The sequence below is a fragment of the Ranitomeya imitator genome, chromosome 7 (genome assembly GCF_032444005.1).
Source record: "Ranitomeya imitator isolate aRanImi1 chromosome 7, aRanImi1.pri, whole genome shotgun sequence".
Taxonomy (NCBI): Eukaryota; Metazoa; Chordata; class Amphibia; order Anura; family Dendrobatidae; genus Ranitomeya; species Ranitomeya imitator.
In genome coordinates, this window is record NC_091288.1 from 216,695,738 (window position 1) to 216,839,916 (window position 144,179).

Below are 144,179 nucleotides of genomic sequence, written 5' to 3' on the forward strand. Positions count from 1 at the left end.
CCACCGACGCAACGAGAGCCAGTTTGGACGCCGAGGCCTTCAAGATTTCAATGGACGCAGGAATAACCCTGAGAGACCTGAGACAACGCGACTCCGGGTGGTACTTCTGCTGCGTCACCATCCTGAGTGGCGGAGTGCAGAAAGAATGTAGAGGAAACGGCACCTACCTCACCGTGCGAGGTAAACGGGAGACACGTCAACATATAGTCCCGATATACACCGCCACCGTATTATACCCGCCACCCACCGCACATAGCGCGAGAGCACACTCCTCTTCTGACCAACTAAAATAGATTTCTAGTTCATTTATCAAACGATGAAAATGGTTCCATCCTTGTACACGGGGGGCAGCATTATAGTAGTTATATTCTTGTACATATGAGCAGTATTATAGTAGTTATATTCTTGTACATAGGGGCAGTATTATAGTAGTTATATTCTTGTATGTAGGGGCAGTATTATAGTAGTTATATTCTTGTACATAGGAGCTGTATTATAGTAGTTATATTCTTGTATATAGGGGCAGTATTATAGTAGTTATATTCTTGTACATAGGGGCAGTATTATAGTAGTTATATTCTTGTACATAGGAGCAGTATTATAGTAGTTATATTCTTGTATATAGGAGCAGTATTATAGTAGTTATATTCTTGTACATAGGAGCAGTATTATAGTAGTTATATTCTTGTACATAGGAGCAGTATTATAGTAGTTATATTCTTGTATATAGGAGTAGTATTGTAGTAGTTATATTCTTGTACATAGGAGTAGTATTATAGTAGTTATATTCTTGTACATAGGAGTAGTATTATAGTAGTTATATTCTTGTACATAGGAGTAGTATTATAGTAGTTATATTCTTGTACATAGGAGCAGTATTATAGTAGTTATAGTCTTGTATATAGGAGCAGTATTATAGTAGTTATATTCTTGTACATAGGAGCAGTATTATAGTAGTTATATTCTTGTACATAGGAGCAGTATTATAGTAGTTATAGTCTTGTATATAGGAGCAGTATTATAGTAGTTATATTCTTGTACATAGGAGCAGTATTATAGTAGTTATATTCTTGTACATAGGAGCAGTATTATAGTAGTTATAGTCTTGTATATAGGAGCAGTATTATAGTAGTTATATTCTTGTACATAGGAGCAGTATTATAGTAGTTATATTCTTGTACATAGGGGCAGTATTATAGTAGTTATATTCTTGTACATAGGGGCAATATTATAGTAGTTATATTCTTGTACATAGGGGCAGTATTATAGTAGTTATATTCTTGTACATGTAGCTGCATTTTTAGGAATCCCTTTGCAATTACAACCTGTGCAGTCCTCCTCCATGATGAGATATTGCCACGTATACACATGGTGGTCCTGTGCTGATGATGGGGGGCTAAACATGACACTACATCTGCCCCCTGGACTATGAGGGCACAGATTACTGTTCTTGCACATTCGTAAGATCACAAATGGTTCATGAAACAGGAATCTAATTATCTGTCGTCATCTATGATTAGAGCAGCTTTGTCCTCCATAACCAGCACCGCATGTGAAGAGTGAAGCAGTCGCCGCCGCAGGTTCCTGCTTCTGCTTTCTCTGGTGTTACAAGGCTCCTCTGGGGTTTACACCTTTTCAGCGCCAGAGTGCCCCATCAATGTTGCCATGCAGAAAATGCTCATTAAAATGCCCCAAGAGCCCCACTGACAGTGCCAACCAAAATGTGTCCAGTGAGAACCCAATATACAGTGTCGTCCTGAGGGCGCTCGTATAAAGGGCTCCATAATCAGCATTCTGATTGGTTGCTTTGGGTAACGGTGCCGTCAATAGTTTGTCTTTTTTTTTTCTTCTAGCCGCCATGTACGACACCCCAATCGCTTGCTCTCCTTTGGGGGTTCTCGGCGCCACCCTGCTGGTCTTGCACGGCATGGTCTACAAGCAGTGGATGGAGTGCAGGAAAGTTCACGTAAGATCGGAAAGACACTGGCGCCGATGACATGCACAATCCACGTCCCGCGGATTTCTTCATAGACTTTTTCTCAGTGCTGTAATTTGCGCCGATTAGCATGGACACCAGGATGACTGCGACAATCATCCTGCCCCTCGTAGAACATCGCCTTCCATGTGTGGCCATCGGATTGTGATTAAATACCTATTAATGTGCTCGCGTCTGACTAATGTTAATGACCCCTGAGCTCAAGGTTCCGTTTCTATGAGAACATTGTTTTGTTTAAAGGAGTTCTCCAGTCAAAATATATCGACCGACCTAATTCTAGGATCGGTCATCAATACCAGATCGGGGAGGGTTAGACAACTAAATCCGCCACTGATCAGCTAAGAAAAGCTCCAACGGCAGTGGAGGCGCAGGGAACAGTTTATGGATTGCCTGGGTTTTCACAGCTAAGGCTTCACTGGATTGACAAAGACCCACCGATAACATTGATTGTCGGGACCCACTGTTCAGCTACATGCAAAAACAGCCTGACCCTAGTATACAAATTTACTTTTTCTTCTATATAATTTGGCCGACTTGTTTAATGAATGATTAGATTGTCTTTTTCTGCAAATAGTGGATCTAGGGCAATAACGCTGCTCATCAGCACTAATTCACAGGGGCCTACCAGAGGATTCTCCTGTTTCCCCCGTGGGCCAGTCCTGACCTGCTCCAGTTGCTTCTCCCATATAAAGTGAACAATGTATCCGTAGAACCATGGGATGTTCCAGTGTGTAAGGCGGTGTCCCCCAACTCCGGTCCTCGAGAGCCACCAACAGGTCATGTTTTCAGAGTTTCCTTCGTATTGAAGAGTTGATAATTCCATCACCTACACAGGCAATAATTCCATCACCTGGGCAATTCTAAGAAAATCCTGAAAACATGACCTGTCGGTGGCTCTTGAGGACTGAAGTTGGGGAACACTGGTGTAAGGAAAGGATCTGTCCCTCTTGTCCTAAACAAGTAACTAGATAAATGGCCGATTCTTACTTCAACCAACAGGGATATATAATTTTAATCAATATTTGCATCTGCATTCATCTAACATTAAAGGATATTAGTAGACTACTGCCAGGTCCAACTGGGACACATCTGAGATGGACGGCGACGACTGGAAGTTGTAAAGGACTTCAACCTACTCGGATCGATGATAACTCAAGATGCAACAACGACCAAGGAAGTCAATAGGAGAATCAACAATGATGTCACTGGACAAGGTCTTCAAACTGAGGAACATTTCACTGGTGACAAAGACAAGGCTCCTACATAGTTTGGTCTTTTCTGTAGTGACACATGGATGCGATACCTGGACAATAAAGAAACAAGACAGAAGAAGAATCAACGCCTTTGAAATGTGCTGGAGAAGGATGCTATGGATGGTAAGAAGAACAAATCAAGCCAGACGTGACACTGGATACAAGGATCATCAAGCTACGACTTGCCTACTCTGAACACATCATACAAAGAGAGCAATCACTGGAGAAGGATATCATGGTCAGAAGAATAGAAGGAACAAGGCGAAGAGGAACACCAGCAACCTGATGGCTTTATACCATCAAGACAATATTGGAGAAAACCTGGTGGACCTAACTAGGCTTACATAAGATCAATTTTCCTACAGATCGTTCATCCATCAAGTGCCATAGGTCGAGATGAAGCTGAAGACTGTTAAATAATAATTAAATAGTTTGTTTAATTCATACTTACAAACGACTAGGTCTTGTGCAACCCTCCCTGTGTTTTGATCTTCCCATAATAATGTAGTTAGTTAGGACACCTTCCAAGTCCCATGATGAATGACGGGAAAGATAAGATCATCATTGCTCTGGAAGAATTTAGAGTTGGGTTGTGTCATTGTTTGTCCCACAAGACCCCTGGCTAGCAGGAACAGGTTGGCGATTTGATGGTGCTGCTTCAAAGAACATTATTGATTGATCTGTTCACCTTGAATTTAAGAAACTATTCCAACCGTATCTAATATTTTTGGAACCGACATACCATAAAAAGTCTCAGAAATGGTGACACAAATTTTTTTGTTTTTCACAAATTTCTGTATTTATTTTTATCATAGTAATGTCATTATTTCATTGATCTGTAAAGTCATATTGACAGTTTCATTTTACAACACAATGAACGCCATAAAAACAAAATCACCAAAACAGTCAGTTGTTGTTTTTTGTCATCATCTTATTGTAAATGGTTTTTAGTGTAATAATTATTCTTTATTTAATTTTTAGCACAGAAATCAGAAGGCTTTCCTTGACTTCATAGTTTATGGCAGGGGTGGACAAACCGCATGTGCAGCTGGTGGGACTGCATTGGGGCCCAGAGGTGGAGGGGCACTCCGGCAGGGCGGCTAACACTGATGGCGATCTGGCCTGTTTCTGTGGCCCGAGGCGCCTGGGGGCCCCTAGCCAGATTGCCCTCATGCGCGGAGGGCAGAGAGTGATCCCTGCAGCTCCGCTGCAGGTATCCGTCCTGCTTCCTGTTTGACACAGCACCGTGACTGGATGACGTCAACATTCAGTGCGCTTCTGTGTCAGACAGAAAGCTGCCGGCGATGACGATGCTGCTGCGGGGAACATGCGGAGAGTGGTGCTGTGTGTGTGGTGGATGTGTGTGGGTGTATGTAGCATGCAGAGAGGTGAGTGATGTGTGTGTGTAGGTGGTGTAGAGGGCAATGATGGGGTTGGTGGTGAAAAGGGCAATGATGGGGGTGGTGGAAAGTGCAATGATGGGGGTGGTGGGGAGAAGACAATGATGGTGGTGGAGAGGGTCCTGATGGAGGTGGTGGGGGAGGGCAATCTTGGAGGTGATGGAGAGGGCAATGATCGGTGGGGTGTAGAGGGCAGTGATAGAGATGTGGAAAGGGCAATGATGGAGGTGGTGGGGAAGAAAGCAATGATAGAGGTTGTGGGCAGGGCAATGATGGGGTGGTGGAGATGGTAATGATGGAGGTGGTGGGGAAGGACAATAATTGGGGTGGTGGAGAGAGCAATGATGGAGGTGGCTGAGAGGGCAATGATTGAGGTGGGGTAGAAGGCAATGATGGGGGTGAAGGAGAGGGTAATGAATGGGGTGATGGAGAAGGCAATGAAAGAGGGCAATGATGGAGGTGGGGGAGAGGACAATGAGGGATGTGGGGAGATTGGGATGGGAGGAAGGGGGACTTATAAAGGATTTATGAACAAGGGGAGGGGAGGAGGACATTAGATATAAGTGAATGAATGAATTGGGTGGTGGCGGAGGGTGCTAAGCTCCTGATAGTGTCTTCCCCCATCTCTCAATTCATTGTGCTGCAATCTAGGACTTCAAATTTATTGTGTAGAGGAGGTGGTAAGGTGCCTAGGACTCTTTATAATGAACTGAAAGGTGGGAGGAGATGCTGTCAGGGACTTGTAATGAATTGGGAGGCGGCGGAGGATGCTCAGTACCTGATGGCGTTTTCTCCCACCCTTAAATTAAGTTTGATGCTATCAAGAACTTATAATGAATGATGGGGGCCCAGGACAGGACTAAGGCTATGTGCACACGTCCAGGATTTGCAGGAGAAAATTCTGCTGCATATCTTAATGTGTTGGCAGGAAGAAGGTTGCGTAAAAAATTTTTTCCACATTTTTGCGCTGCTTTTGTTACATATTTTCCCCCATTAGTAGGAGTGAAATACGCAGCAAGAATTATGCAGATTTTAATCTGCAAGGAAAAAATAATCAGCGTGTGCACGAGACTTCAGGGATCTCAGTCACGTTTCCTGTACCGTAAAACCTTCTATATATTCCGTGTGCACAAAGCCGAACAGGTAACTGGGGAGAGTCACAGACTGTTTATATTATTGGGCATCAGAGATTATAGATAATGGGGGGCACAGTGCTGATTATCAGTTTATATTTATATTGGTGGGTGGCTAATAGTATATTAATGGTGGGGTACATGTCTGTATTCGGGGGGGAGACACAGGTATGTATACAATATTTGTGACTTTTTTTAGGCCTACAACGATCATCCTGACGAGTCGTGGCTGGGAGAGGTCGACATGAAGGTCTGACCAGATGGAGAAGAAACAGGAGGAAGTGGCTCTAATCAGACGAGACATCAGAGGTGCCTGGATGTAGATATTCTGTGTCTGCGCTGTGTGACGTGGAGTGATAATGTTATCTGTAAAATCCCTTAAGGTACCGTCACACTTAGCGACGCTGCAGCGATACCGACAACGATCCGGATCGCTGCAGCGTCGCTGTTTGGTCGCTGGAGAGCTGCCACACAGACCGCTCTCCAGCGACCAACGATGCCGGTAACCAGGGTAAATATCGGGTAACTAAGCGCAGGGCCGCGCTTAGTAACCCGATGTTTACCCTGGTTACCATCCTAAAAGTAAAAAAAAACAACCACTACATACTTACCTACCGCCGTCTGTCCTCCAGCGCTGTGCTCTGCACTCCTCCTGTACTGGCTCCTGTGTGCTGACACATTTTTTTAGCAGACGGCACATGGACTCCCAGAGATTAATAGATCCGTGAGGGTCAGAGAATGTTCTGTTCTGATCCGATTTTGAGGATCAGAATAGGACATGCTCAATGCGTCTGTAAAAGCCTGCAGCACACCGACACTGCACACAGCTACAGGAATGTAGCCTTATTATGTATAGCACTGTCCCTTAGTATATAGTGTACTCACTTATTATGTATAGCACTGTCCCTTAGTATATAGTGTACTCACTTATTATGTTTAGCACAGTCCCTTAGTATATTGTGTACTCACTTATTATATATAACACCGTCCTTAGTTACAGTTTCCTCTTTTATTATGTATAGCACAGTCCCTTATTACGTACCATCCTCTTTAGTTATATATGGTGCTGTTCCTTATTATATAGCTTCTTCTGTTTCCTGTCTCTTACATAGTTTAGTCTTGTTGTTTTTGTTATTCACATTGCCCTCTGTTGTTACATATTCCCCTCTCTTGTTAGATATAAAATGACTGCTGATCGAGCAGTCGGTGACCAGACTACGAGTCCATCAGCTCCTCCATTGGAAAATTATTATTATTATTATTAATAATTACTATAGCGCTATTTATTCCATGGCGCTTTACATGTAATAAAAACAGGTACAATAATCTTGAACAATACAAGTCATAACTGGTACAGGAGGAGAGAGGACCCTGCCCGCGAGGGCTCACAATCTACAAGGGATGGGTGAGGATACAGGAGGAGAGAGGACCCTGCCCGCGAGGACTCACAATCTACAAGGGATGGGTGAGGATACAGTAGGCGAGGATAGAGCTGGTCATGCAGCGGTTTGGTCGATCGGTGGTTACTGCAGGTTGTAGGCTTGTCGGAAGAGGTGGGTCTTCAGGTTCTTTTTGAAGGTTTCGATGGTAGGTGAGAGTCTGATATGTTGTGGTAGAGGGTTCCAGAGTAAGGGTGATATGCGAGAGAAATCTTGTATACGATTGTGGGAAGAGGAGATAAGAGGGGAGTAGAGAAGGAGATCTTGTGAGGATCGGAGGTTGCGTGTAGGTAAGTACCAGGAGACGAGATCACAGATGTATGGAGGAGACAGGTTGTGGATGGCTTTGTATGTCATGGTTAGGGTTTTGTACTGGAGTCTCTGGGTAATGGAGAGCCAGTGAAGGGATTGACAGAGGGGAGAGGCCGGGGAATAGCGGGGGGACAGGTGGATTAGTCGGGCAGCAGAGTTTAGAATAGATTGGAGGGGTGCGAGAGTGTTAGAGGGGAGGCCACAGAGCAGGAGGTTACAGTAGTCGAGGCGGGAGATGATGAGGGCATGGACTAGGGTTTTTGCAGATTCTTGGTTTAGAAATGTACGGATCCATAAAATATTTTTGAGTTGGAGTCGGCAGGAAGTGGAAAGGGCTTGGATATGTGGTTTGAAGGAGAGATCAGCGTCAAGGATTACCCCGAGACAGCGAGCTTGTGGGACTGGGGAGAGTGGGCAGCCATTTACTGTAATGGATAGGTTCGTTGGGGGGGTCACGTGAGATGGGGGAAAGATGATGAATTCTGTTTTGTCCATATTAAGTTTTAGAAATCTAGCGGAGAAGAAGGATGAAATAGCGGACAGACATTGAGGGATTCTGGTTAGTAGGGAGGTGATATCTGGTCCAGAGATGTAGATCTGTGTCGTCAGCACAGAGGTGATACTGAAAGCCGTGAGATTCTATGAGCTGTCCCAGGCCAAAGGTGTAAATGGAGAAGAGCAGGGGCCCTAGGACTGAACCTTGTGGGACTCCGACAGATAGGGAGCGAGGTGAGGAGGTGGTGTGTGAGTGGGAGACGCTGAATGTCCGGTCTGTTAGGTATGATGAGATCCAGGATAGGGCCAAGTCTGTGATGCCAAGGGATGAGAGGGTCTGTAGTAATAGGGAATGGTCCACTGTGTCAAAGGCAGAGGACAGGTCCAGGAGGAGGAGGATAGAGTAGTGGTAGTAGTAAGCTTTCCCATGCTCCATCAGCCATCAATGCATTATATATCTAACAAGAGAGGACAGTATATAATAAAAACAGGGCTCAATATTATCCGATATGTAAGGGACGGTGCTGTACATAACAAGAGGGCACTGTGCAATAAGGGACGGCAATATACATAATAAAGGAGACTATGTAATATATATACATGTACAGTATGTGTGTGTGGCTAATATATATTGTTGCAATAAAAGGAGGGGACCCCAAGCCATCAGCGTCCACCCCTGGTTTCTGGGTATAGATTGATAAGAAGCAGCTCTTTCTCCCATCTTCCAGCAAAAGTGCTGAGCACAGCTTAAATGAGGTGAAGACATACAAAGGATTATTGATTTCGGTCTATACAGATGGGCGAGAGTGGAATCCCTTGATAAACAGGTGATTGATGTCTGTGATCCCAGGGTAACAAGTTATGATTGATTTAGGGTTGGGTTTTCAATCAACTAAAGTTAAAGAGAAGTTTTAAAGACATTGCGCCAGGTACATATAGTGCATGTAGAAGTTTAACAATAGATCCAGTTTCATCAGCGGCTATTCATCTTTTGGTGTTAGTTTTCCACTGAGGACAATCCCAAATTTGTCTCTGAGTAGAGCTGGAATCTCCTCCTCAGTGACTTCTTGTGTGGTCTTCACACTTCCACCTCCTTTCGTGTACTCAGTGCTTATTAGTCGGCGCCCCATGTATGTCAGTTGTCCATGTGGGAGCCGTAAGGAACAAAAGCTTTTTTGGACAAAGAATGAACTGGGCGACGTCTGGTAAAGTTCACACAGCTCCCGGAAATCCTCAAATGTCCTCTCTTTGAGTGTGAACTTGTAGAGACTCTTCCAGACGTTTTCCTCCTTCTTCTGTAAGTGCCACTCATCTTCTTCTACTTGTAACCGATAGACACCACAGTCCTGTTCCTCTTCCCAGCCGGCCTCCAGAGGGAAAGGTTCCATGATTCCGTCCCCAAAACCAACATCACACAACCATCTCCTTCCCTCAAGGTCCACCGTCATCATCATATGCGAGAGTGGAGATTCATAAAGACCGGTAAACTTGTTCTTCACGCTGCTTGATAACACTCGTGGCTGGTAGCCCAATTGTTGCAAGACCCAAAAGAAAAGACCGTTGTTCTCGAAACAGAAGCCTCCACGTTTCCTCAGGACAATCTTCTCATAAATCCATTCAACGTCCAGAAATATTTTCTCCCCGCTGTGGATACTGAGACTTTCAAAGGGGACAGAGAGCACATGCTGGCGATGTACAGTCCGTAATTTAGAAAGTGATGGCGTCTGGGAAACTGCAGTGCAATCCTCAATTCCGATTCTCTGGAGATAGGTGTTCAGGTCCAACTTGGAAGAAGAGTCCTAGAAAAAAAATGTAATCGATTAATCAGCTGGTTCAGTTTTCCTGAATTAACCCTAGTGTTGAAGATAAAAAGAGAAAATGCTGAAACACCCGAACTCTAAAAATATTTTCACTATTATGGATTGGGTGTCAATCTCTATAATTTATGTGAAGTACCATTTTTTTTTTTATGGCTGGTGGCTCAATACCAGGAATAAGATCAGAAGAAGACCATGCATGGCATGTATTACATAACTATTGTAATTTTTAGCAACATGTCAGCAATCATGAACCTTACCAGTTGATGTATCTTTGGTATTACGATATCTTCATCTTTGGGAACCAGTTTTCCACTCAGGACAATCCCAAATTTATCTCTGAGTAGTCCTGGGATCTCCTCGTCAGTAAGTTTTCGAGTGGTCTTCACACTTCCACCGCCCTTGGTGTACTCGGTGCTGATAAGTTGCCTTCCTATATATGTCAGTCTTGCTCGTGGGAGCTGTAAGGAACATAAGGACTTTTGCACAAATATAGAACTGGGCGACGTCTGATGATATTCGCACATTTCCCGGAAATCCTCAAATGTCCTCTCCTCCAGGGTGAACTTATAGAGACTTCTCCAACCGTTTTCTTCCTTCCTCTCCATGTACCACTCATCTTCTTCTACGTGTAAACGATACACACCACTGTCCTGTTCCTCTTCCCACCCGGCCTCCAGTGGAAACGGCTCAACAACTGATTCCCCAAAGCCGACATCACAAAGCCATCTTCTTCCCTCGAGGTTAACTACCACTAGCATGTGGTCAAACGGGGGACCAAAAATGCTGATTATTCTGTTTCTCCCCTTTGCCGACAATACCTGTGTTTGGTAGCCCAGTTGTTGGAGCACCCACAGGAAAAGACCATTGTTCTCATAACAGAAACCTCCTCGTCGTCTAACTACAATTTTGTTGTATATCCATGAAACGTCCAAGATAATTTTTTCTCCACTATGTATGCTGAGACCTTCTATCGGTATAGAGTGTACATGGTGGCGGTGTAATTCTCGTAATGCTGAGAGAGAAGGATGTCCAGAATTTGCCAAATTCACCCTCTGGAAGTACGCATTCAGATCCATTGTGTGGCAAGTGTCCTGTAAGATAATATAGCCACACAGTTATTACTATTCCAGGATCAATAAATATAACTACTATAATACTGCTCCCATGTACAAAAATATATCTGCTATAATACTGCCCCCTATGTACAAGAATATAACTACTATAATACTGCCCCTATGTACAAGAATATAACTACTATAATACTGCCCCTATGTACAGGAATATAACTACTATAATACTGCCCCTATGTACAAGAATATAACTACTATAATACTGCCCCTATGTACAAGAATATAACTACTATAATACTGCCCCTATGTACAAGAATATAACTACTATAATACTGCTCCTATATACAAGAATATAACTACTATAATACTGCCCCCTATGTACAAGAATATAACTACTATAATACTGCTCCTTATGTGCAAGAATATAACTACTATAATACTGCTCCTATGTACAAGAAAATAACTACTATAATACTGTCCCTATGTACAAGAATATAACTACTATAATACTGCTCCTATGTACAGGAATATAACTACTATAATACTGCACCTATGTACAAGAATATAACTACTATAATACTGCCCCTATGTACAAGAATATAACTACTATAATACTACCCCTATGTACAAGAATATAACTACTATAATACTGCTCCTATGTACAGGAATATAACTACTATAATACTGCACCTATGTACAGGAATATAACTACTATAATACTGCCCCTATGTACAAGAATATAACTACTATAATACTGCTCCTATGTACAAGAATATAACTACTATAATACTGCACCTATGTACAGGAATATAACTACTATAATACTGCCCCTATGTACAAGAATATAACTACTATAATACTGCCCCTATGTACAAGAATATAACTATTAGTCCAGACAATATTCATTTCTCATTTATTATATTTTTCCCGTATAACATGAGCAGTATGAATATATATATATTCCTTTATATATGTTACACGGCAGACCCGTAGATATTATCTTCCATGTGTTTTCTTGTGTCCCCAGAATCCCCGGTTAGTCCGGTTTCCTGATCTGTTCCTCTCCTCCCTGCGTTGCCAATTTCTACCTTTCAGCTACATTACTACAGAGCGGAGCTGCATTATAGCTGTATATAAGGCTTAGGGTAGGATACAAGCTGTATATAAGGCTTAGGATGGGATACAAGCTGTATATAAGGCTTAGGGTGGGATACAAGCTGTATATAAGGCTTAGGGTGGGATACAAGCTGTATATAAGGCTTAGGGTGGGATACAAGCTGTATATAAGGCTTAGGGTGGGATACAAGCTGTATATAAGGCTTAGGATGGGATACAAGCTGTATATAAGGCTTAGGGTGGGATACAAGCTGTATATAAGGCTTAGGGTGGGATACAAGCTGTATATAAGGCTTAGGGTGGGATACAAGCTGTATATAAGGCTTAGGGTGGGATACAAGCTGAGTCTCAGCTGTACAGAAGCCCAAATGTGTCCCAGATCACCCACCGTCAGAAGTTCTTGCAGGATGTGGAAGCTTCGGGTGCAGAGTAGTCTTATGACTTCCACATATACAGTACAGAGTTCACACTTGCGGATACACGTCAGAGCAAGTTCAGAGCAGGACATGTTCTACTGGACGGTTATCGAGATCTTTCGTGATCGCTGTTTTCCTGCCGAGCCGCCTCCGAACTTCAGATATAATGTAAACTGTGTCCTTGCGATACCAGGAAAATGTGTCTTGTCAGGGTCAGACTTTGTTCTCTTCATTTTTTTGAGCCAGGTCCTTCTCTCCTTCGATGGGTGGATGTACAGTGCTTTCAAAAAGTCTTCATACCCTGTGAACTTTTCCACATTTTTTACGTTATACCCACAAACTTCAATGTATTTTATTGGGATTTTATGTGATGCTAACACAAATTATTAAGTATTTGTGAAGTGTAAAGGAAATGATACAGGGTTTGTAGGACCACCTTTTTGGGGTCTCTACAGCTTTGCTCATCCAAAGGTGACATTTTGCCCCTTCTTCTTTGCGTACTCGCTATCGTTCAGTGTTATTGGATGGAGACGTCTGTGATCAGTAATTTTCACGTCTTGTCACAGGTTCTCTGGCATTTGGGTCTGGACTGTGATTGGGCCATTTACACACATGAATATATTCTTATCTAAACCATTCAATGTAGCTCTGGCAGGATAGTTCGGGTTGTAGTCCTGCTGAAATGTGACCATACGCACCAGTCTCAAGTCTTTTGCAACCTCTCACAGGTTTTCATCCAGGCTTGCCCTGTATTTAGCTCCATCCATCTTTCCATCATCTCTAACCAGCTTCCCTGCCCCTGCTGAAGAAAAGCCTCACCACAGCAGGATGCTGCTACCACCATGTGTGACGATGGGGATGGTGTTTTCAGGGTGATGTGCAGTGTTAGTTTTTTGCAACATATAGCGTTTCAGATTTAGCTAAAAAGTTCTCCTTTGGTCTCATCCAACCAGAGCACCTTCTTCCACATGCTCGCTGTGTCCCCTACATGGGACTTCTTATGGCTTTCAATAATGACTTCTTTCGGGTCATTGTCATGCCCGAGTCCAGGAGGGCCTTGGCTTGGTGACCGTTTATGCGCACCTGGCACAGATGAGGCTCACCCGCCATAAAAACGGCCTGGGCATACATCGACACACGCCAAGTAAACTCGCATTCAATAAGTTCAGCTGTCAGGGGGCAGTTGGCAGCCACATGTCCTGGCCCTTGGCACGACCAAACCTAATAGCTGCAGCACGACTGTATCCTGGGACCAGTTAAGGGCAAATGGGTCTTTTGTCACTCTCACTTTTGGGTACCTGCTCAATACGGGCTCAGTCCTGATTGGTCCCAGCAGAAGGTCATGGACTTTTACCAAGCTCCTGGGCTGGCGGAGCCCAACATGACAGCCGAAGTGGAGCAGTGTCCCATATAAAGTCCTGAGTGGCCGTAAACCACTCAATCAGTCCAACCACCTGGTCCAGAGTGCCCGGGTCCCCTTGCCCCACCCAATGCTGTATGGCTGCTGGCAGAGCCCTCACGAGCCGGTCGACCACCACCCTCTCTACCATCTGGAAGGAGGTTAAGGTCTCAGGCTGAAGCCATTTTTTAACCAGCTGCAGCAAGTCATATGCCTGAGACCTGGAGGGAAGAGACTCTGCAAAGGACCACTGGAACACCCGTTGAGCCCGCACTTATGTGTTAAGCCCCAGTCGGGCAAAGATCTCACCGCTCAGCTTCTCATAGTCTAATGCAGTGTTCCCGAAGTTTGGTCCTCAAGAGCCACCAACGGGCCATGTTTTCAGGATTTCCTTAGTATTGCCCAGGTGATAATTCCATCATCTAGACAGGCAACAATTCCATCACCTGGGCCATGCTAAGGAAATACGGAAAACATGACCTGTTGGTGGCTCTTGAGGACCGAACTTGGGGAACACTGGTCTAATGCATTGCCCCGACTGAGGTCCAAGTAGGCCTCCTGGACATCTCCCGTCAGGAAGGAGGCCATCACTTCAGCCCACTGGGACTTTGGCAAGCTCTCCCGCTCTGCTGTGCGCTCAAACACGGTGAGGAAAGCCTCTATATTGTCCTCAGGACTCATCTTCCACACACAGATTATACAGGATGAGGAGGACCCTGAGACAGTTAATCTTTCCATAAACATTTACAAAAATGGAACTATCAATATACAAGGAACAGAATCCAAGATGGAGGAATTACAACAACAATTCCAGCACATTAAGAACCAAGTTGAAAAGTAGTGGCCGGAGCTGGAGCCGCCCCTCCCCCCAGCGGCGTAAGTGGAGGCGAACATGACCATGGGATGGAGGGAGGGGTTAGGGTTAATAGGGAGGAGTAATGGAAAGAGCGGGAGCTTATGTAGTGGTGGGGGGTGGGGCCAAGCAGTTCCCGCTCTCCAGGCATCGTGAGTACACCTACCTGACAATGGCTGCGGTGGACCAGATCCTGGAGAGCCTGAGGGCTGCGGCTGCCTCGCACCCTCCCGACTGGCTACAGCAGCAGGTGGCGGGCATCCTTGGGAGCGGTGGTCAGGCTGCGGCGGCTTCCCCGCTGTGGCGCTCGCGCCGCGCCAGACCGCCGGACCGACTCTCACCCGACTCTGCACCTCGGGCCCCCCGTAGGCGTAGGAGCCCCTCCAGGGACCCTCCAGGCCGGGCGCCAGCGGGTCGCGGTGCTAGAGGGCCCCGGCCTGGGAGGAATCCATTGGCCACGAGGGGTCCATCTTCGGCTGCTAGGCCTCCGCCTCGCAGCACTGTAGGGGCGGAGCCTGTGCGAGCTGGGCAACGGGGAAGGACTTGTGCGACGGGGGGCTGCAGCGGTGATGTCCCTGCCGCGCGGCCTGCCTCAGCGTCACCGGCGGCTACGCAGAGCGGAGGTTTCGGTACTGGCGGCTTGGGGTCTCAAGCACTGGGGCCGGCCCTGGATACTGCAGCAGGTTACTCTCCTGCTCCGGGAGTGCAGGACGGGATGGCATTTTCTCCAGGACCGGTTGGTGGCTCCGCAGCTGCGTCGGTGCAGTCATTTGGAGGGCGGCTGGCAGCAGATCTGACACCCTCGTCGGCTAGAGCATCGCAGGGATCGCAACAGGATTCAAGCCAGGGGCCCAGCACGGCATCCCCCTCTGATGGATCGTTTGGAGCGGGAAGGAGTCGGCAGGACCCTGGTACTCCGGCTGGAAGGATCACAGCTCCTTTGCAGCCTGGTGAGTGTGCGTCTTTGTCTTCACTATCTGCTCAATTGTTATCCACGCCAGTGGTGCGGGGTTTGCAGGGGGATGGGGGGTCTGCTTTTGGGGCCGTGGGCCCGAGTGCAGGGGATACAGGGGGGGTAAGTGCGCTTTTGGAGAATGTGAGGGATTTATTGACAAGATTGGAGAGGGGTATGAATGATCAGAGGCATTTGGCAGCATGGATAGGTGCTGGCGGTGTGGGTATGGGAACGAGGGAGGTAGCGGTTAGCCCTGTGGCTCCGGTTTCAGTTTCAGTGCAGACGGAGAAGGAGAAAGAATGCCGTATTCACTTGGATGATAGGGCGCATGGGGAGGTGTATGTTTGTTTTGAGGGCCCCTTGGGGGCACATCTTAAAAAAGAGGTGAGAGAAAAAATTGTAAAGGATGAGTATGTGGAGATTTTTTCGTTACTTCCCCTTGAAAAATTTTACCTGGATAAAGGGAAGAAAGAGGACAGTAAAAAGGAGGAGGAGGAGAAGCGCAGATGGCGTTTAATTCCCCAGACTTTTGTTAACTGGCTGCAAACCTTTGCTATTTTGGCTAGTGTGATTGGGGAGAAGGCGCCAGAGAATTGTTCGGGCCTGTTCTGTTACATGGATTCCATTGGAGAAGCTCATAGAATGTATGGGGGGCAGGCTTGGCTGAGTATGACGAACAATTTCGTCAGCGTAAAGCGATTCGGCCGACATTGCGGTGGGACCAAAAGGATATAGGGCTATGGCTGCGCGTGATGGCGCAGTATAAGTTCGGTCATTCCTTTCAAGGGGGGACCGGATCTTCCGGTCAAGGTAACCAGTCCACCAGCACAGGGGCGTCAAGCCAGTCCGGTCAGGCAGGGGGGCATAAGGCAGGCCTGTGTTGGCAGTACAATGACGGACAGTGTAAGTACGGGGTTAATTGCAAATTCAAGCATTTGTTCTCCCATTGCAATGGATCCACACACGGGGCAGCAAAATGCTTTAAAAAAGGCAAGTCAAAGACAGGGGCAGGGAATTCCTATGGGGGTGACGCCGGTGAGGCTGGAAAGGATGGCCCCCTATCTAAGTAGATATCCTGAGAGGGAGGCGGCAGAGTTGTTATTCAGTGGTTTTCAGGTTGGTTTTGTTATCCCGTTTAAGGATTTGGTAGTTTCCCCGCTGGGTGTGGTCCCTAAGAAGGAGATGGGTAAGTTTCGGCTCATTCACCATCTTTCTTACCCGCGTGGACTATCGGTTAACGATGGTATCGCTCCTGAGCTCTGCTCTGTGGTGTATGCATCATTTGATGAAGCCATTGGGTGGGTGCGTAAGTTTGGGAGGGGGGGGCGCTGTTGGCGAAAACGGATATTGAGGCAGCATTCCGGTTACTGCCTGTTCATCCGGATAGCGTTAGACTTCTTGGTTGTTTTTGGGAAGGGAGGTTTTTTGTGGATCGATGTTTGCCCATGGGTTGCTCGTTATCATGTGCATTGTTTGAAACTTTCAGTTCGTTTCTGGAATGGGCAATTAAGGACGTGTCAGATTGTGATTCGGTGACACACTATCTGGATGATTTCTTGTGCGTGGGTCCAGCTGGGTCCGATCGTTGCCATAGGCTTTTGAAGGCAGTGGAATGGGTGGCGGAGCGGTTTGGGGTACCTTTGGCTCCTGGTAAAACGGAAGGCCCGTGCACGTGCTTGAGTTTTCTGGGCATTGTCATAGATACTGTGGCTTGGGAGTTTCGGCTTCCGGTGGAGAAGATTCAGGGGCTTCGCCAGGATTTGGTCAGAGCGCGTCGGGTGAAAAAATTGCCATTACGGGATCTGCAGTCATTGTTGGGGAAACTCAATTTTGCGTGCAGGGTGATGCCGATGGGGAGAGTTTTCTCCAGACGGCTGGCAAGTGCTACTGCGGGTGTCCGAGCCCCGCATCATTTTGTGCGGTTGTCAGCTGATTTAAAAGAGGATTTGGCGGTTTGGAGCACTTTTTTGGAAACTTACAATTGTCGTTCATTGGTGATGGAAGAGGTTGTGGGAAATGACTCGTTGGATTTGTTCACGGACGCGGCTGGCAGCAGCGGTTTCGGAGCGTACTTTCGAGGGCAGTGGTGTGCGGCACCTTGGCCTGCGGAATGGTTCTCGGAAGGGCTGGTGCGGAATGTTGCGTTATTGGAAATTTTTCCTATTCTGGTGGCAGTTCATTTGTGGAAGCAGGAATTCCGTAACAGGCGCATTCGTTTCAACTGTGATAATATGGGGGTGGTGTGTGCGGTTAATGGTCTCACTGCATCGTCACCTCCGGTGGTAAAAGTTTTGAGACAGCTGGTTCTTCGTTGTTTGGAGTTGAATTCTCAGGTTACGGCTACTCATGTGCCTGGGGTGTGTAATTCAATAGCTGATTCTCTTTCTCGTTTCCAGTTCGACCGTTTTCGGTCCTTGGCTCCAGAAGCGGAGAGCAGCGGTTTGGAATGCCCGGCGGAGCTTTGGCTAGTGGTATCCGGGACGCAGAAGATCTGATTAGATCGTCGTTGGCTCCCAAGACGTGGGAGGCTTATCAGGCGGCTTGGTTGTTATGGGAAAGAGAGTTGTCTTTTCACCATGGTGAGGGTGATCCTGATGGACAGGTGGGGGTCTTGTTGTCATGGTTGAGTCGGGGGTTTTCTGAAGGTTGGTCCTGGTCTAAAGCGTCGCGTTTGTTAGCTGCTTTAGCTTTTGGTTTTAAGCTAAGAGGACAGCGGGATTTATCAAAAGTGTTCCTGGTAAAACAGGCAGTTAAGGGTTTTCGTAGACAGTATAACCGTTTGGATTCGCGGCGTCCAATTTCTTTCGTGATGTTGGAGCGGTTAGGCGAGGTGTTAGGAGAGTGTTGTGAGTCGGAATTTGAACACGGTTTGTTCAGACTGGCTTTTTCTTTGGCTTTTTTCGGCGCTATGAGAATTGGAGAGTTGGTGTCTCCCAGTAAGAGAGTAGTGGGGGGTATTTTGGCACGCGACGTTATTTTGTATGACGAGCGTGTGGAATTTTGGTTACGTCGATCTAAGACGGATCAGGCGGGTCGAGGTAAGAAGATCGTGCTCGGCTCAGTTAGTGGTTCAAGGATGTGCCCAGTTGAGTGTTTGAGAGTTTTTTGGGGAAGGGGTTCGTCCAGGGCGGGTTCGTTGCTTTGCCACGGGGACGGTTCCTCGCTGTCGCGATATCAGTTTCATATGGTCTTTAAAAGGGCAATTAGAGCCTTAGGGCTGGATGATTCTCGATTCGCTCCTCATTCGTTCCGGATTGGGGCAGCAACCGCTGCAGCGGAAGGGGGTCTGGATTCTGAGGTCATCAAGCGCATTGGTAGATGGAAGTCTAACAGATATCGCAGTTATGTCAGGAATTGATGGTAGAGTGCTGGGTGACGTCAGGTTTGGTGTCCGGGTCGTTTTAGCGTTGGCTTAACTGCATGTGTTTGTATTTTTCAGATCCCCCCCCCCCCACTGCTTGTGTGGATTTTCGGCCATTCTTATGTCCATTGGGGAGCCCTGAGAGCTGACGTGCGGTCGGAGGGTAGACAGCTGGGATTCGATCGCTCGGTGGCGGTGGTGCGATGGATCGGATTTAGGGGCTTGGTCTGGAACAAGGTGCTGAAGGAAATCCATAAGGCAGTTATTTTAGATAAGTCACCTGATATTCTGGTGTTGCATGTGGGGGGTAATGATTTGGGGGCAAGACCCTTTAGAGAATTAATCAGGGATATTAAGCAAGATTTGCTTCGGGTATGGCTCTTATACCCGGGTGTGGTAGTGGTTTGGTCTGAGATAGTGCCGCGGAAGCATTGGCGGAACATGAGATCTTTGGACAAGCTTAACAAAGCTAGAATTAAAGTAAACAGAGCGGTGTCTGCTTTTGTTGTGCGGAATGGAGGAGTTGCCGTGCGGCATTTTGAATTGAAAAAAGGTGATGGGGCCTTTTAGCTGGCGGATGGTGTCCATCTGAATGCAGTCAGAATGGATTTCTGGGCACTGGGTTTGCAAGAAGGTGTGGAGAAGGCCATAGCGTTTCGTTCTGGTGGGGTCTTGGGCCTTTGAGGTGTTCGAAGACCCTCGTTGTGGTGGCTGGGGGGAGTCCTTGGAGTTGGTGGAAATTGGGTTGGGGGAGCCATTGGCTGATGGCTCCTCTGTATTTAGAGGTCAATTGGTTTTGGATCTGGTGACTGGGGTGGGGGTTCCGGCAGGGGTGGTCGGTTCCCCTGGAATATTAGCGTGAACAGTTAACCCTATAGGGTTCTTTGGTGCTCCCGAGCCAGTAGGGTAACGGCTGGGAGTAATTCTGGTTTGGATAAAGTCACGCTATGCTGTGTTGGTCACCAGATTCTTGGGAGCTCCAAGGACTCCTTCACAGTTTTAATGATTGGTGTTTTTTATATATTCAATGTTGTTTTTGTTGTTTTATGTTAAATAAATAAAAAGGCTGCTGTGGCCGATATTATTCCAAAGAATATGTTGTAAGTGTGTTTTTGGTGGGCAATGGGGTTGGCAAACGGAGGTATGTACAAGTTTAAGTAGGATGGGGTGTTTCCCCGTTACCCCAATCGCTCGACATTACCAGGGTCAAGTAGTGGCCGGAGCTGGAGCCGCCCCTCCCCCCAGCGGCGTAAGTGGAGGTGAACATGACCATGGGATGGAGGGAGGGGTTAGGGTTAATAGGGAGGAGTAATGGAAAGAGCGGGAGCTTATGTAGTGGTGGGGGGTGGGGCCAAGCAGTTCCCGCTCTCCAGGCATCGTGAGTCCCGCCCGCCCTAATTTTATGGTTAGGGGGGGTGGAATGTTATTTATGGGGATTGTTTGCATCAGGTAACAAGGGTCACTGTGGCTTTGGTGGCTGGGGGGAGTCCTTGGAGTTGGTGGAAATTGGGTAGGGGGAGCCATTGGCTGATGGCTCCTCTGTATTTAGAGGTCAATTGGTTTTGGATCTGGTGACTGGGGTGGGGGTTCCGGTAGGGGTGGTTGGTTTCCCTGGAATATTAGCGTGAACAGTTAACCCTATGGGGTTCTTTGGTGCTCCCGAGCCAGTAGGGTAACGGCTGGGAGTAATTCTGGTTTGGATAAAGTCACGCTATGCTGTGTTGGTCACCAGATTCTTGGGAGCTCCAAGGACTCCTTCACAGTTTTAATGATTGGTGTTTTTTATATATTCAATGTTGTTTTTGTTGTTTTATGTTAAATAAATAAAAAGGTTGCTGTGGTCGATATTATTCCAAAGAATATGTTGTAAGTGTGTTTTTGGTGGGCAATGGGGTTGGCAAATGGAGGTATGTACAAGTTTAAGTAGGATGGGGTGTTTCCCCGTTACCCCAATCGCTCGACATTACCAGGGTCATGCAAACCCTGAGGCAGGGAGGAAGCATAACCACTTGTGATCAGATCACAGCAGAAAGTCACTAGCCATCCCTCAGCCCCATCTACATCACAACCCCCCATGGATCATATACCCAGAGACTGCCTGTTCCAATTAGAGAGTGAGTTTATTCAATTCAAAGAGGAATTTCAAATTAGACAAGGTGAGAAAAATGCAAACGACCAACTAAAGGAGTAATTATCAAGGTTGAAAAGAAACCAGTGTGAAATGCAAAGGTCACTTCAAAGACTGCAGGAAGAAAATGCATACCTCAGAGAAGAAATAACACAGCTAAAATCATCAAACCTGCAACAAAAGCCAGAGAGGGCCCCTCGAAATACAAGCAGTCCCCCAAAACCAAGGCCCGCACCAACCATCTTGGTGCCTGACACATCACAGACCAGCGATAGCCCCAGCCAGAAGGACACTACACACAACCCCAGCAATAAAAGTACAGCCCCATCCACACAGCAAATCAGGGCAACCAACACCCCTAAACCCAACACTGCAAAGGAAAATCCTACCCTCAATCCCAGCAATGAACATGCTGCCTCATCTTCACAGCAACCCAGGGCAATCAACAGCCAAGGACTCAAGGACACACAAAAAAAAACAAACAGCCTAAATAAAACACTGGGCCCCGACATCGTCCTAATAATAGACTCAAACAAGAAATATCTGGACACTAAGAGACTGTTCCCGGGGGCACGGGTCAAAAAAATCCGCTGTTCTACAATTGCACAAGCAGAGAAGGTGATCAATAACCCATGTCACAGAGCCCACACATCTCATGTTACACACTGGCCCAAACAATATTCAGATAGCCACCCAAGGCCTATCAAATCTCGCGATAGCTGCCCAGCAAAAATTTCCTAGATCCAAAATAATCCTGTCGGCCCTGCTTCCAAGGAAAGACATAGACCAACAGGTAACCCAGCAAATCAACTCAGCTGTCCGCCAGAATCACCTTAACCTTAACACCAAACATTCAACTGGTAAGACACCCTGAATAACGCTCCATCACCTATATGACGACAGGCACCTCAATAAACAAGGGGTCAGCCATTTAGCCAGAGAGCTAAAGGACATCGTTCTAAACAGACCTCGGAGACCACAAGCAAGACACCCACCAAACAGATGGCAACCCACAGCGATCCGCAGTGAGAGCCCACAGAGAGGGCAGAGGTACTGGAGACCACAAGCCCCACAGTGGCAACACAAACTAACAGAGGGCAGCAACGTGGCAGAAATAAGGGCATTGTTCAACACATTGTGCGGCAAACTCATGGGACACCCCTAAAACATGCCACCTAAATCCACCGCTCGAACTGTTTTCTCCTATTAAAAATCTTTCTCCATTATAAGGTATATCGATTAAACAAGACATCCTTGGTTATCAGCAGCTGGAACATTCAAGGATTGAAAGCTTCAGCTTTTGGGTCCAAGATAAACGACCCAAACTTCAAACAAAGGCTAAAGAACATTGACATCCAGATCCTCCTGGAGACATGGGCCCCAGTAGAGGAGGAATCCCTGGCACCCCTGGGATACAGGGAATTATGTGTCTCCAAGAAGAAAAACAAGAACACCAAACAGGGCAGCTGCTCAGGGGGCAAACTAATATGGTTCAAGGAGGAGATCAAAGAGCACATCAAAGCAATGAAAAGAGGAGACAGCCATGTCTGGATAAAGATAAGCAGCTCCATCCTCACCTCTCAACAGGACATCTACCACTGTGCAGCTTACATCCCTCCATCAGAATCCCCATACTTTAAGCCAGACATCTACCAGAGGGAGGCAGCCCAATTCCAGCCCAATGGCAAGGTTCTCCTCAATGCCTGGACGGGTACAGAAACGGACTATCTGTGACCAGACAGAAACATATACGTGCTGGGACATGAATCCTTCTATGGTGACCCACTACAGACAGAAAGAAACAGCTATGACAAAGTGGTGAACAAAAGTGGCAGAACACTGCTGAACCTGTGTCGGAGCCTGGGGCTCTATATACTTTAAATCGATTAATCAACTGGTTCAGTTTTCCTGAATTAACCCTAGTGTCGAATATAAAAAGAGAAAATGCTGAAACACCCAAACTCTAAAAATGTTTTCACTGTGAAGTACCATTTTTTTTAATTAGGCTGATTACTCATTACCAGGAATATAAGAAGAAGACCATGCATGGCATGTATTACATAACTATTGTCAATTTTTATCAACAAGTCATCAATCATGAACCTTACCGGTTGATGTATCTTTGGTATTACGATATCTTCATCTTTGGGAACCAGTTTTCCACTCAGGACAATCCCAAATTTATCTCTGAGTAGTCCTGGGATCTCCTCGTCAGTAAGTTTTCGAGTGGTCTTCACACTTCCTCCGCCCTTGGTGTACTCGGTGCTGATAAGTTGCCTTCCTATATACGTCAGTCTTGCTCGTGGGAGCTGTAAGGAACATAAGGATTTTTGCACAAATATAGAACTGGGCGACGTCTGATGATATTCGCACATTTCCCGGAAATCCTCAAATGTCCTCTCCTCCAGGGTGAACTTATAGAGACATCTCCAGCCGTTTTCAACCTTCCTCTCCATGTACCACTCATCTTCTTCTACGTGTAAACGATACACACCACTGTCCTGTTCCTCTTCCCACCCGGCCTCCAGTGGAAACGGCTTAACAAATGATTCCCCATAGCCGACATCACAAAGCCATCTTCTTCCCTCGAGGTTAACTACCAATAGCATGTGGCCAAATGGGGGACTGTAAAAGCCAATTATTTTGTTCCTTACTCTTGAAGACAATACCTGTGTTTGGTAGCCCAGTTGTTGGAGCACCCACAAGAAAAGACCATTGTTCTCATAACAGAAACCTCCTCGTCGTCTAACTACAATTTTGTTGTATATCCATGAAACGTCCAAGATAATTTTTTCTCCACTATGTATGCTGAGACCTTCTATCGGTATAGAGTGTACATGGTGGCGGTGTAATTCTCGTAATGCTGAGAGAGAAGGATGTCCAGAATTTGCCAAATTCACCCTCTGGAAGTACGAATTCAGATCCATTGTGTGGCAAGTGTCCTGTAAGATAATATAGCCACACATTTATTACTCTTCCAGGAACAAAAATATAACTACTATAATACTGCCTCCTATGTGCAAGAATATAACTACTATAACACTGCTCCTATGTACAAGAATATAACTACTATAATACTGCTCCTATGTACAAGAATATAACTACTATAATACTGTCCCCTATGTACAAGAATAGAACTACTATAATACTGCTCCTATGTACAAGAATATATCTACTATAATACTGCCCCAATGTACAAGAATATAACTACCATAATACTGCCCCTATGTACAAGAATATAACTACTATAATACTGCTCCTATGTACAAGAATATAACTACTATAATACTGCTCCCATGTCCAAGAATATAACTACCATAATACTGCCCCTATGTACAAGAATATAACTACTATAATACTGCTCCCATGTACAGGAATATAACTACTATAATACTGCCCCTATGTACAAGAATATAACTACTATAATACTGCCCCTATGTACAAGAAAATAACTACTATAATACTGCCCTATGTACAAGAATATAACTACTATAATGCTGCTCCTATGTACAAGAATATAACTACTATAATACTGCCCCCTATGTACAAGAATATAACTACTATAATACTGCCCCTATGTACAAGAAAATAACTACTATAATACTGCCCCTATGTACAAGAATATAACTACTATAATACTGCTCCTATGTACAAGAATATAACTACTATAATACTGCCCCTATGTACAAGGGCAGGGTCCTCGCCCCTCTGTATCAGTCAGTCATTGTTAGTTTGTTTACTGTATGTGATATTTGTAACTTGTATGTAACCCCTTCTCATGTACAGCACCATGGAATCAATGGTGCTATATAAATAAATAATAATAATAACTACAATAATACTGCCCTGTGTACACGAATATATCTACTACTAGCTGAAGAGCCCGACATTGCCCGGGCATAGTAACTAACTGTGGTTAGTTATAACAAATAATGATTATCCTCCATCCCATAGTCCGTGCCCATATACCCATCATACACATCTTCCATGCCATATTCCCGTGCCCATACACCCATCCTCTATCCCAATACAACTATCCTTCATGCCATGTAGCATAAGCTATCTCTGATTATGTGTGTTAGTCAGGACCCAGATTATATAGGGCATGGGGGTGGCTAACAGTGCACAGCTGAGAACCTTAGCTCCAAGAGCTCTCAACAGAGCAGATTAACCCCTGCACTGCCCAAAGAAATTTACACTAATCCTCACGTCTCCTCCTCGTTCCCATGCTGATTCTGGCTGTTACACCATCAGCAGCTGCACTCACTGCTATCTGCCAGGCACACAGTGGGTATGCGATGAAGTGATGTCATCCCGCACCCGCTGCTTGTCAGAGGCAAATTGGAATGATGGGAGAGGGAGCGTCATCTGACGCTTTCTCCTCCATTCTTGCTTTCAAGTGTATAGGCGATACAATTGAATGTGGCGCACCGGGGGCGGCGATGACGCCCGGTCCCCCTGACTTACGTCCCCATAGCGGCTGCATGGGCTGGGGGAGCCGGGGCCATGGTCTGCCGGCCCTGATAGCGGGCAGTGTTAGCCAAAGCCTGAAAACACTGCCTGTTATTAAAGTGAAATTAATATTAACTCCTTTCCATGCCATTGGATACGTGGGGAAGGGTGAATATTCATTTCTCTTTAGCAGCGGGATTTCTCTTTAGCAGCGGGAACAGGCTTTGGCAACAGCAGCCGCAACAGCAGCCGCCTCCTCACCCGCTGCTTCTCCGCCGGCACCGGGCGCCGCATTAGCGACACACCACTGGCAGGGGCCCCTGGAGCAGCTGCTGGCCCTGTATGCCAGCAGGTGTCAGTGTCTAGGCCCACCGGAGAATCCTTCGGTTCTCTAGTGGGCCAGTCGGACCCTGCATATGTAACAAGCCAGTGGATATTATCTTCTATGTGTTATCTTATGTCCCCAGAATTCCTGGTTAGTCCGGTTTCCTGATCTGTTCCTCTCCTCCCTGCATTGCATATCTCTATGATTCAGCTACATTACTACAGAGTGGAGCTGCATTCTAGATGCATATATGGGTCAGAGTGGGATAACAGCTGAGCCTCAGCTGTACAGAAGTCCAAATGTGACAGATCACCCACCTTCAAAAGTTCTTGCAGGATGTGGAAGCATCAGCGTGAAGAGTAGTCTTATGACTTCCACATATACAGTACAGAGTTCAAATTTGTGGATAAAGTTCGGAGCAAGTTCAGAGCAGGACGTTTTCTACTGGACGGTTATCGAGCTGTTATGTGATCGCTGTTTTCCTGCCAAGCCACCTCCGAACTTCAGATATAATTTAAAGTGTCCTTGCGATACCAGGAAAATGTGTCTTCGCAGGGTCAGACTTTGCTCTCTTCATTTTTTTGAGCCAGGTCCTTCTCTCCTTCAATTGGAGGAAATACTGTGCTTTCAAAAAGTCTTCATACCCTATGAACTTTTCCACATTTTTTACGTTTAACCCACAAACTTACATTTATTTTATTGGGATTTTATGTGATAACGACACAAATTATTAAGTGTTCGTGAAATGTAAAGGAAATGATACAGGGTTTTCTAATTATACTGCAACCAAAAATCTGAAAATTGTGAGATGCATTTGTATTCAGTAAATTGTAGGACGACCTTTCTCTGCAATCACTGCTGCAGTCTTTGGGGTCCGTCTCTCCAGCTTTGCTCATTTAAAGGTGACCTTTGGCCCCTTCTTTGTACACTCGCTATCGTTCAGTGAGATTGGACGGAGCTGTCTGTGATCAGCAATTTTGACATCTTGTCACAGATTCTCTGGGATTTGGATCTGGACTGTGATTGGGCCATTCACATACGTGAATATGTTCTGATCTAAACCATTCAATGTAGCTCTGGCAGGATGTCTAGGGTTGTAGTCCTGCTGAAAGGTGACCATATGCCCCAGTCTCAAGTCTTTTGCTACCTCTAACTGGTTTTCTTCCAGGATTGCCCTGTATTTAGCTCCATCCATCTTCCCATCAACTCTGAGCAGCTTCCCTGCCCCTGCTGAAGAAACGCCTCCCCACAGCAGGATGCTGCTACCACCATGTGTGATGGTGGGGATGGTGTTTTCAGGGTGTTTTCAGTGTTAGTTTTCTGCCAAATATGTCACTTCAAATTTAGCTCAAAAAGCCCTCCTTTGGTGTCATCTAACCAGAATACCTTCTTCCACATGCTCGCTGTGACCCCTACATGGGACTTCTTATGGCTTTCAATAATGACTTCTTGCCACTCTTCCCTAAAGGCCAGATTTGTGTAGTATACGACTAATAGTTGTCCTGTGGGCAGATTTTCACCACTTCAATGTGGATCTCAGCAACGCCTCCAGAGTGACCATAGGCCTCTTGACGGCTTCTCTAGTTAGTACTCTCCTTGCTTGGGATGTCAGGCTGGGTGGACGGCCATGTGTTGGTAGGTTTGCAGTTGTGCCATTCTCCATCCAATTCTGGATAGTGGATTTAACAGTGCTCGGTGTGATGTTCAGAGCTTGGGCCATTTTTTATAACCTAACACTTCTTTACTATTCTACAAAACTTTATCCCTGACCTGTCTGGTGGGTTCCTTGGTTTTCATGATGCTCTTTGATTAAGGTCCTTAATGTTCTCAAACAAACCTTGAGGCCTTCACAGGATAGTTGTAGTTATACTGAGAAGATATCACACACAGGTGGACTCGAGGTACTAATTACATGACTTCTGAAGGCAATTGGTCACTCAGGATTTCATTTAGGGGGATCAGATTAAGAGGGGGCTGAAGACAAATGTTCCTCACAATTTTCTGATTTATATTTTAAGATATTTAGAAAACCATGTATTATTTCCTCTACACTTCACAAACAAGTGCTATTTTGTGTCACAAAATCCATATAAAATACAGTTAACTTTGTGGGTGCAAAATGAAAAATGTGGAAAAGTTCACGGATATGAATTCGTTTTTAAAACACTATATATGAGCTCTGCAGACTGCTGTGAGGATAGCGAAGGATATACATGAGCTCTGCAGGATAACAGAGTACATACAGTGGGGAAAACAAGTATTTGATACACCGCTGATTTTGCAACTTTTCCCACCTACAAAAATGGAGAGGTCTGCAATTTTAATCGTAGGTACACTTCACCTGTGAGAGACAGAATCTAAAGATATAAACCAGAAAATCAGATTGTATGATAAAAAATGATGATACAATAAACATAATAGGTAATTGAATGAGTGAACCCTCAAGTGAGAGAAAAAATAAAGTGCATAAGTGTCAAGGTAAATAACGCATCTCTATACCACATTTAAGGTGCATGGTGCTAAAGTGACAATGTTGTAAAAATAAAAATAATAATATACCTTTCAGAACCAGCAGGCCTTGATAACGCTCACACCCCGACGCGCGTTTCGGAAAAAGATTCCTTCAACACCCTGAGGGTTCACTCCTATTCTATTATCTATTATTTATCTTGTATCATTTTTTTTATGGGTATATTTATATAAATAGAATAATCTAATATATTTTTTTCAGAATATTGGTCTCATATATATTTTTTCTTATTACTTATTGGAGTTAACTTAGATGATTTTTCTGGTACCCGCACATTTTATTGAGTTTTTATGTTGTCTTTGATTATATCATGTCACCTTTTCCTTTGAGTCCGCCATTTGTGATAGTGTTTTTTTATATATATGTAATCGATTTTTTCTTCTTTTTAACGCTAACCATGTATATTTGGTCCTGATACATGCACATTTCTCTATATTGTACCATTATTTGTCATTTTATTGAATAAAGATTTATGTTTTTTATGGAATATTCCTTGTCTGGATGTTTCATGGCTTTCCATTGTTCTGGGGTATTTCGTCTGGTTCCTTCACCCTGCGTGGTTTCCACTTCTTTTACAGAGCATCGCGGATATTCACTATAGATATAGATGATATTAATTTAATTCTTTATAAATGTATAGTACCGTGAGGTGTTACTGTTGTGTTTACTTTCTACTGAATGATTACATTATACTTAGACATTTTTCTGCTAACAGTGAATCAAGTGCAATAACGAGGCTCATCAGCACTACTTCACAGGGGCCTACCGGGGATTCTCCTGTTCCCCCGTCGGCCAGTCCCAGCCTGCTCCAGTTGGTTCTCCCTTGAAAAGTGGACAAAGTGTTTATAGAACCATGGGATGTCCCAGTGTGTAAGGGAAGGATTTGTCCCGTCCCAAACAAATAACTAGATAAATTCCCGATTCTTACGTTGAGCCACAGATATATATATAAAATAACTACTATATATTTCATCAGAATTTTATAGCATCAAAAGCTGCTTGAGATTTCGCAGGTGTTACGCCTCAGAATGAATATATATAACTAGCTTAGAGGCTCCTCTATAAAATATAACTCAAACCTCAAAACCAAAAATAACAAACAGATAAACAATAAGAAATCCCACAGTGGAGGATACTTCTTATCAGAGGTGTACAGTACTGCCACCTTCTTATGGACAATGGGGAGATGTTTTATCAGAAGACGAACATATTGACTACTGCCAGGAACAACTGGGACATATTTGAGATGGACGGCGATGAACTGGAAGTTGTAAAGGACTTCAACCTACTCAGATCAGTGACCGCTCAAGATTCAGAGACGACACCGGAAGTCAAGAATAGCTATGGGCAAATCAACAATGAAGTCACTGGACAATGTCAACAAATAAAGGAAAATTTCACTGACGACGAAGACACGACTCGTACATAGTTTGGTCTTTTCTATGGTAACATACGGATGCAAAGACAGGATGATAAAGAAACAAGATAGAAGAATTGATTCCTTCAAATGGGCTGCTGGAGAAGGATGTTACCAATACCATGGAAAGCAAGAAGAAAAAAATCAAACCAGACTTGTCACTGGAAGCAAGGATCACCAAGCTACGACTAGCCTACTTTGAACACATCATACAAAGAGAGCAATTACTGGAGAAGGACATCATGGTGAGAAGAATAGAAGCAACAAGGCGAAGAGGAACACCAGCAACCCAATGGGTGAATACTATCAAGATAATGGTGGAGAAGACCCAGGTGACCTATCTACACTTGCACAAGATTGATCGTCCTACAGATCGTCCACCCAACAAAATGCCATGGTTCGGTAATAAATATAATCAGTTTAAGTTTTTTAACATCATACTTACAAACAAATAGGTTTTGTACAACAATCCTGTGTTTTGATCTTCCCATAATAATGAAGTTAGTTAGGACACCTTCCAAGTCCTATTTGGTGCCAAGATGGAAGAATTTAGAGTTGGGTTGTCTTATTGTTTATCATGCAAAGAGACTAGCCAGAACAGGTTTGCGATTTGATGGTGCAGCCTCCAACACCATTATTGATTGCTGTTAGACTGTGGTCACTTGTCCATTAATTATCCTTTTGAAACAAAGCCATTAAACAAAAAAACCTGCATGGGAGGGTGGGAGATTGGGAAACTGCTGCACTTTAAAATGATCTGTTCACCTTGAATTCAGAGATTTAACAAACTAATCCAAACAAACTATTTTTGGAGCCGACATACCACACAAAAAAGTCTCAGAAATGGAGACACAAACCATTTTTTTACAACTTTATTTTTATCTTAGTAACATCATTATTTCATTGTCCTGTAAAGTTATATCAACAGGTTAATTTTATAACACAGTGAACGCCATAAAAACGCCACAACTGTCAGAATTGTTTTTTTATCTTAATTTCATCGATGAGATACAAGTAAGTGGTTTTAGTGTAATAATTTTATTTATTTTTTTTTTACACAAAAATCAGAGGACTTTCCTTGACTTTGTGCTTAGTTTCTGGTTATAGATTGAATGAAGCAGCTCTATCTCCCCTCTTATAGCAGAAATTCTCAGTAAAGTTTAAATGAGGTGAAGATATACAAATGCCTTTTGATTTCGCTCTATACAGATGGGTGAGCGTTGCATCCCTTGATAAACAGGGGTTTGGTGTCTGTTATCGCAGGGTGACAAGTTTTGATTGATTTAGGGTTGTCTTTTCAATCAACTAAAGTTAAAAGGAAGCGATAAAGACATTGCGCCCCGTACATATAGTGCACATAGAAGTATAACAATAGATCCAGTTTGATCAGCGGCTATTCATCCTTTGGTGTTAGTTTCCTACTGAGGACAATCCCAAATTTGTCTCTGAGTAGAGCTGGAATCTCCTCCTCAGTGACTTCTTCTGTGGTCTTCACACTTCCACCTCCTTTTCTGTACTCGGTGCTTATTAGTCGGCGCCCCATGTATGTCAGTTGTCCATGTGGGAGCCGTAGGGAACAAAAGCATTTTTGGACAAAGAATGAACTGGGCGACGTCTGGTAATGTTCACACAGCTCCCGGAAATCCTCAAATGTCCTTTCTTTGAGTGTGAACTTGTAGAGACTGTTCCAGACGTTTTCCTCCTTCCTCTGCAAGTGCCACTCATCTTCATCTACTTGTAACCGATAGACACCACAGTCCTGTTCCTCTTCCCAGCCGGCCTCCAGAGGGAATGGTTCCATGATTCCGTCCCCAAAACCAACATCACACAACCATCTCCTTCCCTCAAGGTCCACCGTCATCATCATATGCGAGAGTGGAGGTTCATAAAGACCGGACACTTGGATCTTCACGCTGCTTGATAACACTCGTGGCTGGTAGCCCAATTGTTGCAAGACCCAAAAGAAAAGACCGTTGTTCTCGAAACAGAAGCCTCCACGTTTCCTCAAGACAATCTTCTCATAAATCCAGCCAATGTCCAGAAAGATTTTTTCCCCGCTGTGGATACTGAGGCTTTCAAAGGGAACAGAAAGAACATGTTGGCGATGTACAGTCCGTAATTTAGAAAGTGATGGTGTCCCGGAAACTGCAGTGTAATCTGCAATTCCGATTCTCTGGAGATAGGTGTTCAGGTCCAACTTGGAAGAAGAGTCCTAGAAAAAAAATGTAATCGATTAATCAACTGGTTCAGTTTTCCTAAATTAACTCTAGTGTGAAAGATAAAAAGAGAAAATACTGAAAACACCCGAACTCTAAAATGTTTTCATTATTATACATTGGGTGTCAATCTCTTTAAACTATGTGAAGTACCATTTCTTTATTTAGGCCGATTACTCATTACTGGGAATATGATCAGAAGACGACCATGCATGGAATGTATTACAAAATTACCGTACTACTGTCATTTTTAGCAACAGGTCATCAATCATGAACCTTACTGGTTGATGTGTCTTTGGCATTACGATATCTTCATCTTTAGGAATTAGTTTTCCACTCAGGACAATCCCAAATGTATCTCTGAGTAGTTCTGGGATCTCCTCATCAGTAAGTTTTCGAGTGGTCTTCACACTTCCTCCGCCCTTGGTGTACTCGGTGCTGATAAGTTGCCTTCCTATATACGTCAGTCTTGCTCGTGGGAGTTGTAAGGAACATATGGATTTTTGAACAAATATACAACTGGGCGACGTCTGATGATATTCATACATTTCCCGGAAATCCTCAAATGTCCTCTCCTCCAGGGTGAACTTATAGAGACATCTCCAGCCATTTTCTTCCTTCCTCTCCATGTACCATTCATCTCCTTGTACTTGTAAACGAAATACACCACTGTCCTGTTCCTCTTCCCACCCGGCCTCCAGTGGAAACGGCTCAACAAATGTTTCCCCAAAGCCGACATCACAAAGCCATCTTCTTCCCTCGAGGTTAACTACCAATATCATGTGTTCAAATGGGGGACCAAAAATGCCAATTATTCTGTTTCTCACCTTTGACGACAATACCTGTGTTTGGTAGCCCAGTTGTTGGAGCACCCACAAGAAAAGACCATTGTTCTCATAACAGAAACCTCCTCGTCGTCTAACTACAATTTTGTTGTATATCCATGAAACATCCAAGATAATTTTTTCTCCACTATGTATGCTGAGACCTTCTATCGGTACAGAGTGTACATGGTGGCGGTGTAATTCTCATAATGCTGAGAGAGAAGGATGTCCAGAATTTGTCAAACTCACCCTCTGGAAGTACGAATTCAGATCCATTGTGTGGCAAGTGTCCTGTAAGATAATATACATAGTTACATAGTTACATAGTTATTAAGGTTGAAGGAAGACTATATGTCCATCTAGTTCAACCCATAGCCTAACCTAACATGTTGATCCAGAGGAAGGCAAAAAAAACCCATGTGCAAAGAGTAAGCTCCACATTGGGGAAAAAAATTCCTTCCCGACTCCACATACGGCAATCAGACTAGTTCCCTGGATCAACGCCCTATCAAGGAATCTAGTGTATATACCCTGTAACATTATACTTTTCCAGAAAGGTATCCAGTCCCCTTTTAAATTTAAGTAATGAATCACTCATTACAACATCATACGGCAGAGAGTTCCATAGTCTCACTGCTCTTACAGTAAAGAATCCGCGTCTGTTATTATGCTTAAACCTTTTTTCCTCCAACCGCAGAGGATGCCCCCTTGTCCCTGTCTCAGGTCTATGATTAAAAAGATCATCAGAAAGGTCTTTGTACTGTCCCCTCATATATTTATACATTAAAATAAGATCACCCCTTAGTCTTCGTTTTTCCAAACTAAATAGCCCCAAGTGTAATAACCTATCTTGGTATTGCAGACCCCCCAGTCCTCTAATAACCTTGGTCGCTCTTCTCTGCACCCGCTCCAGTTCAGCTATGTCTTTCTTAAACACCGGAGACCAGAACTGTGCACAGTATTCTAAGTGTGGTCGAACTAGTGACTTGTATAGAGGTAAAATTATGTTCTCCTCATGAGCATCTATGCCTCTTTTAATGCATCCCATTATTTTATTTGCCTTTGTAGCAGCTGCCTGACACTGGCCACTGAATTTAAGTTTGTCATCCACCCATACACCCAGGTCTTTTTCATTGACGGTTTTGCCCAGAGTTTTAGAATTAAGCGCATAATTATACATCTTATTACTTCTACCCAAGTGCATGACCTTACATTTATCCCCATTAAAGCTCATTTGCCATTTATCAGCCCAAGCTTCTAGTTTACATAAATCATCCTGTAATATAAAATTGTCCTCCTCTGTATTGATTACCCTGCAGAGTTTAGTGTCATCTGCAAATATTGAAATTCTACTCTGAATGCCCCCTACAAGGTCATTAATAAATATGTTAAAAAGAAGAGGGCCCAATACTGACCCCTGTGGTACCCCACTGCTAACCGCTACCCAGTCCGAGTGTGCTCCATTAATAACCACCCTTTGTTTCCTATCCCTGAGCCAGCTCTCAACCCACTTGCACATATTTTCCCCTATCCCCATTCTTCTCATTTTATGTATCAACCTTTTGTGTGGCACCGTATCAAAAGCTTTTGAAAAGTCCATATACACTACATCCACTGGGTTCCCTTGGTCCAATCTGGAACTTACCTCTTCATAGAAACTGATCAAATTAGTCTGACATGAACGGTCCCTAGTAAACCCGTGCTGATACTGGGTCATGAGGTTATTCCTCTTCAGATACTCCAGTATAGCATCCCTTAGAATGCCCTCCAGTATTTTACCCACAGTAGAGGTTAAGCTTACTGGCCTATAATTTCCGAGTTCAGTTTTTGTCCCTTTTTTGAATATTGGCACCACATTTGCTGTACGCCAGTCCTGCGGCACAGACCCTGTTATTATGGAGTCTCTAAAGATAAATAATAATGGTCTATCAATGACTGTACTTAATTCCTGCAGTACTCGAGGGTGTATCCCATCCGGGCCCGGAGATTTGTCAATTTTAGTGATTTTTAGACGCCGCCGCACTTCCTGCTGGGTTAAGCAGGTGACATTTAATGGGGAATTTTTATCACTAGACATTTTGTCTGCCATGGGATTTTCTTGTGTAAATACTGATGAAAAAAAGTCATTTAGCATATTGGCTTTTTCCTCATCCTCATCCACCATTTCACCCAGACTATTTTTAAGGGGGCCTACACTATCATTTTTTAGTTTCTTACTATTTATGTAGTTAAAGAATATTTTAGGATTATTTTTACTCTCTCTGGCAATGAGTCTCTCTGTCTCAATCTTTGCTGCATTGATTTGCTTTTTACAGAATTTATTTAATTTTCTGTATTTATTTAATGCCTCCTCACTACCTACTTCCTTTAATTCTCTAAATGCTTTCTTTTTGTCACTTATTGCGCCCCTTACAGCTCTATTTAGCCATATTGGTTTCCTCCTATTTCTAGTATGTTTATTCCCATACGGTATATACTGTGCACAGGTCCTATCCAGGATGCTAATAAACGTCTCCCATTTTCTTTGTATATTTTTATGTCTCAGGATATCGTCCCAGTTAATTGCACCAAGATCCTCTCTCATCCGTTGGAAATTTGCCCTCCTGAAGCTTAGTGTCCTTGTAACCCCTCTATTACACATCTTATTAAAGGATACTTGAAAACTTATTATTTTGTGATCGCTATTTCCCAAGTGACCCCCAACCCTTATATTTGATATGCGGTCTGGCCTGTTGGTTAATATTAGGTCTAGCAGTGCCCCCCTTCTTGTTGGGTCCTGAACCAGTTGTGAAAGGTAATTGTCTCTCATAATTGTCAAAAACTGATTACCTTTGCTGGAACTGCAGGTTTCTATTCCCCAATCTATTTCAGGGTAGTTGAAGTCCCCCATAATAATGACTTCTCCTTGAGTCGCAGCTTCATCTATTTGCTTTACGAGGATATTCTCCATTGCTTCCATTATTTTTGGAGATTTATAACAAACCCCTATCAGTAATTTATTATTTTTTCCCCCTCCCCTTATCTCCACCCACAGGGATTCTACATTTTCATTAAATTCACCTATATTATCGCGCAGGAGATATAGCCACACAGTTATTACTATTCCAGGTACAAAAAATATAACTACTATAATACTGCCCCCTATGTGCAAGAATATAACTACTATAATACTGCCACTATGTACAAGAATATAACTACTATAATACTGCCCCCTATGTGCAAAAATATAACTACTATAATACTGCCCCTATGTACAGCAATATAACTACTATAATACTGCTCCTATGTACAAGAATATAACTACTATAATACTGCCCCCTATGTACAAGAATATAACTACTATAATACTGCCCCCTATGTACAAGAATATAACTACTATAATACTGCCCCTATGTACAAGAATATAACTACTATAATCCTGCTCCTATGTACAAGAATATAACTACTATAATACTGCTCCTATGTACAAGAATATAACTACTATAATACTGCCCCCTATGTACAAGAATATAACTACTATAATACTGCCCCCTATGTACAAGAATATAACTACTATAATACTGCCCCTATGTACAAGAATATAACTACTATAATCCTGCTCCTATGTACAAGAATATAACTACTATAATACTGCTCCTATGTACAAGAATATAACTACTATAATCCTGCTCCTATGTACAAGAATATAACTACTATAATACTGCCCCTATGTACAAGAATATAACTACTATAATCCTGCTCCTATGTACAAGAATATAACTACTATAATACTGCCACTATGTACAAGAATATAACTACTATAATACTGCCCCCTATGTGCAAAAATATAACTACTATAATACTGCCCCTATGTACAGCAATATAACTACTATAATACTGCTCCTATGTACAAGAATATAACTACTATAATACTGCCCCTATGTACAAGAATATAACTACTATAATACTGCCCCCTATGTACAAGAATATAACTACTATAATACTGCCCCTATGTACAAGAATATAACTACTATAATCCTGCTCCTATGTACAAGAATATAACTACTATAACACTGCTCCCCATGTACAAGAATATAACTACTATAATACTGCCCCTATGTACAAGAATATAACTACTATAATACTGCTCCCATGTACAAGAATATAACTACTATAATACTGTCCCTATGTACAAGAATAAAACTACTATAATACTGCCCCTATGTACAAGAATATAACTACTATAATACTGCTCCTATGTACAAGAATATAACTACTATATTACTGCTCCTATGTACAAGAATATAACTACTATAATACTGCCCCTATGTACAAGAATATAACTACTATAATACTGCTCCTATGTACAAGAATATAACTACTATAATACTGCCCCTATGTACAAGAATATAACTACTATAATACAGCTCCCATGTACAAGAATATAACTACTATAATACTGCCCCTATGTACAATAATATAACTACTATAATACTGCCCCTATGTACAAGAATATAACTACTATAATACTGCCCCTATGTACAAGAATATAACTACTATAATACAGCTCCCATGTACAAGAATATAACTACTATAATACTGCTCCTATGTACAAGAATATAACTACTATAATACTGCCCCTATGTACAAGAATATAACTACTATAATACTGCTCCCATGTACAAGAATATAACTACTATAATACTGCTCCTATGTACAATAATATAACTACTATAATACTGCCCCTATGTACAAGAATATAACTACTATAATACTGCCCCTATGTACAAGAATATAACTACTATAATACTGCCCCTATGTACAATAATATAACTACTATAATACTGCCCCTATGTACAATATAACTACTATAATACTGCCCCTATGTACAAGAATATAACTACTATAATACTGCTCCCATGTACAAGAATATAACTACTATAATACTGCCCCTATGTACAAGAATATAACTACTATAATACTGCTCCCATGTACAAGAATATAACTACTATAATACTGCTCCCATGTACAAGAATATAACTACTATAATACTGCCCCTATGTACAAGAATATAACTACTATAATACTGCCCCCTATGTACAAGAATATAACTACTATAATACTGCCCCTATGTACAGGAATATAACTACTATAATACTGCCCCTATGTACAAGAATATAACTACTATAATACTGCCCCTATATACAAGAATATAACTACTATAATACTGCTCCTATGTACAAGAATATAACTATTAGTCCAGATAATATTAATCTCATTTATTATATTTTTCCCGGTATAACATGAGCAGTATGACATCTACTATATAATTGTCTAAGGGGTACTTCCGTCTTTCTGTCTGTCCTTCTGTCTTTCTTTCTGTCACGGATATTCATTGGTCACGGCCTCTGTCTGTCATGGAAATCCAAGTCGCCGATTGGTCGCGGCAAAACAGCCACGACCAATCAGCGACGGGCACAGTCCGGAAGAAAATGGCCGCTCCTTTCTCCCCGCAGTCAGTGCCCGGCGCCCGCATACTCTCCTCCGGTCACCGCTCACACAGGGTTAATGCCGGCGGTAATGGACTGCGTTATGCCGCGGGTAACACTCCGTAACCGCTGCTATTAACCCTGTGTGTCCCCAACTTTTTACTATTAATGCTGCCTCTGCGGCATCAATAGTAAAAAAATGTAATGTTGAAAATAATAAAAAAACAAAAAAACTGCTATTCTCACCCTCCGTAGTCCGCCGAGCCGCACTCTCTGCCGCCATCTTCCGTTCCCAGGATGCATTGCGAAATTACCCAGATGACTTAGCGGTCTCGCTTCGGTGGATCCCAGGGGGTTAGTATATAACTATTTTTTAATTATTTTTTAACAGGGATATGGTGCCCACACTGCTGTATATTACGTGGGCTGTGTTATATACCGTGTGGCTGCTATATACTACATAGGCAGTGTGATATACTATGTGGGCAGTGTGATATACTCTGTGGGCTGTGCTATATATTACGTGGCCAGTGTTATATACTGCGTGGCTGCTATATACTGCGTGGGCTGTTATATAGTATGTGGCTGTGTTATATACTGTGTGGCCACTGTTATATATTGCGTGGCCTGTAAAAGCATCGGGTATTCTACAATATGTATGTATGATGCAGCCACATAGTATATAGCACAGGCCACGTAGTATTTGTCTGCTATATACTACATGGCTCCTATATACTACGTGGCCTGTGCTAAATACTATTATACTATGTGGCTGCTATATATATCTACTATATAATTGTCTAAGGGTCACTTCCGTCTGTCCTTCTGTCTGTCACGGTTATTCATTCGCTGATTGGTCTCGCCAGCTGCCTGTCATGGCTGCTGCGACCAATCAGCGACGGGCACAGTCCAGAAGAAAATGGCGGCTCCTTACTCCCCGCAGTCAGTGGCCGGCGCCCGCTCCATACTCCCCTCCGGTCACCGCTAACACAGGGTTAATGCCGCGGGTAACGCACTCCATTACCGCGGCTATTAACCCTGTGTGTCCCCAACCTTTTATTATTGACGCTGCCTATGCGGCATCAATAGTAAAAAAAATAATGTTAAAAATAATTTAAAAAAAAAAAAAAACAACAAACCTGCTATACTCACCCTCCGTTGTCAGTTAAGCCGCTCGCGCCTGCCGCCATCTTCCTTTCCCAGCGATGAATTGCGAAATTACCTAGAAGACCTAGCGGTCTCGCAAGACCGCTAAGTCATCTGGGTAATTTCGCAATGCATCCTGGGAACGCAAGATGGCGGCAGCCACGCGAACATTGGCACAGTGCCGTTGGATCCCAGGAGGCGGAGAGACGGGAAACTGAGGAGCAGCGACGAGAGGTGAGTATGTTACAACTACAAGGGGCCCTCGGATCGTTAGGGGAGTATGTTTATTTTTTAATCTGTGACATACGTGGCTGGGCAATATACTACGTGACTGGGCAATATACTACGTGACTGGGCAATATACTACGTGGCTGCGCAATATACTACGTGGCTGCGCAATATACTACGTGACTGGGCAATATACTACGTGACTGGGCAATATACTACGTGGCTGGGCAATATACTACGTGACTGGGCAATATACTACGTGGCTGCGCAATATACTACGTGACTGGGCAATATACTACGTGACTGGGCAATATACTACATGGACATGCATATTCTAGAATACCTGATGCGTTAGAATCAGGTATATATATATATATATACATACATACACACACACATATATATTAGTCTAGTTTCCTTTATATATGTTACAAGGCAGACCAGTAGATATTATCTTCCACGTGTTATCTTGAATCCCCGGTTAGTCCGGTTTCCTGATCTGTTCCTCTCCTCCCTGCGTTGCTGCATTATAGCTGTATATATATATATATATATATATATATATATATATATATATATATATATATATATATATATATAGCTTAGGGTGGGATACAAGCTGCGTTCTAGCTGTATATAATGCTTAGGGTGGGATACAAGCTGAGCCCCAGCTGCACACAAGTCCAAATGTGACCCAGATCACCCACCTTCAGAAGTTCTTGCAGGATGTGGAAGCTTCAGGGTGAAGTCTTATGACTTCCACAGATACAGTACAGAGTTCACACTTGCGGATACACGTCAGAGCAGGACATTTTCTACTGGACGGTTATCGAGCTGTTACGTGATCGCTGTTTTCCTGCCGAGCTGCCTCCGAACTTCAGATATAATGTAAACAGTCTTCCGGCGTACAAGAGAAATGTGTCGGAGCACGGATAAACTTTGCTCTAAGCATTTTTTAGAATGAGCTCCTTCTCTCCTTCGATTCGTGGATATACAGTGCTTTGAAGAAGTCTTCATACCCTGTGAACTTTTCCACATTTTTTCACGTTACACCCACAAACTAAAATGTATGTTATTGGGATTTTCTGTGATACCAACACAAAGTAATAAGTGTTTGTGAAGTGTAATGGAAATCATTCAGGGTTTTCTAATTTACAAATACAATATATAAAAATATATAAAAAAAAATTGGGCCGTGCTTCTGTATTCCGCCCCTGATTCAGGACTTTCGCTGCAGTCTTTTGGGGTCTGTCTCTCCATGTTTGCACATCTAGAGGTGACATTTTGCCCCTTCTTTGCACACTCGCTCTCGCTCAGTGAGATTGGATGGAGACGACTGATCAGTAATTTTCACAGATTCTCTGGGATTTGGGTCTGGACAGTGACTGGGCCGTTCACACACAGGAATATGCTCTGATCTAAACCCTCCATTGTAGCTCTGGCAGGATGTTGAGGGTCTTTGTCCTGCTGGAAGGTGAACCTACGCCCCAGTCTCAAGTCTCCTGCCGCCTCTAACAGGTTTTCCTCCAGGATTGCCCTGTATTTAGCTCCATCCATCTTCCCATCACTCCATACTCCTGTCATTTTTGGACGATGGATTAACCAGTGCTCGGTGAGATGTTCAGAGCATGGACTGCTTTTTTTATCACATAACCCTGCTTTACTCTTCTTCACTTCTTCACTTTATCCCTGACCTGTCTGGTGGGCTCCTTCGTTTTCATGATGCTGTTTAATCCCTAATGTTTTCACACAAACCTCTGAGGTCTTCACAGAACAGCTGTAGTTATACTGAGAAGAAATCACATCCAGGTGGACGCAATGTACTAATTATGTGACTTCTGGGGGCGATTGGTCACTCAGGTTGTTATTAAATTATTATTATTTATATAGCACCATTGATTCCATGGTACTGTACATAAGAAGGGGTTACATACAAAATACAGATATAGTTTACAGTAATCAAACAAACAATGTCAGACTAGTACAGAGTAAAGAGGACCCTGCCCTTGCGGGCTTACATTCTACAGGATGGTGGGGAGGAAGACAGTAGGTTAGGTGGTTGCGGCAGCTCTGGTGTTGGTGAGGCAGTAGCTCGGGTAGTGTTGAGGCAGCGAGGTCAGTGCAGGCTGTAAGCTTTGTTAAAGAGGTGAGTTTTCAAGTTCCGTCTGAAGGATCAAAATGTGGTGGATAATCAGACATTTTGGGGCACAGAATTCCAGAGGATGGAGGATATTCAAGAGAAGTCTTGGAGCCGATTGAGGAACTAATAAGCGTGGAGGAGAGAAGGAGGTCTTGGGATCACCAGAGATTACGTGTGGGAAGATATCAGGAGATTAGTTCAGAGATATATGGAAGAGACAGGTTATGGATGGCTTTAAAGGTCAGTATTAGTAATATGAACTGGATACGCTGAGGAATTAGAAGCCAGTGAAGAGATTTGCAGAAGGTAAAGTCGGGCAGTAGAGTTAAGGAAAGACTGGAGAGGTCTGATAGTCTTAGCAGGGAGACCACAGAAGAGGATGTTGCAGTAGTTGAGGCGTCAAATGATGAGGGCATGCACAAGCATTTTTGTAGATTGAGAGTTAAGGATAGGACGGATTCTGGAAATATTTTTGAGCTGGAGGCAACAGGAGGTGGAAAGGGCTTGGATGTGCAGTTTGAATGACAGGGCAGAGTCCATGGTTACTCCGAGTAGGCAGATTTCCTGTAAGGGGGAAAGCATGATGTCATTCATTGCGGTATATGGATCCGGTAGGGAAGATACGCGAGATGGAGGAAAGATGATGAGTTCAGATTTGTCCACACTGAGTTTGACAAAGTGAGAGAAGTAGGAAGATATGGCTGATAGACACTCTGGGATCTGGACATTAGAGAGGTGACATCTGGGCCAGAGATGTAGAGCGGAGTGTCATCAACATATTGATGGTACTGAAAGCCGTAAGACTTTATGAGTTTTCCAAGGACAAGGGTATAGATTGAGAAGAGTAGGGGTCCTAGAACAGAGCCTTGGGGGACTCCAACAGAGAGAGGGTGGGATGATGAGGTAGTGCGGGAGTGGGAGACACTGAATGTGCGGTTGAAAAGGTATGAGGAGATCCAGGATAGGGCAAGGTCTTTGATGCCAAAGGAAGAGAAGATCTGCAGTAGGAGAGAGTGGTCAACTGTGTCAAAGGCAAAGGTCTGGAAGGAGAAGTATAGAGAATTGTCTGTTAGCTTTGGCTGTAAGTAAGTGGTTAGTAATTTTGCTCAGGGCATTATCAATGGAATGATGGGGACGGAAATCAGATAGTAGATAGTCAAAGAGCAAGTTAGATGAGGGGTGGGAGGAAAGTTCAGTGTGGACGTGCTGCTCAAGGAGTTTGGAAGCAAATGGGAACAGCGATATGGGGAGATAGCATGACATAGCGGTCGGGTCGAGGGTTGGCTTTTTGAGGATAGGTGTGAATGTGGCATGTTTGTACGCAGAAGGGAAGGTACCAGAAGTTACTGATAGGTTGAAGAGATGGATTAGGGATAGGATAAGTGTTGTGGTAAGGTTGGGGTCAAATGCACAAGTGGTGAGGTCTATTTTGGCGAAGAGATGAGTAAGCTCTCCTTCAGTGATGTTGGAGAGGGAGGTTATGGGGTTTGGGCATTGGTCTGGTATACAAAGCGGTTGTGGTGGTTGAATAAAGACTTGCCTTGTTTGGTTGATATTATTTTTAAGTGTATGGCAAAGTCCTCAGCAGAGATGAGGGAGGATGGAGGGGGCAGTGGAGGGACCAGGATGAAGTTAAAAGTGTTGAATAACTGTTGGGGTTGTAGGATAAGGAAGATACAGGGATATAAATAGGCCTGTTTAGCAGGAGGTGAGGGCAGATTTGAATGCGAGTGTTGCTTGTTTCAATGCAGTGAAATCATCTTGCGAATGTGTTTTCTTATAACCCCACTCGGCAACCCTGGACACTTGCCCAAGCTTTAAGTGATGTTATTGTGCTAGGGTTGTCTATTGATACAAGGTGAAGGAAGGTGACGGGCACAAGGGGGCATTCTTTGCGTCTGGAGGAGAGAAGGTTTTTCCACCAACATAGAAGAGGATTCTTTACTGTTAGGGCAGTGAGAATCTGGAATTGCATGCCTGAGGAGGTGGTGATGGCGAACTCAGTCGAGGGGTTCAAGAGAGGCCTGGATGTCTTCCTGGAGCAGAACAATATTGTATCATACAATTATTAGGTTCTGTAGAAGGACGTAGATCTGGATATTTATTATGATGGAATATAGGCTGAACTGGATGGACAAATGTCTTTTTTCGGCCTTACTAACTATGTTACTATGTTACTATGTTACTATGATACGTCGCACTCTGCTATGCATGAGAGGGGCGATCGCGTCAATGGCTGATGCGAGAGTGGCATTGTAGAAAGCAGTGGCACTGTGTCGTGGAGTGAGGATATGGATGACAGTGGTAGAATAGTTATGGAGTGTGTGTGCCTAGATGTGCGAGGTTTCTGCGGGGGTGCGCTAGTTGCTGGACATGGTGACAGGTGAGGAGGACAGGGATGAGAAACTGAGTAGATGATGGTCAGACAGAGGCAGAGGGGAGGTTGTGAAGTTAGAGTGGGAGCAGAGATGGATGAAGATCAGGTCTAATGCATGTCCGTCTGTGTGAGTGGCTGCGGAGGACCACTGAGTAAGTCCAAAAGATGAAGTAAGCAACAGGAGTTTGGAGGCTTCTGACTGGAGGCTGTCAGTAGGGATGCCCAAGTCACCCATGATGATGGTGGGAATGTCAGTGGAAAGTAAAGATGCCAGGTAGAGAATTGGTCAATAAAGGTAGTGGCTGGGACCGGAGGTCAGTATATGATGGCCACTTGGAGGTTGAGGGAGAGTAGATGCGAACCGAGTGGACTTCAAAGGAAGGGAGGATAAGGGAGGGTAGTAAAGGCGAGATTGGGTTAAAGGTGCAGTTGGTAGCAATAAGAAGACCCACTCCTCCACCATTTTTGTTGCCAAACGAGGAGTGTGGGAAGCGCTATGTATGACCTTAAGTGCCGGCGCCTGCGCACTACGGCACCAAGGTCATGTACCAGGGGCATGAGCGATGATTTGTCTCCCATGGTTTTGCGGTTTAAAAATAAATCCTGAGCGCCGGGATTCCGGCCAATGCACACATAGAAAGAAGAGACAATAGGAGGAAGTTAGGATTCTCCACAGGCGCACGTGAGCCTGGACCCTCCAGTGCTGGGATTTGGGCTGGCGTGTGTGCACACAATGGGAAAGGAGACAACTGAGAAGTGAAGGATCCTATTAGTCTTTCCTCACGTGCACCGATGTAACCGACGGGTGAGTGATCTATTTAGGCATGGTGGAACACAGTGATTAACAGCACACTCTTCTCAGCTGGACTTTGTCATACTACAAAAGATTTCCTTCACAAATGCCTCCTGTTGAACCCGGCACCAGAAAGGGGGAAACGCGTTGGGTCTCAACATGTGACCAGATAAGTTAATCCTTGACGCTTATCATACTTGTAGACTTGAAGAAGGGACCAATAATGAGTCCAGATAGGTGGATCTAATGTATCTGTAGGACACCTTACAATATTAATGCAGTAATGTGCAAAGTGCTGTCATTCCCTCATTGAGGAATCATATTTGATATACTGAGGGAAAGTCTTTTATGATACAATTTATTCTAAGCTATTACGCCTGCTTTATCCTTCTGCATTATGTAAGTGCTTTTATCGCCATTGACGCGTAATTTAGGGTGCCAGCCTCCGCTGGAAGGCAGGGGTGAGGCATTGGTTCAGTCTCCCATCAGCTCCACCCTGCCATCGCTTTGACTCTGGAAATCCGGTTCCGGACAGGAGTTATTATTATAGAAAAAACGGTTTTATATGGTTTTCATACCTGCAATAAGATTATACATGAGGTCTAAAGACCGGGCCAATTTTTACAATTCTGACCACTGTCCCTTTATGAGGTTATAACTCTGGAACGCTTTGACGGATCCTAATGATTCTGACATTGTTTTCTCGTGACATATTCTACTTCATGTTAGTGGTAAAACTTCTTTGATATTACCTGCGTTTATTTGTGAAAAAAACGGAAATTTGGTGACACTTTTGAAAATTTCGCAATTTTCCAACTTTGAATTTTTATGCCCTTAAATCACAGAGATGTCACACAAAATACTTAATAAGTAACATTTCCCACATGTCTACTTTACATCAGCACAATTTTGGAACCAACATTTTTTTTTTTGTTAAGGTACCGTCACACTGAACGATATCGCTAGCGATCCGTGACGTTGCAGCGTCCTGGCTAGCGATATCGTTCAGTTTGACAGGCAGCAGCGATCAGGCCCCTGCTGTGATGTCGTCGGTCGCTGCAGAAAGTCCAGAACTTTATTTCGTCGCTGGATCTCCTGCAGACATCGCTGAATCGGCGTGTGTGACGCCGATTCAGCGATGTCTTCACTGGTAACCAGGGTAAACACCGGGTTACTAAGCGCAGGGCCGCGCTTAGTAACCCGATGTTTACCCTGGTTACCAGCGTAAAAGTAAAAAAAAACAACCACTACATACTTACCTTCCGCTGTCTGTCCCCGGCGCTCTGCTTCTCTGCACTGGCTGTGAGCGCCGGCCAGCTGGAAAGCAGAGCGGTGACGTCACTGCTCTGCTTTCCGGCCGCTGTGCTCACAGTCAGTGCAGGAAAGCAGAGCGCCGGGGACAGACAGCGGAAGGTAAGTATGTAGTGTTTGGTTTTTTTACTTTTACGATGGTAACCAGGGTAAACATCGGGTTACTAAGCGCGGCCCTGCGCTTAGTAACCTGATGTTTACCCTGGTTACCGGCATCGTTGGTCGCTGGAGAGCTGTCTGTGTGACAGCTCTCCAGCGACCAAACAGCGACGCTGCAGCGATCGGCATCGTTGTCGGTATCGCTGCAGCGTCGCTGAGTGTGAAGGTACCTTTAGGGAGTTAAGGGTTAAAAGTTGACATTGATTTCTCATTTTTACAACACCATTTTTTTTTTAAGGGACCACATCACATTTGAGTTCATTTTGAGGGGTTCATGTGATAGAAAATACCAAAAAGTGAAACCATTCTACAAACTGCACCCCTCAAGGTGCTCAAAACCACATTCAAGAAGTTTATTAACCCTTCTGGTGTTTCACAAGAATGTTTTTTTTTTTTTTTAATGAACATTTAACTTTTTTCACAAAAAATTTACTTCAGCTCCAATTTGTTTTATTTTACCAAGGGTAACAGGAAAAATTGGACCCCAAAAGGTATTGTACACATTGTCCTGAGTACGCTGATACCAGATATGTGGGGGTAAACCACTGTTTGGGCGCATGGCAGAGCTCAGAAGGGAAGGAGTTCCATTTGACTTTTCAATGCAAAATTGACAGGAATTGAGATAGGTTGCCATGTCGCGTTTGGAGAGCCCCTGATGTGCCTAAACATTGAAAGCCTCCACAAGTGACACCATTTTGGAAAGTAGACCCCTAAGGAACTTATCTACGTGTGGTGAGCACTTTGACCCACCAAGTGCTTCACAGAAGTTTATAATGTAGAGCCGTAAAAATAAAAAATCATATTTTCTTTTTACAAAAATGAACTTTTTGCCCCCAATTTTTATTTTCCCCAAGGGTAACAGAAGAAATTGAACCCCAAAACTTGTTGTGCAATTTGTTCTGAGTACGCTAATACCCCATATGTGGGGGTAAACCACTGTTTGGGCGCATGGGAGAGCTCGGAAGGGAAGGAGTGCCGTTTGACTTTTCAATGCAAAATTGACTGGAATTTAGATAGGACGCCATGTTGCGTTTGGAGAGCCACTGATGTGCCTAAACATTGAAACCCCCCACAAGTGACACCATTTTGGAAAGTAGACCCCTAAGGAACTTATCTAGATGTGTTGTGAGAACTTTGAACCCCCAAATGTGTCACTACAGTTTATACCGCAGAGCCGTGAAAAAAAAAAAAAAATTTCCCACAAAAATGATTTTTTAGCCCCCAAATATTTATTTTCCCAAGGGTATCAGGAGAAATTGGACACCAAAAGTTGTTGCCCAATTTGTCCTGAGTATGCCGATACCCCATATGTGGGGGTAAACCCCTGTTTGGGAGCACGGGAGAGCTCGGAAGGGAAGGAGCACTGTTTTACTTTTTCAACGCAGAATTGGCTGGAATTGAGATTGAACGCCATGTCGCGTTTGGAGAGCCCCTGATGTGCCGAAACAGTGGAAACCCCCCAATTATAACTGAAACCCTAATCTAAACACACCCCTAACCCTAATTCCAACGGTAACCCTAACCACACCTCTAACCCAGACACACCCCTAACCCTAATCCCAACCGTAACCATAGCCCTAACCACACTCCTAACCCGAACATACCCTATAACCCTAATCCCAACCATACCCCAACACACCCCTAACCCTAATTCCAACCCTAACCACAATACTAACTCCAACACAACCCTAACTGTAGCCCCAACCCTAACTGTAGCTCTATCCCTAACCGTAGCCCCAACCCTAATGGGAAAATGGAAATAAATACATTTTTTCATTTTATTATTTTTACTTAACTAAGGGGGTGATGAAGGGGGGTTTAATTTACTTTTATAGCGGGTCTTTTAGTGGATTTTTATGATTGGCAGCCGTCAAACTCTAAAAGACGCTTTTTATTGCAAAAAATAGTTTTTGCGTCTCCACATTTTGAGAGCTATAATTATTCCATATTTTGGTCCACAGAGTCATGTGAGATATTGCTTTTTGCGGGACGAGTTGACGTTTTTATTGGTAACATTTTCGGGCAAGTGATATTTTTTGATCGCTTTTTATTCTGTTTTTTGTGAGGCAGAATGACCAAAAAACAACTATTCATGAATTTCTTTTGGGGGGCATTTATACTGTTCCACGTTTGGTAAAATTGATAAAGCCGTTTTATTCTTCGGGTCAGTACGATTACAGAGACACCTCATTTATATCATTTTTTTATGTTTTGGCGCTTTTATACGATTAAAAACTATTTTATATAAAAAAAATAATTATATTTGCATCGCTTTATTCTGAGGGCTATAATTTTTTTATTTTTTCTCTGATGATGCTGTGTGGTGGCTCGTTTTTTGCGGGACAAGATGACGTTTTCAGCTGTACCATGTTTTTTTATATCCATCTTTTTGATCGCTTGTTATTCCACTTTTTGTTCGGCGGTATGATAATAAAGCGTTGTTTTTTGCCTCCTTTTTTTTTACAATGTTCACTGATGGGTTAACTAGTGGGACAGTTTTATAGGTCGGGTTGTTACGGATGCGGTGATACTAAATATGTGTACTTTTATTGTTTGTTTTTTATTTAGATAAAGAAATGTATTTATTGGAACAAGGGTATGTGCACACGTTGCGGATTTTGCTGCGGACTCGCAGCAGTTTTGACTCTGCGGATTCGCAGCTGTTTTCCCTGAGTTTACAGTACCATGTAAACCTATGGAAAACAAAATCCGCAGTACACATGCTGCGGAAAATACCGCGCCAAAACGTAGCATTTTTATTCCGCAGCATGTCAATTCTTTGTGCAGATTCCACAGCGGTTTACACCTGTTCCTCAATAGGAATCTGCAGGTGTAAAACCGCAGGTGGAATCCGCACAAAAAACGCATAAAATCCGCAGGTAAAACGCAGTGCTTTTTACATGCGGATTTCTCAAAACAGGTGCGGAAAATCCGCAGAGGTTCCATCTACGTGTGCACATACCCCAATTCTTCTTTTATTTATTTAGGATTTTTTTTTTACACATGTAAATATGTATTTTTTTACTTTGTCCCAGGGTGGGACATCATACTATAGTGACAGATCGCTGATCTGACACTTTGCAGTGCACTGTGTCAGATCAGCGATCTGACAGGCAGTGCAGGAGGCTTGCCGGTGCCTGCTCTGAGCAGGCGCTTGTAAAGGTACCGTCACACTAAGCGACGCTGCAGCGATACCGACAACGATCCGCATCGCTGCAGCGTCGCTGTTTGGTCGCTCGAGAGCTGTCACACAGACAGCTCTCCAGCGACCAACTATGCCGGTAACCAGGGTAAACATCGGGTTACTAAGCGCAGGGCCGCGCTTAGTAACCCGATGTTTACCCTGGTTACCAGCGTAAAAGTAAAAAAAAAACAAACACTACATACTTACCTTCCGCTGTCTGTCCCTCGGCGCTCTGCTTCTCTGCCCTGTGTCAGCACAGCGGCCGGAAAGCACAGCGGTGACGTCACCGCTCTGCTTTCCGGCCGCTGTGCTGCTTACACAGGGCAGAGAAGCAGAGCGCCGAGGGACAGACACCGGAATGTAAGTATGTAGTGGTTTTTTTTTTTTTTACTTTTACGCTGGTAACCAGGGTAAACATCGGGTTACTAAGCGCGGCCCTGCGCTTAGTAACCCGATGTTTACCCTGGTTACCAGCGAAGACATCGCTGAATCGGCGTCACACACGCCGATTCAGCGATGTCAGCAGGAAGTCCAGCGACGAAATAAAGTTCTGGACTTTCTGCAGCGACCAACGACATCACAGCAGGATCCTGATCGCTGCTGCCTGTCAAACTGAACGATATCGCTAGCCAGGACGCTGCAACGTCACGGATCGCTAGCGATATCGTTTAGTGTGACGGTACCTTAAGCTACCTCCCTGCAGGACCCGGAAGGAGCCCCGCGGCCATTTTGGAACCGGGGCCTGCAGGGAGGAGACGCTCGGAACAACGCGATCACATTGCTTTGTTCTGAGGGTCTCAGGGAAGCACGCAGGGAGCCCCCTCCCTGCGCGATGCTTCCCTATGCAGCCGGAATGCTGCGATCATGTTTGATTGCAGTGTTCCGGGGGTTAATGTGCCAGGAGCGGTCCGTGACCATTCCTGGCACATAGTGCTGGATGTCACCTGTGAGTCAGCTGACTCCCGGCCACGCTCCCCCCGTTAGTGCGGCTGATCGGTGATGACGTACTATTCAGTCGGTGGTCATAGGGGCCCATATCACCTCGACGGGATAGTACGTCAGATGTCAGAAAGGGGTTAACATATTTAGAAAACCCAGTATAATTTCCACTACACTTCACAAATATGGTACTTCTGTTGGTATCACAAATATCACCTCAATATAAATACAGTTAAGTTCATTACAGCACCCTCACTGTAAACTATATAATCACACCCTGCCTAACACCAACGTTATCATTGGACCCTGCCTAACACCAATGTTATCATTGCACCCTGCCTAACACCAACGTTATCATTGGACCCTGCCTAACACCAATGTTATCATTGCACCCTGCCTAACACCAACGTTATCATTGCACCCTGCCCGTCACCAGCTTTATCATTGCACCCTGCCCGTCACCCGCTATATCATTGCACCCTGCCCGTCACCCGCTATATCATTGCACCCTGCCCGTCACCCGCTATATCATTACACCCTGCCCGTCACCCGCTATATCATTACACCCTGCCCGTCACCCGCTATATCATTACACCCTGCCCGTCACCCGCTATATCATTGCACCCTGCCTGTCACCTGCCATATCATTGCACCCTGCCCGTCACCCACTATATCATTACACCCTGCCTGTCACCTGATATCATTGCACCCTGCCTGTCACCTGCTATATCATTGCACCCTGCCTGTCACCTGATATCATTGCACCCTGCCTGTCACCTGCCATATCATTGCACCCTGCCCGTCACCCACTATATCATTACACCCTGCCTGTCACCTGATATCATTGCACCCTGCCTGTCACCTGCTATATCATTGCACCCTGCCTGTCACCCGCTATATCATTGCATTCTGCCTGAAACCCACTATATCTTTGCACCCTGCCTGTCACCCGCTATATCATTGCATTCTGCCTGAAACCCGCTATATCATTGCACAACGAAAAAAAACTGTCTATTCTGCAGCAATTTGACAACTTAACATACCAACAGAGGGATGTACTTCATCAACTGCAGTCCCATAAGGATGTTGTTTTTAAGGCAGTGGATAAGCGGGGAAGCACATCTAAATCTGAATGAGAGGCATTTCTCCAATTGAAGGATGGCAATACCTATCTGAAATTGAACTTCTGCCCATTGTCCTCCTTCTCAGACCAACTTCAGTTGATTCTTGAAAAAGCTTATGAGGAGGGAATAATTAATAAGAAAGTTCTTGATGGACTAGTAGTCAAATTTCCTAGGGTGCCTACATTGTATCTCCTCCCTAAAGTACACAAGGACACCGTCAATCCACCAGGGCACCCGATTGTGTCCGGCATGGGAGGTTTATGCGACCCAATATGTAAGTTTATCGATTTTTACTTAAAATCATTAGCGGAAACTATGCCATCGTATGTCAAGAACACGACGGACTTCCTAACCAGGGTTGACGGCGTCTTTGTGGAAGATGGGACCTTATTAGTTACAGCAGATGTGGAGACGTCATACCATTGCACTGATCACACTGATTGTCTCAACGCAGTCCGCTTCTTTCTTGGGACCTCCAACCTGGACAGCCCTCGAGCTGCTACAGTTTGTCCTCACGCATATTTTTTTTGTTTTTAAAGATCAGTTCTACCATCAGGAACGTGGCATGACCATGGGTGCTGGATGCGCGCCCTCATACGCCAACCTCTTCTTGGGGTACTGGGAGACGTTGGCCTTTGGGAACGTGGGCTCGGGGGCCGAACACGTGCTGTGGTTTCGATACATAGATGATGTTTTGTTCCTTTGGCGTAGAACTGTGCAGCAGCTTGAGGGTTTCAGGTTTCTTCTTAATTGTAATCTATACAATATAAGGTTAACCTATTATTTATTATTATAGCACCATTTATTCCATGGCGCTTTACATGTGAGGAGGGGTATACATAATAAAAACAGGTACAATAATCTTGAACAAGTCACAACTGGTACAGTAGGAGAGAGGACCCTGCCCGCGAGGGCTCACAATCTACAAGGGATGGGTGAGGATACAGGAGGATAGAGGACCCTGCCCGCGAAGGCTCACAGTCTACAAGGGATGGACGAGGATACAGGAGGAGAGAGGACCCTGCCCGCGAGGGCTCACAATCTACAAGGGATGGGTGAGGATACAGGAGGATAGAGGACCCTGCCCGCGAGGGCTCACAATCTACAAGGGATGGGTGAGGATACAGTAGGAGAGAGGACCCTGCCCGCGAAGGCTCACAATCTACAAGGGATGGGTGAGAATACAGGAGGAGAGAGGACCCTGCCCGCGAGGGCTCACAATCTACAAGGGATGGGTGAGGATACAGTAGGTAGGGTAGAGCTGGTCGTGCAGCGGTTTGGTCGATCGGTGGTTACTGCAGGTTGTAGGCTTGTCGGAAGAGGTGGGTCTTCGGGTTCTTTTTGAAGGTTTCGATGGTAGGCGAGAGTCTGATATGTTGTGGTAGAGAGTTCCAGAGTAGGGGGGATACGCGAGAGAAATCTTGTATACGATTGTGGGAAGAGGAGATAAGAGGGGAGTAGAGAAGGAGATCTTGTGAGGATCGGAGGTTGCGTGTAGGTAAGTATCGGGAGACGAGGTCACAGATGTATGGAGGAGACAGGTTGTGGATGGCTTTGTATGTCATGGTTAGGCTTTTGTACTGGAGTCTCTGGGTAATGGGGAGCCAGTGAAGGGATTGACAGAGGGGAGAGGCCGGGGAATAGTGGGGGGACAGGTGGATTAGTCGGGCAGCTGAGTTTAGAATAGATTGGAGGGGTGCGAGAGTGTTAGAGGGGAGGCCACAGAGCAGGAGGTTGCAGTAGTTGAGACGGGAGATGAGGGCATGGACTAGGGCATTTGCAGATTCTTGGTTTAGGAATGTACGGATCCGTGAAATCTTTTTGAGTTGAAGCGGCAGGAAGTGGAAAGGGCTTGGATATGCGGTTTGAAGGAGAGATCAGTGTCAAGGATTACCCCGAGGCAGCGAGCTTGTGGGACTGGGGAGAGTGGGCAGCCATTTACTGTAATGGATAGGTTCATTGGGGGGGGGTACGTGAGATGGGGGAAAGATGATGAATTCTGTTTTGTCCATGTTAAGTTTTAGAAATCTAGCGGAGAAGAAGGATGAAATAGTGGACAGACGTTGAGGTATTCTGGTTAGTAGGGTGGTGATATCTGGTCCAGAGATGTAGATCTGTGTGTCATCAGCATAGAGATGATACTGAAAATCGTGAGATTCTATGAGCTGTCCCAGGCCAAAAGTGTAAAGGGAGAAGAGCAGGGGCCCAAGGACTGAACCTTGCGGGACTCCGACAGATGGGGGCGAGGTGAGGAGGTGGTGTGTGAGTGGGAGACGCTGAATGTCCAGTCTTTTAGGTATGACGAGATCCAGGATAGGGCCAAGTCTGTGATGCCAAGGGATGAGAGGGTCTGTAGTAATAGGGAATGGTCCACTGTGGCAGAGGCAGAGAACAGGTCGAGGAGGAGGACAGAGTAGTGTTGCTTGCTCTTGGCGGTTAAGATGTCATTGGTGACTTTAGTTAGGGCAGTTTCGGTGGAGTGGTGTGACCGGAAGCCAGATTGTAAGCGGTTGAAGAGGGAGAAAGAAGAGAGATGGGAGGACAGTTCAAGAAGGACGTGTTGTTCCAGTAGTTTTGAGGCATAAGGGAGAAGTGATATAGGGCGATAGCTAGGTACAGAGGATGGGTCAGGAGAAGGCTTTTTGAGGATAGGTGTGATAGAGGCATGTTTAAAGCTTGAGGGGAAAACACCAGTTAGTGATAGGTTGAAGAGATGGGTTAGAGTTGGGTTGAAGACTGTGGTGAGGTTTGGGATGAAGTGGGAAGGGATCGGGTTAAGTGCACAGGTGGTGAGATGCGATCTTGAGAGTAGAGTGGAGAGTCGATCTTCTGTAATGGTGGAGAAGTTGGTTTTCGAGGTGGAGAGCTGGGTAGTTGGGAGGAAGGGCTCTGGGGGTTGTCGACTAAAACTATCTCTGATGCTCTCAATCTTCTGCTTGAAAAATGAGGCAAAGTCTTCAGCTGAGATGAGTGGGAAGGGAGGAGGTGCTGGGGGACGGAGGAGAGAGTTGAAGGTGTTGAATAACTGTTTAGGGTTGTGAGACAGGGAGGATATGAGAGATGAGAAGTAGGTTTGTTTAGCTGTGGCGAGTGTGGTCTTGAAAGTAGTGAGGGACTGTTTGAATGCGATAAAGTGCTCGTTAGAGTGGGATCTTTTCCATCTCCGCTCTGCAGCCCTGGAAGCTCGCCTCAGTTCTTTGGTCAGGCTGGTGTGCCAGGGCTGTCTGTTGATTTTGCGAGCTTTGGTATGTGTGAGAGGGACAAGAGATTCCAAAGCTGCAGCTATTGTGGTGTTATATAGTGCGGCAGCATCATCCACATTGTGTAGGGAACTTATGTCTGTGACAGGGAGGAGGGATTCAGAGAGTGAATGTAGATCAAGGTGTTTAAGATTTCTGCTAGGGTGTGCAAGTTTGTGGGGTGGGGATTGTAGATAAGGAGTGGAGAGGGAAGAGAATGTGAGTAGATTGTTGTCAGAAAGAGGAAGAGGTGAGTTAGAGAGGTTAGATAGGGAGCAGAGGCGGGTGAAGATGAGGTCCAGCGTGTGGCCATCTTTGTGAGTGGCCTCAGAGGACCATTGAGTGAGGCCAAAGGAGGAAGTGAGAGATAGAAGTTTAGTGGCAGCTGAGAGGGAAGAGTCAATGGGGATATTGAAGTCGCCCATGATGATAGTGGGGATGTCAGCGGCGAGGAAATGGAGTAGCCAGGTGGTGAAGTGGTCAAAGAAGGTGGTGGCTGGCCCTGGGGGGCGGTAAATGACAGCCAGTTGGAGGGGGAGTAGATGCGCACAGAGTGCACCTCAAAGGAAGGGAGGGTAACAGAAGGTGGCAGTGGGATTGGGGAGAAGGAGCAGTTATCTGACAGGAGAAAACCAACTCCTCCGCCATGTTTTCTGCTGGAGGCAGAGGCACAGGGGGCTCCTGGAGGCGGAGGCACAGGGGGCTCCTGGAGGCGGAGGCACAGGGGGCTCCTGGAGGCGGAGGCACAGGGGGCTCCCGGAGGACGAGGCACAGGGGGCTCCCGGAGGACGAGGCACAGGGGGCTCCCGGAGGACGAGGCACAGGGGGCTCCCGGAGGACGAGGCACAGGGGGCTCCCGGAGGACGAGGCACAGGGGGCTCCCGGAGGACGAGGCACAGGGGGCTCCCGGAGGACGAGGCACAGGGGGCTCCCGGAGGCGGAGGCACAGGGGGCTCCCGGAGGCGGAGGCACAGGGGGCTCCCGGAGGCGGAGGCACAGGGGGCTCCCGGAGGCGGAGGCACAGGGGGCTCCCGGAGGCGGAGGCACAGGGGGCTCCCGGAGGCGGAGGCACAGGGGGCTCCCGGAGGCGGAGGCACAGGGGGCTCCCGGAGGCGGAGGCACAGGGGGCTCCCGGAGGAAGAGGCACAGGGGGCTCCTGGAGGAAGAGGCACAGGGGGCTCCTGGAGGACGAGGCACAGGGGGCTCCTGGAGGCGGAGGCACAGGGGGCTCCTGGAGGCGGAGGCACAGGGGGCTCCTGGAGGACGAGGCACAGGGGGCTCCTGGAGGACGAGGCACAGGGGGCTCCTGGAGGACGAGGCACAGGGGGCTCCTGGAGGACGAGGCACAGGGGGCTCCTGGAGGACGAGGCACAGGGGGCTCCTGGAGGACGAGGCACAGGGGGCTCCTGGAGGACGAGGCACAGGGGGCTCCTGGAGGACGAGGCACACTGTGAGGGGGGCTCCAGAAGGAAGAGGCACACTGTGAGGGGGGCTCCAGAAGGAAGAGGCACACTGTGAGGGGGGCTCCAGAAGGAAGAGGCACACTGTGAGGGGGGCTCCAGAAGGAAGAGGCACACTGTGAGGGGGGCTCCAGAAGGAAGAGGCACACTGTGAGGGGGGCTCCAGAAGGAAGAGGCACACTGTGAGGGGGGCTCCAGAAGGAAGAGGCACACTGTGAGGGGGGCTCCAGAAGGAAGAGGCACAGGGGTCTCCCGGAGGAAGAGGCACAGGGGTCTCCCGGAGGAAGAGGCACAGGGGTCTCCCGGAGGAAGAGGCACAGGGGTCTCCCAGAGGAAGAGGCACAGGGGTCTCCCAGAGGAAAAGGCACAGGGGTCTCCCAGAGGAAGAGGCACAGGGGTCTCCCGGAGGCAGGGGCACAGGGGGCTCCCGGAGGCGGAGGCACAGGGGTCTCCCGGAGGCACAGGGGGCTCCCGGAGGCGGAGGCTCCCGGAGGCGGAGGCTCCCGGAGGCGGAGGCACAGGGGGCTCCCGGAGGCGGAGGCACAGGGGGCTCCTGGAGGGGGGGGGCACAGGGGGCTCCCGGAGGCGGAGGCACAGGGGTCTCCCGGAGGCGGAGGCACAGGGGGCTCCCGGAGGCGGAGGCACAGGGGGCTCCCGGAGGCGGAGGCACAGGGGGCTCCCGGAGGCGGAGGCACAGGGGGCTCCCGGAGGTGGAGGCACAGGGGGCTCCTGGAGGGGGGGGCACAGGGGGCTCCCGGAGGCGGAGGCACAGGGGGCTCCCGGAGGCGGAGGCACAGGGGGCTCCTGGAGGCGGAGGCACACTGTGAGGGGGGCAGGCAGGCTCCTAAGTGTTTAATCAGTAGTCTGAGGTAAGTGATGGAATTGGAAGAAGAGGGTCCGGATCGGGGGGGCCTTTTTCATGCCGGGGTCGGAACTGTCACCTTCGTTGTCTGGGGGAGAGCTTAGAGACCCGGACCGACCTTTGCACAGGACAGCAGGGGGCGGAGTGAGGACAAAAAGCGCAGAGCGCGCAGAACAGCGGCCGGGAAGACGGTGCGCAGCCGGAGAATGTAGGGGCTGCGTCCTCCGAGCACCGTGACAGCCCAGGACGGCGATACATAGTTCCGGCTGCTCCCTATAAGGACTGTGACTGGAGAACCGTGCTCCGCCCATTGGCCCCCACTGCTCAAGTAACTGCTTGTCTCAGGCCGCCGTATAACGCGCACGTGCCACGTAAGGCTACGTTCACATTAGCGTTTTGCGTGTTTGCGTCGGGCGACGCAGCGGCGACGCATGCGTCATGCGCCCCTATATTAAACATGGGGGACGCATGGACATGCGTTGTGCGACGCATGCGTTTTTTTTGCCGCAAGCGTCGGGCGCAGAAAACGCAACAAGTTGCATTTTTCTTGCGTCCAAATTTCGGCAAAAAACTACGCATGCGTCGCAAAACGCAGCGTTTTTGCGTGCGTTTTTATTGGCGTTGTGAACGTAGCCTAAGTAACCATGGCAACAGCGCTGGTAACATTGAAAGATTTTTCACTTCACTACTTTCGTCCACCTGCACATTTTACCTCTCCCCTCTCTGTGGGGGGCGCACTCACTCGAGGCCTGTGGGGGCGCACCGGCGGCCTGTGGGGGGCGCACTCACTCGCGGCCTGTGGGGGCGCACCGGCGGCCTGTGGGGGGCGCACTCACTCGCGGCCTGTGGGGGCGCACCGGCGGCCTGTGGGGGGCGCACTCACTCGCGGCCTGTGGGGGGCGCCGCTCCTCCTCTCCGCACACGTGACTGCTCGTCGCCTTCTAATCTGTTTTATATGAAGCGCCAGAAACAAAACTCTGAATTTCAGTCAGAGGTGACTCCGCCCCTCCACGACGTCACCACTCAGACCCCTCCTCCTGCGCGGGAGAGACCTAGCAGAGAGGCGGGGATTAGTACAATCACGTGCCGTCACTGAAGTCGCTGATTGGATTACAGCTGTCAACTATTTCCGGATCGCTGCGGCATCACGTGCTCATAGTGACTCCTCCCCCCGGCTTCTGTAGTGGCGTGTTGACGTCAGACGTAGCCTCGGTCTCAGTCATGTGATCGAAATTGTAGTCATATGACTCGTTAGCCGCACTATGGCGATACATAAAGGATAAGTAACAGGCGGAGGAGGACGGCGCCGGTGAGTGCTCCCGTGTGTAGTGCTGCTCGTCTCCCCGGTCACTGCTATTACACGGGGAGGGGAATAGGACCTACAGGAGCGGTATACATGTATATAGGGGGCTGCAGAGGGGGATGTACGTTTATATATGGATTGTATGTGTACATAGGGGGCTGTACATGTATATAGGGGCTGTAGAGGGTACATACGTGTATAAAGGGGGTGTACGCGTATTTAGGGGCTGTAGAGGGGACGTACGTGTATATAGGGGGCTGTAGAGGGGACGTACGTATATATAGGGGGCTGTAGAGGGGACGTACGTATATATAGGGGGCTGTAGAGAGGATGTACATTTATATAGGGGGCTGTAGAGGGGACGTACGTATATATAGGGGGCTGTAGAGAGGACGTACGTGTATATAGGGGGCTGTGGAGGGGACATATCTATAGGGGGCTGTGGAGGGGACGTACGTATATATAGGAGCTGTAGAGGGTACGTACGTATATATAGGAGCTGTAGAGGGTACATACGTGTATAAAGGGGGTGTACGCGTATTTAGGGGCTGTAGAGGGGACGTACGTGTATATAGGGGGCTGTAGAGGGGACGTACGTGTATATAGGGGGCTGTAGAGGGGACGTACGTGTATATAGGGGGCTGTAGAGGGGACGTACGTGTATATAGGGGGCTGTAGAGGGGACGTACGTGTATAAAGGGGGCTGTAGAGGGGACGTACGTATATATAGGGGCTGTAGAGGGGACATACGTGTATAAAGGGGGTGTACGCTTATATAGGGGGCTGTAGAGGGGACATACGTATATATAGGGGCTGTAGAGGGGACGTACGTGTATATAGGGGGCTGTAGAGGGGACGTACGTGTATATAGGGGGCTGTAGAGGGGACGTACGTGTATATAGGGGCTGTAGAGGGGACGTACGTGTATATAGGGGCTGTAGAGGGGACGTACGTGTATATAGGGGCTGTAGAGGGGACGTACGTGTATATAGGGGCTGTAGAGGGGACGTACGTGTATATAGGGGCTGTAGAGGGGACGTACGTGTATATAGGGGGCTGTAGAGGGGACGTACGTATATATAGGGGGCTGTAGAGAGGACGTACGTGTATATAGGGGGCTGTGGAGGGGACATATCTATAGGGGCTGTGGAGGGGACGTACGTATATATAGGAGCTGTAGAGGGTACGTACGTATATATAGGAGCTGTAGAGGGTACGTACGTATATATAGGAGCTGTAGAGGGGACGTACGTATATATAGGGGGCTGTAGAGGGGACGTACGTATATATAGGGGGCTGTAGAGGGGACGTACGTGTATATAGGGGGCTGTAGAGGGGACGTACGTGTATATAGGGGGCTGTAGAGGGGACGTACGTGTATATAGGGGGCTGTAGAGGGGACGTACGTATATATAGGGGGCTGTAGAGGGGACGTACGTGTATATAGGGGGCTGTAGAGGGGACGTACGTGTATATAGGGGGCTGTAGAGGGGACGTACGTGTATAAAGGGGGCTGTAGAGGGGACGTACGTATATATAGGGGCTGTAGAGGGGACATACGTGTATAAAGGGGGTGTACGCGTATATAGGGGGCTGTAGAGGGGACATACGTATATATAGGGGCTGTAGAGGGGACGTACGTGTATATAGGGGGCTGTAGAGGGGACGTACGTGTATATAGGGGGCTGTAGAGGGGACGTACGTGTATATAGGGGCTGTAGAGGGGACGTACGTGTATATAGGGGCTGTAGAGGGGACGTACGTGTATATAGGGGCTGTAGAGGGGACGTACGTGTATATAGGGGCTGTAGAGGGGACGTACGTGTATATAGGGGCTGTAGAGGGGACGTACGTGTATATAGGGGCTGTAGAGGGGACGTACGTGTATATAGGGGGCTGTAGAGGGGACGTACGTATATATAGGGGGCTGTAGAGGGTACATACGTGTATAAAGGGGGTGTACGCGTATATAGGGGGCTGTAGAGGGGACATACGTATATATAGGGGCTGTAGAGGGGACGTACGTGTATATAGGGGCTGTAGTGGGGACGTACGTATATATAGGGGCTGTAGAGGGGACGTACGTATATATAGGGGCTGTAGAGGGGACGTACGTATATATAGGGGGCTGTAGAGGGGACATACGTGTATAAAGGGGGCTGTAGAGGGGACGTACGCGTATATAGGGGCTGTAGAGGGTACATACGTGTATAAAGGGGGTGTACGTGTATATAGGGGCTGTGGAGGGGACATATCTATAGGGGGCTGCAGAGGGGATGTACGTGTGTGTGTATATGTATATATATATATGGATTGTATGTGTACATAGGGGCTGTAGAGGGGACATACGTGTATAAAGGGGGCTGTAGAGGGGATGTACGTGTATATAGGGGCTGTAGAGGGGACGTACGTGTATATAGGGGGCTGTAGAGAGGATGTACATTTATATAGGGGGCTGTAGAGGGGACTTACGTGTATATAGGGGGCTGTAGAGGGGACTTACGTGTATATAGGGGCTGTAGAGGGGACGTACGTGTATATAGGGGCTGTAGAGGGGACGTACGTGTATATAGGGGGCTGTAGAGAGGATGTACATTTATATAGGGGCTGTAGAGGGGACGTACGTGTATATAGGGGCTGTAGAGGGGACGTACGTGTATATAGGGGCTGTAGAGGGGACGTACGTGTATATAGGGGCTGTAGAGGGGACGTACGTGTATATAGGGGCTGTAGAGGGGACGTACGTGTATATAGGGGCTGTAGAGGGGACGTACGTATATATAGGGGCTGTAGAGGGGACGTACGTATATATAGGGGCTGTAGAGGGGACGTACGTATATATAGGGGGCTGTAGAGGGGACATACGTGTATAAAGGGGGTGTACGCGTATATAGGGGGCTGTAGAGGGGACATACGTATATATAGGGGCTGTAGAGGGGACGTACGTATATATAGGGGCTGTAGAGGGGACGTACGTATATATAGGGGGCTGTAGAGGGGACATACGTGTATAAAGGGGGCTGTAGAGGGGACGTACGCGTATATAGGGGCTGTAGAGGGTACATACGTGTATAAAGGGGGTGTACGTGTATATAGGGGCTGTAGAGGGGACGTACGTTTATATAAGGTGCTGTAGAGGGGACATATCTATAGGGGGCTGCAGAGGGGATGTACGTGTGTGTGTATATGTATATATATATGGATTGTATGTGTACATAGGGGCTGTAGAGGGGACATACGTGTATAAAGGGGGCTGTAGAGGGGATGTACGTGTATATAGGGGCTGTAGAGGGGACGTACGTGTATATAGGGGCTGTAGAGGGGACGTACGTGTATATAGGGGGCTGTAGAGAGGATGTACATTTATATAGGGGCTGTAGAGGGGACTTACGTGTATATAGGGGCTGTAGAGGGGACGTACGTGTATATAGGGGCTGTAGAGGGGACGTACGTGTATATAGGGGGCTGTAGAGAGGATGTACATTTATATAGGGGGCTGTAGAGGGGACTTACGTGTATATAGGGGCTGTAGAGGGGACGTACGTGTATATAGGGGCTGTAGAGGGGACGTACGTGTATATAGGGGGCTGTAGAGGGGACTTGCGTGTATGTAGAGGGGACGTATCTATATAGGGGCTGTAGAGGGACGTACGCATATATAGGGGGCTATAGAGGGGACGTACATGTATATAGGGGCTGTAGAGGGAACGTAGGTGTATATAGAGGGGGCGTACGTGTATGTAGGGGCTGTAGAGGGGACGTACATGTATATAGGGGTTGTAGAGGGGACTTATGTGTATATAGGGGGCTGTAGAGGGGACGTGAGTGTATATAGGGCTGTACAGGTGGCGTAGGTGTATAGGGGGCTGTAGAGGGGGCATAGTTGTATATAGGGGGCTGTTGGGGGGGCGTAGGTGTATATAGGGGGCTGTAGAGGGGGCGTAAGTGTATATAGGGCTGAACAGGGGGCGTAGGTGTATATAGGGCTGTAGAGGGGGCGTTGGTGTATATAGGGGGTGTAGGTGTATATAGGGGTCTGTAGAGGGGGCGTAGGTTTATATAGGGGGCTGTAGAAGGGGCGTAGGTGTATATAGGGGTCTGTAGAGGGGGCGTAGGTTTATATAGGGAGCTGCAGAAGGGGCGTAGGTGTATATAGGGGCTGTAGAGGGGGCGTACGTGTGTGTGTATATATATATATATATATATATATATGTGTGTGTGTGTACATCTCCCCCTATATACACGTATAGAGGGGGCTTTAAAGGAAGGCTTGTGATTGCAGGATGATGTTGGGGGCGATGTGACTGACTATGGACAATGACAGGGGCGATGTGACTGATGATTGATTATATATAATATTGATATATAATATCGATGGTTAGCTCTCGACAGAACAGTATGGGTATATGGTGCTAGTGAGAAGGGACCATAGGCCCCGTAAATACTTACAACTGATGATTGACAGGGACGATGTGACTGATGATTGACGGGGGCGATGTGACTGACGATTGATGACTGGGGAGTTGTGACCGACGATGACGGGGGAGATGTGACCGACGATGACTGGGGGAGATGTGACCGACGATGACTGGGGGAGATGTGACTGACGATGACTGGGGGAGATGTGACCGACGATGATGGGGGAGATGTGACCGACGATGACTGGGGGAGATGTGACTGACGATGACTGGGGGAGATGTGACTGACGATGACTGGGGGAGATGTGACTGACGATGACTGGGGGAGATGTGACTGACGATTGATGATGACGGGGGCGATGTGACTGACAATTTATGCCGGTGATGTGATCCCTCCCCCGGTTGTAGTTTGGGGGCCTTTTTTAAGCCCGATGTTCGTGTTTTCCTTTCACGATAACGACTTTGTTACTTCGTGTCCAGTGTTTCCAGTCCGGGGGCCGACAAGATGATGACCCCTCATGACCACGCTGACACCACCCCGTTCCTGACTCAGGCAGACGACGTGGACGAGGTGAACATCGCAGCGCCCCCTCCACGTGTCCTGGGTGAGGATGGCGACGACGACCCCGACACCCGCGATGTGCACTCCCTGACGGGGATCTCCTACAGGCGCTCCGTCACCATCGTGGGGATTCTCTTCTACATCAACCTGCTGAACTACATGGATCGCTTCACTGTGGCCGGTAGGTGGGGATGGGGAGACCATTATGGGTCAGGGGTACAAGGATATACAGTTATGTCAGTCGTTTTTATGGCTCTCTGAAGAAAAGGAGAAACTAAAGCTGAATTTGTCCTCGGTGGGAGGGGGTCGGTGTCGTATCCCCCAGATTACGGCAGATCACGGTGGATTCAGCAGGGTTTTCATTGGGTTATAGGGTCTCTGTGTGATGGCGTTTGCTGATCTTTATGCCCCCTGTAGGCGATAGCAGGTATCACGCTGACTCTCCGGCCTTGGCTGAGCTGATGATGAGGTTTTTTTTTTCGTTTATTTTTGTCAGGCGTGCTCCCAGACCTAGAGGAAGCCTTCCACATCAAGGACGGCTCCTCCGGACTGATACAGACTGGTAAGTGGCCGCGTCACATCGCGTTTATTATGAGATCTGTCAGCAGGTAGCCTGCTTGTTGATGGTTTACGGGCAACGTAAAATTTGTGACAGCAAGAGCAAATAAGGAGCTTATGTTCCAGGAGGTGGAGTGATCCATGAGCGGTAGATATAGTCAGTAGGGGGGTGATAATATAATTTACACTCTTGTTACATGGAGTCTGACCCTTCCACTCTCTCCCTTCAGTATTTATCTGCAGCTACATGGTGCTGGCTCCGGTCTTTGGATACCTCGGCGATCGATTGAACAGGAAATATATAATTTGCATAGGAATCTCTTTCTGGTCAGTCATCACATTCTGCAGCTCCTTCATACCCAATAAGGTAACGTCCCAGATTGTTGTTGTTGTCGCCGCTCCCTCCCCGGGTGGTGGAGGTGGTTGTTGTCGCCGCTCTCTCCCCGGGTGGTAGTGGTTGTTGTTGCCGCTCCCTCCCCGGGTGGTGGAGGTGGTTGTTGTCGCCGCTCTCTCCCCGGGTGGTAGTGGTTGTTGTCGCCGCTCTCTCCCCGGGTGGTGGAGGTGGTTGTTGTTGTCGCCGCTCTCTCCCCGGGTGGTAGTGGTTGTTGTTGCCGCTCCCTCCCCCGGGTGGTAGTGGTTGTTGTCGCCGCTCTCTCCCCGGGTGGTGGAGGTGGTTGTTGTCGCCGCTCTCTCCCCGGGTGGTGGAGGTGGTTGTTGTCGCCGCTCTCTCCCCGGGTGGTGGTGGTTGTTGTCGCCGCTCTCTCCCCGGGTGGTGGTGGTTGTTGTCGCCGCTCCCTCCCCGGGTGGTGGCGGTTGTTGTCGCCGCTCTCTCCCCGGGTGGTGGCGGTTGTTGTCGCCGCTCTCTCCCCGGGTGCTGGTGGTTGTTGTCGCCGCTCTCTCCCCGGGTGCTGGTGGTTGTTGTCGCCGCTCTCTCCCCGGGTGCTGGTGGTTGTTGTCGCCGCTCTCTCCCCGGGTGCTGGTGGTTGTTGTCGCCGCTCTCTCCCCGGGTGCTGGTGGTTGTTGTCGCCGCTCTCTCCCCGGGTGGTGGCGGTTGTTGTCGCCGCTCTCTCCCCGGGTGGTGGCGGTTGTTGTCGCCGCTCTCTCCCCGGGTGGTGGCGGTTGTTGTCGCCGCTCTCTCCCCGGGTGGTGGCGGTTGTTGTCGCCGCTCTCTCCCCGGGTGGTGGCGGTTGTTGTCGCCGCTCTCTCCCCGGGTGGTGGCGGTTGTTGTCGCCGCTCTCTCCCCGGGTGGTGGCGGTTGTTGTCGCCGCTCTCTCCCCGGGTGGTGGTGGTTGTTGTCGCCGCTCTCTCCCCGGGTGGTGGCGGTTGTTGTCGCCGCTCCCTCCCCGGGTGGTGGCGGTTGTTGTCGCCGCTCTCTCCCCGGGTGGTGGCGGTTGTTGTCGCCGCTCTCTCCCCGGGTGGTGGCGGTTGTTGTCGCCGCTCTCTCCCCGGGTGGTGGAGGTGGTTGTTGTCGCCCCTCCCTCCCCGGGTGGTGGAGGTGGTTGTTGTCGCCCCTCCCTCCCCGGGTGGTGGAGGTGGTTGTTGTCGCCCCTCCCTCCCCGGGTGGTGGAGGTGGTTGTTGTCGCCCCTCCCTCCCCGGGTGGTGGAGGTGGTTGTTGTCGCCCCTCCCTCCCCGGGTGGTGAAGGTGGTTGTTGTCGCCCCTCCCTCCCCGGGTGGTGGTGGTGGTTGTTGTTGTTGTTGTTGTTGTTGTCGCCGCTCCCTCCCCGGGTGGTGGTGGTTGTTGTTGTTGTCGCCGCTCCCTCCCCGGGTGATGGTGGTGGTTGTTGTCGCTGCTCTCTCCCCGGGTGGTGGTGGTGGTGGTGGTTGTCACCGCTCCCTCCCCGGGTGGTGATGGTGGTGGTTGTCGCCGCTCCCTCCCCAGGTGGTGGTTGTCGCCTCTTTTATTTCCTGCCTCTGAAAGGCAAAATCAGTGGTCCTGAAGTGGTGGATCAGCCCTTATAGGTAATTATGAGAGTCCTGTTCCAGAGTAGAAAAGCAAGGCTGCTTTCTCCCAGACCCAGAAGCGGCTCCCCTCCTGACCGCAGCTCGTATGCGGTACTGCAGCTCGGCGCCATTAACCTTAATCCTTTATGGAGTGAAGTAGTTTTCTGTTTCGATAGATCAGACCGTTATGGACTCTGATCCCAAATGTGTTTTATTTTTTATAATCCCGTCATATTGCACCTCTATTATCTGCTATATTTGTTTTCTTGGTCCTTTTATGAATGTAAATCTCACCCTATAATTACCAGCAGACTTTCTTCTTTTCCTGTCTCTTCTCCAGCACTTTCACCTTTTCCTGCTCACACGAGGACTGGTTGGAGTTGGAGAGGCGAGTTACTCCACCATCGCCCCCACCATCATCGCCGACCTGTTTGTGGCCGACCAGCGCACCCGCATGTTGTCCGTCTTCTACTTCGCCATTCCAGTCGGCTGGTGAGTATCCAGAATAAGACTTCATCACTCGTATAGCTGAGGGTTTGGTACAATGTATTGATGCTTTGCCTATTACAGCGGCCTCGGATACATCGCGGGATCCAAGGTGGCGATCGCCGCCAATAGGAACTGGCACTGGGCTTTACGGGTGAGCGAGAGGCTGGCGGGATTCATCACAATGATGGTACTTGGGGGAGGATGAGTGATCCCACAGACTCTGCAATGTCGGCTCCTCTCTGTGACAGGTCACCCCGGGGCTGGGCCTCATCGCCGTCCTGCTGCTCGTATTCTTTGTGAAGGAGCCGCCCAGAGGAGCCGTGGAGAGGAAAAGCGACCAACCCCTGAGCGCGACCCCCTGGTTGGCGGATGTGAAGGCGCTGCTGAAGAAGTAGGTGTTACCCGCGTCACAGAGGTTGTCGCCGGCTCTGCTCTGTCACCCCGTTGTCACTTACACCTTGTGTCTTACTCTCTGTAGCCGGAGCTTCATGCTCGTTACTTTAGGCTTCACGACTGTGGCCTTCGTAACTGGGGCTCTCGCCCTCTGGGCTCCGATGTTCCTGTGGCGTGCACGAAAAGTTCTGTACAAGACGGAGCCACATCAGGATAACAACGAGGACAGGTAAATCCATCCTCACCTGTACCTGCCATTACCGTAATGGCTGGGACCTCGATGCAGGAGTCGTTCTCTACTGATGTTCCTTGGTGGTATCTGCTCCGCACTGACGTGATGAGGTGGAAATATCTATGCTGCACTTATCGGTGTAGACAGGAGCCATTGATCCTCCGGGAGGGTGAGGGACATGTACAGATCCCATCTCTCCAAAGCAAACCTATGTGAGGTTGGGGGCAGATGTACACGTTGATCCTGCCGGGGGGGGGAGGTGTAGACGTTCGTCACCAAATCTCACTAGTGTCTGTATGAGTGGATTGCAGTCTGGTCCGTCTCCGTTGGCCCTGCGTCTTCTCTTTTCTCAGAGGGCTTCCTCACTGATCTTTCTGACCTCTCTCCGTGCAGCTTGATCTTCGGTCTGGTCACAGTGGTCACCGGCATCTTGGGCGTAGGAGCCGGAGTGGAGATCAGTAAACGATACCGTAAAGTGAACCCCCGTGCGGACCCGATTGTGTGCGCTTGTGGCATGCTCTTCTCCGCACCTTTCCTCTACCTGTCTTTGGTTTTCGCGGACACCAGTCTCGTGGCCACTTACGTAAGTAGCCTGTGGGTCGACTACAGATCATCTTCGGTGACGCCGGCCACTGCTCAGTGTTTTATCTCTTTCTCCGCAGGTTTTCATTTTCATTGGGGAGACCTTGCTATCCTTAAATTGGGCCATAGTGGCCGACATGGTGCTGGTGAGTGATCCGTCATCTTCTTTCCATCACCGCTGGAATGATCTTTATCCCAACTTGTCCTCTTCTTTTTTAGTATGTTGTGATCCCCACGAGGCGCTCCACAGCGGAGGCCTTGCAGATAATGGTGTCCCACCTGCTGGGCGATGCCGGGAGCCCCTACCTCATCGGAGTGGTGAGTCGTAATGATGGATTTTACTGAAAGGAAGTCTGATTTTGTAAGCCAGGAGCGAGACTGGTGGGGACAGGTCACGGTGCGGCTGTCCCCACCAGTGCGGCCTTGTTCATTCAGTAGGCTGCAGCGCATCGATGGCACCGCTTACATGTAGAGTATAACTCTCAGCGTGTCGTTACCTATCATCCTCAGATATCCGACCGTATCAGCAAAGAGCAGTCGGAGACCTCCCTTCTTAAGCTCCGCAGCCTGGAATACGCCCTCATGATGTGTACGTTCGTGGGCGCCCTGGGAGGAGGTTTCTTCTTGGCGTCTGCCCTCTTCATTGAGAAGGATCGGAAACAGGCGGAAATGGTATCAGAAGGTGCGTTGTGTGTATATCCGGGCGAGTGCAGCTCCTCCATGTTGGTCTCCTCTCCTAGTTTATACATGGCATGTAGGTCACATCTGTCTTACCGACTACTTTGCATGGACGCAGAGCTCCATCACCCTCCGTCAGTGGGTACTGCCAATCACCGCACTGGGAGACCCCATAATTCGCTACATCTCCCTCAATGCTGCAGACCTTACTATAGATAGTTACAATTATGAACGCAGCTCTGGGTGTGAGTGGAGTAGTCAGAACTCAGTTTTTATGTAAATAATGTATTAATAGGCACAGAGTTTTCACTGATACCGTCTTCCCTTCCAGGAATTGTATCTGAGGTAGAGGGGATTGAAGACAGAATTGTGGTTCCAAAACGTGGAGGATCCACCAGGGTCCCGGTGTCCAGCGTCCTCGTATGAACCTCTGGTGGTCAGCAGTCACAAGGGACAGAGCGTAGAGATTCCTGGCTGCACTCAGCCTACCTGGTACCAGAGATGGCGGGGGTCACAATCTCCCCTGGCGGCTACTGGCAGGATATGGAGCCGATATGAGATACTTTGTCCCATATGTCGCTTCTTGCTGATTATGAAGATCCCCCGATGTGCGGGAGAAGGAAGAGCGGCTGATGTCTTTGCCATCTCTACCTGTAATCCAGTACCGGATTGGACAGCTGTACAAACTACAGAACCTGCTCCAGATTTTATGGTTATTCCTATTTAATTACGGATTTGCACTCACATTATTATTTTTTGTTTGTTTGTTTTTAAGAATGTGAAATGTTTTAACTTTTCAATGGGAAATACAGATATTTGTTAAGAATAAAACGCTGACTGTTGGCCCCAGCCCATAGTAAGAAGAACAGGGTCCCCCGGGTTTGGGGGAAAGAAACGGAGGATGAAGCTGCTGGTGGGTAGTGTACACGTGACAGTAGAGTTCGGCTCGTCTGAGCATCCTGAGGACTCAGGTTTTCATCTAAAGAAATTTGTGTTCATGGTTTACAATCCTGAGTTTCGGATATTTGCACTTAACAGAGGCCGACACTTGGCCGTTTAGGTTAATATTCGGTAGCCCGTGTCTGGCTCTGGAAGTCATGGCAGCTTTATTTGTCACTCTGTAGAGTTGGTGTGAATTAGTACGACCCTGATCTTCCGCCCAATCTCTGGAGCCTTGAAAACCTGTTCTTACCTGATGCAATACACCAGGAATACGACGGGTCAGAGTCCGCGCTGGCCAAGGTTCAAAGATATGAGAACGCACAAAGGTGAAGCATGAGTGCGGTTTAACGTCTTCAACTTTTCATCAGGAACAAACCACAATGATAACATTATTGTTGCACCTCGGTCCTGATGAAGGGGTTTGAAGACCTTGAAACGCGTTGACATAAACCACATTCAGGCTTCTTCACCTTTGTGTGTTCTCGTATCTTTGAACCTTGGGCCACGTGGACTGTGACCCACCGTATTCCTCATTTATTGCGTCGTATCGCTTCGGTGGTCCGGCAGAAACCCATACATGCTTCTATAAGAGCTGTGACTATCAGCTGAGCGTATATATAATATTTTATACCAATAGGTGATCAGGTAAGACGCTATTCGCACTTTTTTAGTCCAGTTTTACCATTTGAGTTACCTCTGGCATCTGAAGCTTTTCTTTTGATAAGCCGCCTGGCACTATGTCGTCATTACAGCGTGACCCTTATGTGATGTTGTGCCGGGCCGGCTAATCAGAAGAAGAGCCACAGATGTCATCAGATGCAGTTCTCACAAGTCCTGGCCAGAGATTACGGTCATGGCTGCTGCATCGGAGCGTGAAAATCTATTCACATCAACTTTAAGTCCGTGTTCACATTCCAAGTGAAGCCTCAAAATCAACCATGTAATTATTATCAGCGTCCTATGTGTGAGTGACTACATTCAGTGCTATCGGGGGCTGCAGTCCTCAGTAATGCCGCCCTGTGCGTGCGAGAATAGAACTGCTACAATACTCACCCCTGATACTAGGAAAGGCTGGATTCCCCAGTCACAACCCCACATACAGTTTTTCATTCCACTCCCAGTGACGCGTGACAATATCGCACGTACGCATTGTGCAGTTATGGCGAGGTCTGATCCCAGATAGAAAAATATTTAGAATTGAGAGTCCTCAGTGGTTGATACCATCTTTTCTGTTAGCCGTTAAAAGGTAACAAATTGCAGCTTTCGAGACTACTCAGGTCTCTTCATCAGGCATAGACTAATAGAAATTTGAAGAATCACATATTTATACACAACACATCACAGAGGGAAAGAAGGCAATAGATAAGACAGGTGACGTGAAGCAGAATTATCATTATGTGGAGGGATAGCCATAAATATTGGAAGAGTTCATAGATAAGGAGTGTGAATGTTTTATTGTCCTCTGAATGGGTCTGGTTCTATGTTATGATTCCCCGAAAAGGTCTGAGGAGTAAATTCATTAATTGATGTAAAAAGACATAAATCCATGTGACACATTCATTCCTGCACTGAGAGAGTCAAAGGTCGTCATCCGCTTATATTCCCAGACTCTTCTGTCTCTCTGAGAGTGTTCCAATATTTATGGACATAACTGTTTATCACTTACATAACGGTAGCCCTGCTTCACATCCCCGGTCTTATCTATTGCATTAATCTTGTGCTATGTTGTGCATAAATATGTGATTCTTCAGAATCTCTATTAGCCTATGCCTGATGAAGAGACCTGTGTAGTATCGAAAGCTGCAATTTGTTACCATCTTTTCAGTTCGCCATTAAAAGGTATCAACCAGTGAGGACTCTCAATTCTAGATATTCTTCTATCCACTGGCTAACACGGTACCAAGATATATATCTTTCCTGACCCCAGATAGTCAGCATCCTCTGTATAAGAAATAGGAGAGGATCATATGGCGTAACAGGGCATGATTCCAATCACTCGACCATGCTGGAGTGTCGACTTCCAAGTAAAATAAAGAAAATCATATTCGACACCTATCCTTGCTATTTCTGGGCACAGGTAGAGGTAAAGGGGATATCTGGGACTTAAAAAAATGTATCTAAGCACTAACAGAAGGTAATTGTAACTTACCTGCCTGTTGTGCACGGCGCTGTTCTCCCCCGGTGCAGCGTAGTCATAGACAGCTGCTACCTGGGATTCCGTTCCCTCTTCTGACGCAATGGGGTGCGACTTCCGAGGTAATTCTGACTGACAACTGACCAGTTACAGAGCTGCTCTGTGTACTATGTAATGGCCGTGGCCAGAACTGACCAGTTACAGAGCTGCTCTGTGTACTATATAATGACCGTGGCTAAAACTGACCAGTTACAGAGCTGCTCTGCCTGCTGTATAATGACCGTGGCTAAAACTGACCAGTTACAGAGCTGCTCTGCCTGCTGTATAATGGCCGTGGCCAGAACTGACCAGTTACAGAGCTGCTCTGTCTCCTGTATAATGACCGTAGCCAGAACTGACCAGTAACAGAGCTGCTCTGTCTCCTGTATAATGACCGTAGCCAGAACTGACCAGTTACAGAGCTGCTCTGTCTCCTGTATAATGACCGTAGCCAGAACTGACCAGTTACAGAGCTGCTCTGTCTATTATATAATGGCGGTGGCCAGAACTGACCAGTTACAGAGCTGCACTGTCTATTATATAATGGCGGTGGCCAGAACTGACCAGTTACAGAGCTGCACTGTCTATTATATAATGGCGGTGGCCAGAACTGACCAGTTACAGAGCTGTTCTGTCTATTATATAATGGCGGTGGCCAGAACTGACCAGTTACAGAGCTGTTCTGTCTATTATATAATGGCGGTGGCCAGAACTGACCAGTTACAGAGCTGTTCTGTGTACTATATAATGGCCGTGGCTAAAACTGACCAGTTACAGAGCTGCTCTGTCTATTATATAATGGCCGGAGCCAGAACTGTCCAGTTACAGAGCTGCTCTGTGTACTATATAATGGCGGTGGCCAGAACTGTCCAGTTACAGAGCTGCTGACCAGTCCAACACTCTCCTCTTAAGGGCATTGTCATGCTGAAAAGTTAAATTTCTCATCATCATCTTAGTAGAGACCATCAGGTTTTGATGCCATATTGAGTGATAATTGGAACTATTCATAATTCCCTGTTGTGCCAAATTTAAGCCACTTCTTGATGTTCATCTTCAGAATCTCTGGTAAATCTAATGGCTTGGTCATTTCTTTGTATACTTCTCCTGAGTAATAACCTTCAACAGCGAGACCCTTTTGCTGTGTTGTCAGCTGTTTATGAACCATGGCTTTTTCTGTAAAATGCAAAAATGTAACTAGGAAAATATCATTGCAATCCTCCTAGAACAGCAAAACTTTCTATGGGATTAAACAGAATCTCTGTAAATTGGGGGCTCAGAGAATGACAAATCCCACTCCCGAGGAACAGCAAGAAGCCACCACCTGGGAGACACCTCAGATCTCCACATTAGGAGGCCACTGCTGAATCGCCCCTAGTATTTTTTGCTGGATAATGCTCCTACCAGAAATATTTATACTTTTATAGGAGGACGTGGGATACATTTTTTGGGGGATGAATGCTGGGACCCCACTTCATACCTTCTGTATCTCTACTTTTCGTGTATTTCAATCTATTAATGGAGACACAGGGGCCTGTAGTGCAGCAGTTTCCTCGCTGTGCAGCGATAAGGCAGTGATCCAGCAAAATTCAAAACAAAAGTCTCTTTAATGTTCAACTCACATAAAGTACAGAGCAGACGATATCCTCCAGATCGCAGCTGATCCACACATCAGTCTACCTCCAAGACCGATTGCCATGGGCGACTGCACCGCCGTGTTCTCCAGACCTCTCAGCTTCCCATGCATTTTGGCTCTGCTTGCCTGTGTTGCCTCACACAGATGGAGCTCTGCAGAGTGGACAGCTCTGCACTCTAGCAAACAACAGATTGACACTGACCCTGAACCTGACACACCCAAACCCTATACTGCAGGGTTTTTAACTAGTAACCTGTGGCCTTCAGCCACATGGAAAACCCAGCGAAGAATTAAATGGACAGCAACACTATCATCTTGTAGTCCGTTTCAAAACCCACAAGCCCAGAGTAGGTTTTCTTCATTGCAACCACACCTATGACTGTTACTGCAATGCCCCATCATGGCCTCGATACATCTCCGTGCGCATCCTGGGGGAACACACAGCGACCCTCACATGTAGCACCAGTCACTGCCTCACAGGCCATAGAGGCTCTGGTGGGGACGAATATACGGAGAGTCTCCCACAGATGCAATGTTTGTTACAATCGGACTACAGAGGGGTAAACTCGGCAACAATATTCGATTCCTGATCCCTTAGATTCTTACTCTGGGAGACAAAAAATAGAAGAAAAGGTTTCATCAGCTCAACAATATTCTATGAGAATTACTGTAGCATAATTCGGGGCTCGGTGCATGGCTAAACTCCATGCCGATCCTGGGCAATCTTGTGAAGGAGGAATAGAACCAGGTAGTTCAGCATCAGCGGACAGAAATGTAAAAAAAAAGTAATATTTCTTGAAAAATAATTATAGAGGGAAAAAACAATTACGTTATAGGAGACACCTGGTCTAGGTGTTTCGAGTCCATAAAGGCTCCTTATTATGACACCGTGTTTGAAACAAGGAGGAAGTTTATAGCGAGATTCCCGGAACTATCAGGTAACGAGAAAGTCACATAATAGGATAAAAAGAAATAGACATTAGAAATGTAACTGCATACAAACAAAAGTGGAAGCAGGCAGCTTATTTAGAAAAAAAAATCAGTGTTGCCTATTAATATACGAACATAAGACCATTCTTGAAGTTTAATCCTCGGGGAGTACGAGTGCTGAGACAAAGTTCAAGAAGCAAATTGGATCCTAACGAAAGTATAACCAAGTCTCCATCCCTAACAGGGCGATTGGCGCTTTCTATGCCAAGTACTCAGTGTTAGTCTATCATGGGGCTACAGTCGTCACTGACTTTCCAGGAACGCCTGCAACCATTTAAGCAAAGCCATTGAACACGTGTATTGCCTGTGTGTGACAGCCACAAGGTGTGAGGATTGTCCCAGCCCCACACTTTCTGAGTGTTTGTATACTACTAACAGATTGCAAACAGAACAAACACATAAAGTGAAGATATAGAGGTAACTGTTTTGAGGGATCTGCAATATGGTGCTGGAGATGCCCGCATTCTCCACCGCCTGTAAGGAACTCAGTACCAGCAGCAAATATTCAGTCTTCACAGGTTATTTAAATAAAGAAAATAAAGGGATCAATAAAGATGAGAGATAAAAAGATATGTAAATGAAGATCTCTACGAATAAGAACGGCTGCAAAAGTGCGCAGTATTTCAGATAGAGGAATGTGGCAGATCAGTAATAATTTAACTATCGTATGCACGCTCACCACGCAAGACTCCATACCTACAGTGAAGTTTGGAGGTGGAAACATCATGGTGTGAAGATGTTTTTCAGTATATTGCACTGGCAAATTTCATATTGTTGAATGAAGGATGAAGAGACAAATATACCGAGACATTCTTGTTAAAAAATCTGCTGCCATCTACCAGGATGATGAAGATGAAATGAGGGTGGACATTTCTGCAAGACGATCCCGAACACAGAGCCAAGGAAACTCAAAACTGGCTTCAGAGAGAGAAAATAAAGCTGCTAGAATGGCCAAGACAATCATCAGACCTGAATCCTATAAAAAATATGTATAGAAGGAAATAAAACTCAAAGTTCATACAAGGAGCCCATGGAAAGCTCAGGATGTGAAATGAGTTTGTGGGGAAGAATGGGCCAAAATCACACCTGAGCAATGCCTGTGACTAGTTTATCCATACAGAAGGCGTCTTGAAGCTGCCATCACCATCAAAAGATTTTCCCTGGGTCATTTTGCGCTATTACACATAACTTAATATATGGACATCTATGGTTTGATTTCTTTGCCTGTGTGGATTGGATGGGTAGTTACTAATATCTGGTGAGAATTTCATGTCAATAGCACCTTTAGAAATAGATTTACTTAGAAAATTGGGGACGCGTTCTATAGTTGTATTATTATTATTATTTATTGTTATAGCGCCATTTATTCCATGGCGCTTTACATGTGAGGAGGGGTATACATAATAAAAACAAGTACAATAATCTTAAACAATACAAGTCATAACTGGTACAGGAGGAGTGAGGACCCTGCCCGCGAGGGCTCACAATCTACAAGGGATGGGTGAGGATAGAGCTGGTCATGCAGCGGTTTGGTCGATCGGTGGTTACTGCAGGTTGTAGGCTTGTCGGAAGAGGTAGGTCTTCAGGTTCTTTTTGAAGGTTTCGATAGTAGGTGAGAGTCTGATGTGTTGTGGTAGAGGGTTCCAGAGTATGGGGGAAGCACGGGAGAAATCTTGTATACGATTGTGGGAAGAGGAGATAAGAGGGGAGTAGAGAAGGAGATCTTGTGAGGATCGGAGGTTGCGGGTAGGTAAGTACCGGGAGACAAGGTCACAGATGTATGGAGGAGACAGGTTGTGGATGGCTTTGTACGTCATGGTTAGGGTTTTGTAGTGGAGTCTCTGGGCAATGGGGAGCCAGTGAAGGGATTGACAGAGGGGAGAGGCCGGGGAATAGCGGGGGGACAGGTGGATTAGTCGGGCAGCAGAGTTTAGAATAGATTGGAGGGGTGCGAGAGTGTTAGAAGGGAGGCCACAGAGCAGGAGGTTGCAGTAGTCAAGGCGAGAGATGATGAGGGCATGGACTAGGGTTTTTGCAGATTCATGGTTGAGGAATGAACGGATTTGTGAAATATTTTTGAGTTGAAGTCGGCAGGAAGTGGAAAGGGCTTGGATATGTGGTTTGAAGGAGAGATCAGTGTCAAGGATTACCCCGAGGCAGCGAGCTTGTGGGACTGGGGAGAGTGGGCAGCCGTTTACTGTAATGGATAGGTTCGTTGGGGGGGTCGCGTGAGATGGGGGAAAGATGATGAATTCTGTTTTGTCCATGTTAAGTTTCAGAAATCTAGCGGAGAAGAAGGATGAAATAGTGGACAGACATTGAGGGATTCTGGTTAGTAGGGAGGTGATATCTGGTCCAGAGATGTATAGTTGTATACAAACTAATACACCATTCAACCCCCCGACAGAGGTAAATTGGTGCCTTTCACAAGTTTTAGAAACCTTATCCCCATTGTTCAGCAATGAGCCCTTCATTAACCAATCACAACAATCAGCAGCAGTACTCATTACTTTATGATGAGACTGGTGGGAATAGAGGGGGTTGAGGTTTGGAGATTCCCCTCTCACTCGAAATTATGATTGATTTAGTTTTTATGTCCTGAAGACTCATGGGGCTCTTGTGTACTTTCCGTTCCCGGTACTAGTGGTGGATCCTCTATGATATGAAGAGGTGGACTCCCAAAACTCAACACCAACATCCTGTAGCGTAGCTACTGGGGGGGCAGAGGGGGCCGTCGCCCCGGGCCCAGTGTCATGAAGGGGCCCACCCACTCCCATGGCCGCTTCTGTTATCAGGCAGCACTGAGGGAGAGTACGGCACATTGCTTGCTCCCCTATCTTCCTGGCACAGTGGCGGAGTCCTCAGTGCAGTGTACTGTGTAGCCGGAGTTAGTTCACCTGATAAGTTTCTGACAGGCTCTGCAGTCAGCTCTTCTCCTGTGTGCCCTGGTTCATGCACGCTGGAGCACCCCTGGGTCCTAGTGCTCTCCCTTGATTTACCTCAGACACTGCCTGGCCATGTCTGACATCATCTCTGGCTCTTCGCCTGCAGCACTTGGGCCAGACATTGCAGGTGCCCTCCATGAACTAGCTGCAGGCGAAGAGCAAGAGATGCTGCTCAGGGTTCGTACAGCGTCTATCAGCATCGGCTGTAGTGTACCAGACGGACATATTTGCCTCTGTGAGGGTAGGTGCACACGGTCAGTAAATGCTGCGGGTTGGACACTGTGTACTTGTGCCTTTAATTGAAAAACATACTAAGGCTATGTGCACACGTTGCGGTTTTTACCGCGGAACCGCAGCGTTTCTGCAGCTTCGGGTCCGCAGCAGTTTCCATTGCGTTTACATTAACATGTAAACCTATGGGAAACCACAATCCGCTGTGCACATGATGTGGGAAAAACCGCGTGGGAACGCAGCGATTTTACAATCCGCAGCATGTCACTTCTTTTGTGTGGAATCGCGGCGATTCTGCACCCATAGGAATGCATTGATCCGCTTACTTCCCGCATGTGGCTATGTCCACCATGCGGGAAGTAAGCGGATAATGTGCGGGTGGTACCCGGGGTGGAGGAGAGGAGACTTTCCTCCAGGCCCTGGGAACCATATTTGTGGTAAAAAAAAAAGAATTAAAATAAATAATAATGCTATACTCACCTCTCAGCGCTGCACACGGCCGTCCGGTCTCAGGGTTGCTATGCGAGCAGGACCTGCGGTGACATCGTGGTCACATGACCGTGACGTCACGAAGGTCCTTCTCGCACAGCATCTTTGGAACCGGACTGTCGCGTGCAGCGCCGAGGAGATCGGGACGTCAGAGGGTGAGTATATCACCATTTTTTAATTATATTTAACATTACTATTGATGCTGCATACGCAGCATCAATAGTAGGAGTAAACCCGCAGCAGAAACCGCAAGACAAACCGTGATAAATCTGCAGGGATAACCGCAGCGGTTTTGCCCTGCAGATTTATCGAACCCGCAGGGACCCTCCCTACATGTGCACATAGCCTAATAGCTGCTACCCAGTGAGCGTCGCAGTGCACTAGTCCTACAGACAGGTCCCAGTAACATTGACTTTGGGGAGCCCACTTTTTCAGATGCATTTCAATATTACATTTCCCTCGTTCACAAATTTACCTATGCTTCTATATAATAGTAAACTGGGTAGTTTGGTTAATGAGTGATATGCTGTTTTTTTTGTACACAGTAAATCAAGTGAATTATTCCAAGTACTGCCCATAGAGTGGGTTTGGGGGCCTATATCTACACAGAGGCCCACCGGGGGATTCCCCGGTTCCCCTATGGGACAGTCCAAGCCTGACTGTACTGTAATCTCCTATCTGTTCAGCAGTAGCTGTATCTAGCACCATATGGTGGTAATAACAGTGTTTTTTATAGAGATTTATTTTCAGTAATACCATGGTCATCAGCAGAGGTTCCCCTATGCTGACAATTAGTTGTAATCAGGGTTACCTGGCTAGGGGCCCACTCAGATGTTTCGCCCCCCTTGAGCTAAACCCCTAGCTATGCCTCTGCCAACATCTGATCTTGTTAATTATTTTTTACTCGGTATAAATCTGCAACAGTCTTGGAGCTGCAAGGGTTAATAGTTTCTCACAGATTCTCCTCCCTTCTTATAGGAAGAAACTTTTTAGCTTTCATTTCCTGCTCTTTCCCACCACAATGGCGTCTGCTGAGCTGAGGGACAAGCTGAACTGCTCCATCTGCCTGAGCCTCTATACAGACCCCGTATCCCTGAGATGTGGACACAACTTCTGCCGCTCGTGTATTGTGAGTGCGCTGGATACACAGGAGGCGGCTGGAGGGTATTCCTGTCCTGACTGCAGAGCAGAATATCCGGAGCGTCCGGCCCTGGAGAAGAACCGGAAGCTGAGGAACATAGTGGAGCGTTTCTCATCTACTCAGCCTGATATGGAGAAGACCAGAATCTTCTGTACTTACTGTACAAGGTCTCCTGTACCGGCTGTGAAATCCTGTCTGCAGTGTGAGACCTCCATGTGTGAGAAACATCTCACAGCCCATAACAAGTTGGTGAATCACAATCTAATTGAACCAACACTGTCGTTTAAGGGACAAAAATGCTCCACACACAATGAGATCCTGAAATATTACTGTCCTATAGACGTCGCCTGTATCTGTGTGTCCTGCTGGGTGGCCGGAGAACACAGGGGACATTACGTGGAGCTACTGGATGAGGCCTCTGAGAAGAAGAAGGAGAAACTGATGAAATATGTGGATAATCTAAACCCACAAAAAAAAAAATTTTTGACAAAAGTCCAGAATCTGAAGGATCATAAGAGGAAGATCCAGGAGAAAGCCTCCGAGAAGAGGAAGAACATCAGTAAGATAATCATGGACATTAAGAAGCAACTGGAAATGGCAGAAATGAAAGCGCTGAGTGAGGTCTCCAGGCAGGAGGAGAAGATTGTGTCCCAGATATCTCATCTGATCATGAAGCTGGAAATACAGGAGGACGAGCTGTCCAGGAAGATGCGTCACGTGGAGGAGATGTGTCGTGTCACCGACCCAATAAGACTCTTACAAGAAAGTGACATTACAGTGTGTAGTCATGGAGGTGATGAGGACACAGGAGGAGATGGTGGAGAGGTCAGTACTGAGGAGGATCTGGATGAGGTTCTGATCTCACTGACCTTACACCGATCTATGAGGGATATTGTCACCAATGTAACATCAGAGCTCGGGGTCCATGTCCCAGACATATTGCTGGATGTGGGCACTGCTCATAGATGTGTGAAGATATCAGAAGATCTGAAAACGGCAACAGATTTAGAAGAAGAACAGGAGAAACGAAAATCACGAGGAAGATTTGTGGATTACTCCCAGGTGTTAAGCAGATGTGGCCTCTCCTCAGGACGACATTACTGGGAGGTAGAGTGGGATCAGATAGGTGTATGTGCCATCGGATTGTCCTATCGCAGTATGGCTAGGAAAGGAGATAAGTCTGGTATTGGATATAATGATAAATCTTGGAGTTTGGATATGTATGATGGAGGATATAAAGCATGGCACAAGTCTGATGAACTAGCCCTCAGTGTAAAGCCAACATGTCCGACACTTGGGGTCTTCTTAGACTATGAGGCCGGGCGTCTGTCCTTCTATGAGCTGTGTGACCCCATCAGACACTTACACACCTTCACCGCCTCCTTCACTAAACCCCTACATGTTATCTTCTATGTCAATGATGGAGCCTCTGTTACAATAAGAAGCTGAGGCCGATGTCGTCCTCGTCACATTATAATTCCATTATTCCTTGTCACATGGACACATCTGTATATAGAGAGTTATCAGCAGGACCCTCTAATAATACAGTGTATATGGTGGAGTCATGGGGGGATTGTTCCTATTGTTTTTCCTCTTCCCTGTAGATCAGATGTAGAATGTAAATATTAATGGGTGAATTGTCCTGAGACTGATAATTGTTATTCAGTAAAGGGTTAATCCCATCTGTAAAGTGCTGGTATATAGCGGGGATATGTCAGCACTCTCTGACTCCCGGGACCCCCACCGATCCTGAGAATAAAGGGGCTGCAGCATTAGTTCAGCCTCCTGCACATCGGAGCTCTGGGCTCCCCCGATGCAGGAGCTGCAGTACGGCCGCAGTGGATGGGGGGCACATCGGGGGTCCGGAGCGCCGCTGTGCAGGGTAAACAGGGAGGGGACGCAGCACTAAGGCTACGTTCACATTGGCGTTCCGCCAATGTGCGTCGCTGTTGCGCCGGCGACGCAGCGGCGACGCGCCCCTATGTTTAACATAGGGGACGCGTGCGTCGTTTTGGTGGCGTTTTTCGCCACGTGCGTCGTTTCCGACGCTAGCGTCGGACGCAAGAAAACGCTACATGTAGCATTTTCTGTGCGTCCGATTTTCGTCGGAAAACGACGCACGCGTCGCAAAACGCGCGCGTTTTTGCGTGCGTTTTAGCGTGCGTCGCGCGTTGCGTCGCCGACGCACGGCGGCGCAACGCTAATGTGAACGTAGCCTAAATCAGCTCTGTGGCCCCTCCATTCTCAGGGTCTGTGGCCCCTCCATTCTCAGGGTCTGTGGCCCCTTCATTCTCAGGGTCTGTGGCCCCTCCATTCTCAGGGTCTGTGGCCCCTCCATTCTCAGGGTCTGTGGCCCCTTCACTCTCAGGGTCTGTGGCCCCTCCATTCTCAGGGTCTGTGGCCCCTTCATTCTCAGGGTCTGTGGCCCCTTCACTCTCAGGGTCTGTGGCCCCTCCATTCTCAGGGTCTGTGGCCCCTCCATTCTCAGGGTCTGTGGCCCCTTCATTCTCAGGGTCTGTGGCCCCTTCACTCTCAGGGTCTGTGGCCCCTCCATTCTCAGGGTCTGTGGCCCCTCCATTCTCAGGGTCTGTGGCCCCTTCATTCTCAGGGTCTGTGGCCCCTTCATTCTCAGGGTCTGTGGCCCCTCCATTCTCAGGGTCTGTGGCCCCTCCATTCTCCGGGTCTGTGGCCCCTTCATTCTCAGAGTCTGTGGCCCCTCCATTCTCCGGGTCTGTGGGGTCCGCACAGTGATGACATATTTCAGCTATATCCAACCTTGGGAAAGCCCCCTGTAATCTCCCCGATATTTACAGCAGGTTTAGTGGACTCGGGTGACTGGTGATCAGTATTGTGTAGGATGCTGGGAGTTGTAGTCCCCATTGTGTATTATCTATCAGATCTCGTCATTGTTACGTGAAGTGAAATAAAGATTGACATTTCTGTAACTGATCTCTCTCCATAAATTTATAGGATGCATGATAAATATTTGGGGTGATGACTGCTGGGCCTTGTTGTTCTAGATGTCCACTGCTTTGCTCTCACTGCAAGTAACTCTGATTTTTTACATTTTTTAACTATTTCTCAATAAAATGGAAGTTTTATACTAATAAGACCCCTGAAGGTGCAGCGGATTCTTCATCGCCGGGTCATACATGGTTTTTCTGGATTTCGTTGTTGCGGCAGCCGAGCTGCGACCCTGTCTGACGGACGGACCCCTGGAGGGAGACGAGGACGGTGAGCTGACTAAAATATTTATTTTTCTTGTTATAAGCTTCTTGTAGTAATGTCCCCATTAGTGATGAGCGAATATACTCGTTACTTGAGATTTCCCAGCATGCTCGGGGGTCCTCTGAGTATTTTTAGTGCTCGGAGATTTAGTTTTCATCGCCGCAGCTGAATGATTTACAGCTACTAGACAGCTTGATTACATGTGGGGATTCCTTAGCAACCAGGCAACCCCCACATGTACTTATGCTGGCTAGTTGCTGTAAATCATTCAGCTGCGGCAAGAAAAACTAAATCGCTGAGCACTACATAATACTCCGAGGACCCCAGAGCGTGCTGGGAAATCTGGAGTAACGAGTATATTCTCTCATCACTAGTCGCCATCCTAGTCACCTTCATATAGCAATGTTCCTATACTTGTTATATTCATGTAGTAATGTCCCCATCCTGATCACCTTCTTGTAGCAATGTCCCCATCCTGATCACCTTCTTGTAGCAATGTCCCCATCCTGGTCACCTTCTTGTAGCACTGTCCCCATCCTGGTCACCTTCTTGTAGCACTGTCCCCATCCTGATCACCTTCTTGTAGCAATGTCCCCATCCTGGTCACCTTCTTGTAGCACTGTCCCCATCCTGGTCACCTTCTTATAGCACTGTCCCCATCCTGGTCACCTTCTTGTAGCACTGTCCCCATCCTGGTCACCTTCTTGTAGCAATGTCCTCATCCTGATCACCTTCTTGTAGCAATGTCCCCATCCTGGTCACCTTCTTGTAGCACTGTTCCCATCCTGATCACCTTCTTGTAGCACTGTCCCCATCCTGCTCACCTTCTTGTAGCAATGTCCCCATCCTGGTCACCTTCTTGTAGCACTGTCCCCATCCTGGTCACCTTCTTGTAGCACTGTCCCCATCCTGGTCACCTTCTTGTAGCACTGTCCCCATCCTGGTCACCTTCTTGTAGCACTGTCCCCATCCTGGTCACCTTCTTGTAGCACTGTCCCCATCCTGGTCACCTTCTAGTAGCACTGTCCCCATCCTGGTCACCTTCTTGTAGCACTGTCCCCATCCTGGTCACCTTCTTGTAGCAATGTCCCCATCCTGGTCACCTTCTTGTAGCACTGTCCCCATCCTGGTCACCTTCTTGTAGCACTGTCCCCATCCTGGTCACCTTCTTGTAGCACTGTTCCCATCCTGGTCACCTTCTTGTAGCAATGTCCCCATCCTGGTCACCTTCTTGTAGCAATGTCCCCATCCTGATCACCTTCTTGTAGCAATGTCCCCATCCTGGTCACCTTCTTGTAGTAATGTCCCCATCCTGGTCACCTTCTTGTAGCACTGTCCCCATCCTGGTCACCTTCTTGTAGCACTGTCCCCATCCTGGTCACCTTCTTGTAGCACTGTCCCCATCCTGGTCACCTTCTTATAGCACTGTCCCCATCCTGGTCACCTTCTTGTAGCACTGTCCCCATCCTGGTCACCTTCTTGTAGCAATGTCCTCATCCTGATCACCTTCTTGTAGCACTGTCCCCATCCTGGTCACCTTCTTGTAGCACTGTTCCCATCCTGATCACCTTCTTGTAGCACTGTCCCCATCCTGCTCACCTTCTTGTAGCAATGTCCCCATCCTGGTCACCTTCTTGTAGCACTGTCCCCATCCTGGTCACCTTCTTGTAGCACTGTCCCCATCCTGGTCACCTTCTTGTAGCACTGTCCCCATCCTGGTCACCTTCTTGTAGCACTGTCCCCATCCTGGTCACCTTCTTGTAGCAATGTCCTCATCCTGATCACCTTCTTGTAGCAATGTCCCCATCCTGGTCACCTTCTTGTAGCACTGTTCCCATCCTGATCACCTTCTTGTAGCACTGTCCCCATCCTGCTCACCTTCTTGTAGCAATGTCCCCATCCTGGTCACCTTCTTGTAGCAATGTCCCCATCCTGGTCACCTTCTTGTAGCACTGTCCCCATCCTGGTCACCTTCTGATAGCACTGTCCCCATCCTGGTCACCTTCTTGTAGCACTGTCCCCATCCTGGTCACCTTCTTATAGCACTGTCCCCATCCTGGTCACCTTCTTGTAGCACTGTCCCCATCCTGGTCACCTTCTTGTAGCACTGTCCCCATCCTGCTCACCTTCTTGTAGCACTGTCCTCATCCTGGTCACCTTCTTGTAGCAATGTCCTTTATCCTGGTCACCTTCTTGTAGCACTGTCCCCATCCTGGTCACCTTCTTGTAGCACTGTCCCCATCCTGGTCACCTTCTTGTAGCACTGTCCCCATCCTGGTCACCTTCTTGTAGCACTGTCCCCATCCTGGTCACCTTTTTGTAGCAAATGCCCCCAATGTTGCCGGTATTCACATACATATAAAAAAATATATAAAAGAGAATTCTTCTCACCTGACCCCTCTCCCTCGGCACACAATGTCCTCGTCTCCTCCACAGCAGTGCAGTCATACGCTGCCCGTGCCGGCGTGCCACAGTCAGATGTGGGCCTCTGATTGGCCGGTGGCTGGTATTGGTATCATGGTGAGAGATGGTCTCTGTGCCACAATACATTTCAGTTAAATCAGACAAAGCGCTTGGGTCGGCGGCCCCTGGACCGGGCCACGATCCTCGCGGAGAGCTCTGGTGCTTGCGGGCCACATGATCCATCCTCAGGGGCCGCACGCGTCCCACGTGTTTTAGACCTTTGCACTAAACCATCAGTAAACAGATTGCCCAGGGGAAAAATTATCAGAGAAGACCAACGTAAAGGCATGAAGGCGGAATCCACCGCTCCGGACAGGAGAAAGGCGCCTTGGAGGCAACATGGAGGCCACGATCTGTCCTGGGCTCTTCCCGGAATGACTCATGGTGGATGTAGTAAGCTTTAAGAATTTAGCAAATTTCATAGTTTTGAAGAAACACTTTGCATTCTTGAAGCTTTGGATTCTCATGGAGAGGACGCTGTTGGTTTGGTTCCCACGTTCTTGCAGTGTGGTGGGTGAGACCTCAGTTTTGTGTAAACGTAGGATTCTTTAAGGGAATTATGCGGCACACGGACACAATTCCTGGTGACCCTACACACACGATGCCAGCAGGGGCGGATTAAGAGTAGTCAAGAAGGCGTGGACCCCCAAGGTACCAGATACCCCACATGACATGTCACATGATCCCCTTTGATAGATCATGTGAGTAACACACAGGTGCTCTGCTGCAGATGGAACATGACAAATAGCGGCGCGCGTAGCACACTGTGCTATACAGCGCTATACATAATAGAGCAGGGGTGGGAGATTAATTTTCCCAAGGGACCACATGGCAGACCGTGACTACTCTGGAGTCCAGACCAATAGGCTGAAATTAATTCTGCTCAATATTAATAATCTTTATTTTTATATAGCGCTAGCATATTCCCCAGCGCTTTACAGACATCATCATCACTGTCCCTATCAGTATGTCTTTGGACACAGAATGTGGGAGGAAACCGGAGAACCCGAAGGAAACCCACGCAACACGGGGAGAACATACCAACTCTTGGCAGATGTTGTTCTTGGTGGGATTTGAACCCAGGACTCCAGCGCTGCAACACTGCTGTGCTAACCACTGAGCCACCGTGCTGCCCTACTTTATATTGTGCAGAATGAAGTATGCTGACATCCCCCTATATACAGTATGAGCCCCCACATAGCTCCCTACATACAATATGAGCACCCACACAGCCCCCTCAACTAAAGTGATCAACCTATGGGGCCCTTATAAATGTAAACTATAATAAAAATATATATAGAGAGAGAAAAGGAGACCATAAGGCGTACTGGAATGAGGGTAACAGCTCACAGGCCCAAGCAATATGCCCCCACATAGCCCCTACATACAATATGAGCCCCCATACAGCCCCTAAATACAGTATGAGCCCCAACATAGCCTCTTATATACAGTATGAGCCCATATACAGCCCCCTACATACAGTATAAAGACTCATAGCCACAATATACAGTATGAGCCCCAACATAGCCTCTTATATACAGTATGAGCCCATACACAGACCCCTACATGCAGTATAAACACTCTCATAGCCCCAATATACAGTTTGAGCCCCACATAGCCCCTAAGATACAGTTTGAGCCCACCTATAGCCTCCTATATACAGAATGAGCCCCCACACAGCCCCTAAATACAGTATGAACCCCAAAATAGCCTCCTATATACAGTATGAGCCCATACACAGCCCCCTCCATACAGTATAAATACTCACATAGCCCCAATATACAGTATCAGCTCCCACATAGCCCCCTATATACAATATGAGCCCACAAAAGGGAGGTGAGCATCTAACAGTTGTATAGAAATCAATGGGTTGGAGAGAGGTGACTGGGATGTTAGGAGTTAACTCCTCAGCCTGTAATGTAACTACTACACATACTGGGCCAGTCTTTGGTGTTTGGTCTCCTTGTCAACAATCTGTACACTATGTAAGATAAAAGCTCTCACATCAGGTGAACCACAGCAGATAGAACAGCAAGTCAGTTACACATTTGCTTATAGTCTGGCTAACTAAAGCAATTTAATAACATGAGAATACCCCTTTAACATGATGGACAGTATTAAAGGACTTTCCACCATTTTCTTATCATTAACATATAGCCCATGTGTGTTGAGTAACAAAAATAAATGGCATATACTCACCCACAGATCCCGCGTCTCTTCTCCTTTTAACGAGCCTCATCACTCTTCTAGCCTTTTCTGATCTGGTCAGTCCGTGACGGCTGCAGCCAATCAGTGTAAGGATCTAGTTTATCCAAATCTAGTCCAATGAGAAGGTTTCTTAGTTCCTCAAACTTGTAAATCATAAGGCAAATCAATAAGTTTACGATTATGATAATTCTGCTGGAGTCGTTCCGAGCTCATATTTCCATCTGTAGATGGGTCACCAATGTCAGCAGATTTTTGGACTTTTGATACATTCGGCTGATTGAGGACCTCATATTGAGCTGTGGAGTTGGTATAAGACACTGGTTAGTTGGTGCACGTGTTGCTTTTTGGCCTTTGTTCTTCTCGGGGCGGTCACCAATCTTTGGGAGACCTTCCTTAATAAGCTCATTACACATTACGTAACTTGCTCTACTGATACTTCTGGTTGTATAACCGAGGTGACTGTGGCGCATTGTTCTTTATGTTATCCGGTGGTTTGCCAATGTTGATATTTACATGGAGTTACAAACGTGTCTACTTCTGGAGGAGTTTTAATATCACAATGTGGGGACAATACAAATATCTCGCTGAGGATCTGTTTATACCAAGGAAGGTGACGGGCACAAGGGGGCATTCTTTGCGTCTGGAGGAGAGAAGGTTTTTCCACCAACATAGAAGAGGATTCTTTACTGTTAGGGCAGTGAGAATCTGGAATTGCTTGCCTGAGGAGGTGGTGATGGCGAACTCAGTCGAGGGGTTCAAGAGAGGCCTGGATGTCTTCCTGGAGCAGAACAATATTGTATCATACAATTATTAGGTTCTGTAGAAGGACGTAGATCTGGGTATTTATTATGATGGAATATAGGCTGAACTGGATGGACAAATGTCTTTTTTCGGCCTTACTAACTATGTTACTATGTTACTATGTTACTATGTCCTCTGGGATATGTTGGCAGCGGAGTAAGTCCACCGTAAGCTCATTATTGTTACCTTGTAGTATGTCTGAGTGTGTTGGAGATGGTGGACTATGCGGTTACTTGATCATATGTAAAGACCAATGTTATGTCTTTCGACTGATTCTGCACCGTGTCAGTAGGTGCAGCCTTGAGAGTATTAACTAAGCAATCATTTTCGATACTTAGGTTTAGTTAAAAGTCTTATGTTCGTCCTATAGGGTCTGAGACTTCTTTTTCAGCCCATTTTCACATTGCCAGCTTTTTGCATACTTAATTTCAACCGGGAGAATTGCATGGCCTATAAGTCTCCTTACACCTGCTTTTTAGTTTCTTCAAGGAGAGACATTACCCCTTAGATCCCTTTTCCTTCATTTCTTCATAGAATGTTAGAGTTGTAAGGGACCTTCAGGGTCTTCGTGTACAACCTCCCCACTCAATGCAGGATTCACTAAACCATCTCAGACAGACGCCTGTCTAGCCTCTGTTTGAAGACTTCCATTGAAGGAGAACTCACCATTCATTGCATGCAATCTCTGCTTTGAGAGCTGTTTCTTTCATGATTAAAAATGGCCTTTACTTTGACAGCGTTAGGATGAGGGATGAGAGCTTATCTGTGATGATTTGGAAGACCCTGATCATCCAAACTAGTCGTTATCAAGAAGTAACATATTTCTAACAGAGAGTTTGGTTTCCATGATGTGGGGCTCTCGTGCGGTTGTGTGACACATGACCCAGGCGCCCAATCAGCGCTGCCATCACTGTCCCCACCTCCTGTCAAATTGAACATGAGGAAGTTCAGGATTCACCTGATCTCTGGCTTCCTCTTCCTGTTCAAGTTGACCAAAGGCGGTGACAGTGATAGCAGCGCTGATTGGGCGCCTGGGTCATGTGTCACACAACCGCACGAGAGCCCCGAGTGCTGACACCACTGGAACAGCGCCAAAACGGGAAGCGAGTATAAACTTTTTAATTTTTTTTCGGGGCCAAGCATAGGGTATGAGAAAGGGTTGTCCTAGTAGTGGACAACCTTCTTTAATTTCTGTATTAACATAAAATCAGCAATAAACACTAGAGATGAGCAAGTAATTGGAAATACAAATTTGCCATCTTTGCTGAATTTTCTCATGAATTTTCCCTGGTGACTTGGTGTGAATCTAAGGGCTTAAATCCTCCAAATGTCCACAAAAAAAATATGTGTGCTACTCTTCTCTTTTCTTCAAACCCTAATCTTATTTATTGCTGAGCTATAAACTAACTGTACACTTTTTTCACTGTTTTAATCTTCCTCTACATATCCATGTGGTTAAGCTGTGAGCTCCGAGGTCCTCTCACTATCCAGGTTCACCACAAAATGGCGGCTACAATTCCTGCTCCAGCTTTTATACAGGCTACGATAGCCCCTCATTATTGGCTGTGCTATACCATATGATGTGATAACTGCAAGGCATTATGGGAAGGCCAAATGCTTCAGAAGTCATGGGATGTTTGTTTGGCTGATGTAATATTTTGAAAGGTGTAAAAATCGAGAAAACCATTTTAGGAGTTCAATCGGGAACAGTGACTTGCTAAAAATTGATAACAATTAAATTAGCATCAAATTGATTCCCTCATCTCTACTAGACACATTCTTAGGGGGCATACAGACGGTTGTATTTCTCGTGTGAGGATCGCATTGCAATTCTCGGACTGAGTGTCATCTCTCCTGATCCGAACATGACAGCTGTATAGAAATACATCACGCTGTGAAGCTCAGGTCAGGAGAGGTGCCGGGCCAGTCCATGTACTGCGATGCCATCCTCGCACGAGAACTACGGCCCTGTCTGCCCCCTTAGAGCTGAAGTGGTTAATTCTCCTGTAGAAATACTCCACCCTGCTATGTAAAGAAACAGTTTCGCTTTCGTTTCCTTTTCTTTCCCACCACAATGGCGTCTGCTGAGCTGAGGGACGAGCTGAACTGCTCCATCTGCCTGAGCCTCTATACAGATCCCGTATCCCTGAGATGTGGACACAACTTCTGCCGCTCGTGTATTGTGAGTGTGCTGGATGCACAGGAGGCGGCTGGAGGGTATTCCTGTCCTGACTGCAGAGCAGAATATCCGGAGCGTCCGGACCTGGAGAAGAACCAGAAGCTGAGGAACATAGTGGAGCGTTTCTCATCTACTTATCCTGATATGGAGGAGACCAGAATCTTCTGTACTTACTGTACAAGGTCTCCTGTACCGGCTGTGAAATCCTGTCTGCAGTGTGAGACCTCTCTATGTGACGACCACCTGACAGCCCACAATAAGACAGTGGATCATTTATTAGTGGAACCCACCGGCTTTTTTGGCAACAAAAGATGCTTCCTCCACAAGAAGGTTCTGGAGTATTACTGCCCGCAGGACGCGGCTTGTCTGTGTGTGTCTTGCTGTCTCTTTGGCGAACACCGAGGACACCAGGTGGAATATCTGCATAAAGCTTCTGAGAAGAAGAAGAAGAAACTGAAAAAATATCTGGATGAACTAAACCCACAAAAAGCAGATATTCAGACAAGAGTCCACAATCTGCAGGATCATAAGAGGAAGATCCAAGAGAAAGCCTCCGATAAGAGGAAGAACATCAGTAAGATAATTATGAACATTAAAACGCAACTGGAAATGGCAGAAAAGAAAGCGCTGAGCGAGGTCTCCAGGCAGGAGGAGAAGATTGTGTCGCAGATATCTGATCTGATCAAGAAGCTGGAAATACAGGAGGACGAGCTGTCCAGGAAGATGCATCACGTGGAGGAGATGTGTCGTGTCACCGACCCAATAAGACTCTTACAAGAAAGTGACATTACAGTGTGTAGTCATGGAGGTGATGAGGACACAGGAGGAGATGGTGGAGAGGTCAGTTCTGAGGAGGATCTGGATGAGGTTCTGATCTCACTGACCTTACACCGATCTATGAGGGATATTGTCACCAATGTAACATCAGAGCTCGGGGTCCATGTCCCAGACATATTGCTGGATGTGGACACTGCTCATAGATGTGTGAAGATATCAGAAGATCTGAAAACGGCAACAAGATCAGGAAAGACCAGAATGTCATCGAAGATTTCTGACTTACTCCCAGGTATTAAGCAGATGTGGCCTCTCCTCAGGACGACATTACTGGGAGGTAAAGTGGGACCAGATAGGAAGATGTATCATCGGATTGTCCTATCCCAGTATAGAAAGGGAAGGAGATGAATCTGGAATTTTATTTAATGATAAATCTTGGTGTTTGGATGTGTATGATGCTGTACGTCAAGTACTTCATAAATCATTCAGCCTAATCCTCAAAGTACAACCGAAGTGCTCAACACTTGGAGTCTTCTTAGACTATGAGGCCGGGCGTCTGTCCTTCTATGAGCTGTGTGACCCCATCAGACACTTACACACCTTCACCGCCTCCTTCACTGAACCCCTACATGTTATCTTCTATGTGGAGGATGGAGCCTCTGTTAGAATATTAAATGGAGTTTAATGAAGCCCACAGCAATCTGTTATATAACTTACAATATAGCAATCTATCAGCAGGACCTACCACTAATCTGTGGTTGCCCTTTTTATTTAATTAAACTACAGATCGGGGATTTTATGAATATCCTGTAACACTCAGAAAGATCCCTAAAGTTCCCGAAAGAGCTATGTAACGAAAGTCTAGCCCAAACGTCCAGGCTGTGGGATCCAGACACGTAGAGCAGGATCCCACAACCCTTCAGAGCTGCTCTCACGGTAAAAGAGTGAGACCTTTGCACTAGATGAGCGCTACCTCAATTGTTACTGAACGGAGGGTTGTGGGAAGTTCGGACTTTTTTGAGGCATTTGGAACCTTTCTGAGCGATTTTATAAATATATGATATTTAGAACATCACCAATCTGGGGCTGTTCACTATTGAATAAGAAGGGCAGCCCCAGATTTGTGATTTGTAGTTTTTTTAAGCTAAGGCCAGAATTTGTGGCCAAGATGTAGTTTTTGACAAATTAATTGGCCATTTTTCATTTTTTCATTTTCGTTTCTTCCTCCCCAGAGTCATGACTTTTTTATTTTTCTGTCAGTATGGCCGTATCAGGGCTTGTTTTTTTGCGGGTCAAGTTTTACTTTTGAAAAACAGCATTCATTACACCATATAGTGAAGTGGAAAACAGGCAAATAATTCCAAGCGTGTTGAAATTGCAATAAAAAGTGCAATTCCACAATTTTTTTGTTATTTGCGTTTATCATGTTCACAATCACCTGACTGCCGATATGATTCTCCGTGTCAGTACACGTACGCAAATATTTTTATGTAAGTGTTGAAAAAAATCATAAATGTGTAAAACAAAACAAAATTTGCTTTTGTCACCATTTTTTTAGACATGTAAAATTTTCATTTTTCAGGATCCGGAGCTGGGCGAGAACTTATTTTTGCGCCTTTAACTGACGTTTTTACCAATATCATTTTGGGGTAGGTGCGATGTTTTGATCACCTCTTATTGCCCCCAAAAATATATTGCTTTGGCATTTTGATTTTTTCTCATTATGCTGTTTACCGAACGGATTAATTTATATTATATTTTGATAGATCGGACTTTTATGAACACAGTGATACCAAATATCTGTATTTTTAATTAGCACCGATATCTGAGGGGGGAATAGTTCAGATGGCTTTCTTGACCCAACAGAAACCAACAGATTATTTTCCTTTAGCTTTATACTCTGCTGATGACTTTAGTAGATCAAGATCTCGTTCAAGGTCATTGAACTGCGCTCGAATGAATGTCTGGCACTTTCCAACACCAACTCTCGAGGCCACAAAGTCATCGTCATCGGCTTCCTCTGACACATGGAAAAATTCATCCCTATTCGAACTTTCCAATGTATTGATGGTTGGCATGGAGACTTCGTTGCATTGAGCCACCGGCGGGTAGATTTGGTTACTCAATTGAATTCCTGGTCTTTGTTGTAAAACCACTGATATTTATCTTGCCAAAGTAGCAGTTATCAACATGGTTTTGAAGTTCTCGCCAGACCTTCGGAACACCAAAGCCGAGACTTTCTCTCTGACCTTCTGTCCACTGTCTGAGATGTTCAACGCAAAACTTGTCCACTATGGGTGGTGCCTACAATGGACTAGATTTATAGATATTAACCATGTATATAATATATGCAAATAGTAATAATTATTTAATGATTGTCAGTTGACCACCTTAAGATCTAAGTACAGTGAAGACCACACAGAAGTGGCCCCATTTTAGAAATCAAATATGGGTCAAACTGTAGTTTGGGGGCATATTTTGATGGTTTGAATTATTATTATTATTAGTATTATTATTATTATTATTATTAATCTATTGCTATTTTATTGCTTTAGTAACCCTAAATCAGTGTTTCCCAAACTCCAGTCCTCACGGCCTCCACAGGTCAAGTTTTCAGGATTTCCATAGTGTTGAACAGGTGAGAGAATTCTCGATGCCTTGATGATACTTCTATCACCAGTGGAATACAAAGGAAATCCTGAGAACATGACGTGGGGGCCGTGAGGACTGGAGTTTGGGAAACACTGCTCTAGATGAATAATAAAAAAACAGCAATTCTGTAATTGTTTTTTTTGTTGCTATATTGAACGACCTCCACCCCACCCACCTTTAAAAAAACAAACAAAAAAAAACCCTACACCACAAAATTTCTTTATGGCCAGGTTCACACAGCTGTACTAAATCTCAGACCGGTCACCTCCACAAATCGCGGATGTAACTGGCTCCGTGTGCAGCTCCGCGTTCTCAACTACGTGGCGGACAATTGCTCCCTGCTATTTACATGCGTCAGTATATCAGACCAAGAGTGTATAATTACTGACCAGCTCCTGATATAGGGATAGGAACACCAGCATCCACCTTAGACACCCAAAGTGCGTTTCGCCGCAGGCTTTGTCTGAGGGTACAGAGGTGAAGATTGTGAGTAAAGATGGAATATTCCACATACGAAGCGGCACCATTTTGCAAAAGGATAAAGCTAATAGATGGAGCTGGGCGAGTGCTGTATAACAGGAAAGTAATTGTACACTGTTTAAAGCAAGAGCCACTGACTGCAGTGCCCCCTTCCCCAACCCCCGAGGTAGTGTGCGATTCAGAGGCCTCCCTCCCCCTCTGTTAAGGATAAGTGTTTGCCAATTATAGCCAGAGGGGCTAGTACCTTGCAATGTGACCTTTATAGACAGAGGGACTAGTACCTTTCATTGTGGCCAGTTATAGTCAGAGGAGCTAGTACAGCCCCTTTCTTGTGGTTTAAAAAGCCCCCTGCGTGCCAGTCATTTCCTGTTCCTTTTTGGGTCCCGGATGTGCTTTCGTCCCACCCTCACTACCTTTTTTGTGCATTTTTTTAATAAATATTATTTCATTGTAAAAATTCAAGGTTGTTTCAGTTAAAGAAAGGAAGCACTGGGACGTTTCGATCACGTAGGCCGACTTGCCTGTTGACATGCTGGAGGGCATTTGGCTGTTAGTCTTGTGTTTTCATTGCCTTCCTCTTATTGTTATACTATATATGTTACAGTAAAGCTGTGACCGACCTTCATCCATCCACTGGTGCGTGTGCCCTTATTTGTTATACAGGGTATTGGAGGGAGGGGAGGCGCCTGGTGTTATCATATTGGGGTCGCTGCGGTCAGCCATACTGAAGAAATGTATGGGAAGATGACACAGTAACAGATAGATGGTTATCCAAGAAGTATTGTTTCTCCTTGCGGAGATGAGGAGACTTAAAGCTGCAATGCTCCTCTGGGTAATATGCTAATTATGCAAATTGTCTCTTTGTAGAGGAAGAGACTTGTCACATGACTTAGGGTAATAGCCAAACCAGAATCTCACACAGCCAAACCAGATCTCCGCTTTGCACTGACGAGGGGCAGTACCCCGAAACACAGTGTCTGCAAATTGAGATTCTGGCTTGGCTATTATCCTAAGTCATGTGACAAGGCTCGTTAAAGGGTCGACATTGACTTGTAGGATTGCTACCTTCCAATAGGTGGCACTAGAGTTCTAGCTCTCTTCCTTCCTGAAGAGACAATTTGCATAATTAACAGATAGATGACAATGGGTAAAGGTACCTTCACACTGAACAACTTAACAACGATATCGCTAACGATCCGTGACGTTGCAGCGTCCTGGCTAGCGATATCGTTGTGTTTGACACCCAGCAGCGATCTGGATCCTGCTGTGACATCGCTGGTCGGAGCAGAAAGGCCAGAACTTTATTTCGTCGCTGGATCTCCCGCAGACATCGCTGAATCGGCGTGTGTGACGCCAATTCAGCGATGTCTTCACTGGTAACCAGGGTAAACATCGGGTTACTAAACGCAGGGCCGCGCTTAGTAACCCGATGTTTACCCTGGTTACCAGTATAAATGTAAAAAAAAAAAACACGACATACTTACATTCCGGTGTCTGTCGCGTCCCCCGGCGTTCTGCTTCCCTGCACTGACTGTGAGCGCCGGCCGGCCGTAAAGCACAGCGGTGACGTCACCGCTCTGCTTTACGGCTGGCGCTTACACAGTGCAGGGAAGCAGAACGCCGGGGGACGCGACAGACACCGGAATGTAAGTATGTAGTGTTTTTTTACATTTACACTGGTAACCAGGGTAAACATCGGGTTACTAAGCACGGCCCTGCGCTTAGTAACCCGATGTTTACCCTGGTTACCCAGGGACTTCGGCATTGTTGGTCGCTGGAGAGCTGTCTGTGTGACAGCTCTCCAGCGACCACACAACGACGAAACAGTGACGCTGCAGCGATCGGCATCGTTGTCTAGATCGCTGCAGCGTCGCTATATGTGACGGTACCTTTAGCCCTACAAAGAAAGACTAATAACAACAGAACAATCAACTGGACCAAAGGCCAAAAGTGACATTTGTGAAAACCAAGTGACTGCACACATTTAAAGTTCAAGGTGGAGAAGTGTCAGATTTAAGAAAACAAAATAAATTTGGAAAGAGACGAGTTGGTGAAACACGAAAATAAAAAATACAGATTATATAGAAAAAACAAAATCTGCAAAGTGTTGATGTGGAGGGAGTGTTTTTTTTTTTTCCTGTCAATAGCATTGTATGAGGGTTCGTTTTATGCAGCTGTAGTTTTCATTGGTGCCATTTACGGTTACATATGTTTTTTTGGGACACTTTTTATTCCTTCTTTAGAGAGGCATGTAGACTATAAAACGCCGATTCTGCTGTAGTCTTTTTTTTGTGATGATCAGTGGGCAGGAGAAAAATATACTAAATTTATCATTTGGGTCTTCACGGATGTAGCAAAACGAGGATCACAATCTACATTCCCTATAATTATGTCCTTAAAGTGTGGGTGGAAACTGGAGAACCTGGAGGAAACCCACACAAATATGGGGCGAATATACAAACGTCTGGCAGATGTTTCCTCGGTGAGATTTGAGCCCATGGCCCCAGCACTGCAAAGAAACGGTGCTAACCACTGAGCCAACATGACTCTTCATTGCAGGGAAAAAGGATGGGAAAAAAACCTAGGGTTGGTCTAATGACAAGTTTAGTGGTTTCTACAATTGTGTCTGACCCAAACTGAGACTATAACTAACCTGACTGACGATGCATGTAAAGAAGCTGCGGAGACACCATCACGTGTTTCTCGACGCAAGCATCTGCATATTTCCCATAAGGGATGGGGGCAGTGTTCTGGAATCACTGCGTTGAGAAACACGTGATGGTGTCTCCGCAGTGTTGGATGTTTTGGTCTCCCCGAGGCCAATCATCTGTGCCTTTATAACCTGACTGACGAGAGTGGAGAAATGGGGTCACTTGACAAACTAGATGTGGATTTTATACTCATCTATAAATTAAGAAATAGTGACGAAAATATTTTTCTTGGAGAGCACTAGTTGGAGACATAAAACTTTCCCTGGACTCTAGTTTTCTTGTATAATCAAGCAACAATTAATGACCACTGAGTAGAAAGTTAAAGCTGAACAGCCATTGAAACGCGTCGATGCCGCGTATCATGTAACTCACACTACTGACATCTTCTTTGAGCACTTATGTGAATAAAGTATTCATGATTCGTTGAGCTGGATCTTTCTACTTTGTGGTCTTCTTACGCCTTTCTGATCTCCGAACACCCTCAGGGTGCCATCCACGGTGAACCGGATTTTATTGCTCCCACAACTATTGACACCAGCAGCGAAAATGATAGAGAGATGACATCAATAGCGCAAAGAAAAAAGTACGGATTGTGTCCGTACAAAACATCACGTAAGACAAAGCTTTATGTCAGGAGGAGAATGACGCGTCCATGTTCTTCAGGAATGAGCCGATCGTCAGTTCAATAAGCTACAACTGCGTCCGTAATGCGACACCTGATTTGGTTAATTATTTTCTTCCTCAGCATAAATCAGCAATAAACACAAACTCTGATCTGTAGGGTTAAATGATTTCTCTTAGAATTCTCCGCCCTTCTTATGTAAGGAAAATATTTCGCTTTCGTTTCCTGCTCTCCTCCCACCACAATGGCGTCTGCTGAGCTGAGGGACGAGCTGAACTGCTCCATCTGCCTGAGCCTCTATACAGATCCCGTATCCCTGAGATGTGGACACAACTTCTGCCGCTCGTGTATTGCGAGTGTACTGGATGCACAGGAGGCGGCTGGAGGGTATTCCTGTCCTGACTGCAGAGCAGAATATCCGGAGCGTCCGACCCTGGAGAAGAACCGAAAGCTGAGGAACATAGTGGAGCGTTTCTCATCTACTCAGCCTGATATGGAGAAGACCAGAATCTTCTGTACTTACTGTACAAAGTCTCCTGTACCGGCTGTAAGGACATGTCTGCAGTGTGAGACCTCCATGTGTGAGGAACATCTCGCAGCCCATAACAAGTCGATGAATCACAATCTAATTGAACCTACCCTGACATTTAAGGGTCAAAAATGCTCCACACACAATGAGATCCTGAAATACCACTGCACTATAGACGTCGCCTGTATCTGCGAGTCCTGCTGGGTGGCCGGAGATCACAAGGGACATGACGTGGAGCTACTGGACATGGCTTCAGAGAAAACAAAGGAGAAACTGGAGAAATTTTTGGATGATCTAAACCCACAAAAAACAAAAATTCAAACGAGAGTCTTGAATCTGCAGGAAATTAAGAGGAAGATCCAGGAGAAAGCCTCTGATAAGAGGAAGAACATCAGTAAGAGATTTATGGATTTTAAGGAGCAATTGGAAATAGCAGAAAAGAAAGCATTGAGCGAGGTCTCCAGGCAGGAGGAGAAGATTGTGTCCCAGATATCTCATGTGATCAAGAAGCTGGAAATACAGGAGGACGAGCTGTCCAGGAAGACGAGTCACGTGGAGGAGATGTGTCATGTCACCGAGCAAATAAGACTAGAAAGTGACATTACAGTGTGTAGCCATGGAGGTGATGAGGACACAGGAGGAGATGGTGGAGAGCTCAGTACTGAGGAGGATCTGGATGAGGTTCTGATCTCACTGACCTTACACCGATCTATGAGGGATATTGTCACCAATGTAACCTCAGAGCTCGGGGTCCATGTCCCAGACATATTGCTGGATGTGGGCACTGCTCATAGAAGGGTGAAGATATCAGAAGATTTGAAAACGGCAACAGAATCAGAAGATCAGGATAAACCAGAATCACCAGGAAGATTTGTGACATTTTCCCAGGTGTTAAGTAGACCTGGTTTCTCCTCAGGGCGAAATTACTGGGAGGTAGAGTGGGACCAGATAGGAATATGTGGCATCGCATTGTCCTATTCCAGTATAGAAAGGGATGGAGGACAGTCTGGTATTGTATATAATGATAAATCTTGGTCTTTGTACATGTATGATGGTCAATATGGAGTATATCACAACTCCATAGGATTAATGCTCAGTGTAAAGCCAACAAGTCCGACACTTGGATTCTTCTTAGACTATGAGGCCGGGCGTCTGTCCTTCTATGAGCTGTGTGACCCCATCAGACACTTACACACCTTCACCGCCTCCTTCACTGAACCCCTACACGTTGTCTTCCATTTGTATGATGGAGCCTCTGTTACAATAAGAAGCTGAGGCCGATGTCGTCCTCGTCACATTATAATTACATTATTCCTTGTCACATGGACACATCTGTATATAGTGAGTTATCAGCAGGACCCTCTAATAATACAGTGTATATGGTGGAGTCATTGGGAGATTTCTCCTATTGTTTTTTCCCTCTTCCCTGTAGATCCGATGCAGAATCAATGATTGAGCAGAATGTAAATATTATTGGGTGAATTGTCCTGAGACTGATAATTGTTATTCAGTAAAAGGCTAATCCCATCTAATAAAGTGCTGGTATATAGCTGGGATATGTCATGGTGATGGCCCATAAACAGTATTATGCCCTACTGTGCCCCCCACATATTATGAGTGGCAGAATAGAAACTAAACTCCTCCTCTCGCCTCGTTCACTTGCTGCGTTGCTCTGGTCGGTGCCCGGTGTTGACTGAGACTCTGAGCAGCAGGAGATGACGGCACCGGACTCAGCGGCACAGGCTGAATGGTGGAGCAGGAGCCGGCGTCTCGTGTCCCATCATTTTGTTCTGCTGTATCTGCATTCGGAGCTACAAGTGCAGTGGGGTTGGAGGTTGCACTTGCCGTTTTCCTGCTTCTCTCCCTGGTCACCGTCGGCCGCCTACCTGTCCATCAGAGACAAGAGGCAGCAGGTGGGGAAAGGGAGAGGCGCAGGAAAGCTGCAAGTGCAACCTCCAACCCCACTGCACTTGCAGCTTCTTAGCATTCAAATTTCAACTAAGGATTTAGCTAAAACAGAAAAATGGATTTCTACAAGAAAGGTCAAGATTTCATTGAAATGAAAGCACTTTTACATACCTGGCATTAGTTTAGGGTATGAAGTCCTGATGACAGGTTCCCTTTTAAAAATGGATGAAGTCAGACCTCTGAGATGCTTCCTGCAAGAAGGACTATGACATTGATAATCTGTGGATTTACATTATTTACTCCTTCAGTGTAATATAAACCTAATAGATCCATTCAGTCCTGCTGTGAGTCTTCTTGGTGTGTTCACTCCTGGACTGTGACAAGAACTTCATGACTTCATCAGAGACCCTCTAGAATATAATGTCAACCTTCAGGCTGAATCTCTTCAGGTCCTGGCATAGTTGAGTGCCACTAGTTCTGCCGGGGAAAAGTCGCTAGAAAAAAAAAAAAACAGCAAATCATCTAAATAAATTGTCAGGATCATTGGCCAGAGCAGTATGGTAGCTGCTATCATGGCCTGGACTTGTCTTATCTTCAGCAATTCTCTTGGTATCACGTAAACTAGAGGAAACCCGTACGTCAGTTTGAACCTCCAAGGTGGAGAAACGCCATGCTCTCCCAAGTGATAATCCCCGAAGAAGGATAAAAAAGTTATGTGACTTGGGAGTGAACAAGTCCTAGGCTAAATGGATCTTTGGCACATCCCACATCTTATTGATCTGCTCTAGATCTTTATTTCAGAGACATGTGTGGCACCCCAGGACTCCGCTTGCCACAGTGGCATTGCCTCCCTCACAGGGGGTGATGTCATGCCTGGAAGCAAGGAGGGGTCCCCTCACCAGGTAATACTAGCATCCAACACCTTTCCTGACTCCAGACCAGAAGGGGGAGCTCTAACACGCGGTTTCAGGGGAGCTTCACTATAAGTTCTGGCCTGGAGGCGGGGTTAGTTAGTCAGTAGTCTGAGAGTGAGAGGAGAGGAGGGAAGTTGAGGAGGACCTGGAGAGTGGAGCTGTAACCAAGCTCACCCCAGAACAGAGGGCTGACAAAAAGGACGCCAAAGTCCTTGGCTGTGTGGGTGCTGTACACCCCAACAGCCAAATCTGGAGGGCAGGGAACTGCAAGCTCCTTGGCCACACAGAATACCCAGAGGCACCACAGCAGACCAAGAGCCAGGGGCTGCCAGAGAAATGGCAGTGCTCGTGAAAGGCTCATGCTGTCTGCCATACAGGTTAGACACGCAGGAGAGGAACTTGAGCAGAGCTTAAAGCAGCAAGGACCTAAGAGAACAGCGCAGTAGGTAGGCCTCCGAACCCACCTGGCTAGGTGGATCCTAAGTTGCTTCCAGGCTGCTCACACCACATATTAACCTGTTACCCGTGCCCCGGACTGCACCTGCAACTAGCAAGTAAAGGTAAAGGAAACTGCAGTCCTTGTGTCCTCCACTCATTTCCCGCACCCTCAGTCTTGCACCCCAACGTCTGAACCATCCCAGCTGTGTTCCCTTAAGGAGCTCATTGCCGAACACCACAGGTGGCACCACGTTAAATCCCCTACAAACTTTTCCTCATCATTTTTTTGGAACGCCCAGGGCCATGGACCTGGTCACAGCTGCCGTGACAACCCCCCAAAGAACCATCGGACCCTCCCCGAGTATCCCACGGCCCTAGCAGGCGCTCCACATGATTTTGGACTGCTGAACCTCGGCTCGATTAGCGATAATATTGAAGGAGCTGTTCTGCTTTAGGTACCTTCACACATAACGATATCATTAACGATATCGTTGCTTTTTGTGACGTAGCAACGATATCGTTAAGGAAATCGTTATGTGTGACCAACGATCAGGCCCCTGCTGGAAGATCGTTGGTCGCTGAGGAAAGTCCAGAACTTTATTTTGTCGCTGGATCTCCCGCTGACATCGCTGGATCGGCGTGTGTGACGCCGATCCAGCGATGTCTTCACTGGTAACCAGGGTAAACATCGGGTTACTAAGCGCAGGGCCGCGCTTAGTAACCCGATGTTTACCCTGGTTACCAGCGTAAACGTTAAAAAAACAAGCACTACATACTTACCTTCAGCTGTCTGTCCCCGGCGCTCTGCTTCTTTGCACTCCTCCTGCATCCTGTGTCAGCTCCGGCCAGCCGGAAAGCAGAGCGGTGACGTCACCGCTCTGCTTTCCTGCTGACCGGCGCTGACAGTGCAGAGGAAAGCAGAGCGCCGGAGGACAGACAGCGGAAGGTAAGTATGTAGTGTTTGTTTTTTTAATGTTTACGCTGGTAACCATGGTAAACATCGGGTTACTAAGCGCGGCCCTGCGCTTAGTAACCCGATGTTTACCCTGGTTACCGGGGACCTCGGGATCGTTGGTCGCTGGAGAGCTGTCTGTGTGACAGCTCTCCAGCGACCAAACAGCGACGCTGCAGCGATCGACATCGTTGTCGGTATTGCTGCAGCGTCGCTTAGAGTGAAGGTACCTTTAGTATTATTTATTGCGGCCTGTACAGACCACAAGATCTAGAGACTAAATGGCGCACTCGTCCCTCAAGCGTTTTCCACTTATGAGGGAGTAAAGATTTCACAGTTATAAAGTTCACCTATCGTTCAATCCTTTCACGATGCAAGTTCATCGGTCCAAGATCTCTCAGTAGGTTTAGCGAGTGCCATAAGGACCTGCAGCTCAGAGGCGTAGCTAGGGTTTTGGTTCAGGGGGGGCAAAGCTTCTGAGTAGCCCCTAACCAGGTAACCTTGATTACAACTCGGTGACACACCCTAATAGTGGAGGAGAACCTCAGCAGATGACCGCACTGTTACTGAAGATAATTTCTATATAAAGACCAATATTGATATTAACGCTATACGGTCAGTGGTAGATACCAGTCCTACAAAACATAGAGATCACAGCAAGGTTACAGATAATGACTTAGGCTACGTTCACACTAGCGTTGCGCCGCCCTGCGTCGGTGACGCAACGCGCGACGCACGCAAAAACGCGCGCAAACGCACGCAAAAACGCGCGCGTTTTGCGACGCGTGCGTCGTTTTTTGACCAAAATCGGACGCACAGAAAATGCAACTTGTTGCATTTTCTTGCGTCCGACGCTAGCGTCGAAAACGACGCAAGTGTCGAAAAACGCCACCCAAAAAACGCACGCGTCCCCTATGTTAAACATAGAGGCGCGTCGCCGCTGCGTCGCCGCTGCGTCGCCGGCGCAACAGCGACGCACATTGGCGGAACGCCAATGTGAACGTAGCCTTACTGCTGACGTTCTTTCTGATGGAACAGTTCACCACATTTCCTGTCTTTTCCATCTGGCCCAGACCGACATGACAACTTCTTCCAGCCAGGACTCGTCTGCAGAGAATACAACAAAGACATGTTTCACTTCTCATATTCCAGCCCCATCACCATCTATTCCCAACCTGCACAAACTCCTCATCCTGCTGATATCCCAAATACTGAGCCGCTGCAGCCGTATGTGTCCCTATTACTGCACCTGCTGTGTGGTTCTCTGTGTCCTCTAAATTCTAAAGCACCCCTCTATATTATAGTAATGCCGGGTGCAAGTGCCCTAGAAAACAGTGCCCATATTTTGCCCCCTAGAAAGTAATATTGTCCTGTGTACCCCTTTGACAGTCACAGTAACCTGAGTTCCCCTATAACAATAAGTGCCCACTTTACATTTAATAATGTCCAGAGTCTCCCCCCTGTACAGCTCCCTTATACACAGTATGATGCTCTCTTATACACAGTATAATGCCCCCTCACTATATACTACCACCCACACAATATATGATATGATGGCTCCAACACTGGAAGATGACCCCCTCACTCTAATCTCCACACTGTATGATGGCCCCCTAGATAGCCTCCATATAGTATAATGCACCAGATAGTCCTCAATATAGTATAACGCACCCCCATAGGACTCCATATAGTACAATGCACTCCCCATAGGCCTACTCTATAATGTATAATGCACCCCATAGGCAGACTCTATATTGTAAGGCAGCACCCCACAGGCAGACCCTGTAGTATAAGGCAGTACCCCATAGGCATACCCTGAAGTATGAGGGAGCACCCCATAGGCAGACCCTGTAGTATAAGACAGCACCCCATAGGCAGACTCTGTAGTATAAGGCAGCACCCCCCAACAGGCGGACTCTGTAATATAAGGCAGCACCCCCCACAAGCAGACGCTGTGGTATAAGGCAGCACCCCATAGGCAGACCCTATAGTATAAGGCAGCACCCCCACAGGCAGACCCTGTACTATAAGGCAGCACCCCCCACAGGCAGACCCTGTAGTATAAGGCAGCACCCCCCCACAGGCAGACCCTGTAGTATAAGGCAGCACCCCCCCACAGGCAGACTCTGTAGTATAAGGCAGCCCCCATAAAGAAAAACAATACTTACCTCTATTCTTCCTGGTTCCTGTGCTGCTCCCTTCTTCCGCTCATCTCCTGACAGAGGGCTTCTGGCAGTGATGTTGGAGCGCCCCCCCAGACACAGGGCCACAGAGCACTCGGTACCAGGTCTCTCCTCTGCGGTTCTGGCGATATCACGGTGGTGACCCTGCTAAGGGGCGTCCAATAAAAGGGTGGTAGTTCAGTGTGTGGTGCAGGTCGCAGTGAATAACGAGGACACACAGGGTTGCAGTCTCTTTACCTCTTTACTGAAGGCTTCAAGGTCCTCAATCCGGAGCACTGCTAACAAGGCTGCCTGAGACCGGCCGGTCCGATGGCACATCCAGAGTTCCCTTTGCAGGTGGAAATCTGTGCCTACCAACTAGCGCCTGTGTGTTGTAGTCCTTTCCTGCTAAGCACCACGGGATAGTCCTCACAACTGTTGTGTCTGTTTCTGATGTTCCCTCACAATTAATTCTGATGTTCTTCTCCGTCCCCCAGATGATATGGCTAGGACGCACCCGTATGACGGGTAGGCCTGGAGTTCTTCCGGGACCCTAGAGTCGCCCCTCTCCCACAATTGCCTCCTATGTCTGCTTAGGTGATATAGGTGAGACAGCCAACCTAAAGTCAACTGCCCTGCCGCTGTTTGAAGTAATGCTTGGAGCCCAATACTTCCTCGGCGTTCCGGCCACCGGCTACGCGCCTCAGTAGGATGTTGCCTCGATCTTATGGCACGACTCCTACTGGCTTTATCTCCTTTTTGCTGCAATCTCGTTTCTCACTTCTCCACAATAAACTTCGCTTCGTGTCCTTTCTAAGATGCCGCCACGAGGACCGCAGGCGCGGCTCTGTAACGTTCTGTCCTGTTCGCCAGGTCACTGCCAGGATCCCACCCCTGGCAGTGTCCCCACCAAGTCTCTCCCCGCAACACCCTCTGCCACAGGATGTTGCCTGGTCGATCCCCAGTCAGCTTCTCTCTAACCTCCTCCCCGACCCCCAGTTTTACCAAAGCGTGAGGAGTGGCCTAATCATAGAACCCTTTGCTCCCCCTTGTGGCCGGGTTGTGAAATGTAATGTGTGACTGTGATACCTGGTCAGGTGAACTCCTTTGGTGCCATCAGACGTACCACCACTCCCCTTAGCGGCGGAGCGACAGTACTGCAACGACCAGGTCTCTGGGGCGCTGCACTCCCCCCCCCGGTTAAATCCAGTACTCCCGGACTGGGAAGAAAACAACAATACATGTCAGCAAAAAGACATACAAATTTTGAAATGCAATAAACAAGTAAATATAACAGTGCTTCCCTTTATGGGAGGTGAGAACTCTTGAACGTTACAAACTCAACATATTTAAATATTTTAAATAACACTCTGACTATAAATAACTTCTATTACCCAGCCGGGTGTTCTACTAAGTGCAATTTCTGAACAATAATTTAACTTTGCCTCTAAGGACGTATAAGCTGAATCCTCTAAAGGCGTACTATAAAACTAACTTTTTCTTTAAGGGCGTATAAGCTAAACCCACTAAAGACCTACTCATAAAATATTACAATGCTAATCAACTTTTCTTCATTTTTCCAACTTTACATTCGCAGGACCGCCTGTCTATCTGCCCCAGGCCTACTGCCTCTCGCTCTTTTGCAGGACCGCCTAGTTCCTCGTCTGGGCCTACTGCCTTTCTCCTTCTATACACAGTATAGGACTTATCAACCTTCTCTTAGCACAAGATCACTGAGCCATCTCTGTATGGCTCCTAGGAGGACTCACCACCCAACCCCCACGGGTTCACTTCCTGTCCTCAATCTCTAGCAACATTATCAAACATTTTAAATAACTACATACTATTCTATGTAAACATCATTACTACTTAACTATCTTTAAGGCAACACTATTCTTAAGTGCAACATGTGAACATTCCCTTTAAGAGAGGTCCAAGTCTTTTCGAGGTAGTGCAACTGCTCAAGTTGCAAGTCTTTATACAGCAGGAACTCCTGCACTGTTTCCAGAAACAGTTTCTTCGCAAAGTGTCTTTTTCTTGTAAAATCAGTAGAGGGCAACCTTAATAAGGTGCAAACTATTTACAATAAGTTTGTAATCATGCATTGTTCATGATCCGGCAGTTCTTTGTGAACTTGTGCAAAAATAGACAAAAGCAAAAACAAAAAGCAATAGGCAACACACAGCAGGACGACCAACAGTTAACTAACTATATACATTTTCAGATCTTCGAGGTTTATCCTTGTTCAGATCTTCGAGGTTTATTCTCATAATAGATTGCAAGGCATCAGCGGGTAGCGAGCATCTCCTGACCGGGGAGGCTTCAGCTCCTTGTCTACAGCTGATGTGGCGTCAGTGTCATTGACTCATCTCTCAGGTGCGGTCGGATCACCTGGATTTCGGAGATGAATGTCAACCTTAGTAGCAAGCTCAGTAGCAGCAGTAATGCTCACAGTGGTTGTGATGGTAGAATCTGTCAAATCAGGGATAGTCGTCTTCGGGGCAGCAGGTGACACTACTGCAGGCCCGCTCTTCTGCACATTCCGGGCGCACCATCCTTGCACGCTCCGATGGCGAGTGTAGGTCACCTGGTCCCTTTACATAGTAGTGGCTTGTCACATCTGTGGCGGAACGGGGCCCTCACTTTGTAGCTAGTAAAGAAGATGTCAGTTGGCAGTCCTAATTCCTGTATAGAGCCCCAACCCCGTTTCGGGTGAAAGGCTAGTACTGTCCCTTGCTTCACTAAATTCCTATTACCGCGTACGGTCTTTGGTGTCTGTACTTTCAGTATGTCACATCGTTCAGTTTCTTGTGGATCTTTCCAGTGTGAAATTAAGCAGTGTTTATATTATTCCCAAGTGAGCGTGGCAAGGCTAAGACCCTCCTGCCGGGTCCCATCCGGCCCAAGCCCTGGGGTATCCCACTGGAAGATTATCCCCTCAGCGCTCATAACTAGCGGTTTTCCCATGGTTGTCGGTAACGGGGGCACTAACTTCTCCAGAGTGCCAGGAGGGATCGGCACCAGTTCAACGGTTAAAGGTCGGTTACTGTCGGGCTGGGGAGCGGTCGCAGGAGCAGGATCGGTCGGGTGAGCAGGGGCGTTTTCCATACCTGCGCCTGATGTGGTTCCACCAATGGCCGGGTTGTCAAATGTAATGTGTGACTGTGATACCTGGTCAGGTGAACTCCTTTAGTGCCATCAGACGTACCACCACTCCCCTTAGCGGCGGAGCGACAGTACTGCAACGACCAGGTCTCTAGGGCGCTGCACTGTCATCGCGCCCCCTGTCAGTGTCGGCGTCGGTGACGTCAGACGCTGACAGGGTGATGACGGGAGAATGAGCGTAGCGCTCCTTCCCTTTCTCAATGCGGTCAGCTGCATCAGCTAAATGCCAATATAGCTGACCCTTCGATAATAGGCGGGGGGCAACTGCAGGCACCGTCCCCCCCCCCCCGCATACAAAGCATGTCCCTGCATACCCAATGTTAAAGATAGGCATGCAGGGAAATGCTGGACGCAGACGGCAGTAGGCGGAGCCTGTGCGGAGGTTCACGGAGGAAGCAAGGAGGAAGTACGATACCATCTGCAGCGCACAGTAACGCAAGTCTGAAACCAGCCTTAGTGCTAAGAGAGGTCGAGTCAGAGGTATGTAGGGTCAGACTACAATGAGGCAAAAGAGGGATGTTTAGTACAATTGTAATGTGCCAAAGTACTAGCGTCTGAGCGATTCTAGTGCCCCCTTTTTTGAGATGATGGTTCAAGCACTCCCAGGAGGTGCTACTGAAAAGACATAATGTCTGTGAAGTAAAAACAAGGTCCTTTACAAGAGGTCCTTTAAAATGTGTCCTATAAAAACACTTGGTGCCCCTTCAGATTGTAAGTTATCCACATAAACCGAGTGCTACAAGCTCCAGAGTGATCGCTATGTACGTGTGGTAGAGGTACAGGCGTGGGATTGTGTGAAAACTGTCTGTAGACACTTTGCGATAGCGGTGGAGAGGGATTACTTAGCTTATAAATGTCCTTGTTTGTCGGCTTGCAGGCAGATTCTCCGAGTGCTGTCCCGGCCGGTGACAGACGCTCGCTCATTCTGTGATTCAGAGATCCTTGCGTGGTATTCGGCAGGACCTTCGTGATGTTCAGGTCATGTGACCAGCAGTCACGTGGTGCCCCTGGAGAGAGTACGAGTCGCAGTGGGAGCCAGAAAAACTAAAAAACTACGCGTTTCGGAATGTCAGCGGATTCCTTCACCAGGGTTATATATATATATATATATATATATATATATATATATATATATATATATATTTACTGTATATATAAATGTTCCATCTCAGTAAAAAATATATATATATTTTTTTTTTTTGGGGGGGGGCAATTTGAACATTTGCATGGGCCCCTATGATTTCTACGTATATGTCACTGCCAGCAATACCAAGTACATAATTTTCTCTCCTTCAATGTGACTGGTCTTCTTCTTCTTCTTCATTACAGGCAGATTGTACAGGTCCATAGAGGTACATCTCTATATATCAGTGCATTTCTATGTACTTATTTCAATGTATTCTATGGGTTAAAAAAAAAGTAGGAGATTTTCTTTTCTTCCTTTAAAACTACTAAAAAATAATGAAGAACATTTAAAATAATTAAATTTTTATTGCACTTTTTAAAAAACAAAACATCACAAATCCACAAATAACAGACATATTTGGTGTCCTTGTAATTGTAACAATCTGTATAATACAGCGATCAAATTATTTACAGTGGTGCAAAAAATGGTGTCATTGATTTTTTTCTTAATTAAACCCAGAAATTTTTAATAATAATAGAAAAAAAGGCCTCATTCACACAGTGTAAATGCTGTATGTTTTCTTCAAGATCCGCACCACACGACGCAATAACAATTATTATTATTACTAGATGGTGGCCTGAATTACAGATATCACTTACAGTAAACAAACTAACAACTACAGACTGATACACAAGGGCAAGGACCCTGCCCTTGCGGGCTTACATTCTACAGGATGGTGGGGATGGAGACAATAAGTTGAGGGTTGTAGGAGCTCTGGTGTTGGTGAGGCGGTAGCTTCAGTAGTGGTGAGGAGGCAGCAAGGTCAGTGCAGGCTGTAGTCTTTCCTGAAGAGGGGGGTTTTCAGGTTCCATCTGAAGGATCCGAATGTGGTTGATAGTCGGATGTGTTGGGGCAAAGAATTCCAGAGGATGGGGGGATATTCTGGAGAAGTCTTGGAGGCGGTTGGGTGAGAAGCGGATAAGTGTGGAGGAGAGAAGGAGATCTTGGGAGGACCAGAGATTACATGAAGGAAGATATCGGGAGATTAGGTCAGAGATATATGGAGGAGACAGGTTATGGATGGCTTTGTAGGTCAGTGTTAGTAATGTGAACTGGATACGCTGAGGGAATGGGAGCCAGTGAAGATTTTTGCAGAGGGGGAAGCAGAGGAGTAGCGAGGAGAGAGATGAATTAGTCGGGCAGCAGAGCTAAGGATGGACTGGAGAGGTGCAAGGGTGTTAGCAGGGAGGCCGCAGAAAAGGATGTTGCAGTAGTCAAGGTGGGAGATGATGAGGGCATGCACAAGCATTTTAGTAGATTGACAGTTGAGGAAAGGACGGATTCTTAAGATATCTTTGAGCTGGAGGCGACAGGATGTGGAAAGAGCTTGGATGTGTGGTTTGAAGGACAGGGCAGAGTCAAGGGTTACTCCAAGGCAGCGGACTTCCGGTACGGGGGAAAGCGTGATGTCGTTAATTGTGATAGGTCAGGTATGGAAGATCTATGAGATGGAGGAAAGCTGATGAGTTCAAATTTGTCCACATTGAGTTTGAGGAAGCTCTGGTATTGGTGAGGCGGTAGCACCGGTAGTGGTGAGGCGGTAGCTCCGGTGTTGGTGAGGCGCTAGCTCCGGGGTGTTGGTGAGGCGGTAGCTCTGGTGTTGGTGAGGCGGTAGCTTCGGTGTTGGTGAGGCGGTAGCTCCGGTGTTGGTGAGGTGGTAGCTCCGGTGTTGGTGAGGCGGTAGCTCCGGTGTTGGTGAGGCGGTAGCTCCGGTGTTAGTGAGGCGGTAGCTCTGGTGTTGGTGAGGCGGTAGCTCCGGTAGTGGTGAGGCGGTAGCTCCGGTGTTGGTGAGGCGGTAGCTCTGGTGTTGGTGAGGCGGTAGCTCTGGTGTTGGTGAGGCGGTAGCTCCGGTAGTGGTGAGGCGGTAGCTCCGGGGTGTTGGTGAGGCGGTAGCTCTGGTGTTGGTGAGGCGGTAGCTTCGGTAGTAATGAGGAGGCAGCGGGGTCAGTGCAGGCTGTAGGCTTTCCTGAAGAGATGGGTTTTCAGCTTCCGTCTGAAGGATCCGAATGTGGTTGATAGTCGGACGTGTTGGGGCAAAAAATTCCAGAGGATGGGGGATATTCGGGAGAAGTCTTGGAGGCGGTTGGATGAGGAGCGAATAAGTGTGGAGGAGAGAAGGAGGTCTTGGGAGGACCGGAGATTACGTGAGGGAAGATATCGGGAGATTAGTTCAGAGATATATGGAGGAGACAGGTTGTGGATGGCTTTGTATGTCAGTATTAGTAATGTGAACTGGATACGCTGAGGGAATGGGAGCCAGTGAAGAGATTTGCAGAGGGGGGAAGCAGAGGAGTAGCGAGGAGAGAGACGAATTAGTCGGGCAGCAGAGTTAAGGATGGACTGGAGAGGTGCAAGGGTGTTAGCAGGGAGGCCACAGAGGAGGATGTTGCAGTAGTCAAGGCGGGAGATGATGAGGGCATGCACAAGTATTTTAGTAGATTGACGGTTGAGGAAAGGATGGATTCTGGAGATATTTTTGAGCTGGAGGCGACAGGAGGTGGCAAGAGCTTAGATGTGCGGATGAAGGACAGGGCAGAGTCGAAGGTAACTCCGAGGCAGCGGACTTCTGGTACGGGGGAAGGCGTGATGTCGTTAATAGTGATAGATAGGTCAGGTAAGGAAGATCTATGAGATGGAGGAAACATGATGAGCTCAGATTTGTCCACATTGAGTTTGAGGAAGCGAGAGGAGAAGAAAGAGGATATTGCTGATAGACACTCTGGGATTCTGGACAGCAGGGAGGTGACGTCCGGGCCAGAAAGGTAGACCTGAGTGTCATCGGCATAAATGTTGTACTGGAATCCAAGAGACTTTATGAGTTGTCCCAGGCCAAGTGTATAGATTGAGAAGAGTAGGGGTCCTAGAACAGAGCCTTGGGGGACTCCAACAGAGAGAGGGTGGGATGAGGAGGTAGTGTGGGAGTGGGAGACGCTGAATGTGCGGTTGGAAAGGTATGAGGGGATCCAGGATAGGGCGAGGTCTTTGATGCCAAAGGAGGAAAGGATCTGTAGTAGGAGACAGTGGTTAACTGTGTCAAAAGCAGAGGACAGGTCTAGGAGGAGAAGTACAGAGTATTGTCCGTTAGCTTTGGCTGTAAGTAGGGCGTTAGTGATTTTGGTCAGGGCTGCCTCAGTTGAGTGATGGGGGCGGAAACCAGATTGTAGATTGTCAAAGAGCAAGTTAGATGAGAGGTGGGAGGAAAGTTCAGCTTAGACATGCTGCTCCAGGAGTTTGGAAGCGAATGGGAGCAGCGATATTGGGCGATAGCTGGACATAGCAGTTGGATCGAGGGTTGGCTTTTTAAGGGTAGGTGTGATTGTGGCATGTTTGAAAGCAGAAGGGAAGGTGCCAGAAGTTAGTGATAGGTTGAAGAGGTGGGTTAGGGATGGGATAAGTGCGGTGGTGAGGTTGGGGAGGAGGTGGGATGGGATGGGGTTGAGCGCACAGGTGGTGAGGTGCGATTTGGAGAGGAGACAATTAAACCCCCCTTCAGTGATCTTGGAGAGGGAGGTTATAGGGTTTATGCATTGTATAATAGGTTCCATGTGAGATGCATCAGCCCACCGGCTGCGCCCCTGGGCAGAGGGGACACGATATTCCCCTTTTGTCCTCTCCCCACCTTTGTAATTCCCACAGTAAATATCGGCAGGCTCCGGCCCCCTGCGCCTATTGTAATGTATGTCTGGCCTGCCCCTTTTCTATTGGCCTGCCCTCTGTATCTGTGTGATATATTCTGTGTCCTGTGAGTAAAGTGTTGTCAGACTGGAAATACGTGGAGAAGCTTTTATATGCGCCCATGTATCCAAGCAATTCCAGCCAGCGTCCTTCATTCAGACTCAAGCCAAAGCAAAGTGGACCTCCTGAAACACGGGGTGGTACTGAAAGAGGTACCCCAGCTTGGTAAACCCCGTTACAAGGGATGTGTATACCAGAATGGGGGATGGGGGATGTGTATACCAGGATGGGGCATGTATATACCAGGATGGGGCATGTATATACCAGGATGGGGCGTGTATATACCAGGATGGGGGATGTATATACCAGGATGGGGGATGTATATATCAGGACGGGAGATGTGTATACCAGGATGGGGGATGTATATATCAGGACGGGGGATGTATATACCAGGACGGGGCATGTATATATCAGGATGGGGGATGTATATACCAGGATGGGGCATGTATATATCAGGATGGGGGATGTATATACCAGGATGGGGGATGTATATACCAGGATGGGGCATGTATATATCAGGATGGGGGATGTATATACCAGGATGGGGGATATATATACGATGGGGGACGTATATACCAGGATGGGGGATGTATATACCAGGATGGGGGATGTATATACCAGGATGGGGGATGTATATACCAGGATGGGGGATGTATATACCAGGATGGGGCATGTATATATCAGGATGGGGGATGTATATACCAGGATGGGGGACGTATATACCAGGATGGGGGACGTATATACCAGGATGGGGGACGTATATACCAGGATGGTGGATGTATATACTAGGATGGGGGACGTATATACCAGGATGGGGGATGTATATACCAGGATGGGGGACGTATATACCAGGATGGGGGACGTATATACCAGGATGGGGGACGTATATACCAGGATGGGGGATGTATATACCAGGATGGAAGACAAATATACCAGGATGGGGCATGTATTTTTAGCAATATTTCAACAGTATTTCTGTGAAAAAATCAGGAGCGTCTCCATAACGCAGAACAGGTGTCAATACTTCAATTACCGTTTTTCTCTGTAAGTTCCACTCCTGGTTTTGGCATAGAAAATACTGATGAAATACTGAACATGTGAACGTGACCTTATAGATAGGAGAAGCTTTGCAATTATTTGAGAAAATCACCAATAAGAACTGGCACAGTCCAAGCACTGATGAAAATCGGAACAAAACCACTGATGAACAAGATTTCTCTCGCGTTTCACCCCTACTCTGGAACTCTCTACCACAACACATCAGACTCTCGCCTACCATCGAAACCTTCAAAAAGAACCTGAAGACCCACCTCTTCCGACAAGCCTGCAACCTGCAGTAGCCACCGATCGACCAAACCACCACACGACCAGCTCTACCCTCACCTACTGTATCCTCACCTATCCCTTGTAGATTGTGAGCCCTCGTGGGCAGGGTCCTCTCTCCTCCTGTATCCTCACCCATCCCTTGTAGATTGTGAGCCTTCACGGGCAGGGTCCTCTCTCCTCCTGTATCCTCACCCATCCCTTGTAGATTGTGAGCCCTCGTGGGCAGGGTCCTCTCTCCTCCTGTATCCTCTCTCCTCCTGTATCCTCACCCATCCCTTGTAGATTGTGAGCCCTCGCGGGCAGGGTCCTCTCTCCTCCTGTATCCTCACCCATCCCTTGTAGATTGTGAGCCCTCGCGGGCAGGGTCCTCTCTCCTCCTGTACCAGTTATGACTTGTATTGTTTAAGATTATTGTACTTGTTTTTATTATGTATACCCCTCCTCACATGTAAAGCGCCATGGAATAAATGGCGCTATAATAATATTAAATAATAACAATAATGAATAACGTTTCGTCTTTTCACTGATGTCTGAATGAGACGTAATAATGAGTCCTTCATCAGCCACATACAGAATTGTCTGCCGGACTCCGACTGTATATTTCAGCCAGACACTTGCGAGGGTCTCCTCTTTTTATGCACTAGAATTTTCTGCTTACTTGCCTGTCCCCGAACTGGTGGTGGATTCTCTTGATGACCAGGTGGAGTCATTACAAGTCCTAATCCTACACCAGATCCTTATGGCCGATCAGTAAATGTTTTCTTTCTAAGGGTACCGTTACACTATCCGATTTACCAACGATCACGACCAGCGATACGACCTGGCCGTGATCGTTGGTAAGTCGTTGTGTGGTCGCTGGAGAGCTGTCACACAGACAGCTCTCCAGCGACCAACGATGCCGAGGTCCCCGGTAACCAGGGTAAAAGTAAAAAAAACAAACACTACATACTTACCTACCGCTGTCTGTCCCCGGCGCTCTGCTTCTCTGCACTCCTCCTGCACTGGCTGTGAGCGTCGGTCAGCCGGAAAGCAGAGCGATGACGTCACCGCTCTGCTTTCCGGCCGCTGTGCTCACAGCCAGTACAGGAGGAGTGCAGAGAAGCAGAGCGCCGGGGACAGACAGCGGTAGGTAAGTATGTAGTGTTTGTTTTTTTTACTTTTACGCTGGTAACCAGGGTAAACATCGGGTTACTAAGCGCGACCCTGCACTTAGTAACCCGATGTTTACCCTGGTTACAAGCGAACGCATCGCTGGATCGGTGTCACACACACCGATCCAGCGATGACAGCGGGAGATCCAGCGACGAAAGAATGTTCCAAACGATCTGCTACGACGTACGATTCTCAGCAGGGTCCCTGATCGCTGCTGCGTGTCAGACACAGCGATATCGTATGGATATCGCTGGAACGTCACGAATCGTACCGTCGTAGCGACAAAAGTGCCACTGTGAGACGGTACCCTAAGGCTTCTTTCACCCTTCAGTTGTTAGACGTCAGTCACTTCCGACATAGTGACGGATCGACGGATCCGTCACAATTGTTGAGAAAACGGTTCTAACGGATCCGTTTTTTTTGACGGATCCGTTACTTGGGGGTTGTCTGGGAAAAGTATCTACTTTTCGGAGCATGCGCAATTGAAAAAGCGGATTGGGGATCCGCCGAAATGACGGTTGCGACGGATCCGTCGCCCATAGGCGGTCATTCTATGGAATGGCAGACGCGACAGATCCGTCCCGATCCGCCATTTCGGCGTTGACAAAAAAACGTTATAATGTCCGTCTATGTCTAGATGACGTCCGCCAAATTTCTACGGATCCGTCGCATGGCGGATGGAACGGACGACCATCCGTCACAATCCGTCGCTAATGCAAGTCTATGGGAAAATAGCGGATCCGTCAAGAAAAAATGACGGATCCGTTATTTGAGGAAAATGGCGGTTTTAGACTGACGCCAAACAACTGAAGTGTGAAAGAGGCCTAAGTGTGGATCAGCAGTGAGCACAACCATGGAACAGAAAGGGTTAATTATCCTGCACCGACTTTCCCGCCCTTTTTATGTAAAGAAACTCTTTCCCTTTCAGTTCCTGCTCATTCCATCTAGTGATGGGCAGTCCGGCTCTTTTTGGTGATCTGGCTCTTTTGGCTCGCGAACCGGATCTTTTTCTAAATAAATATGCGTTTTCCACAGTCCTCGCTTCGGGTCTTTGCCTGTAGAGTGAGGCCTCATTATACACCTGTATAAAGGCCCCTTCACATTAAGCGACGCTGCAGCGATACCGACAACGATCCGGATCGCTGCAGCGTCGCTGTTTGGTCGCTGGAGAGCTGTCACACAGACCGCTCTCCAGCGACCAACGATGCCGGTAACCAGGGTAAACATTGGGTAACTAAGCGCAGGGCCGCGCTTAGTAACCCAATGTTTACCCTGGTTACCATCCTAAAAGTAAAGAAAAACAAACACTACATACTTACCTACCGCTGTCTGTCCTCCAGCGCTGTGCTCTGCACTCCTCCTGCACTGGCTGTGAGCACAGCGGCCGGAAAGCAGAGCCTTCCTTTTTGTGTTGTTGTATTGACACATGCGCGAACGACTGAGCTATTTATGACAAACCCTTACACATTCTCTACTACATCATTAAGTCCATTTGGATAAAGGCTTTGTAACCTATATATCCAATATGAAGGGAAAAAAAAAGGAAAAGGGGAAAGAAGGAGAAAGAGAAAGGGAGGAAAGGAGAAAAAAAAAAAAGAAGAAAAGGGGAAAAAAAGGAAGAAAAAAAGGAAAAAAAAGGGAAAAAGAAGGAGAATTCCCTTTTTTTTTTCTTTTTTTATATATTTTTTTAAATATATTTTTTAAATGTATTTTATGGGATGAATTGATAGTAATGGTATTGATGAGGTATTGGAATGAATCATATTTATGATTGTGTATATACCTATATTTTTAATGTTGTGTTTGTTCGTAACAGTGTAATACCATGTATTTAAAAGCTCATTTTGGATAGAATAGAAGTACTAAACTGCTCTTTTATATATATAAGATAAATGTGTCTCTTTAGAGGCTACCATGTAGTTAGTCATCAGGAAAGGAGAACCTGATCCCCGGTCCCGCCCTGCTAATCCCTTCTAGGAACCCTCATAAATAAGAGAACTTGGAGGTTGCAACATCATTTTATAGTGCTTATTGTATTGTTTGTTCTTTTTTTTTTTTTACTACCTGATGAAGGCTGCACTGTAAAAATAGCAGCCGAAACGCGTTGTACTGTTTTTTAAAAAATTTACAAATATATTTTATATTTTTTTATTTTGAGAAAATAAATGAATTTTTTAACATTTTTCACTTGAAGTGGATGAATTCAAAAAATCCGTAGGTGCTTAGCGCCACATTTACTTGGAGTTTTTTTTTTTCTCTTTGAAATTGCCACCTATGTGGATCTGAAGCAGGATCAACACATAGTTCTCCAAAGTGAGCTGCACACCTTATTGGATTATACAACATACAAAGAAGAGTTGCCTAAAGAATTGATTCCTTGAGAATCTCAACGTGCATTTCTTACCGATAGAAGGTGAACATAACTACAAATAAAAGAAATGTTTTTAACTTGTTGGTAAAAACGTATTACGCTCAGAGGAAGCGCCGCACTTGTCTCTTTTTTTTTTTCCCCCTCTTTCCCTAAACCAGGGTATTTCTTAACACTAGAGAAGACAGAGAAAGTATTCAGAAGGATCTAGATAAGCTTGAACAATGGGCAGCGACTAATAGAATGGTATTAAACAGGGAGAAGTGCAAGATTCTACATCTGGGCAAGAAAAATGAAAATTACATCTATAGAATGGGAGGAACAGAACTAAGCAACAGCATGTGTGAAAAAGACTTCAGTATACTAATAGATCACAGACTGCACATGAATCAACAGTGTGATGCAGCAGAACAAAAAGGCAAACAGTTCTATGATGTATTAACAGAAGCATAAAGTCTAGACAACTTGAAGTAAGTATCCCCTTCAACTCCTCCTTGGTCAGACCTTATTTGGAATACTGTGTCAAGTTCTGGGCACTACATTTAAAAAAAAGACATTGAAAACTTGGAGCAAGTTCGGAGAAGAGCTACCAGGATGGTGAGCAAACTGCAAAGTATGACCTACAAGGAAAAGGATCTGGGAATATTTAGCTTGCAAGAAAGAAGGCTAAGAGGATACTTAGTAGCCATCTACAAATATCTGAAGGGCTGTCACAGTGTAGAGGGATCATCATTATTTCATTTGCACATGGAAACACAAGAATCAATGGACAGAGAGAAGATACAGATTAGATATTAGAAAAATCTTTTTGACAGTGAGGGAGATCAATGAGGGGAACAGGCGGCCACGAGAGGTGGTAAGTTTTCCTTCAATGGAAGTCTTCAAACAGAGTCTGGACAGATATCTGTCTGAGATGGTTTAGAAAATCCTGCATTGAGCAGGGGGTTGTACATGATGACCCCGGAGGTCCCTTCCAACTCTAACATTCTATGATTCTATGAACTACAAGATCCTTTCAATCATTTTCTGCTTCAGCCACAATCTCTGAACTGCAGGGGTTAATAGTTTATTATCAGAAACCTCCGCCCTTTATACGTAAGGATACATTTCATCTTTCGTTTCATGCTCTTTTGTACTACAATGGCGTCTGCTGAGCTGAGGGACGAGCTGAACTGCTCCATCTGCCTGAGCCTCTATACAGATCCCGTATCCCTGAGATGTGGACACAACTTCTGCCGCTCGTGTATTGTGAGTGTGCTGGATGCACAGGAGGCGGCTGGAGGGTATTCCTGTCCTGACTGCAGAGCAGAATATCCGGAGTGTCCGGCCCTGGAGAAGAACCGAAAGCTGAGGAACATAGTGGAGCGTTTCTCATCTACTCAGCCTGATATGGAGGAGACCACAATCTTCTGTACTTACTGTACAAAGTCTCCTGTACCGGCTGTAAGGACATGTCTGCAGTGTGAGACCTCCATGTGTGAGAAACATCTCACAGCCCATAACAAGTCAGTGAATCACAATCTAACTGAACCAACACTGTCATTTAAGGGACAAAAATGCTCCACACACAAAGAGATCCTGAAATATTACTGCCCTAAAGACGCCACCTGTATCTGTGTGTCCTGCTGGGTGGCTGGAGACCACAAGGGACATGACGTGGAGCTACTGGATGTGGCTTCTGAGAAGAAGAAAGAGAAACTGAGGAAATATTTTGATGATCTAAAGCCACAAAATATAAAAACTCAGAAAAGAGTCCAGAATCTACAAGATCATAAGGTGAAGATCCAGGAGAAAGCTTCTCATAAGAGGAAGAACATCAGTAAGATGTTTATGAACATTAAGAAGAAACTGGAAATGGCAGAAAAGAAGGTGCTGAGCGAGGTCTCCAGGCAGGAGGAGAAGATTGTGTCCCAGATATCTCATCTGATCAAGAAGCTGGAAATACAGGAGGGCGAGCTGTCCAGGAAGATGCGTCACGTGGAGGAGATGTGTCGTGTCACCGACCCAATAAGACTCTTACAAGAACGTGACATTACAGTGTGTAGTTATGGAGGTGATGAGGACACAGGGGGAGATGGTGGAGAGGTCAGTACTGAGGAGGATCTGGATGAGGTTCTGATCTCACTGACCTTACACCGATCTATGAGGGATATTGTCACCAATATAACATCAGAGCTTGGGTTCCATATCCCAGACATATTGCTGGATGTGGACACTGCTAATGATTTTGTGAAGGTATCAGAAGATCTGAAAACAGCAACAGATTTAGAAGACGAACAGGAGAAAACAGAATCATCAGGAAGATTTGTGGATTACTCCCAGGTGTTAAGCAGATGTGGTCTCACCTCAGGACGACATTACTGGGAGGTAGAGTGGGACCAGATAGGTGTATGTGGCATCGGATTGTCCTATCCCAGTATAGAAAGGGAAGGTGGACAGTCTGATATTGGAAATAATGATAAATCTTGGTGTTTGTTTATGTGTGATGGAGGATATAATGTATATCACAACTTTGTTAGATTAACGTTTAGTGTAAAGCCAACATGTCCAACACTTGGAGTCTACTTAGACTATGAGGCCGGGCGTCTGTCCTTCTATGAGCTGTGTGACCCCATTAGACACTTACACACCTTCACCGCCTCCTTCACTGAACCCCTACATGTTGTCTTCTATGTGAATGATGGGGCCTCTGTTACAATAAGAAGCTGAGGCCGATGTCGTCCTCGTCACATTATACCGTAATTACATTATTTCTTGTCACACGGACACATCTGTATATGGTGTATAGGTGGTCTGGCTCCATCAAATGTCGCTGTTTAAGTGTGGAACATAAACTTGCCGGAAATGTACCATAAGTGATTAGAAGGTCCAAGTAAGCACTAATTATTAAATGCACTAAGGCTACGTTCACATTAGCGTTTTGCGAGGCTGCGTCGGGCGCAGCCGCGGCGACGCATGCATCATGCGCCCCTATATTTAACATGGGGGCGCATGGACATGCGTTGTCGTGCGTTTTGTGACGCATGCGTCTTTTTGGGCGCAAGCGTCATGGCGCACAGGACGCAGCAAGTTGCATTTTTTTTGCGTCCAAAATCATGCCAAAAAAGGACGCATGCGTCACAAAATGATGCGTTTTGCATGCGTTCTTGTTTGCGTTGTGCGTTGCGTCGCCAACGCAGCACCGCACAACGCAAATGTGAACGTAGCCATAAGTTTTCTTTTTCCCCACACTTACTGTTTCAGTATGCTTACATCGGCCCTTACAGTTTTTGCTCCAAAGATCTTCACTCTCCTTCACTATCTCCAGACTCCAGCACCTTATAACCAAACAATCATCTCTCCTTCCCTTTTACCTCCCACCTGACCTCATCTGCAGACCTGCTCCTCAACTTCAGATCTCTCCTACTAAAGCATAAAACAATCCAGCCACTCTCCTTCTCCCACCTGCTCTCCCTCTCTCTCTACTTCTCACTGCTGGTGACATATCTTCCAATCTTGGACCTTCACAGCTGATGCTTCCCATTAATTCCCACTCCTATCCCTCCCTACCTAATATGAATTTCCGCAATCTCTCGTACGTGAAACCCGTGCCCCTGACAGACCCCCCTGCTCCCTCTCTCTGGAGCAATCTGGAATGCCCACTATGTCTGCAATAAACTTCATGGATTCATGATCTCTTGACCTCTCGCAATCTTTCCATCCTTGGCCTCACGGAAACATGGCTGACACTTTTCAACACGGCCTCTCCTGCTGCCTTGTGTTATGGTAGACTCCCCTTCACCCACACTCCTCACCCTGGCAACAGACATGGTGGAGGAGTGGGTTTTCTCTTTTCTAACGCCTGCACCTTTATCCGCATCCCACCTCTATCCTCCCCTCTTTTGCAGTCCACTCTGTCCACATCTACTCTCCCTCCAACCTCCAAGTGCCGACCTCGAGATCGGTCACTGCCTTAAATGACCATTTCTCCACCTGGCTTCTTCACTTTCTCTCTGCTGACATTCCGACCATCAATTCAGGGAAAAAAAACAGCCATACTCTAAATTTGGATTTAAAAATGCATATCATGAGTAGACGTTTATTAGGAGTCACCACAGTAAAACATAAAGGTATCGAGGTAACGTTTCAACCCTAAGACGGGTCTTTTTCAAACTTCGCTTTAAAGAAGATAATACGAGAAGGGAGAAGAACCGTAGTACGAAGCAGCCAAGTACATGCTCCAAAGTAGAGCTTTTTGTTTAGCAGGTAAGGATCCAGAAAGGCACGGGAAGGGGGTGTGGTCCCTATAGAAACTGCGGGTATGGATTAGCCAAGTTCTCTGTGGTGCTGTGTGGTGCATCTGACCACCATCTACTGACATTCTCATCCCTGTCTGTTGTGAATTCTGTGGCTGAGTTCACTTCTGTGGTCACAAGTGGTATTGCAGTCTCTGGGCTTCCTCCCTCAGGTGTTTTGGTGAGCTCGTTGGCTGCCTTGCTATTTAGCTCCACCTGAGTCTGTCTTCCTTGCTCCTTGTCAATGTTCCAGTGTTGGATCTGAGCTACTGCATCTTTCCTTGGGCCTGCTGCTCTGCTAGATAAGTGCTTCTAGTTTGTTTTCTGTTTTTTCTGTCCAGCTTGCTATTAACTTTTGCTGGAAGCTCTGAGAAGCAAAGGGGTGCACCGCCGTGCTGTTAGTTCGGCACGGTGGGTCTTTTTGCCCCTTTGCGTGGTTTTCGTTTTAGGGTTTTTTGTAGACTGCATAGTTCTCTTTGCTATCCTCGCTCTGTCTAGAATATCGGGCCTCACTTTGCTGAATCTATTTCATTCCTACGTTTGTCTTTTCATCTTGCTAACAGTCATTATATGTGGGGGGCTGCCTATTCCTTTGGGGTATTTCTCTGAGGTAAGTCAGGCTTGTATTTCTATCTTCAGGCTAGTCAGCTCCTCAGGCAGTGCCGAGTTGCATAGGTAGTGATAGGCGCAATCCACTGCTGCTTATAGTTGTGTGAGGATAGATCAGGTACTGCAGTCTACAGAGATTCCACGTCTCAGAGCTCGTCCTATTGTTTTTGGTTATTGCCAGATCTCTGTATGTGCGCTGATTACTGCACGCTGTGTTGCCTGATTGCCAGCCACAACAGTACAAGGAGCCCCACCAATGATTCCCAATAGAGGGAAAAAAGAAATCCTGACATCATTTTTTTTTCTTAGCTCTGTCTTCAGTCTTTTTTTTCCCCTAGACATTAGAGTGCTTCAGGACACAGCTGTGGACATGGATATTCAGGCTCTGTGCTCCTCAATGGATAATCTCGTTGTAAATGTACAAAAGATTCAAGATACTATTGATCAGAAATCGATGCTAGAACCAAGAATTCCGATTCCTGATTTGTTTTTTGGTGACAGAACTAAGTTCCTGAGCTTCAGAAATAATTGTAAGCTATTTTTGGCCTTGAAACCTCATTCTTCTGGTAATCCTATTCAACAGGTTTTGATTATTATTTCTTTTTTGCGCGGCGACCCACAGGACTGGGCGTTTTCTCTTGCACCAGGAGATTCTGCATTGAGTAATGTTGATGCATTTTTCCAGGCGCTGGGATTGCTTTACGATGAGCCTAATTCAGTGGATCAGGCTGAGAAAAATCTGCTGGCTTTATGCCAGGGTCAGGATGATGTAGAAGTATATTGTCAGAAATTTAGGAAGTGGTCAGTACTCACTCTGTGGAATGAATCTGCACTAGCGGCTTTGTTCAGAAAGGGTCTCTCTGAAGCTCTTAAGGATGTAATGGTGGGATTTCCTATGCCTGCTGGTTTGAATGAGTCTATGTCCTTGGCCATTCAGATCGGTCGTCGCTTGCGCGAGCGTAAATCTGTGCACCATCTGGCGGTATTGTCTGAGAGTAAACCTGAGCCTATGCAGTGCGACAGGACTATGACTAAAGTAGAACGGCAAGAACACAGACGTCTGAACAGACTGTGTTTCTATTGTGGTGATTCTACTCATGCTATTTCTAATTGTCCTAAACGCACTAGGCGGTTCGATGGCTCTGCCGTTATTGGTACTGTACAGTCCAAATTCCTTTTGTCCATTACCTTAATGTGCTCTTTGTCATCGTATTCTGTCATGGCGTTTGTGGATTCAGGCGCTGCCCTGAATCTGATGGATTTGGATTATGCTAAACGTTGTGGATTTTTCTTGGAGCCTTTGTGGTGTCCTATTCCGTTGAGAGGAATTGATGCTACACCTTTGGCCAAGAATAAGCCTCAGTACTGGGCCCAGCTGACCATGTGCATGGCTCCTGCACATCAGGAAGTTATTCGCTTTCTGGTACTGCATAATTTGCATGATGTGGTCGTGTTGGGGTTGCCATGGCTACAAACCCATAATCCAGTATTGGATTGGAACTCTATGTCGGTAACCAGCTGGGGTTGTCAGGGAGTACATGGTGATGTTCCATTTTTGTCTATTTCGTCATCCATTCCTTCTGACATCCCAGAGTTCTTGTCGGACTTTCAGGATGTATTTGAAGAGTCCAAGTCTGATGCCCTACCTCCGCATAGGAATTGTGATTGTGCTATCGATTTGATTCCTGGTAGTAAATTCCCTAAGGGTCGTTTATTTAATTTGTCCGTACCTGAACACACCGCTATGCGCAGTTATGTGAAGGAGTCCCTGGAGAAGGGACATATTCGCCCATCGTCGTCACCATTGGGAGCAGGGTTCTTTTTTGTAGCCAAGAAGGATGGTTCGCTAAGACCGTGTATTGATTACCGCCTTCTTAATAAGATCACTGTTAAGTTTCAGTATCCCTTGCCATTGATTTCTGACTTGTTTGCTCGGATTAAGGGGGCTAGTTGGTTTACTAAGATTGATCTTCGTGGTGCGTATAATCTGGTGAGAATCAGGCAGGGAGATGAATGGAAAACGGCATTTAATACGCCCGAGGGTCATTTTGAGTATCTGGTGATGCCGTTCGGACTTGCCAATGCTCCATCTGTTTTTCAGTCTTTTATGCATGACATTTTCCGTGAGTATCTGGATAAATTCTTGATTGTTTACTTGGATGACATTTTGATCTTCTCAGATGATTGGGAGTCTCATGTGAAGCAAGTCAGAATGGTTTTCCAGGTACTGCGTGCTAATTCCTTGTTCGTGAAGGGATCAAAGTGTCTCTTCGGTGTGCAGAAAGTTTCATTTTTGGGGTTCATCTTTTCCCCTTCTACTATCGAGATGGATCCGGTTAAGGTTCAGGCCATCCAGGATTGGACTCAGCCGACATCTCTAAAAAGTCTGCAGAAATTCCTGGGCTTTGCTAATTTTTATCGTCGCTTCATCTGTAATTTTTCTAGCATTGCCAGACCATTGACCGATTTGACCAAGAAGGGTGCTGATTTGGTTAATTGGTCTTCTGCTGCCGTGGAAGCTTTTCAGGAGTTGAAGCGTCGATTTTGCTGTGCCCCTCTGTTGTGTCAACCTGATGTTTCTCTTCCGTTCCAGGTCGAGGTTGATGCTTCTGAGATTGGTGCAGGGGCGGTTTTGTCACAGAGAGGTTCTGGTTGCTCAGTGTTCAAACCATGTGCTTTCTTTTCCAGGAAATTTTCTGCTGCTGAGCGTAATTATGATGTGGGCAACCGAGAGTTGCTGGCCATGAAGTGGGCATTCGAGGAGTGGCGTCATTGGCTTGAGGGTGCTAAGCATCGCGTGGTGGTTTTGACTGATCATAAGAACCTTACTTATCTTGAGTCTGCCAAGCGCTTGAATCCTAGACAGGCCCGTTGGTCGTTATTTTTTGCTCGTTTTGATTTTGTGATTTCATACCTTCCGGGCTCTAAAAATGTGAAGGCGGATGCTCTGTCTAGGAGTTTTGTGCCCGACTCTCCGGGGTTATCTGAGCCGGCGAGTATCCTCAAGGAAGGAGTCATTGTGTCTGCCATCTCCCCTGATTTGCGGAGAGTGTTGCAGAAATTTCAGGCTAATAAACCTGATCGTTGTCCGGCCGAGAAACTGTTCGTCCCTGATAGGTGGACTAGTAAAGTTATCTCTGAACTTCATTGTTCAGTGCTGGCCGGTCATCCAGGAATCTTTGGTACCAGGGAGTTGGTTGCTAGATCCTTCTGGTGGCCATCTCTGTCACGGGATGTGCGTGCTTTTGTGCAGTCCTGTGGAATTTGTGCTAGGGCTAAGCCCTGCTGTTCACGTGCCAGTGGGTTGCTTTTGCCCTTGCCGGTCCCGAAGAGGCCTTGGACACATATTTCGATGGATTTCATTTCTGACCTTCCCGTTTCTCAAAAAATGTCGGTCATTTGGGTGGTCTGTGATCGCTTTTCTAAAATGGTCCATCTGGTGCCCTTGGTTAAATTGCCTTCCTCCTCTGATTTGGTGCCTTTGTTCTTCCAGCATGTGGTTCGTTTACATGGCATTCCTGAGAATATTGTTTCTGACAGAGGTTCCCAGTTTGTCTCGAGGTTCTGGCGAGCCTTTTGTGGTAGGATGGGCATTGACTTATCTTTCTCCTCGGCCTTCCATCCTCAGACTAATGGCCAGACCGAACGAACCAATCAGACCTTGGAAACATATCTGAGATGTTTTGTTTCCGCTGACCAGGATGATTGGGTGTCATTTTTGCCGTTGGCTGAGTTCGCCCTTAATAATCGGGCCAGCTCGGCTACCTTGGTCTCTCCATTTTTCTGCAATTCTGGGTTCCATCCTCGTTTCTCTTCAGGACAGGTTGAGTCTTCGGACTGTCCTGGTGTGGATTCTGTAGTGGACAGGTTGCAGCAGATCTGGACTCAGGTAGTGGACAATTTGACCTTGTCCCAGGAGAAGGCTCAGCTTTTCGCTAATCGCAGACGCCGTGTGGGACCCCGACTTCGTGTTGGGGATCTGGTTTGGTTATCTTCTCGTCATATTCCTATGAAGGTTTCCTCTCCTAAATTTAAACCTCGTTTTATTGGTCCGTATAGGATTTCTGAGATTCTCAATCCGGTGTCTTTTCGTCTGACCCTCCCAGACTCCTTTTCCATACATAATGTATTCCATAGGTCGTTGTTGAGGAGATACGTGGCACCTATGGTTCCATCTGTGGAGCCTCCTGCCCCTGTTTTGGTGGAGGGGGAATTGGAGTATATTGTGGAGAAGATTTTGGATTCTCGTGTCTCTAGACGGAAACTCCAGTATCTGGTCAAATGGAAGGGTTATGCTCAGGAAGATAATTCCTGGGTTTTTGCCTCTGATGTCCATGCCCCAGATCTTGTTCGTGCCTTTCATGTGGCTCATCCTGGTCGGCCTGGGGGTTCTGGTGAGGGTTCGGTGACCCCTCCTCAAGGGGGGGGTACTGTTGTGAATTCTGTGGCTGAGTTCACTTCTGTGGTCACAAGTGGTATTGCAGTCTCTGGGCTTCCTCCCTCAGGTGTTTTGGTGAGCTCGTTGGCTGCCTTGCTATTTAGCTCCACCTGAGTCTGTCTTCCTTGCTCCTTGTCAATGTTCCAGTGTTGGATCTGAGCTACTGCATCTTTCCTTGGGCCTGCTGCTCTGCTAGATAAGTGCTTCTAGTTTGTTTTCTGTTTTTTCTGTCCAGCTTGCTATTAACTTTTGCTGGAAGCTCTGAGAAGCAAAGGGGTGCACCGCCGTGCTGTTAGTTCGGCACGGTGGGTCTTTTTGCCCCTTTGCGTGGTTTTCGTTTTAGGGTTTTTTGTAGACTGCATAGTTCTCTTTGCTATCCTCGCTCTGTCTAGAATATCGGGCCTCACTTTGCTGAATCTATTTCATTCCTACGTTTGTCTTTTCATCTTGCTAACAGTCATTATATGTGGGGGGCTGCCTATTCCTTTGGGGTATTTCTCTGAGGTAAGTCAGGCTTGTATTTCTATCTTCAGGCTAGTCAGCTCCTCAGGCAGTGCCGAGTTGCATAGGTAGTGATAGGCGCAATCCACTGCTGCTTATAGTTGTGTGAGGATAGATCAGGTACTGCAGTCTACAGAGATTCCACGTCTCAGAGCTCGTCCTATTGTTTTTGGTTATTGCCAGATCTCTGTATGTGCGCTGATTACTGCACGCTGTGTTGCCTGATTGCCAGCCACAACACCTGTCCACCTCACCTGACACACATGTCCAGCAACTAGCGCACCCTTGCAGAAACTTTGCACATCTAGACACTTGCACACTCCCTGACTCTATTCTTCCGCTGGCATCCATATCATCACTCCATAGCACAGACAGCGCCACTGCTTTCTACAATGCGACTCTTGTAACACCTATTGACACGGTCGCCCCTCTCATTCACAGCAGAATGCGACGAATCAATAGACAACACTAGCACAATAACCTCACTCAGAAGCTTCGGCAAGTGTCCAGGGTTGCGAAGTGGCGTTGGAAGAGAACACATTCACAAGATAACTTCACCGCTTTAAAACAAGCAACATTTGCCTTAAAATCAGCCCTCACCTCTGATAAGCAGGCCTACTTTGTATCACTTGTATCCTCCTTATCCTACAACCCCAAACAGTTATTCAACACTTTTAACTCCCTCCATCATCCTCCACTGTTCCCTCCGGCCTCCCTCATCTCTTCTGAGGACTTTGTCACACATTTCAAAAATAAGATCGACCAACCAAGGCAAGTCTTTATTGTTCAACCACCACAACCCCTTAGTATACCTGACCAATGCCCTTACCCCATAACCTCCCTGTTCAAAATCACTGAAGGAGAGCTTACTCATCTCCTCTCCAAATCACACCTCACAATTTGTGCACTTGACCCAATCTCATCCCACCTCCTCCTCAATATCACCACCACACGTATCCCATCCCTAACCCATCTCTTCAATTTATCACTAACTTCTGGCACCTTCCCTTCTGCTTTCAAACATGCCACAATCACACCTATCCTGAAAAAGCCATTCTTCGACCCATGCTATGCTATGTCCAGCTATCGCCCCATATCGCTGCTCCCACGCTGCTCATTCTCTGATTCATTCTCCGTTACTTACTCTGTGACAAACTTTCTAGTTGTTTGCATTTCTATTTAGATGTTGCCTCGCCTTGTTTCCATCTTTGGGGTAATTCTTTTTTTATTGACTCACCCACCATTAATGTCTATGCTTATTATGTTGGCTATTTCATCTCTTTTAAAAATTATTCAATAAATATTGTTGATCATGTTTTATTCATATCTGCTTTAGTCCTTGCACATTTCTTTTTTTCGGGTTTATAAACTGGATTGTAAAATCCATGTTCAGAAAGCTGAATGTCCCCTTCTGACTCCCACAGCGCGTGCAAACCACAGTTATTGTACACTTGTACGGCATTACTGCAAAGGGGAGAACCCACCTAAAAGGCTTCTCCAGGTCTAATCAGTGATCACCTACCACTGCACAGTTCATAGTTATGAGATCAATGTGGGTCCGATACCCACCACAACCACTGATCAACGGAAACCTGCTCCACCAAAACAAGGTCTGGGCAGAACACAGCAGCACCGTCCATTACTTAGTGCGCACAGGTGAATACTGTGCTTAGTCCATTGAAATGAATGGACGGCGGGACTCGGCATAATTTGCTTATTCAGGCCACTTTTGTGAGGTTTGACAGCTTTGGTAGCTTGGGGGACTCTGCAAATGGCGCCCAGATCTTTCACCAGAGATGGAAGTTAGCATGGACATTGCATGTATTATTAGAGCATTGGACTAAGGCCTCTTTCACACATCCATTTTTTAGAATCAGTCACAATCCGTCGTTTTTAGAAAAAAAACGGATCCAGCAAACATTACCGCTGGAGCTGTTTTTTTTCTCCATAGACTTGTATTAGCGATGGATTGTGATGGATGGCCTTCCGTTTCATCCGCGTTTGACAGATTCGTCGTAAAGTCGTTGTCCGTCGGTAGGCGACAATGGACCTTGGAATGTTTTTTGTGTATGGCGAAAAATCGGCCAACGACGGATTCTGCGCCGTCCGTCGTTGGCTATAGTGGAAGCCTATGGGTGCAGGATCCGTCGCTGTCCGTCAGAAGACGGAATCCAGTGACGGATACCGTTTTTTGCAACATAGCATGGCCGGAAGAATTTCTATTCCTTTAATTTAACCCGTTTTTCCATTCAGGGAGAAAATTCTCTCTCTCTCTCTAAAGGTACCGTCACATTAAGCAACTTTCCAACGAGAACGACAACGATCCGTGACGTTGCAGCATCCTGGATAACGATCTCGTTGTGTTTAACACGCAGCAGCGATCTGGATCCCGCTGTGACATCGCTGGTCGGAGCTGAAAGTCCAGAACTTTATTTGGTCGTCAGGTCGGCGTGATTCGTCCTGTTTGACAGCAAAAGCAACGATGCCTGCAATGTTTTTCCATGGAGCGAACAACCAGCGAGAACGATAAGTGAGTCGCCGTTACGTCACTGGATCGCTCCTGCATCGTTCTGCTGTTGCCGTGGTTGACGTCTCCTAGCGACCTAACAGCGACGCTGCAGCGATCGGCATCGTTGTCTGTATCGCTGCAGCGTCGCTTAATGTGACGGTACCTTAATTCTGTTTCATTAAATTCCGGCTGGAGATGCTTCAATGGATCCATCAAAAAAACGCATCCAGTGCATCAGTTTTTTACAATCGGCACAGGATCCGTCTTTTCAACACTTTGACAGATTGTGACTGATTCTAAAAAACGGATGTGTGAAAGAGGCCTAACACCTAAGTCCTACATCACGTGAACTATAAGGGTATGTGCACACCTCAGGATTTCTGGCAGAAATTTTCCTGACAAAAACCTGACATTTCTGCCAGAAATCCGCATGCGTTTTTTTCGCGTTTTTTTCTTTTTTGCGGTTTTGATGCGTTTTTTATGCGTTTTTTTCTTGCGTTTTTTCCAAATGCATAGAATAGCAGGAAAAACGCAGAAAATCCGCAAAATTAATGAACATGCTGCTTTTTTTACTGCAATGCGGTTTTTTGCGGGAAAAAACGCATCATGTGCACAAAAATTGCAGAATGCATTCTAAATGATAGGATGCATATGTAGGTGTTTTCTAATGCGTTTCTATCGCGAAAAAAATGGGAAAAAACCTGAATGTGTGCACATAGCCTAAAGGGGATTGGAAAAGATGTGGAAGCAGGAAGGCCATTGTGTCTTGTGGTACATGGTCCTTTGTCCTGTTAATACAATAGATATCTACATGTGAGATGGACATCTTGTTTGTCCTCTTGAAAGTTACATAACCCCTGTGGTGTTTGGATTATAAACCATTGTTCTTGATGGACATCATGACTCCAGCCTTAATGGAATTTGAACCTGTCCTCGGGGCCTTTTCACACAATGACCTTTTGGCTGTATACAAGGACACCATCTGCAGGAAGATGAAGACCACTGCAATCACCTTTGACCCTTGACCCTCTTATCTATTCTGGACCTAAGAGCATCACCTTCAGAGAGAGTCCACATCAGCAGCCAAAAGCATATTTCTGGAGAACGCAAGAGACTGACCTGATGGTACCTTTATGTGGAGGTGTAACAGGGATGGTCAATGTATGGACTAGGTCTGACCGTGTGGATGATATAAAGGTAGCACGCCAAGCTATTTAGGCATCTTCCTACTTCCCATCTTCCACCACCCTCTCATATTTCCTTTTCTCTTGCTTTGTACTCTTTTCTTAGGTTTCCCTTATGTCGGTCAATGTAAATATCCTATTATATAAATATCCCAACACTCAGCAGATTCTACAACCAGGAAACTGTGCCCAAAACGCCAAATGTTGCTCCTAGATGATTTCCTCGAGTGTAATTTGGAAATATCGGCCACTTTTGGGGAATTTGGCAGCTTAGGGGGCACCCAGATCTTACACCAGGAAACTCTGCGCCCCACAAGCCAAATGTTGCTCCTTCTCTTCTGGGCCCCGTGTGACCAAACAGAAGTGTATGACCCAATATAGGGCGCTGCTATACTTGGGAGAAGTAACGTAATTTACGGGGTAAAGGTGAAACATTTTTATCTATATCTACTTATGTAATTTTTCCTTTTCACACAGCCTGATGGTACCGAAATCAGTGAATTATCTCATTACACCCATTGATGAATTCCCTAAGGGGTGTAGTTTCCTAAATTGGGTCACATTAGGGGTTTTCTACTGTTTTGGCACCTATAGGGTTCTGGATATGGCACCTGCAAAATTTCCCATAAAAATCTGTACTTCAGAAGCCAAATAGTGTTTCTTCCCTCCCATCCCGGCCGTGTGTCCAAACAATAGTTTTCCACCACATATGGGGTATTGCTACGTTTGGGATCATTTGTTTTGCATTTTGTGGGGTCCATGTTCTCTTATTACTCTTTGGGAAAAATAAACATTTTGGGCATAAAGAATAATTTTAGTGGAAAAATTTGTCATTTTTGGATCACAATGTTATAAACTTTTGGGATGCTCCTGTATGCTCAAAAAGGTCACAATACCGTAAAGATAAATCCCGTAAGGGGGGATAGTTTGCCATCATTTGTATTTTTTTTTTCTGCTGTTTTGGCACATTGGTGGCACTGAAATCTCGACATGGCATCCACAATCTATTCCAGCCAAAAATTAGCTCCGAGAGTCACAGATCGACTTCAGGAGAAATTGCTGCACAGAATTTCAGAGCTTTCTCTCTCTTTACAGGGGGGAGACCGGAATATCTGAGGATAAAGGGAGGTTTCAGCCTCCTAAGTGCGGGCAACGCTCCTGGCAATGACAAGCAGGTTCCGCTTTTACCTTAAAGAAGTTGTCCACTACTTGGAGAACTCCTAGTCATCCCCCTCGCTTGGCCCTAATAAAATAAAGCTTATACTTCCTCCCGTTCTGGCGCCGTTCCCGCGGTGTGGGCACTCGCTCTCCCCAGGGGCACTTAGGTTTTTTGGCACCCGGGTCAAGAATTCCATTTGGAGCCCCCTCCCCAAGCACATAGGCGATTTGCACACTTTATTTATTTATTATGCTTTGCTTATATAGTTCTATCTTATTCCGCAGCGCTTCACAGACATCGCTGTCCCCAATGGGGCTCACAATATACATTCCCTATCAGTATGTCTTTGGAGTGTGGGACGAACCCGGAAAACCCGGATTAAGCCAACACAAACATGGGGAGAACATACAAACTCCTTGCAGAGGTTGTCCTTGGTGGGATTTGAACCCCGAGCTGCAAGGCTGCACTGCTAACCACTGAGCCACCGTGCCGCCTTAACTTACAGTCACATGCCGACTAGCTGCTCTCCCTAATTCTCTCAATGTCCAGTGGAAAACTGAAAGAAGCGGAAAGAGAAGCTCGCTGTCACATGACCATAACCATGAAAATCGCATATGAGTGAAGTGGCTGGAACCAGCGAGCAGAGCTGAATCCTGACAGTGAGTATATTACACGCTGTTAGGATTGGCTATAAGGCTTGTGTTATAAATAAGAGGTTTGAGATGAAAGTCTGCAGTCACACTAAGTGCCTGCAGGCTTCTGAATCCTTACAACGGACGCACTGCACACTTTTAGGATTCTCCCTTGCCGATGATAAAAGTGGACGGTCATGTCAGCACACGTATGTGATTTCAATACTTCGAGCCACATTCCAACTAGACTTGTCTGGCATTTTCATTAAGTAAGGCTATGCATGTCTTGTCAGCACGTGACCGCATGTATGGAAATCGCCGGCACAAAAGAATCCTGACAGTGTGCAGTGAGCACTGTGAGAATTCAGAAGTCTGCAGTCACATAGAATGACTGCAGACTCATCACAAATCTGGACAACCCCTTTAATGTTCCTAACAAATAAAAATATAAGAATTATTATCACAAAAAACATTTACCGTACATCCAGGGACCTTTTTAGAGACACTGTCTCTTTCGTTTTATCTTTATTTTGTCCAGACGCCATGATGACTCCATAGGTTGTCTCCCCAGACCTCCATCTTCTCCGGTCTTGTAAAGCACATCCCCAAACGACACCCTTAAAGATAGCAGTGTCATTATAATGCTCCCGAATAATAATATCTGACATATGCAGAGCCTCTGAATAAATAATTGCCCCTCACTACAGTCTCTGCACAAAATATGACCCCCACACTGTCACTCTTATGGTACATGCCCGCCACACTTCCCTCTCCTTTCTATATTGGGGTTCCTCTTCACTGTGTCCCTCTATAGGGCCCAGCCTCTATACCGTGGCCCCTCACCACACTCCCCCTCCATGGCTGTGACCTTGCACTTTTGGGCTCATACTCACATGCGAGAAACTCGGATGAGTCTCGCATGTCAATACCCGCCACTGCACCTGGCACTCAGGAGAGGAGCATGCATGCGGCTGCATGTATTCCTATCCGGCCGCACGCTCTGATCTGAGTGCCGGGTGCAGAGTCGGGTATTGATGTGCGAGACTCATCTGAGTTTCTTGCAGGTGAGTATGAGCCCTTTCCCCCATGCTACCCGCCTCACTACTCAGTCTTTATTCTGTGCCCACTCACACTCCCCCATACTGTGTCCTCACATTATTCCCCTTAATAGTCTCCTCATACATTACCCCTTGCCTCCTCATACATTTTCCCTTGCCTTCTTATGCTGTCTTCTCTCACATCCCCCCGTTAACCATACTGTCACCTCATAAATCCCTCTGACTCCCCATACTATGTCTGCAGCCATCACCCCTTCTGTGTCTGAACTAATCCCCCACTCCCCATACTGTGTCTGCACCTATCTCTCCCAATCACCATACTGTGAATCAGGTACAGACTGGGGCTGAAATTCAGCCCTGGCATTTGAAACCAAACAGGCCCATGGTGTCCCCGTTCCCAAGAACCAGATGGGATATATTACTAATATTACCCTGGATGGAGGAAAGAAAGATATACTACAAGACCAATATTTCAAATGATACCCGTAGCCTGCTGGGGTAAGTGATGGAGTCAGTAACCTTGTGCTCCATCACAACTGTTAACAGTATGGGTGTCCTGAGAACACTGATTCTGTTAACAATGTAGCAGACAAGGCAGCCGACGACCAGACAGGCCCTTCTGGCATTTGCCAGAAATGCCCAATGGCCAGTCCGGCCCTGCTGTGAATGCACTCATCCCCCAAACTGTTTTCTCATACATGCCCCCCATCTCCCTACTTGCCCCTCATACTGTGGTTTCAAATCTTTCCCGTTTTCCATATTGTGTCTACACCTGTCCCTCCCTCGCTCCCCAAACTTGTATGCTCAAATCTCTCCCCTGTTACACTAAATCTTCCTCCCACAGAATATATCCTCCTCACAGAATAAATGCCCCCACAGAATAAATCCCCACCCATCCAGCCCCCTGGCCTTGCTCCTCTCACACAGTCCTAAATTTACTCCCCTTGCTCCCTACCCATGTGTCTGCAGCCATCCCCCGACCCTTCTGTTTTCTCACACATTCCCTTGCACTGACTCCATATAGGGTCCCTGACCCCAACCATCCATTGCATCCCCCCAGAGCATGTCCTTAAATTTCCACCATTAATCTTCGGTGTCTTCAGCTCCATTACCCCATCTGGAGCACTTATCACCAACCGTAACGCTGTGCCCTGTGTCTTCGCCTCTGTCCTCTGAAGAGCCGGCGAGTGACGTCAGCAGCGTGATCACATGACCTGATTACGCTGCTGGCGTTTCACTGATCCGGAAGTGCCGGCGGCGGTCAGGGCTTAGTCCAAGTGTTCTCGCGTCTGAAGACGCTAGTACAAATCCCTGGGAACTGATGCGCAGCATTTTCTCTGAGCCGACAGTTAGTTTTTGCAAAAAAAATTGGGGAGTCAAAGAGCGCAATAGGGTCTTATCCACGTTACACAGGAGAGAATATTCACCAAATTTGCTCACCTGGTTAAGGATGAGATTTAGAGCATAAAGGTCGCGGCTGCTGCAGATCCACAGGTCCTCACCGACCAGAGAAAGTACTGTATTCAATGGGAAATTCGTAGTTAAAATTCTGCGCTGCCGCTGGGATAAATTTCAGGAGAATGTAGTCGATTCACAGTGGTTTAATTCAATGCATTTCAGGGGTCTCATGCCCCCTTCATCAGGAGATACCACACAGTATATACAGGCATCACAAGCATATATAGCTTTGAAAGGACGCTAGGTTACAAAAAATGAGCACCAACAGATCAGATGACTCAGTGTCAAAGTTCAATGACATCACACAGTTAACAATGCAAAAAGATTATATTAGAGAGATATGTAAAGTGAAAACTTGGACCATACAGGGGAAAAACTATAATTGAAATATTTACTCCTGTTCTGTGTTTTGGAGACGCTCCTGGATTTGGCACAGAAATACTGATAAAATGCTGAAAGCTACTAATGTGTGATTGAGGCCTAATATGATCAGGTGGAGTCACTACAACTCCTAACCCCACACCAGATCCTCAAGGCTGATCAGTAAGGGTTTGTGCAGACGATCAGTAATCGGCAGCGCTTTGGACGCAGCACATGTACGCAGCCGGCTATAGAACGTTGATGAATCCTCATGTGTTCACTGAACCGTGCGGCATCACAACGTTCAATACATTGTACGGGTGAAATTTATCTTGCGGAGGCTCACGTCTCCACTAAATAAATAGACATGCTGCAGTCTGGAGAGACGCACCACATGTCCGTCTCCACAGGTGAGCCGCAGGCATCTGCGCGTGCATAGTGGGCATGGGATATCTTGAAATCTCATCTACGATGCTTGTTAAAGAATGCTACCCACAGAGTTTGCAGAAAAAAAAGTGCGGAATCGCAGCTTTTTTTCCCCGCAACATGTCAATTCTTTTTGCGGATCTGCAGCGTTTCTGCACCCATTTTACTTCAGGCCATTCCGCAGCAAAACCGTAGGTTTACAAAAGATCTGCAGATGTGCCTGCGAGAAATTCTGAAGATCGGGGTGGGGGGGGTGGGGGGGGGTGGGGGTTTGAGTGTGCTGGCAAAGTGTGGGGGAAGACTGTGTGTGTGGGCAGAGACTGTGTGTGTGCGTGTGGGGCTGTGTGGGGCTGTGTGCGGGGGTCTGCAGTGCATAGATACAACATACAGTACATACTCACCATACAGCTAATCCCCAAAGCCTTCGATAACCCGTAAAAAAATTAAAAATAATAAACCAACAGTATTCTCCCTGATCCGATGTAATCCATTTAATAACGAGTGTCCCACGACGATCTCCGTGGAGAGCTGTCACATTGGCAGATGCAACTGCTCTCCAGGGGCTCCAGGATGCAATGATGGAAGGTATCCTTCCGCACTGTATCCCTCCACCGCTGTGAGTACAGTATAGTTCAAACTGTCACTCACTGCACCGCTGTATGGGAAAATTCTCACGCAGCAGTGCCGTAAAGTGAGAGGCCATTGATCCCTCAGTGATAACACTGCAAGAGCCATTGTCTCCTGTCAGTGTGTCACTGGAGACCTATAGAGCTGTCACATCTCCTGATGTGACAGCTCTTTATTGGAGATCGTCGTGGGACACTCGTTATTAAATGGACTGCATCGGACCAGGGAGTATACTGTTGTTGTTTTTTTGTTTTTCTTTGCAGGTGATCGATGGCTCTGGGGAATTAGGCGTGGTTGTAAGTGTGGTGAAATTAAAAATATTAAAATACTTTTTTCTGACTGTCTTTAACTCTTTCACTACTATAGGATTAGTAATGGATAGGTGTCTTATTGACCCCTCTCCATTACTAACTGGCTTAATGTCACCCTACAATCAAGGGTGACATTAACCCCTTATTACCCCATATGCCACCGCTACAGGGCAGTGGGAAAAGAAAGGCTAAGTGCCGGAATCTTACAGATGCGCCATTTCTGGGGCGGCTGGGAGCTGGTATTTGTAGCCGGGAAGGGCAATATCCATGGCCCCTCTCTAGGCTATATGAATATCAGCCCGCAGCTGTCTGCATAGCATATCTGGCTATAATTTATAGGGGGACCCCACATCATTTTCTTTTTGGGGTCCCCCTATTTTAATAGCCAGTAAAGGCTACGCAGACAGCTGCGGGCTGATATTCATAGCCTGGGATGCTCAATGGGTATTAACCCCTTCCCAGGCTATAAACATCGGCCTCTAGTCTCTGTCTTTCCCTCTCTGGCGCAGAAAATTGCGCGGGACCTCACGCCATTTTTTTCAATTTTATTTTTTAAATTAAACAGATATTGCGCTTAAGGCCAGGGTCACACTTGCAAGAAACTCGCACGAGTCTCGCACCTCAATACCTGGCACTGCCGCCGGCACTCGGGACCAGAATGTGTGGCTGCATGTATTTCTATGCAGCTCAACGCTCTGGACCTGAGTGCCGGCAGCAGTGCCGGGTATTGAGGTGCGAGACTCGTGTGAGTTTCTTGCAAGTGTGACCCTGGCCTAATGCAGATTTTGTGTGTGTGTATATTCTTATTTAACTCTGTATGTACCATTTTATTATGTTTATTACTAAACATCAGGCTTGGTATTATCTATTTATCCATCTATCTATAGATATATCTATAGATAATGGATAGATAGACAGATATATCGATAGATAGATCTATCTAATATCTATCTATGTGTGTAAACTTTATTCTTCAATGGAGTATGTAAATAAAGAAGTTGGACAAGAAATGACATCACAATTCTTTTTGTTGTTGTTAAATAATAGATTTTATTTAGCTTTTAAAAGATGCATACAAATCCGCATAAAAAACACATGAAAATCTGCATTAAAAAAACACCAAAAACGCATCAAATCCGCACGGATTTTTACCTGCGTTTTCTGCCAAGAGATGCAGAATCTGCACAGAAAATTTCACAGTCAAATCTGCAACATGTGCACATACCCTAAGTGCTTTCTTCCTAAGGCCTGTCCCACACGTCCAGATAATTCCGGTACCGGAAAAATCGGTACCGGAGGTGTCCGTGTGTCCGTGAGCTCACGTAGGCCATCCGTGTGGCACACGTGCGGCACACGTGCGGCAGCCGTGTGCCGCCTGGGTACCACACGGAGCGTGCAGGAGACAGCGCTAGAGATAAGCGCTGTCCCCCCCCACGTGGTGCTGAAGCCGCCAATCATATCTTCTCTCCAGCAGGAAAGAAGATATGAAAAATTCCTTTTTTTTTGTTTCTCGTGTTTAACATAAAGATCCATGTCCCCACCCCCTGTGCGCCCGCCCGCTGTTATTAAAATACTCACCCAGCTCCCTCGCTGGCGCTGCTTCCTGTCCTGGCCGCACCTGCTACTGTATGAGCAGTCACGTTGGGGTCGCCGATTACAGTCATGAATATGCGGCTCCACGTGGAGCCGCATATTCATTTCTGTAATCGGCGGCCCCACGTGACCGCATACAGGAGAAGCTGCGGCCAGGACAGGACACTGCGAGGGAGGTGGGTATTTTAAGAACAGCGGGCAGGCGCACAGGGGGTGGGAGGGGGTTAGGGACATGGATCTTTATGTTAAACACGAGAAACAAAAAAAAAAAGGATTATTCATATCTTCTCTACAGCAAACGCTGCTGCAGAGAAGATATGAATGGCGGCTTCAGCACCATGTGGGGGGGACAGCGCTTACTGTAGCGCTGTCTCCTGCATGGCACACGGACAACGTCCGTGTGCGGTACGTGTTTTACACGGACCCATTGACTTTAATGCGCTTTAATCTGTGCGCTCCCACGAACACTGACATGTCTCCGTGTTTGACACACGGAGACACGGTCCGTAAAAAAATCAATGACATCTGCACAGATGCATTGATTTCAATGTGTCTACGTGTGTCAGTGGCTCCGGTACTTGAGGAAACTGTTAACGGGTTAATTATCCTGCACAGACTCTCTGCCCTTCCTACTGGGAGGAAACTTTCACTTTCAGTTCACTCTCTCTCATTCTCACTACAATGGCGTCTGCGGAGCTGAGGGCCGAGCTGAACTGCTCCATCTGCCTGAGCCTCTATACAGACCCCGTATCCCTGAGATGTGGACACAACTTCTGCCGCTCGTGTATTGTGAGTGTGCTGGATGCACAGGAGGGGGCTGGAGGGTATTCCTGTCCTGACTGCAGAGCAGAATATCCGGAGCGTCCGGCCCTGGAGAAGAACCGAAAGCTGAGGAACATAGTGGAGCGTTTCTCATCTACTCAGACTGATATGGAGGAGACCAGAATCTTCTGTGCTTACTGTACAAAGTCTCCTGTACCGGCTGTGAAATCCTGTCTGCAGTGTGAGAATACTTTCTGTAACGACCACCTGATTGTCCACAACAAGACATTAGATCATATGTTAATAGATCCCACAAGATCTTTTGGCAACAAAAAATGTTCCCACCACAAGAAGATTCTGGAGTATTACTGCCCGCAGGACTCAGCTTGTCTATGTGCATCTTGTTTGGTTGGTGAACACCGGGGACACCTGGTGGAACTTCTAGATGAGGCTTTTGAGAAGAAGAAAAAGGAACTGAGGAAATATCTGGATGAACTAAATCCACAAAAAGCAGATATTCAGACAAGAGTCCAGAATCTGCAGGATCATAAAGGAAAGATCCAGGAGAAAGCCAGCGATAAGAAGAAGAACATCAGTAAGATATTTATGGATATCAAGGAGCAAGTGCAAATGGCAGAAAAGAAAGCACTGAGCGAGGTCTCCAGACAGGAGGAGAAGATTGTGTCCCAGATATCTGATCTGATCAAGAAGCTGGAAATACAGGAGGACGAGCTGTCCAGGAAGATGCTTCACGTGGAGGAGATGTGTCGTGTCACCGACCCAATAAGACTCTTACAAGAACATGACATTACAGTGTGTAGTCATGGAGCTGATGACACCGGGGGAGATGGTGGACAGGTCAGTTCTGAGGAGGATCTGGATGAGGTTCTGATGTCACTGACCTTACACCGATCTATGAGGGATATTGTCACCAATGTAACATCAGAGCTCGGGGTCCATGTCCCAGACATATTGATGGATGTGGACACTGCTCATAGAAGGGTGAAGATATCAGAGGATCTGAAGACCGCAACAGCATCAGAAGAAGAGAACAAAGAATCACCAGGAAGATTTGTGAATTACTCCCAGGTGTTAAGCAGATGTGTCCTCTCCTCAGGACGACATTACTGGGAGGTAGAGTGGGACCAGATAGGAGACTGTGCCTTCGGATTGTCCTATCGCAGTATGGCTAGGCATGGAAAACAGTCTTGTATTGGATATAATGATAAATCTTGGTGTTTGGATATGCATAATGGAGAATATAAAGTATGGCACAAATCAGAGGTATTAGCCCTCAGTGTAAAGCCAACATGTCCGACACTTGGGGTTTTCTTAGACTATGAGGTCGGGCGTCTGTCCTTCTATGAGCTGTGTGACCCCATCAGACACTTACACACCTTCACCGTCTCCTTCACTGAACCCCTCCATGTTGTCTTTTATGTGAATCATGGAGCCTCTGTTATAATAAGAAGCTGAGGCCGATGTCGTCCTCGTCACATTATAATTCCATTATTCCTTGTCACATGGACACATCTGTATATAGTGAGTTATCAGCAGGACCCTCTAATAATACAATGTATATGGTGGGATTTATGGGAGGATTAAACACCTTCTTCTCCACGGTATTCACGGTGGAAAATGAAATGCTAGGTGAAATCCCAAGAAACAATGAAAACCCTATATTAAGGGTCACCAATCTAAAGGTACTGTCACACTAGACGATATCGCTAGCGATCCGTGACGTTGCAGCGTCCTCGCTAGCGATATCGTCCAGTGTGACAGGCAGCAGCGATCAGGCCCCTGCTGTGCTGTCGCTGGTCGGGGAAGAAAGTCCAGAACTTTATTTCGTCGCTGGACTCCCCGTAGACATCGCTGAATCGGCGTGTGTGACACCGATTCAGCGATGTCTTTGCTGGTAACCAGGGTAAACATCGGGTAACTAAGCGCAGGGCCGCGCTTAGTAACCCGATGTTTACCCTGGTTACCATCCTAAAAGTAAAAAAACAAACACTACATACTTACCTACAGCCGTCTGTCCTCCAGCGCTGTGCTCTGCTCTCCTCCTGCTCTGGCTGTGAGCGTCGGTCAGCCGGAAAGCAGAGCGGTGACGTCACCGCTCTGCTTTCTGGCTGCCCGGCGCTCACAGCCAGACCAGAGAAGCAGAGCGCCGAGGACAGATGGCTGTAGGTAAGTATGTAGCGTTTGTTTTTTTACTTTTTAGGATGGTAACCAGGGTAAACATCGGGTTACTAAGCGCGGCCCTGCGCTTAGTTACCCGATGTTTACCCTGGTTACCGGGGACCTCGGGATCGTTGGTCGCTGGAGAGCTGTCTGTGTGACAGCTCTCCAGCGACCAAACAGCGACGCTGCAGCGATCCGGATCGTTGTCGGTATCGCTGCAGCGTCGCTATGTGTGACGGTACCTTAACCCAAGAAGAGGTGCGAAACCGGCTAAATAAGATTAAAATAGATAAATCTCCGGGTCCGGATGGCATACACCCACGAGTACTAAGAGAACTAAGTAATGTAATAGATAAACCATTATTTCTTATTTTTAGTGACTCTATAGCGACAGGGTCTGTTCCGCAGGACTGGCGCATAGCAAATGTGGTGCCAATATTCAAAAAGGGCTCTAAAAGTGAACCTGGAAATTATAGGCCAGTAAGTCTAACCTCTATTGTTGGTAAAATATTTGAAGGGTTTCTGAGGGATGTTATTCTGGATTATCTCAATGAGAATAACTGTTTAACTCCATATCAGCATGGGTTTATGAGAAATCGCTCCTGTCAAACCAATCTAATCAGTTTTTATGAAGAGGTAAGCTATAGACTGGACCACGGTGAGTCATTGGACGTGGTATATCTCGATTTTTCCAAAGCGTTTGATACCGTGCCACACAAGAGGTTGGTACACAAAATGAGAATGCTTGGTCTGGGGGAAAATGTGTGTAAATGGGTTAGTAACTGGCTTAGTGATAGAAAGCAGAGGGTGGTTATAAATGGTATAGTCTCTAACTGGGTCGCTGTGACCAGTGGGGTACCGCAGGGGTCAGTATTGGGACCTGTTCTCTTCAACATATTCATTAATGATCTGGTAGAAGGTTTACACAGTAAAATATCGATATTTGCAGATGATACAAATCTATGTAAAGCAGTTAATACAAGAGAAGATAGTATTCTGCTACAGATGGATCTGGATAAGTTGGAAACTTGGGCTGAAAGGTGGCAGATGAGGTTTAACAATGATAAATGTAAGGTTATACACATGGGAAGAAGGAATCAATATCACCATTACACACTGAACGGGAAACCACTGGGTAAATCTGACAGGGAGAAGGACTTGGGGATCCTAGTTAATGATAAACTTACCTGGAGCAGCCAGTGCCAGGCAGCAGCTGCCAAGGCAAACAGGATCATGGGGTGCATTAAAAGAGGTCTGGATACACATGATGAGAGCATTATACTGCCTCTGTACAAATCCCTAGTTAGACCGCACATGGAGTACTGTGTCCAGTTTTGGGCACCGGTGCTCAGGAAGGATATAATGGAACTAGAGAGAGTACAAAGGAGGGCAACAAAATTAATAAAGGGGATGGGAGAACTACAATACCCAGATAGATTAGCGAAATTAGGATTATTTAGTCTAGAAAAAAGACGACTGAGGGGCGATCTAATAACCATGTATAAGTATATAAGGGGACAATACAAATATCTCGCTGAGGATCTGTTTATACCAAGGAAGGTGACGGGCACAAGGGGGCATTCTTTGCGTCTGGAGGAGAGAAGGTTTTTCCACCAACATAGAAGAGGATTCTTTACTGTTAGGCAGTGAGAATCTGGAATTGCTTGCCTGAGGAGGTGGTGATGGCGAACTCAGTCGAGGGGTTCAAGAGAGGCCTGGATGTCTTCCTGGAGCAGAACAATATTGTATCATACAATTATTAGGTTCTGTAGAAGGACGTAGATCTGGGGATTTATTATGATGGAATATAGGCTGAACTGGATGGACAAATGTCTTTTTTCGGCCTTACTAACTATGTTACTATGTATTGTTCCTATTGGATTGGTTTGTTTACCTTGGAGATCAGATGCAGAATCAATAATTGAGCGAACTGAAATATTTATAGGTAAATTGCCCCCAAACTGATAATTGCTGATCATTAACCCCTTCCTGATATCCTGTGTACACAATTATTTTGTTGGCTCATAAGTTGTATATCATAGCTGATACCCTGTTGAAAAAGTCATGGTCGGTGATAACCCCAATCGTGGCCATTTGATCCCTCTGATGATTCTGTCGATGGTGACAGCAGTATCTGTTTATTTTAGTGAGGGGCACCCTCTCCGTCCCTATCGGCACCCCATGATTTTGATTACGCGGTGCCAATGGCAGACATGACCCCAGGCTGAGTAATGGCAGATGGTCACCCAGCTATAGTGGCCTCTTAGGTCCTGCCATGAGCAGAACCTAACACACCTCATGTCAGTATAAGGCCACATTCACACTAGCAGTATTTGGTCAGTATTTTACATCAGTATTTGTAGCCAAAACCAGGAGTGGGTGATAAATACAGAAGTGGTGCAGATGTTTCTATTCCACTTTTCCTCTAATTGTTCCACTTCTGGTTTTGGCTACAAATACTGATGTAAAATACTGACCACATACTGCGAGTGTGACGGCAGCCTAATACTGACAGGCCTACTACACTGTCAGACTCACCCACCAAACACCCGACGTGCGTTTCACCATTGCTTCATCAGGGGTCTGGTTGGTGAAAAGCGCGTTGTGTGTCTGGTGGGTGAGCCTGAACATGTCCTCATTATCATGTGCACTATTTGCTATTTATCGTATGGGACCTTAATACTGTTGCCACCTTTATTCTTATTTCTTTACCTCGTTTTTAGATTTGAATTCATTAAGTGTTTACATTTCATTGCATATTAGTTTATATACCTAACTCATAATTTTGGAACAGTTCTATAATTTCCATGGTTGGGGTAATTCTTTTCTCTAGTTATACTTTCTGCTGTTCTTTTTTATTGGCTCACCCACCATTAAAGTCTATGTTTATGATGTTGGATATTTCTTCTCTTTTAAAAATTATTCAATAAAGATCATCAATCATGTTTTATTCATATCTACTTTATTCTTCTCATATTTCTTCTTTTCGGGTTATTAAACAAAATCAAGTAAAATGCATCTTCAGAAAGCCGAATGTCCCCTTCTGACTCCCGCAGCGTGCAAAGGGGAGAACCCATCTAAAAGGCTTCTCTAGGTCTAATCA

The 144,179-nt window shown here is 46.5% G+C and overlaps 7 protein-coding genes and 2 pseudogenes across 7 annotated transcripts; 6 read left to right on the plus strand and 3 right to left on the minus strand.

The window, feature by feature from the left end:
- Positions 1–6,350: 6,350 nt before the first annotated feature.
- Positions 6,351–23,884, minus strand: LOC138645507 (uncharacterized). Its single transcript, XM_069734897.1, has 3 exons — positions 23,255–23,884; positions 10,106–10,939; positions 6,351–9,827 (listed from the first exon to the last, which is right to left on the minus strand). The coding sequence occupies exons 1-3, from the start codon at positions 23,753–23,755 to the stop codon at positions 9,009–9,011; spliced, it is 2,154 nt and encodes a 717-aa protein (XP_069590998.1). The 5' UTR covers positions 23,756–23,884; the 3' UTR covers positions 6,351–9,008.
- Positions 23,885–30,726: 6,842 nt separating this feature from the next.
- LOC138645509 (arylamine N-acetyltransferase 2-like) lies at positions 30,727–40,591 on the minus strand. Its single transcript, XM_069734899.1, has 3 exons — positions 40,460–40,591; positions 33,160–33,201; positions 30,727–32,082 (listed from the first exon to the last, which is right to left on the minus strand). The coding sequence occupies exons 2-3, from the start codon at positions 33,184–33,186 to the stop codon at positions 31,264–31,266; spliced, it is 846 nt and encodes a 281-aa protein (XP_069591000.1). The 5' UTR covers positions 33,187–33,201; positions 40,460–40,591; the 3' UTR covers positions 30,727–31,263.
- LOC138645758 (arylamine N-acetyltransferase, pineal gland isozyme NAT-10-like) lies at positions 32,189–33,150 on the minus strand (annotated as a pseudogene).
- Positions 40,592–58,530: 17,939 nt separating the features above from the next.
- Positions 58,531–69,340, plus strand: SPNS1 (SPNS lysolipid transporter 1, lysophospholipid). The gene is made up of 13 exons (XM_069734900.1): positions 58,531–58,649; positions 63,542–63,804; positions 64,120–64,185; positions 64,412–64,548; positions 66,464–66,615; positions 66,694–66,763; positions 66,861–67,003; positions 67,091–67,234; positions 67,631–67,820; positions 67,900–67,965; positions 68,039–68,137; positions 68,330–68,501; positions 68,829–69,340. Exons 2-13 carry the CDS (start codon positions 63,567–63,569, stop codon positions 68,921–68,923), a joined length of 1,572 nt encoding a protein of 523 aa, XP_069591001.1. The 5' UTR covers positions 58,531–58,649; positions 63,542–63,566; the 3' UTR covers positions 68,924–69,340.
- A 9,565-nt stretch (positions 69,341–78,905) lies between these two features.
- Positions 78,906–81,986, plus strand: LOC138645512 (E3 ubiquitin/ISG15 ligase TRIM25-like). The gene has a single exon (XM_069734901.1). The coding sequence runs from the start codon at positions 78,922–78,924 to the stop codon at positions 80,488–80,490; it is 1,569 nt and encodes a 522-aa protein (XP_069591002.1). The 5' UTR covers positions 78,906–78,921; the 3' UTR covers positions 80,491–81,986.
- Positions 81,987–89,811: 7,825 nt separating this feature from the next.
- Positions 89,812–94,446, plus strand: LOC138645513 (E3 ubiquitin/ISG15 ligase TRIM25-like; annotated as a pseudogene).
- Positions 94,447–97,400: 2,954 nt separating this feature from the next.
- LOC138645514 (E3 ubiquitin/ISG15 ligase TRIM25-like) lies at positions 97,401–99,574 on the plus strand. Its single transcript, XM_069734903.1, has one exon. It carries the CDS (start codon positions 97,404–97,406, stop codon positions 98,961–98,963), a length of 1,560 nt encoding a protein of 519 aa, XP_069591004.1. The 5' UTR covers positions 97,401–97,403; the 3' UTR covers positions 98,964–99,574.
- Positions 99,575–118,134: 18,560 nt separating this feature from the next.
- On the plus strand, positions 118,135–121,351 carry LOC138645515 (E3 ubiquitin/ISG15 ligase TRIM25-like). The gene has a single exon (XM_069734904.1). The coding sequence runs from the start codon at positions 118,135–118,137 to the stop codon at positions 119,701–119,703; it is 1,569 nt and encodes a 522-aa protein (XP_069591005.1). The 3' UTR covers positions 119,704–121,351.
- Positions 121,352–138,804: 17,453 nt separating this feature from the next.
- On the plus strand, positions 138,805–140,819 carry LOC138645516 (E3 ubiquitin/ISG15 ligase TRIM25-like). The gene has a single exon (XM_069734905.1). The coding sequence runs from the start codon at positions 138,815–138,817 to the stop codon at positions 140,369–140,371; it is 1,557 nt and encodes a 518-aa protein (XP_069591006.1). The 5' UTR covers positions 138,805–138,814; the 3' UTR covers positions 140,372–140,819.
- The last annotated feature ends 3,360 nt before the right edge of the window (positions 140,820–144,179 follow it).

Excerpts from the sequence above, each read along its gene's own strand:
- LOC138645507 (XM_069734897.1), bottom strand. The coding sequence starts at position 23,755 with ATGCTATTGGTAGTTAACCTCGAGGGAAGAAGATGGCTTTGTGATGTC. Across the intron at positions 10,940-23,254 it reads TACCAAAGATACATCAACCG|GACACTTGCCACACAATGGA; the intron begins GTAAGGTTCATG and ends ATTATCTTACAG. Across the intron at positions 9,828-10,105 it reads TACCAAAGATACATCAACTG|GACTCTTCTTCCAAGTTGGA; the intron begins GTAAGGTTCATG and ends TTTTTTTTCTAG.
- LOC138645509 (XM_069734899.1), bottom strand. The coding sequence starts at position 33,186 with ATGGATCTGAATTCGTACTTCCAGAGG. Across the intron at positions 32,083-33,159 it reads TGAATTCGTACTTCCAGAGG|GACTCTTCTTCCAAGTTGGA; the intron begins GTGAGTTTGACA and ends TTTTTTTTCTAG.
- SPNS1 (XM_069734900.1), top strand. The coding sequence starts at position 63,567 with ATGATGACCCCTCATGACCACGCTGACACCACCCCGTTCCTGACTCAG. Across the intron at positions 64,549-66,463 it reads GCTCCTTCATACCCAATAAG|CACTTTCACCTTTTCCTGCT; the intron begins GTAACGTCCCAG and ends TCTCTTCTCCAG. Across the intron at positions 66,616-66,693 it reads TTCGCCATTCCAGTCGGCTG|CGGCCTCGGATACATCGCGG; the intron begins GTGAGTATCCAG and ends TGCCTATTACAG.
- LOC138645512 (XM_069734901.1), top strand. The coding sequence starts at position 78,922 with ATGGCGTCTGCTGAGCTGAGGGACAAGCTGAACTGCTCCATCTGCCTG.
- LOC138645514 (XM_069734903.1), top strand. The coding sequence starts at position 97,404 with ATGGCGTCTGCTGAGCTGAGGGACGAGCTGAACTGCTCCATCTGCCTG.
- LOC138645515 (XM_069734904.1), top strand. The coding sequence starts at position 118,135 with ATGGCGTCTGCTGAGCTGAGGGACGAGCTGAACTGCTCCATCTGCCTG.
- LOC138645516 (XM_069734905.1), top strand. The coding sequence starts at position 138,815 with ATGGCGTCTGCGGAGCTGAGGGCCGAGCTGAACTGCTCCATCTGCCTG.